The sequence below is a fragment of the Engystomops pustulosus genome, chromosome 10, assembly GCF_040894005.1.
Source record: "Engystomops pustulosus chromosome 10, aEngPut4.maternal, whole genome shotgun sequence".
Lineage (NCBI taxonomy): Eukaryota > Metazoa > Chordata > Amphibia > Anura > Leptodactylidae > Engystomops > Engystomops pustulosus.
Window position 1 is genome coordinate 4,410,996 of NC_092420.1, and position 144,179 is coordinate 4,555,174.

Genomic DNA, 144,179 nt, shown 5'->3' on the forward strand with positions numbered 1-144,179 from the left:
CTGCCCCCCAGTAATGTTTCCCCTCTTCCCCCCAGTAATGTGCCCTCTGTCCCCAAGTTATGTCCCCTCTGCCCCCCAGTAATGTTTCCCCTCTGCCCCCCAGTAATGTTTCCCCTCTGCCCCCCAGTAATGTTTCCCCTCTGCCCCCCAGTAATGTTTCCACTCTGCCGCCCAGTAATGTGCCCTCTGCCCCCCAGTAATGTTTCCCCTCTGCCCCCCAGTAATGTTTCCCCTCTGCCCCCCAGTAATATTTCCCCTCTGCCCCCCCCCGTAATGTTTCCCCTCCGCCCCCCAGTAATGTTTCCCCTCCGCCCCGTAGTAATGTGCCTTCTGCCCCACAGTAATGTGCCCTCTGCCCCCAAGTAATGTTTCCCCTCTGCCCCCCCCAGTAATGTGCCCTCTGTCCCCAAGTTATGTGCTCTCTGCCCCCCAGTAATGTTTCCCCTCTGCCCCCCAGTAATGTTTCCCCTCTGCCCCCCAGTAATGTGCCCTCTGCCCCCCAGTAATGTGCCCTCTGCCCCCCAGTAATGTGTCCTCTGCCCCCCAGTAATTTTTTCCCTTTGCCCCCCAGTAATGTGCCCTCTGCCCCCCAGTAATGTACCCTCTGTCCCCAAATTATGTGCTCTCTGCCCCCCAGTAATGTTTCCCCTCTGCCCCCCAGTAATGTTTCCCCTCTGCCCCCTAGTAATGTTTCCCCTCTGCCCCCCCAGTAATGTGCCCTCTGTCCCCAAGTTATGTGCTCTCTGCCCCCCAGTAATGTTTCCCCTCTGCCCCCCAGTAATGTTTCCCCTCTGCCCCCCAGTAATGTTTCCCCTCTGCCCCCCAGTAATGTTTCCCCTCTGCCCCCCAGTAATGTTTCCCCTCTGCCCCCCAGTAATGTTTCCCCTCTGCCCCCCCAGTAATGTGCCCTCTGTCCCCAAGTTATGTCCTCTCTGCCCCCCAGTAATGTTTCCCCTCTGCCCCCCAGTAATGTTTCCCCTCTGCCCCCCAGTAATGTTTCCCCTCTGCCCCCTAGTAATGTGCCCTCTGCCCCCCAGTAATGTGCCCTCTGCCCCCCAGTAATGTTTCCCCTTTGCCCCCCAGCAATGTGCCATCTGCCCCCCAGTAATGTGCCCTCTGTCCCCAAATTATGTGCTCTCTGCACCCCAGTAATGTTTCCCCTCTGCCCCCCCCAGTAATTTTTCCCCTCTGCCCCCCCCAGTAATTTTTCCCCTCTGCCCCCCCAGTAATTTTTCCCCTCTGCCCCCCCAGTAATTTTTCCCCTCTGCCCCCCCCCCCAGTAATTTTTCCCCTCTGCCTCCAAGTAATTTTTCCCCTCTGCCCCCCCAGTAATGTGCACTCTTCCCCCGCCCCCCGCAAATGTGCACTCTCTCCATTACACCCCCCCATAGCCTGATGATGCCCCCACCATATGTATAGAATTAACACCAAAAAGTCCAATCTTATCTCATCAGAGCAGAGAATCTTATCCCTCATAGTCTGGGTCCTTCATGTGTTTTGCACCCTGTATGCGGCTTCCATGTCTTACACTCAGGAGAAGCTTCCAGACTCTGCCATAAAGCCCCGACTGCTGGAGGCTGCAGTGATAGGGGACTCCCACCTACCTACCTACCACAGTGATAGGTGACTCCCATCTCCCTGCTGCATCTCTGGGGCTCAGACACATGGATCTTGGGGATCTTCTTTACCTCTCACCATGGCTCTTCTCCCACAATTGCTTAGTTTGGCTGGACAGCCAGGTCAGGGAAGAGTTGTGGTCGTCCCAAACTTCTTCCATGTAAGGATTATGGAGGTCACTGTGCTCGTAGGAACCTTGAGTGCTGGAGAAATTATTTTGTAACCTTGGTCAGATCTGTGCCCTGCAACAATTCTGTCTCCGAGCTCCTTGGGCAGTTCCTTAGACCTCATGATTCTCATGTGCTCTGACATGCACTGTGAGCAGCGAGCTCTTATATAGACAGGTGTGCGCCTTTCCTAATCAAGTCCAATCAGTTTAATTAAACACAACTGGGCACCAAAGAAGGAGTAGAACCATCTCAAGGAGGATCAGAAGGAAACAGAGATCATGTGAGTTACATACGAGTCACAGCAAAGGGGCTGAATACTTATGACCGTTCGATATTTCAGTTTTTCTTGTTTAATAAATTAGCAAAATATTTCAACATTTCAGGGTTTTTTTCTGTGATTACTGGGGGGGGGGAGCAGAGGGCACATTACTGGGGGGGGCAGAGTGCACATTACTGGGGGAGGGCAGAGTGCACATTACTGGGGGAGGGCAGAGTGCACATTACTGGGGGAGGGCAGAGTGCACATTACTGGGGGAGGGCAGAGGGCACATTACTGGGGGGGGGGCAGAGGGCACATTACTGGGGGGGGGCAGAGGGCACATTACTGGGGGGGCAGAGGGCACATTACTGGGGGGGGGGGCAGAGGGCACATTACTGAGGGGGCAGAGTGCACATTACTGGGGGAGGGCAGAGTGCACATTACTGGGGGGGGGCAGAGGGCACATTACTGGGGGGGGCAGAGGACACATTACTGGGGGGGGCAGAGGGCACATTACTGAGGGGGCAGAGGGGAAACATTACTGGGGGGCAGAGGGCACATTACTGGGGGGGGGGCAGAGGGCACATTACTGGGGGGCAGAGGGCACATTACTGGGGGGCAGAGGGCACATAAATAACCGGGGGGAAAAAAACTTTTTTCATCTTCCCAATTGGCTGCAATGAAAACAAGAGTGAAAACTTGAAAAGGGTCTGAATACTTTCCATCCCCATTGTATACAGAGGATCCCGTCTTAAAGGAGCCGATCACTCGTCTTAAAGGGGCGTCCCTGCTGTAATGACTGGATGTCTCTGCGCTGTTCTCCGGAGACACTCAGTGCCTCATTCATGAATGTGAACTTTGCTTCTGTGATTTTTTTTCTACATATGAGGCACTCACGTTTATTTCAATGGACCAGTACACAAGAACACGTTTATCAGGAATCCATGCGGACGCCACAAGTACTCCGCGTTTGGTCCGTTTTTGCAGTTCACTTTGCTGCTTGTTAATTCAATCATTGATCCTTCAAGAGGTTTAGATGAGACAGAAACGGATCACATACGGATGACGCTTTGTACCGTATATGCTGATTACACGCAGATCGTATAAACGGACCGATGCTTGTGGCCTGAGAAGAGCTCACGTACATATGCAGGTGGCCTAATGGCGCTTTCCCACAATGCATTGCATTGCATTCAAAGGGCTTCAGCCTTGATCACATGTTGAAGTAACATTGCGTTTTGGCAAATGCAATGGAAAGGCAAAGTTACTCCAACATGTGATCAGGGCTGAAGCCTCAGGAATGCGTCAAAAACAGAGAGAGATCAATCTCCCCATAGGTAGGTAACAATTAAACATCTATATATGTCAACTATTATAATAGATAGAGAGATGAGAGAGAGATAGGAGAGAGAGATAGATAGATAGATAGATAGATAGATAGATAGATAGATAGATAGATAGATAGATAGAGAGATAGAGAGATAGATAGATAGATAGATAGATAGATAGAGAGATAGAGAGATAGATAGATAGATGGAGAGATGAAGGAGATAGATAGATAGGAGATGGATACATATATAGATAGATAGGAGATGGATACATATATAGATAGATAGGAGATAGATAGGAGAGAGATAGATAGATAGGAGAGAGATAGATAGATAGGAGATAGATATGAGATAGATAGATAGATATAAGATAGATAGAGAGAGAGATAGATAGATAGGAGATAGATAGATAGATAGGAGATAGATAGATAGATAGATAGATAGATGATAGATAGATGATAGATAGATAGATAGGAGAGAGATAGATAGATAGGAGATAGAGAGATAGATAGGAGATGGATAGATAGGAGATAGATATACTGTAGAAGAAGTGAAAGTAAAAGTATAATTCTCTCGGTCCCGGACATTGTCTTCCGTCAGTTTTGTTACAGTTTTTATCTTTTTGAAACGAAGGTAAATAATCGGAGATCTTGGACGTTGTGTGATCTCATCCTACTAATTCTTCGGTCCCTTCCGCTTGTAGACACTTGGGAGACTCTGTGCTCAGGGTTCTGGTAAAGTTGTGTATCAGCGGTACCGCTGCGTTATTATGATGTTGTATCTGTTATATATCCATCGCCCTGATACTGTAAAGTATGTGCCCCCCAGTAAACTTCTTCATGCAGAGGATGACGTCACCTGCGCCAGGGACCAATCAGAGCCGCGGAAAAGTTCCCCCATCCTTGAAGTAACGGATCGCCGGGCGCCGCCCCCTCCTCCGCCGCGGAGGACGCCGGGAAGTGTAGTCTGAGGCGGAGGATGCGGCAGGACTACAATCCCCGCAGCCCATATAAAGAGATTGTGCTGGGAGGAGGGGGACAGAGCCGGGAGACAGCGGCAGGACGAGCATGGACGTGCGGCCGGCCCGGAGCAGCAGGTACCGACCGGCGGCTACAATGTATCTGTCCTGCTCCATAGGGGGCTCCATAGGGGGCGCCATAGGGGGCGCCACAGGGGGGGGGGTCACTGATGTGCGGCTACAATGTATCTGTCCTGCTCCATAGGGGGCGCCACAGGGGGGTCACAGATGTGCGGCAGGTACTGACCCCCGCTACACTGTATCTGTCCTGCTCTATAGGGGGCGCCACAGGGGGGGGTCACTGATGTGCGGCAGGTACTGACCCCCGGCTACAATGTATCTGTCCTGCTCTATAGGGGGCGCCACAGGGGGGGTCACTGATGTGCGGCAGGTACTGACCCCCGGCTACAATGTATCTGTCCTGCTCTATAGGGGGCGCCACAGGGGGGGGTCACTGATGTGCGGCAGGTACTGACCCCCGGCTACAATGTATCTGTCCTGCTCTATAGGGGGCGCCACAGGGGGGTCACAGATGTGCGGCAGGTACTGACCAGCGGCTACAATGTATCTGTCCTGCTCTATAGGGGGCGCCACAGGGGGGTCACAGTTGTGCGGCAGGTACTGACCAGCGGCTACAATGTATCTGTCCTGGTCCATAGGGGGTGCCACAGGGGGGTCACTGATGTGCAGCAGCGGGGGCCGGGGGTCCTGCACAGGTCCCATCCATAGACTGACCCGTTACATGGAGGGTGGTCTCTGAGGGGCTCGGGTGCCCCCTGTGTATACCAGAGCTGTGTTAACTGTTTAGTATCTGGAGGCTGTTGGGGGTGATGGGTGCTGGGTATCCTCCGTGTCCGCGTTGTGGTTACCTCGCTCTTATCACGTATCCAAGCACCTTTGCCTTTAGATACACCCTGGATTTCCATGACTATAATCTGTTACTGTGCAACATAGGAAGACTACAACTCCCAGCATCCCATGTAGGGGCCCTTGTTGTAAGGTCTGTGGCCTCGCTGATTTTATGGGAACTACAAGTCTCAGCACGGCCTGGCATCTCTCTATGGTATTGTCTCTATATAGTGGGGGCTACAGGAGAAGCAGAACATTGGGGGACATTCTCTCTGCCATCGTTATGTGTGTGCGTGCGGGGGGGGGGGGCCCAAATGGGAAAGGGGAACCAAACTCAAGCACAGGAAACCCATTAACCTGGTGATTGCGCCGTTTCAAGGAAATTCAAGATAAATTAACCGAGCGACCATCGGATCTGTACCCAGAACTGGCAGTGCAATAAGCAGAACCCCGTGTAATGTCCACGGTCTGAGAAAATGGGGCTCCCCTGTAGCTGAGTGTATAATACAATGAACCCCAAGAATGCAACTTGTAGTAGTGGCTGAGGGCAATGTGGTAAATTCCTGGACCTGGACCAGAACCACTTCAGAAGATGATTTTATAGGTTCAATAGTGTTTAGTAATGTCTGTTCTCCATGGAACGTATCACCGTGACAGCTCAGACATCTACCAGCGCAAGGCCCAACGCCCGTACCGCTATATACCCTACATCAGCTGTTTCATAACTCTGACCTCTGTCTGATCAGCAGAATAGTGAGTGCAGCTCTGGGGTATAATACAGGATGTAACTCAGGATCAGTACAGGATAAGTAATGTCATATATGTACACAGTGACTGCACCAGCAGCAGAATAGTGAGTGCAGCTCTGGAGGATAATACAGGATGTAACTCAGGATCAGTACAGGATAAGTAATGTCATGTATGTACACAGTGACTGCACCAGCAGCAGAATAGTGAGTGCAGCTCTGGGGTATAATACAGGATGTAACTCAGGATCAGTACAGGATAAGTAATGTCATATATGTACACAGTGACTGCACCAGCAGCAGAATAGTGAGTGCAGCTCTGGGGTATAATACAGGATGTAACTCAGGATCAGTACAGGATAAGTAATGTCATGTATGTACAGTGATTGCACCAACAGCAGAATAGTGAGTGCAGCTCTGGGGTATAATACAGGATGTAACTCAGGATCAGTACAGGATAAGTAATGTCATGTATGTACACAGTGACTGCACCAGCATCAGAATAGTGAGTGCAGCTCTGGGGTATAATGCAGGATGTAACTCAGGATCAGTACAGGATAAGTAATGTCATGTATGTACACAGTGACTGCACCAGCAGCAGAATAGTGAGTGCAGCTCTGGGGTATAATACAGGATGTAACTCAGGATCAGTACAGGATAAGTAATGTCATGTATGTACACAGTGACTGCACTAGCAGCAGAATAGTGAGTGCAGCTCTGGTGTATAATACAGGATGTAACTCAGGATCAGTACAGGATAAGTAATGTCATGTATGTACACAGTGACTGCACCAGCAGCAGAATAGTGAGTGCAGCTCTGGTGTATAATACAGGATGTAACTCAGGATCAGTACAGGATAAGTAATGTCATGTATGTACACAGTGACTGCACCAGCAGCAGAATAGTGAGTGCAGCTCTGGAGTATAATACAGGATGTAACTCAGGATCAGTACTGGATAAGTAATGTCATGTATGTACACAGTGACTGCACCAGCAGCAGAATAGTGAGTGCAGCTCTGGTGTATAATACAGGATGTAACTCAGGATCAGTACAGGATAAGTAATGTCATGTATGTACACAGTGACTGCACCAGCAGCAGAATAGTGAGTGCAGCTCTGGGGTATAATACAGGATGTAACTCAGGATCAGTACAGGATAAGTAATGTCATGTATGTACACAGTGACTGCACCAGCAGCAGAATAGTGAGTGCAGCTCTGGGGTATAATACAGGATGTAACTCAGGATCAGTACAGGATAAGTAATGTCATGTATGTACACAGTGACTGCACCAGCAGCAGAATAGTGAGTGCAGCTCTGGGGTATAATACAGGATGAGTGATCTGATTACAGTTCCTGGGTTGTTTATTTGGATGACATGGTGTAATCTCCGCAGTTTACATTTGGTGGATGATTGATTATTTGTGACTGATGATATAATTCCACGTTGCTTGTGTAGTTTAGAGTCTGGTGGGGGGATAATTCCATGTCTCGTCATGTGGTTGCTCAGGGGTGGCTTGTGGCTTGTACTTGTGGTTCCTGCAGCTCCCGGTCTCCTGTACCCCTCGGATCGGCTGCTCGGTGTCTCCTCCGCACTCCTCCTGATTTTCTATTTATAGGATCACAAGAGATTATTGTAACCAAGTTGAAGAGTATTTTCATTCAATCACCTTCCTCCTCTGCGTTCTGCACCATCTGCGCTCTCCACTGGGTCGGATAACTACATCTCTGTGCGGAGGTGAATAGAAAACTCTGCTGCGGCCTCAGGGCCTCCTCCTCCGATCCTGATCTCTGCCCGGTGTCTGCACCTGATGCCTGGCTCGGTCTCTTCTCTGCTGTATCCTCCTCCTCCTCCTCCTCCTCTGGTCCTGGTCCCTGTCCGGTTTCTGCACCTGATGCCAGGCTCGGTCTCTTCTATGCTGCGGCCTCCTCTGGTCCTGATCTCTGCCCGGTTTCTGCACCTGATGCCTGGCTCGGTCTCTTCTCTGCTGTATCCTCCTCCTCCTCTTCCTCCTCTGGTCCTGATCTCTGCCCGCTGTCTGCACATGATGCCAGGCTGAGTCTCTTCTCTGCTGTATTCTCCTCCTCCTCCTCCTCTGATCTCTGCCCGGTGTCTGCACCTGATGCCAGGCTCGGTCTCTTCTCTGCTGTATCCTCCTCCTCTGATCCTGATCTCTGCCCGGTGTCTGCACCTGATGCCAGGCTCGGTCTCTTCTCTGCTGTATCCTCCTCCTCCTCTGCTCCTGATCTCTGCCCGGTGTCTGCACCTGATGCCAGGCTCGGTCTCTTCTCTGCTGTATCCTCCTCCTCCTCTGGTCCTGATCTCTGCCCGGTTTCTGCACCTGATGCCAGGCTCGGTCTCTTCTCTGCTGCGGCCTCCTCTGGTCCTGATCTCTGCCCGGTGTCTGCACATGATGCCAGGCTCGGTCTCTTCTCTGCTGTATCCTCCTCCTCCTCCTCTGATCCTGATCTCTGCCCGGTGTCTGCACATGATGCCAGGCTCGGTCTCTTCTCTGCTGTATCCTCCTCCTCCTCCTCTGATCCTGATCTCTGCCCGGTGTCTGCACCTGATGCCAGGCTCAGTCTCTTCTCTGCTGTATCCTCCTCCTCTGGTCCTGATCTCTGCCCGGTGTCTGCACTTGATGCCAGGCTCAGTCTCTGCTGCAGTGGATTCAACATGGTGGTGTTAAGTTTCTTGTAATGCTCCAGTGCTGCTATAATCTCCAGAGATGAGGCATCATGCGACTAATATCACTACTGGAGCGGATAAGGGGTGCGATGGGTATTGGGGAGATCTGTCCTGCACTTCATTGCAGCTTCCAGGATGGGTAGAAGGACAGTCAGTCTGCGTCTATATTAAGCAGGTTAGATGGACCAAAGGGAACAGGCCAAACAAATTTTCGATTAAACTTCCAGCCCTAAATAGGGTGTGGGTTTTTTTTTTTTTTTTTTTTTTTTTTTTGAAATCTTCAAGTAATGTGTAATTGGGCAGAAAAGTCATATTTGCCTGAGATGAGTCAAGTTCAGAGGTTGCAGCAGCGGTACAGTCTCTTCCGATGCATGTTGTTGGATCCTGTAAATAAGCATTTCATATTTTACATGAGCGGAAGTTGGATCTTTAACTACCCGTGTCTCCAGATTGGTAGCTCTCTGAACTACCAGCATGATGTGATCTGAAAGATGTGATTCTTATCTTGTAATATGACACGGTAGCCTTTTTCTAGGTGCTGTAGAACTATAAATGGGGTTGTCTGAGGTGACTGTCCCCCTGCAGCCTCTAAACCTGACTCATTTCGGGCAAATATGACTCTTCTCTGCTCATTGCCACACGACTTTTATAGGTAAAGGTAATTCTAGAAAGTATGTTTCATGCCCCGCCTGGGGGGGCTGTTAGTATAAGTGGGGTAACATCTGATGACCAGCTCCCTCTGTTGATTGGTTGCGGATCCTTCTGTTGTTCCTGTCATGCAGGTTTTGGGGTATTTCTGCTGCAGATCAGCCCGCTCTTTCCAGTGGGGTGGTGGATTTCCTTGCTGACCCCGGCAGCTGACGCTCGTCCTGGTGCGGATCGGCCTCTGCCGGAGGCTTCCAGTCTGCGGAGAAAATGCTGAATCCGGGGTTTAATATTTGATCTGTAATTTTCTGCCATCTGTAAGTTAATGTGGCGCGGCTGTCACGATAATCGCTATATATAGAGCATCCTCCGTCTATTACCAGCCTGGATATAGGAAGGGGGGCAGGGGATGACAATTTATTACCCAGCTTTCCCAGATACCTGCAAATGATGTGAGTCTTCCATTTCTAGTGTAAGAAAGCTGGGTGTGAACTGCTGTGATGGCCGTGTATGAGCCCCCTACCTACTTATACCTGCCCCTATCCATAGAGGCTCAACTAAAATTCCCATAAAACAATCTACCACTTGCCTCAGGGGCTTCATAGGTGTTAATGGAGCTTGGAGCCCCTGAGGCTCAATTGTATACAATCTTTCATCCTGGTAGAAGGGACTTTGTGCGGTTTTATGGGCGATTCTTCTGTGGTTGATCGCAATCCGGCATTCATTTACTGCAGATACGACCAATACACTGACCTATAACGTAAAGTCTTTCGTCTGAGGATCTGCTCCTCATATCCCTCACTGGGTCGTCACCCGGAGGCTATTTTTGGGCTGTGAATTCTAGGAATGTATCACCATAAATAGGAGGTTTCATAAAATCTTTGCCAGTCTCTGCTGATGTTCTGTGCGATTACGGGATCCGTCCAGATGCACTTTCCTCTGGCCGCACTTCAGGGATCCACAACATAGGACGGTCCACTGCTGGGATTTACAGGACCGGGAGCCGCCATGTTCCCTCCTGATATTTGGAGATTGCACCCTCCCGATAATGGGGAATAATAAAGCTCTCCATCTATTGTCATCACTTTTTACAGGCAATAGTGAGTGCAGCTCTGGAGTATAATACAGGATGTAACTCAGGATCAGTACAGGATAAGTAATGTCATGTATGTACACAGTGACTGCACCAGCAGCAGAATAGTGAGTGCAGCTCTGGGGTATAATACAGGATGTAACTCAGGATCAGTACAGGATAAGTAATGTCATGTATGTACACAGTGACTGCACCAGCAGTAGAATAGTGAGTGCAGCTCTGGAGTATAATACAGGATGTAACTCAGGATCAGTACAGGATAAGTAATGTCATGTATGTTCACAGTGACTGCACCAGCAGCAGAATAGTGAGTGCAGCTCTGGAGTATAATACAGGATGTAACTCTGGATCAGTACAGGATAAGTAATGTCATGTATGTACACAGTGACTGCACCAGCAGCAGAATAGTGAGTGCAGCTCTGGAGTATAATACAGGATGTAACTCAGGATCAGTACAGGATAAGTAATGTCATGTATGTGCACAGTGACTGCACCAGCAGCAGAATAGTGAGTGCAGCTCTGGGGTATAATACAGGATGTAACTCAGGATCAGTACAGGATAAGTAATGTCATGTATGTACACAGTGACTGCACCAGCAGCAGAATAGTGAGTGCAGCTCTGGAGTATAATACAGGATGTAACTCAGGATCAGTACAGGATAAGTAATGTCATGTATGTGCACAGTGACTGCACCAGCAGCAGAATAGTGAGTGCAGCTCTGGGGTATAATACAGGATGTAACTCAGGATCAGTACAGGATAAGTAATGTCATGTATGTACACAGTGACTGCACCAGCAGCAGAATAGTGAGTGCAGCTCTGGAGTATAATACAGGATGTAACTCAGGATCAGTACAGGATAAGTAATGTCATGTATGTACACAGTGACTGCACCAGCAGCAGAATAGTGAGTGCAGCTCTGGGGTATAATACAGGATGTAACTCAGGATCAGTACAGGATAAGTAATGTCATGTATGTACACAGTGACTGCACCAGCAGCAGATAGTGAGTGCAGCTCTGGGGTATAATACAGGATGTAACTCAGGATCAGTACAGGATAAGTAATGTCATGTATGTACACAGTGACTGCACCAGCAGCAGAATAGTGAGTGCAGCTCTGGGGTATAATGCTGGATCAGTAATGTCGTGTATGTACAGGGTTTGCGCTCTTGGTGGCGCAGTGTTGTTCGTGCTCCGTTGGTCTTGGGATGGATACAGTTATTCCTGTGCGATCTCCATCCATTGTCTTGTGTCTTTGTGCCGGTTGCCGCTTGCGTTCTTCTTGCTGTGGTGACGGATGAGCGGATATCTTGGTGCAGATGAGTTCTGGTTCTTTGCCGCCTGCTCTCGTGTCCCTGGTTCTTGGCTACGTGGGTTCTGTTCCGTCATTCTACATTGTGTAGTAGTGAAGCTCTCGGCGTCTCCGGTGCCCTTGGCCTTGATGACGCAGCGACGGACGCCTTTGGCTGTCGTCAGACGCTGCCGGCTGAACCGCTTTGGCGCACCGCGCTCTCCTGACCTCCTTGTCCTACTTCAAGTTAATGTTTGAATGAGCTGAGCACCTGGGGTGACGGTTGAGCACCGATGTGCCTTGTAATGACCTGATAATTAGCCTTTCTCTGGGCTCCTGTTGTGATGCGGAGAGGAGCAGAACAGATATTTGTATTTACTTTTCCTTTTTTGCTCTGATTGAAGTGGTTTTTAGCCTAATTTGGAGATGAATGCGGCAGGTTACTGCGTGACAGATGTCATCTCTCCAGGAAGGAGGCTTGAAATCCGGCTGCAGCGTGACGCCCTGTATGTGGGGAGTAGCTGGACTTGTAGGGCTCATTGCTGGCCCACGCTTCTGCCGTAAGACTCGCCGGGCAAGCACAAGGCAGCGCGCTGGAGAGGAGGAAGGATGAGCGCTACTCGCCCCTCGCCTTCCATAGTAAATGGCGCCACGCAGTTGTTAAGGCCAAATATGGAGCAGGCTCGATAGTCTTTTGGGTCACAGCTTGGTACAGTGAGTACACCTCGTGTTTACCGTACTGCGCCCGGCATCATAGGCGTTTATTGGGATCTATATCTGTCCGCAAATGGAAAGTGTGCATGGGGCCTTATACCCTTCAACCTCCCCATACGTGACTTGCATAGGAGGAGAGCAAAATGTCCCCAGCCCTGGCGGGTGCTACACCAGCCACTGCACAATTTAATTCTGGGCAATAAACTATAAGGATGAATTGAACAAGAGGCGGACATCCAGGTGAAAGCTCAATAAAATTAGCAATTGTTTAAGGGGAAACCATCAGCAGCTGTGACCATACAGACAGCAGCCAGTGATATGTAATCAGACCTCACACTGCTGTGCTCTTTGCAGCCAGTGATATGGATTGTCCCTGGAGAGATGTGTAATCAGACCTCACACTGCTGTGCTCTGTGCTCTCTGCAGCCAGTGTTATGTATTGTCCCCGGAGAGATGTGTAATCAGACCTCACACTGCTGTGCTCTCTGCAGCCAGTGTTATGTACTGTCCCTGGGGATATGTGTAATCAGACCTCACACTGCTGTGCTCTGTGCTCTCTGCAGCCAGTGTTATGTATTGTCCCTGGAGAAATGTGTAATCAAACCTCACACTGCTGTGCTCTGTGCTCTCTGCAGCCAGTGTTATGTACTGTCCCTGGGGATATGTGTAATCAGACCTCACACTGCTGTGCTCTGTGCTCTCTGCAGCCAGTGTTATGTATTGTCCCTGGAGAGATGTGTAATCAGACCTCACACTGCTGTACTCTGTGCTCTCTGCAGACGCTGTTATGTATTGTCCCTGGAGAGATGTGTAATCAGACCTTACACTGCTGTGCTCTGTGCTCTCTGCAGCCAGTGTTATGTACTGTCCCTGGAGAGATGTGTTATCAGACCTTTGTGTAGATCAGTAGCAGCAGGACTGTGATATGTGGATGTTCTCTGGAGATCAAAATTGGATAAGATTGTCTAGTCACTTTACATTTTATTTCTGAAAATATATAAATTCTAATCGCCATTCATGAACAAGTGATGGATGTTACGGGGCCACAAGAACCTGGGTTTTACATTATCATTGTATCAACAATAAAACCTTCAGTCAGTAGGGAGAGCACAGGACCTCAGCCACAGGACGTCACCAGGCTCTGCTGGGATCTGCTCTTCCAGTCTCTCCCCGTTCTGGGACCATCTTGGGTTTCTTGGCCATAACTCTGTATTTCGGATAACTCCTGCTAAAGAAAACATTCCCCAATCCATGACACTTCCTCCTCCACCTTTCACTGACTTTGAGTTCAGTCTTTCCTCCAGTTTGTACATTTATTCTAGAAATCAGACTTGGAACAACCATTGTTATGGCTGATGGGGGTCGTCCCTTTGGCTTTCATCTGGACAACCTGCTGCCGAAAGGCTTCAATTGGCTCTGAATAAAAGCTGGAAAAAGTATTCATGCGCTTGTGCTAATGGGCAGGTCTGTGATTTAGAAGATAGGTTGGATACAGAGATGGGGGCCCACCAGGTTCCACTAAGTCATGTGGTGCATGTAATAACTACCCGAAGTGTTCGTGTGGCGTGGCCCGCTCTTTGTAACGCATTGTTTAGTCCAAAGGTACATAAACAAAAACGGATACCCCTCACTTGGTGGGGAAATGGACAAAAACTCAATAAAACATATTATTAAAAATTGTTAAATCTTTATTAATACAAAAAAACACACAGATACCAGTATAGTTACTGCTGGTGATATATACAAAAAATGTTGAATAAAAACACAGTGGTTTGGCACAGAAAAAACGGATAAACATGGGCAGGTGAGGGAAGTTATAGTGTATTGGAGCAGGTGAATAAGAGGCTGGGCAATGCAGTATATTAGGTATGTGATAGCTCCATGTGATACAGGGAGGCTCCTACGTAAAGGAGGAAGATAGTGTCTTTAAGGGCTATCTAAAAAGGTATGCCAGCTCTTACCAGTTCAAAGATGTTGCAAAACACCGCTGCCAGGTTGGGACCGCGTCCCCGACGCGCGTTTCGGCTCTAGGGGAGCCTTCGTCTGGGGGGTGAGGTCTGGGAGGTCTGTGATTCAGCTGCTTGTATGCAGTGAGCTCCCCCTAGTGGTGGCTGCAGGAGTACAGCAGGTTGTTATTGATGCCCATGTCGGGGCAGGGGAGCAGCTGCCTTATTTTAGGAGGGGAAACAAACAAGTAAACGCCGGTGATATTGGGCCCATCGGGGGGTTTTGCTTTATTTCAGTTCTTCCAGCGTTTGACTCTTCCCTTAGGAATTTATTGGCAGCCATCTATCCATTTTAATACAAAGAATCCTAAAATGTCCTTGTGGAATCTGCTGCTGGATTGTGCAATTTAGCTGGAAGCGAATGTGGGTAGACGGGAGCCGGGCAGAATCGCCCACTACACGAATCATTGGTGCACAACCCGAGAGCTGAGGAGGATTACACGAAATGTCTCAGGTGGCTGATGGTGGGGCTCATTAAAGTGGTTTGCCCACGAAAATTCTCAAATAACCCCCTAGTGGTGGTTACCATCTTTTTGAAAACGCCGTCGTTACCGGTAAGTCTTTGCTGCAAAGACTTACTGGCTATGGAGCCCTCTCCATGCACCCGCCGAGTGCCACACTACTATGCCGCGCGTCAGGAAGGGGTTAAACGATGCTCTTTAATCATAGTTTTTAATGAAGTATTTATTTTGGGTGGGTTCATTTAAATGTCAAGTTCTTTTAAAAGGAAACCTGTCAGCAGGTGTGACCATACAGACTGCAGCCTGTGTTATTTGTTCCTGGAGATATGTGCTATTAGACTTTTGTATGTTAGTAGCAGCAGGACTGTGATTTATATTGCAGGATTGTAGCTTGTGCACTAGGGGAGTATCCTCCCACTGCTGTGCTCTGTGTCCTCTGCAGTGCCTCACAGCCCTCTCCCTTGATCTGATTAAGAAGTGTAGCAGGCCTTTGTGTGAATACTACAGAAATTACTTGCAGCAGAGGGGAGGGGCAGTGTAACAGTTCAATACAGAGCACAGCAGTGTGAGGACACCTCCAATACACTGGGAGAAGCTACAATTCTGGAATATAATTCCCTATGTCCCAGTCCTGCTGCTACTAACATACAGAAAGTTAGTTGATCCATGGTTACACCTGCAGACAGGTTAAAGGGATGAGTGATGAGGCAGCGGGCACCTCTTTGCTCCTAATATCCGGGACACCATCCGTATTAATACCTAACTGATAGGAAGTCATTTCAGAAAATAGGGCGACAGTAAAGACCGGTAAAGTAGGACGAGCGCTTGGGATCTGCTGGGATTTTATCAGGGACAGTGGCGATTAAGCCAAATCCTTCTCTCTTTAGGATGGGGGACCCACCCTGAGCCTGTGGTCCAGGGGGCAGATCTTGGATTTGGTGGGGGGGAGAGGGAGGTCAGGCTTGTTTCAGGAATCTATAAATGTTTCCCTGAAAATAAGACCATGCCCCCCCCCCCCCAAAAAAAAAAAAACTAGTGCAATTTTTTTCACGCTCATAAATCTAAGGCCTCCCCTGAAAATATGACCTGGCGGCCGCCATTGCTCCGGCTCCTCGCACAAGCTTGTGACCTGGGTGAAGAATTCATGGGATAAAATCACTGATGTTGCAGGTGCTACGAGCACCTACCTGGACAATAGGTCCTCTATGAAGGAAAGGGCTATTGTATGAGCGATTGGGGCCAATGGTCCCAAAAGAAATGGAGTCCTAAGAAATTCGGCCTGAAACTCTCAGGGTTTGGCAAGTTGTGAGGTTCCAGGAGATGATTCAAGAAATTCTTGTTGGAATTCATAGTTTTGTTGGTTGTGCTGATGTTTGTGACTACAATATATCTATAAATGTTGTTTTTTTTTAATTCCACAATAAACTTGAATTCTTTTGCATCAAAAATAAGACAATTAATTTTATTAATATAAGACACTGTCTCATTGTCGTGGGAAACAGTATATGTATCTTTATATTTTGTTTGTTTTGTAAACATGACACACATTGTATCTTCCGGTGCATCTAGGGGCCGTCCCTTCTTCTGGGAACAGCTCCCCTCCTGGTCATGGGTTGTGTCTGGAACTGCACAACTATGGACTGTTATTTGAGGGGAGTAGAGGGGATACTGTGTAGATTGTGCTACTACATATGGGGGGAGTCAAGAACAGTAAAATGCTCTAAAATGACTTTCCTCCGGTGTTGGCGCCTCCTTTGGTCAGTGACTGTGCCTGGTATTGTAACACTATTGAGACAAATGTTTCTAAGCCACAATATTACAATCCTTTGCGTTGCTCCACCTGGTGCATCTCCACATTCCCTTTTAAGTGCAGCTTTGAATGTGACTGGAGTAGAATAATGAATTTACTTTAGAATTTAAGAAAATGGGGAAAGTGTTTGTTGAAGATTATCCTGTGATTTGCTTGGTAAAATCTTGTGACTGCTCCTGGCTCAGCGCTGGTGACATCCGCCGGTCGCCTTTCCATGTATTCAGCCTCCAATATCATTCTGTGTAGGAAGCGGAAACTCTCAGCACATGGATAAGTGGCCGGGCCAACCATCGCGCACTATTTATAACACACTGTGGCCTCGGTAGGGGCTTTATAGGACCCCCCCCCCCCCCTTCCCCCCTGGGGACTGGAGTGCAGCTCACATCTGAGGGAATCTGGGTGCAGGGCGAAAGCTCAACATCTTCTGCTTCCTCCATGCGACAGATTGTGGAGAATGACGCCCAGTGACAGACTGCAGAGCATCACCTGGAAGAGCAGAGCGGCTCATCCCATCTGCTCCGCAAATATCCGCAATGTGTCCAGAGGCGGAAATCATCATCTTACCTGAACTTCACTGAACACACGAACCAATTCTCAATGTTTAGTGTTTCATGAAGTGTATACTGCAGAGCTGCACTCACTATTCTGCTGCTGGTGCAGTCACTGTGTACATACATGACATTACTTATCCTGTACTGATCCTGAGTTACATCCTGTATTATACCCCAGAGCTGCACTCACTATTCTGCTGCTGGTGCAGTCACTGTGTATATACATGACATTACTTATCCTGTACTGATCCTGAGTTACATCCTGTATTATACCCCAGAGCTGCACTCACTATTCTGCTGCTGGTGCAGTCACTGTGTACATACATGACATTACTTATCCTGTACTGATCCTGAGTTACATCCTGTATTATACTCCAGAGCTGCACTCACTATTCTGCTGCTGGTGCAGTCACTGTGTACATACATGACATTACTTATCCTGTACTGATCCTGAGTTACATCCTGTATTATACCCCAGAGCTGCACTCACTATTCTGCTGTTCCCCGGTGGTGTCTGTAGCTGTGCTCAGTAGTGTTTGGCAGCTGGAGGTAGTGGAAGAGTTTGGGTCCTGATCACACCTTGCACCCGTATCATCGCTGTTCTCACCACTTCAGGCAGAACTGCCGCCTTCTTTCTGTCACCTGATCGCTGTGGATGACTGCATGTTGTCCTGTGATGTCTCCTCTGTGCTGGTACGTAGGCATGGGAACGTTGTGGTACTACAACCCCCAGTTGAGCCACAGATTTAAAGCTACAATGTTCTAGTAATGTCAAAGTAATTACTCCCCATCCCCCCCCCAATCAGTGGGGTTAGTGCTGTGGGACCCCCACTCCCTGGGGTCCTCTTCCTGCTATAGCTGAGGTTCTCCCCCCCCCCCCCCCCCCATATGTTACAGTTCTGTATCCTTGTGTGCGGCTCACGAGAATAAACAGATCTCATTACTATGGCGACCACTGAAGACCCCCTGACGGCCCCCACAATAGATCTGACTGACGCCTTGTGTACCCGGCGCGTGACCATTACAATGGGAGCAAACATGAAGGAAGTGAATGTGGCTACAATGTATCCATGCAACCTCCTAAAGGTTAACCCCTAGAGACCTGATATGTTCCCTTCTCCGCTTACTGTCAGTGACTGGAAACCTTCCTGATCACCTGGAGCCCAAAAACCTGGCGTGACCCTTGTACTTCTCATGTCTGAGGATCCGTCACATTTTACCTACATTGATAGAATAGGACAGGGGAGAGGCTGCCCATGTGTTTACCGCCCAGAGGACTGGAGGCCATTGTAACGCACCCTCAGCTGTGAAGTACAGGACCAGGAGGGGGACGTCTGACCCTGGATGACGATTGTTCCCGTTTACTGACTGCAAGCAGAGATCTTGAGATGGTGAGAAATGAGAATCCGAAATCTATGGGAAAGCTGCAGCCGTTTGGTTCCAGGTTAACCTCTTGCGTGCTGTATCCCTTGCGGTCCCTGGTTTATGGTTATGTTCACACCCTGCAGAACTATAGGGGGACCCAGCAGACCCCTTTCCCCTGACTCTGTGGACCCTCCTCTAGGCTCCTATTTGGATTCTGCCATAAATCTGTTTGCAGCGAGTTTTTATTGGTTTGATAGAAGTACAAAGGTCCTGGAGCCGGCGGCTTCTCCCATGTACAGGAGGTGGGTGCTCCGTATACTGGGTGCTCGTGTATGGAGGAGCATTGGCAGATGTATCGGCACCACCCAGCACATAGAAGCGGATACTACTATAGGGGGATTACATGGAACAGGGGCCATTCTCCCGATGGCTGGGGGGGGATCAGCGGTGAGGTGTGGGGGATCAGACCCTTCCCATATTTTGTGGATCATAGAAATCCTGCAGAGTAAATGCAAATTCAACCGATCTCCTTCCTGAAATGCAGAAAGAGTTTGTGGATTTGTCATTTACTTTGTATCTCTATGACGTCACCTGTAGCATCTCTACTAGATGTGCCGAGCCCCTGGGGTCCTGCAATGTGGTGCCCCCTATAGGCTGGATGTTCATGGGAGCCCTGGACTCTGTGTGGATGATGTGGGGCTTCCCTTTGTAGCTGCAGCTCTGGTGCAATGTGCCAGGACTTCCATAGGTTTTGCTGTTTTGGAGTAACTTTTTAAGGATATTTAGAGGGAAGGGGGTCCCTAATCCGTCCGCCATAGCCATGATTAACCCTCTGACACATGCCACTTGTGGCTGCTTGACCCTGACGCCAGGAATACTGGGAGTTGTAGTTCTTGCATATATATGTCTTGGGGCAGGCAAGCTGTTGCCCACTGTTATCAGCCGTTGCAGGATGGGGAATGGCAGAGTGCAGAATCCTTGTATAAATGTACTGAATGGCAACTCGCTCTATAGAACAAGCCTCTTGCCGTCTGCCCTCGTTCTGCAGAGCGTTGCACCCTGTGGCCTGTTAAATCCTTAATAGCTTCATTATTTTCTATAAATGCCACAACCATTAGTGATGAATTGGAGCCGGGGGGCGGGGGCTGTGCCGATCACTGATCGATCGTTCGGGGTCTACTGGGAAGGGTCAAGGCTCTGAGGGTCTCCCGTCCCCTCTAGATACATGTTAGGGGGGGCTCTTCATGTGGGATTTCGCTTCAGTGTCACATCGGCTTAGGGTCCCCCCACACCCAGCCGATGTAATGAGACGGTCGCGTTATCTAGTCATTACATCTCTGCTGCCAGTTATCTGTACGTCGCTCCCTCTGACTCCCTCCGCATCCCATAGGCACAAAGGTTCACAAATCCAGGAGCTTGACTTCAAAAACTGCAGGAAGAGACGTAACATCCGCCAGGTGTGAACCCAACCAAAACCCAGATGAGCCGCAGGACAACAGCCGAGAACACGAGGACCATGGCTGCCTGTACACATTAGGTGTCGGTTGGCTGAGGGTGCATGTGGCTTTTGTGGGGAAAGGCATGACCCCTCTTCCAAAGCTTATTCTTCAGGAGATTATCTTCCATATTGAAATCCAACATGGCAGCGCGGCGTCTGTATGAGACTCCAGGACCTGTCATTTGGCAGAATCTATAACCGCGCCAGAGGTGTTTCAGATCCTCAGCCAATTATCCATACACTGTAGGGGTGCGATGCATGGTAGGTGCAATCAGACCCCCTAAGGTGAAAGTGCCCCCGGGGGACTGCAAAAGTTTAAACCTAAATTCAAATCTCCCCTTTCCCTAGAACTAATGTACAAATAAACCTATGAAATCCTAAACGTGTTGGGTATCGCTGCATGCCAAAAATCCTGATCCATCGACCTATTAAAATGCTTATGTAAAAAAAACTTGTACAAAAATTGAATAAAAAGTGATAAATGGGTTGTACAGTCCTCAAAATGGCAGCATTGAAATCCTCACCTCCCGCAAAAAAAATGACACCTTTACAGTCCGTACGCTGACCACAAAAAAGTTACTGGTGTCACAATAAGGGGGAAAACAGATATATATATATATATATATATATATATATATTTTTTGTGTTACAAGGTCTTAATATTTAAAAATCTATGAAAACTTAATTAGACCTATAAAAATTGTAGTTTCCCCACGATTGCTCTGTGCAGCCAGTGTTATGTATTGACCTTTGTGTATGTTGGTAGCAGCAGGACTGTGATATATTAATATTCCAGCATTTGTAGCTAATCCCACTGCTGTGCACTAAACTGTAGTAGTGAATGAGGTGCCTGCTGCAGTTTTTACTCAGAGCAGAGGGGAGGGACTATAGACTGTTCTAATGCACAGAGCACAGCAGTGTGAGGAGATGCCCCCAGTGCACTTGGAAGAGCTACAATCCTGGAATATAAACCCATATTTTAAAGTCCTGCAGCTACCAACAACCTACACAAAGATCTGATTACACCTCTCTCCAGGGACTATACATAACACTGGCTGCAGAGAGCACAGAGCACAGCAGTGTGAGGTCTGATTACACATCTATCCAGGGACAATACATAACACTGGCTGCAGAGAGCACAGAGCACAGCAGTGTGAGGTCTGATTACACATCTATCCAGGGACAATACATAACACTGGCTGCAGAGAGCACAGCAGTGTGTGGTCTGATTACACATCTCTCCAGGGACAGTACATAACACTGGCTGCAGAGAGCACAGAGCACAGCAGTGTGAGGTCTGATTACACATCTCTCCAGGGACAATACATAACACTGGCTGCAGAGAGCACAGAACACAGCAGTGTGAGGTCTGATTACACATCTCCCCAGGGACAATACATAACACTGGCTGCAGAGAGCACAGAACACAGCAGTGTGAGGTCTGATTACACGTCTCTCCATGGATAATACATAACACTGGCTGCAGAGAGCACAGAGCACAGCAGTGTGAGGTCTGATTACACATCTCTCCAGGGACAACACATAACACTGGCTGCAGAGAGCACAGAGCACAGCAGTGTGAGGTCTGATTACACATCTCTACAGGGACAATACATAACACTGGCTGCAGAGAGCACAGAACACAGCAGTGTGAGGTCTGATTACACATCTCCCCAGGGACAATACATAACACTGGCTGCAGAGAGCACAGAGCACAGCAGTGTGAGGTCCCCTCTAAGGCTATATTAAGCACCCAATGGATATTAACCCCCTGCTGCTCCTGGGGTCTTGTCTTCGTGCTGTATTGCTCCTCCTGGGGTTGTCTATGATTCTGGTTGGCAGCCCCTCGTCTCCTGTGATGGCGGCCGCACGTTTCCCCCTCGGATCGTGAAACAATACGGGAGAGAGAACGCCAAACTTGGACAGGCTTCATGTGGCGGAGTCTCTGCTGCTTTATGAGATCTTTAAGGATTATTTACTTAAGGTTTTCCGTTCATCCGAGAATCCTGTCAGGATCTTGTCTCCAGGGGTCATTAAAGTTGAGTTTTGGAGGGTTTAGCGGCGGTGAGGCCCCCGGTTCCCCCCGCCTCGCCCTGCGCTGTCTGGGAGGTCGCCTTTTATGTGTAGAGATTTCTATAAAGATGGCAGCAGGTTCTGGATCATAACCGTCAGCCTCACAGATGACTGTCATAAAATCCTGCAGATAGAAGCTCCGCGCTTACTGGGGGCGACCCTGTGCCCACCTGGGGCTGATCATTACCACTAGAGTCTGGGGGGGATTTACCATCCGAATCTAACCTGATAAACTAGGACTTAATGTTTATATTTGTTATCCATGGCCTTATTGATGTAAAATCAACTTTTATAATTATGCCAATGAGCCATTACCAGAGCCCCACTGTGCTGCAGCTTCACAGGCTGTTACACTGTCTCCTTCCCTACGCTACCTCATGTGATCTCACCCAATGGGAGTGGGGAAATGTTCTTACACATTGTAACAGCCTGTGAAGCTACAGAACGGAGAGGCTCCTCCCACCCCCCTCCCAGAGCACTTCAGGCTGGTAATCATGGATAACAGGTATAAGAAGATCCCGTAGTCCCGGGGCCTGGATTTATGATTAATGTCCCTGGTTTATCAGGATGGATTCTCTGGTGGGAGATTTCCTTTAACAAAAGGTGCAAAAAAATTCACTTTGTAGTTAAAAATGTGATTTGAATGTGAGGTATCCAGCACTGGAGGGGTGGAAGGGTTCCTGTCTTTCTTCCTATCCTCAGATGGCTGATAACAGAGGACAGTAGAATGAAGATGGATGCAAGACAGAATCTGCAGGATCCCTTCACTATTCCTGCTGTCCAGGTCACAGGACCCTGCTATAGTGGGGGACGGGCAGAGGGTCCTCCTGGGGGTTGTGTGGATGACATGATGTCAAAAAGAGCAATTCCAGGGAGGCGCAGGTCCATGAAAAGTCTGGAATATGTTACATATGGATGTGCGATGCTCTGCAGACCCGCAACGGCTTTCTGCCCTCCCTCCTGGTCTGGAAGATGGCGGCAGGGAATCCTTGTAGAATTCTATAGCGATTGGTCATCATGTAAAGCTTATTGGGGGGGGGGGTGCTACCCCATAATGCATTGTGGTCGGGTCTATAATACATTAAGCCACCCCCATAGAGTTACATTGTAAGGGGAATGCATCAATCAGCGCAACATTGTTTCCATTACTGAACTACATATCCTGCTGTGGGGGGTTGGTAGAGGGCCCCTCTGATGCTGGCTTGTAGAGGGAGGGGGGGTCGTTCTGTGGGGTCAGGAGAGGGCACCTCTGATGCTGACCTATAGAGGGCGCCACTTGTGGGGGTGTTTGTAGAGGGCCCCTCTGATGCTGGCCTATAGAGGGCGCCACTTGTGGGGGTGTTTGTAGAGGGAGGGGGGGGGGTCGTTCTGTGGGGTCAGAGGGCACCTCTGATGCTGACCTATAGAGGGCGCCGTTCAGCAGGTGTATCGCTGTGGTCACTCCTAGGCTCGGTACCTGTGTTGCAGGAAGCGGTGGTGTCCGCACCCGTCTTATCTTATCACCATCCAGGGAGATGGCAGACGGGGTGATGGATGGGATATTTATGTACAAGGCTTCACCCCATAGAATGGCGCAGCTGAGTAATGTGATATCCTGTTACCTATGGAAAGGGTTGTCCCTGATGGGCGATGGGTGCGTCCAATCTGACGCTGCTGTAGTAATACTGGGCAGGTAACACACAGATCGGTGCAGGACCCCATCTAATATCTTGTCCACTTCTGAGGGGGGGGGGATGGGCTGCTCAGCAGTGTGAGGCTACACCCCCTCCCCCAATTCATCTGCAGAATCTACAATTTCACAGTCCTGCTGCTACTAATAACACGCTGACAGGTTCCCTTTAGGGTAGTGTCACGAGACTTATTAGTTTAGCGGTTTTATCCGTTCTTGAATCTTCTCAGCGTTGTACAAGATAAAATAATTGTTCCTTCTCTTCTCAGGGCGACGGGCGGCTGCTGTGAGGCCAGGACACATCGCTGCTGAGGACTCCCAGGTGAGTGCTGCCCACCCTGCCCGCACCCCGCCTGCATGTAACGCTGTTGTGGTGCCACCTGTAAATAAGGGTTAATGTTGCCCCCCTCCCTCCGGGTGATGGACGGCTCTGGGATCCGTGTGCTGCACTGGAGGCTGGAGGATCCCGAGATAAGAGGGCACAGAGCTGGCATCGGTTCTGCGCCAGTGTCACCTTGGCATCGTCCTTGTTTAATATCTTTTCTCTTCTTCCTTCTTCAGGATCAGCAAACATGTCGGATAAGATGTCGAGCTTCCTCCATGTGGGGGATATCGTGTCCCTGTACGCCGAGGGGTCGGTCAATGGATTTATCAGCACCCTGGGGTGAGGCGCCGGTGACACCTTGTATTCATCCGCGTTATTGTAGATGATACTTTTCTCCCCCCTCCTGTGTGATATTTGGGGTAACTCTGGGCTCCATTACTGATGTCTTGTATCTTGCTGCAGTTTGGTGGACGACCGCTGTGTGGTGCAGCCTGAAGCCGGTGACCTCAATAACCCTCCTAAAAAGTTTCGAGGTAAGTGGTAGAGTGTTAAAGGTTTACCTCCAGCTCGGGCACGGATGGGGATCCGGCAGTAGTAACATATGGTATTCCTGGGGGTTCAGTCCTATTGTGTCTGGGGGGCCCCCCTTATTCTCAGCTCCAGATCATGGGGGAGGGAGATCTTTAGCTCTCGGCCTCCATGGCTTTAGATTGTTTCCTATTCCTGGGGATCGGAGATCTTGCTGCACCCGTCCCCTCGCTGGGTGGTGACCCCAATCTCTGGGTATAGGGGCAGGTTGTTGCTTGTGGGACTTGTGATGCCTGAACCCTAATAATCACATCTGCTACTAATATTCTGCTTTGATGTAGCTGCTGAGATTATTAAAGGGGTTTGTCTGTAATGTACATTAAGCCCTACACAATGAGGAATGTGTCAGGGTTGTCAGACTGCAATCCCCTTGCACTGTCCAGTAGAGACGGGATATTTAGGATTTGCTCATCCTGTGCCGCAGATAGGACTTGCAGGACAAGTTGTGCAGGACAAGAAGTGTAATTACAGGGGACTTGGAGAGGGCATAAATGTATATTGTGGGAAAACCCCTTTAAGGGCAGTGATGCCAGAGGATGCCCCATTATCTCTGCAAGCGGCTGACACATTGTAACGGACTGAGTGGCCGGATCCTTCCAGGTGCTTTTCCCTGCTCCCCTGCGCTCCGGTCTGGGTCCCTCTCCCCTCCCCCATCCCTCCTGTCTGTATCTTCTGCTTTGGGCTTTCCTGCAGCAGTTTCCTTGTAATGTAAGCAGATTGCTCAGTGTCTTGGAACAATCCGACTTGTTTCTGGGATTCTCCCATCTCCTTACAGTAAGGATCCGGTGCAGCGTGTCTGGTACCTGGAGCCTTCACTCGTAATGAGAATCCTGGAGCGCCGGACTCTTCCGCGAGACGCTGGAGTTTACATACCAGGGTGTCGCAAGTGTATACACAAATCCCACTGCTCCAAAGTGGCTCCTCTCTGCACGGAAATGTTTTACACATTGTTACTGATGCTGACATCACGTCTTTGGTTACTATGTTACTCTGACTGTATCATGTGCAGCGCTCCTTAAGGGGCCACAACCCTCTACAAGGTCCCTGCTTCACCATGAGCTCTGAGATCAGTCATGTAGGAGCCTACGTGTAATAGAGATATGGTGCTGCTGGTGCACTCACTATTCTGCTGCTGGTGCAGTCACTATGTACATACATGACATTACTTATCCTGTACTGATCCTGAGTTACATCCTGTATTATACCCCAGAGCTGCACTCACTATTCTGCTGCTGGCGCAGTCACTGTGTACATACATGACATTACTTATCCTGTACTGATCCTGAGTTACATCCTGTATTATACTCCAGAGCTGCACTCACTATTCTGCTGGTGCAGTCACTGTGTACATACATGACATTACTTATCCTTCACTGATCCTGAGTTACATCCTGTATTATACTCCAGAGCTGCACTCACTATTCTGCTGCTGGTGCAGTCACTGTGTACATACATGACATTACTTATCCTGTACTGATCCTGAGTTACATCCTGTATTATACTCCAGAGCTGCACTCACTATTCTGCTGGTGCAGTCACTGTGTACATACATGACATTACTTATCCTTCACTGATCCTGAGTTACATCCTGTATTATACTCCAGAGCTGCACTCACTATTCTGCTGCTGGTGCAGTCACTGTGTACATACATGACATTACTTATCCTTCACTGATCCTGAGTTACATCCTGTATTATACTCCAGAGCTGCACTCACTATTCTGCTGCTGGTGCAGTCACTGTGTACATACATGACATTACTTATCCTGTACTGATCCTGAGTTACATCCTGTATTATACTCCAGAGCTGCACTCACTATTCTGCTGCTGGTGCAGTCACTGTGTACATACATGACATTACTTATCCTGTACTGATCCTGAGTTACATCCTGTATTATACCCCAGAGCTGCACTCACTATTCTGCTGCTGGTGCAGTCACTGTGTACATACATGACATTACTTATCCTGTACTGATCCTGAGTTACATCCTGTATTATACTCCAGAGCTGCACTCACTATTCTGCTGGTGCAGTCACTGTGTACATACATGACATTACTTATCCTTCACTGATCCTGAGTTACATCCTGTATTATACTCCAGAGCTGCACTCACTATTCTGCTGCTGGTGCAGTCACTGTGTACATACATGACATTACTTATCCTTCACTGATCCTGAGTTACATCCTGTATTATACTCCAGAGCTGCACTCACTATTCTGCTGCTGGTGCAGTCACTGTGTACATACATGACATTACTTATCCTGTACTGATCCTGAGTTACATCCTGTATTATACTCCAGAGCTGCACTCACTATTCTGCTGCTGGTGCAGTCACTGTGTACATACATGACATTACTTATCCTGTACTGATCCTGAGTTACATCCTGTATTATACCCCAGAGCTGCACTCACTATTCTGCTGCTGGTGCAGTCACTGTGTACATACATGACATTACTTATCCTGTACTGATCCTGAGTTACATCCTGTATTATACCCCGGAGCTGCACTCACTATTCTGCTGCTGGTGCAGTCACTGTGTACATACATGACATTACTTATCCTGTACTGATCCTGAGTTACATCCTGTATTATACCCCAGAGCTGCACTCACTATTCTGCTGCTGGTGCAGTCACTGTGTACATACATGACATTACTTATCCTGTACTGATCCTGAGTTACATCCTGTATTATACCCCAGAGCTGCACTCACTATTCTGCTGCTGGTGCAGTCACTGTGTACATACATGACATTGCTTACTATATACATGCCCCCAGTAACATCTGTGAGGTGTCATCTATGTACCAGACATTGTACAAATGACAGGAACCCTCATGATTTCGGCTCTGAAGTCAGCAGAACTGTGGCTGCTGCTCTGGAGTATAATGGAGATGTGATGTGGTGCGGGTGCTGTAGCTCTTGTCTTTCCCTGATCCTTGTCCTTCCTGATCTGGTACAGAATTAGTTCTGGGGATGAGATTGGGGCGGCCGCTGCTCAGTGATCCATATAACACAATGATGATTTGTGTAGAAGCTTTTTCTGGAGGTTTCTGCTTGTGCGATAATCTGCGGCTCTGGCTGGAGTCTCTCTTCGCTCTTTCCTCTGCTTTGGCACATAAAGGGTTACCCCCTATTATACGCAGATTACGGCGCTCTACAAAGATTGCTGATTTGCTTGTTTTTCCATCCCTGTCCCTCTTATGTGCCATGTATTAACCTCAATTCCTGGCAGCTCCCATCATCCCCTTCTCTTGGCTGCGCTGAGCAGTAACCCTTCATTGGCCTCTCATGTGGCTGATACCAGGGAGCAATAGATTAGCCCCTGTTGTCCCCATTACAGTGTTTGTGCTTTAGTGTATGTGGCCCTTTAAGACGTGGTGGTCCCCGTCCTCTGTGGTAGGTGCATCCTCCCAGGAGTAGTTGTGCTCTGCTCCCCCTTGACCCTGCATCCTCTGGGTCCCCTCCTCGCAGCCCCTGGATCCAGGTCCCCTCCGCTCTGGATTTGCTCCTGCATCTTCCCGGCCTCCTCCTCCCCTGACAGCAGCTAATTACCAAATAAGGGCAGCGCAGTGGCCGCTCCGCTCCATTCCCAGACAACCCTCAGATTCCCAGGCTGCATGACAAAGGGTTAACCCCTTCCCATCTGCCGGGGGTCCCGCGCTTTTGTGTTGGCTGCACATTTCGATCATCCAAACTTAAGTTTCCCCAAAACTTATTTTGCCGCTCCATTAAGTTTTCATGAATCTTCAAGAGATTTAATTTGTAAAGCGCTACGTAACTTGATGGCGCTATATAAATAAAGATTATTATTATTTATTATTATTATTCCCTTTCAGATGTTTAGACTTGTGTCTGGTTTTGGCAAAGCTGAGTGACAAGTGTGTGCCGGTTCTGGTTCTGTTCTACTGCAGCCTGGCAAAGCAGAGGCCTGGTTTCAGTATTTTGGGAAAGCTGGGTGAGGACCCCCTTGATCAATGTGATCCTAGGTGGGTGGATATTCCTATAGGACAGCTCAAAAGTGAGCTGGACTCTAGTATCTGGGTTCCTGCAGAACTATTTCCCCCCCTCAGGGTGATCCGGGGCAGGTTAGGGGCCAACATGGAAAACCAAACCACAAGACGGAAGAGAACTTTACTATTTGGCCACAAAAATGTCCAGACCTTGCTGGGAACAAAAGCTGCAACCCAATACATGTTAGAGACAGTGGATGATGGGGGTGGTAGTCTCATACTGTGACTAGAGAAGAGCGGAACCTGTGTCTAAATTGGGGTTAGGACCCTTCCTGGCCAATTATCGGGTCCCCTCATCTCTAATTGTGACTTAAAGGGAACCTGTCAGCAGGTGTGATGAGGCGGACTGCAGCCAGTGTTATGTATTGTCCCTGGAGAGATGTGTAATCAGACCTCACACTGCTGTGCTCTGTGCTCTCTGCAGCCAGTGTTATGTATTGTCCCTGGGGAGATGTGTAATCAGACCTCACACTGCTGTGCTCTGTGCTCTCTGCAGCCAGTGTTATGTATTGTCCCTGGGGAGATGTGTAATCAGACCTCACACTGCTGTGCTCTGTGCTCTCTGCAGCCAGTGTTATGTATTGTCCCTGGAGAGATGTGTAATCAGACCTCACACTGCTGTGCTCTGTGCTCTCTGCAGCCGGTGTTATGTATTGTCCCTGGAGAGATGTGTAATCAGACCTCACACTGCTGTGCTCTCTGCAGCCAGTGTTATGTATTGTCCCTGGAGAGATGTGTAATCAGACCTCACACTGCTGTGCTCTGTGCTCTCTGCAGCCAGGGTTATGTATTGTCCCTGGAGAGATGTGTAATCAGACCTCACACTGCTGTGCTCTGTGCTCTCTGCAGCCAGTGTTATGTATTGTCCCTGGAGAGATGTGTAATCAGACCTCACACTGCTGTGCTCTGTGCAGACAGTGTTATGTATTGTCCCTGGAGAGATGTGTAATCAGACCTCACACTGCTGTGCTCTGTGCTCTCTGCAGCCAGTGTTATGTATTACCCCTGGAGAGATGTGTAATCAGACCTCACACTGCTGTGCTCTGTGCTCTCTGCAGCCAGTGTTATGTATTGTCCCTGGAGAGATGTGTAATCAGACCTCACACTGCTGTGCTCTGTGCTCTCTGCAGCCAGTGTTATGTATTGTCCCTGGAGAGATGTGTAATCAGACCTCACACTGCTGTGCTCTGTGCTCTCTGCAGCCAGTGTTATGTATAGTCCCTGGAGAGATGTGTAATCAGACCTCACACTGCTGTGCTCTGTGCTCTCTGCAGCCAGTGTTATGTATTGTCCCTGGAGAGATGTGTAATCATATCTCTGTATGGTAGTAGCAGCAGGACTGTGATATATGGGTTTTATTGTAGCTTCTTTCATTGCTCTTTAGCAACACCCATCTGCCTTGAGAACCTCATGTAGCAGTAATTTTAGTAGGTAAGAATTGACAGAACTCCACCCCCCCCCCCCACCACAATCCCTGCCCTCTGCTCAGAGCACAGCAGTGTGAGGACACTCCCAGCTGCATGAAAAGCTTGTCTCACTGGGGCAGATTTACTTACCCGGTCCATTCATGATCCAGCGGCGCGCTCTCTGTGGAGGATTTGGGTCTTCCGGCGAATCACTAAAGTTGTTCCTCCGACGTCCACCAGGTGTCGCTGCTGCGCTGAAGTTCAATGGAATGCACTGAAGTTCACCAAGCCGGGCCGGGTGCAGTAAGTGTGTGTCAAGCGACACTTTTTTTTTTTTTTTTTTAATGCGGCGGTTTTTCCGAATCCATAGGGTTTTTGTACGGCCACGCCCCCCAATTTCCGTCTCGTGCATTCCGGCCCGACAATCCCGGGGCAATAAAGGGAAAATCGGCGCAAAACTGAAAAATTAGGGTTAATCGCCGTAAAAATGCGATTCGGGCCCTTAGTAAATGACCCCCACTGTGTTCTAAATAAATAGGTCATTTTGGGATTTGTGGGCTTTTGGTTTGTGCTTTTGCTCACGTAAATGACTTTATTATAATGAGGTTGTCACAGCCCCGCCCCTTATGCCTGTCTTTCTCATGGATGTCTCCCCCCTCCATGTGCGGCGCTACCTGTGCCTCCTGCTGCGGCTGTAACTGGGCAGCGCCAGACACACCCCTGCTTGTCATATAGACCTGAATTATTGCTTAAAGGGACTGTCCATAACACGCATGACTGATTTCTTTCTTCTTAAAGGGGCTGCTGTGTGCGCAGATATGATGCAGCTGCGTATTAACCCTTTCCTCCCTGCAGCAGCGGCCGCCTGCATTTGACGTCTTAATCTGCACAATTCATTTAGTTTCCTGCACCATAAGCTCCGGCTGTCGGCCCATTATCATCCTAATCCTGCCGCCTCCTGTGCCCGCTGCTGGGCAGGGTGCCCGCTGCTGCCCTCCACGTGGAGACCCTACAGGCCCCTTGTGTCTTCTCTTCCAGACTGTCTCTTCAGACTCTGCCCCATGAACAGATACTCCGCACAGAAACAGTTCTGGAAAGCCGCAAAACCCGGAGCGAGCAGCACCACCGACACCGTCCTGCTCAACAAGCTACACGTAAGGCCCAGGATGCAGCCACGTGAGGGGCCACGGCGGGGGAGGGGCCGGGGAATAAATGTATAATAGATGTATTTGTGTAAAATCTATATATTCTACATTTTCACATGTTCCTATTAAAATCATTGATTTTTGTCTAAGGTATTCTGTTAACTGTCCCCTGGTGGTGATGAGAGGTTACTGCACGTGATCATCTATAATCTGTGATGATAAATCTTCTGTTTCCTTTAATAGCATGCAGCAGACCTGGAGAAAAAGCAGAATGAGACCGAGAATCGCAAGCTCCTGGGGACAGTCATCCAGTATGGAAATGTTATCCAGGTACAGTCCTGTGTCTGCACATACATGACATTACTTCTCCTGTATTATACCCCAGAGCTGCACTCACTATTCTGCTGCTGGTGCAATCACTGTGTACATACATGACATTACTTATCCTGTACTGATCCTGAGTTACATTCTGTATTATACCCCAGAGCTGCACTCACTATTCTGCTGCTGGTGTAGTCACTGTGTACATACATGACATTACTTATCCTGTACTGATCCTGAGTTACATCCAGTATTATACCCCAGAGCTGCACTCACTATTCTGCTGCTGGTGCAGTCACTGTGTACATACATGACATAACTTATCCTATACTGATCCTGAGTTACATCCTGTATTATACCCCAGAGCTGCACTCACTATTCTGCTGCTGGTGCAGTCACTGTGTACATACATGACATTACTTATCCTGTACTGATCCTGAGTTACATCCTGTATTATACCCCAGAGCTGCACTCACTATTCTGCTGCTGGTGCAGTCACTGTGTACATACAGGACATTACTTATCCTGTACTGATCCTGAGTTACATCCTGTATTATACCCCAGAGCTGCACTCACTATTCTGCTGCTGGTGCAGTCACTGTGTACATACATGACATTACTTATCCTGTACTGATCCTGAGTTACATCCTGTATTATACACCAGAGCTGCACTCACTATTCTGCTGCTGGTGCAGTCACTGTGTACATACATGACATTACTTATCCTGTACTGATCCTGAGTTACATCCTGTATTATACCCCAGAGCTGCACTCACTATTCTGCTGCTGGTGCAGTCACTGTGTACATACATGACATTACTTATCCTGTACTGATCCTGAGTTACATCCTGTATTATACTCCAGAGCTGCACTCACTATTCTGCTGCTGGTGCAGTCACTGTGTACATACATGACATTACTTATCCTGTACTGATCCTGAGTTACATCCTGTATTATACTCCAGAGCTGCACTCACTATTCTGCTGCTGGTGCAGTCACTGTGTACATACATGACATTACTTATCCTGTACTGATCCTGAGTTACATCCTGTATTATACACCAGAGCTGCACTCACTATTCTGCTGCTGGTGCAGTCACTGTGTACATACATGACATTACTTATCCTGTACTGATCCTGAGTTACATCCTGTATTATACCCCAGAGCTGCACTCACTATTCTGCTGCTGGTGCAGTCACTGTGTACATACATGACATTACTTATCCTGTACTGATCCTGAGTTACATCCTGTATTATACTCCAGAGCTGCACTCACTATTCTGCTGCTGGTGCAGTCACTGTGTACATACATGACATTACTTATCCTGTACTGATCCTGAGTTACATCCTGTATTATACTCCAGAGCTGCACTCACTATTCTCTTTTTCCTTAGTTGCTCCATTTAAAGAGTAACAAGTACCTGACGGTGAATAAGCGCCTCCCTGCGCTCCTGGAGAAGAACGCGATGCGAGTGACGTTGGATGAAGCTGGAAATGAAGGCTCCTGGTTTTACATTCAGCCGTTCTATAAGCTGCGCTCTATTGGTGATAGTGTGAGTTTCGCTGGGGGACAAGTCCTCCCCTTGTCTATCCAAAGGGTTCAATGTTTTATACCTTAAATGGTCGGATGGAATTTCTTACTTTGATCTGTGTCTGGGAAAGCTGGGTACTAACCTGTGCAGCTTCCATAGAGGCTCTGTATACAGGGAGCGATGTTATCTCTGCTCCTCCTCAGCCTCGTCTTATTATAAAAGGAAGAATTCAATGAAAGTCTTAATAATCTGAGATACAATGTATTCAACCTGACCCAAATATCTGAGGACCCGAGGCCGTACAACACCCCCTCCCCCACCCACCTCCTTATAATATACAACCTATTAGAGAGATTATTCCCAAACACAACAATGTGTCCCCCCTCCGGGGACATCTGCCATTTATGAGGAACATTGTATCAATTATGTGGAGATGATTAACTCCTTCACTGCTGGCTTCTCCTAGGGGCAGTATTATAGTAGTTATATTCCTGTACATAGGGGGCAGTATTATAGTAGTTATATTCTTGTACATAGGGGGCAGTATTATAGTAGTTATATTCTTGTACATAGGGGGCAGTATTATAGTAGTTATATTCCTGTACATAGGGGGCAGTATTATAGTAGTTATATTCTTGTACATAGGGGGCAGTATTATAGTAGTTATATCCCTGTACATAGGGGGCAGTATTATAGTAGTTATATTCTTGTACATAGGGGGCAGTATTATAGTAGTTATATTCTTGTACATAGGAGGCAGTATTATAGTAGTTATATTCCTGTACATAGGGGGCAGTATTATAGTAGTTATATTCCTGTACATAGGGGGCAGTATTATAGTAGTTATATTCCTGTACATAGGGGGAAGTATTATAGTAGTTATATTCCTGTACATAGGGGGCAGTATTATAGTAGTTATATTCTTGTACATAGGGGGCAGTATTATAGTAGTTATATTCTTGTACATAGGAGGCAGTATTATAGTAGTTATATTCCTGTACATAGGGGGCAGTATTATAGTAGTTATATTCTTGTACACAGGGGGCAGTATTATAGTAGTTATATTCCTGTACATAGGGGGCAGTATTATAGTAGTTATATTCTTGTACACAGGGGGCAGTATTATAGTAGTTATATTCCTGTACATAGGGGGCAGTATTATAGTAGTTATATTCCTGTACATAGGGGGCAGTATTATAGTAGTTATATTCTTGTACATAGGGGGCAGTATTATAGTAGTTATATCCCTGTACATAGGGGGTAGTATTATAGTAGTTATATCCCTGTACATAGGGGGCAGTATTATAGTAGTTATATTCTTGTACATAGGGGGCAGTATTATAGTAGTTATATTCCTGTACATAGGGGGCAGTATTATAGTAGTTATATCCCTGTACATAGGGGGCAGTATTATAGTAGTTATATTCTTGTACATAGGGGGCAGTATTATAGTAGTTATATTCCTGTACATAGGGGGCAGTATTATAGTAGTTATATTCTTGTACATAGGGGGCAGTGTTATAGTAGTTATATTCCTGTACATAGGGGGCAGTATTATAGTAGTTATATTCCTGTACATAGGGGGCAGTATTATAGTAGTTATATACTTGTACATAGGGGGCAGTATTATAGTAGTTATATACCTGTACATAGGGGGCAGTATTATAGTAGTTATATACATGTACATAGGGGGCAGTATTGTCTTCTTCTCCTCTTATTTGATGATTGTGTTTTCTTTTCAGGTGGTAATTGGAGATAAAGTTGTTCTTAACCCAGTAAATGCTGGGCAGCCTCTCCATGCCAGTAGCCATCAGCTGGCAGATAACCCGGGATGTAATGAGGTGAGTGCTTTAGGGGATTTTATATCTGTAGGTGGTTCTTCACTCCCCTGTTATATAATCTGCCAGGGTTACTCCCCGGGGCAGCTCAGGGCTGGGGGTTCTTTTGCTGGGACACTATGGGGAGTGTAGTGTGTGTGTGTGTGTATATGATGTTTCCCCCTCTCCTGTCTCTCTTTTGCTCTTTCTAGTTTGGGTAATCTTCTTTATCTTCAGGTGAATTCTGTGAATTGTAACACCAGTTGGAAGATTGTTCTGTTCATGAAATGGAGCGACAACAAGGACGACATTCTTAAAGGGGTGAGCACCAGACGGATGCAGAGGTTTTTATTCTGAACTTTCTTGGGACCTTGATGGACCTATAATTCCTCAGAAAGGATACCTTGGACCCCAGGAAGACTCATTACCTCTCGAAGCGGGTCTGATGGTCCCGCAATGGCGGCTCTAGAGGTGACGCTGTAATGTGGCCCCCTGGATGTTGTTGGGGTGCAGATAGATGATGGTCGGCCTGGTGGATGCTGGGAGCTTAGATCAGTGACTTCCTGCGCCCTTTAGGGTGCAGTGGGAATGGCCCCTCGCTCTCCACCACTGTGACCCTCTTTCTGTCTGCAGGGCGATGTGGTCCGGCTCTTCCACGCTGAGCAGGAGAAGTTCCTGACCTGCGACGAGCACAGGAAGAAGCAGTATGTGTTTCTGCGGACGACCGGTCGACAGTCGGCCACGTCAGCCACCAGCTCCAAGGCTTTATGGGAGGTGGAGGTAAGTGCTCGCCCTTTCGAAGATCCCACCAGAGTTACAATGTATTTACTACAATGTCCGATGAGTCTATGGCTAAATGTAAAGGGGGTCCTACATGTAATAAGGGTCCTCCATTGAAGTTTTATCCTGTGGTATCTTTGCGCCTTGCAGTCCAGGACTGTCAGCAAGTACTCTAATAGTTGCCCCAGAGAAGTACTGGAGAACTATAGTGGAGGACCCCTTTAAGAGCTGATTCTTAATCTGTGATTGCAGGTTGTGCAGCACGACCCGTGCAGAGGGGGCGCCGGATACTGGAACAGTCTGTTTCGGTTCAAGCATCTTGCCACTGGGCATTACCTAGCGGCTGAGGTGAGTAACTCCCCCGAGGAGCCTGACCGCTGCTCTCTCCTCAGGGGCTCCGCTGGGCCCGTGCCCATGATCCTACCCGGCGGCCACCACTTTCCGGCCGCCTTGATGAACCTCTCTTTCCGGTTCTCTTTCCCCAGGTAAATCCTGACTATGATGCAGGTTGCCTGGAGGCTGAGGTTTCCGTGAGTAAGACCAGACGATAGCAGACCCCCCTCATCCTATAGCATGGCCACCCCAGGGGCCGCTGGCTTGTTAACCCATTCCTGCCCATCCTTCCCTTACATTGTGCTCGGCATCTGCTTTCCTCGCCCATTTCATGATCGATATGAATGCGGCATGTCCTGTCCGAGGTTTGATCCATGGTGACCGCAGCGCTTCGAGATTAGCAAATCGTGCCCCGAGTCTCAAGCGGTGATTTCTTCAGTATTTTCTATGGTGGCATCTGTCACTGCCAGGAGCTGGAGGATTAAACCTTGTAGATGCCCATATATGCGATGTGTGTAGGAGAAGATGGCTGCCGGGCCCATGCGGGGTGTATGATCCGTGAGCGGTCATTGTGGAGCGTTTCTATTCCTGTCTGAGAAGAACCTTTTGATTGTTCATGTTAAAGTTTGAGGATTGTGGATATATATCAGTTACTGTTGAAGCTGCAGGAGGGTGGCTGTATATACACCATACATTATTGGTGAAGCTGCAGGAGGGTGGCTGTATATACACCATACATTATTGGTGAAGCTACAGGAGGGTGGTGGCCCCATTATTTTCCCTATAGTGCAAGTATATAGCGTTTCTCCCCGGTGCTTGGATTCAGTACATATTCCATAGTCGCCTGCCTGACTTTATCCTCATTGTTCCATGACGGATCCCATTGACTTATCAGATGGACGCAGAACAAGATCCGACCCACGCCAGGATCTGCATCGACTCTGAGAAGATAAAGTGTACGCTGGTGTCCGTCCCTGAGGGCAATGATATATCTTCCATCTTTGAGCTGGACCCGACCACCCTGCGGGGAGGAGACAGCCTGGTACCGAGGTACGGTGTGTATACCGGGGGGTGAGAGGCGCGCTGGGCCTCGGACCTCTAGACTCCGGTGTCCTCTTCTCTCTTAGGAACTCCTACGTGCGGCTGCGGCATCTCTGCACCAACACCTGGGTCCACAGCACCAACAGCCCCATAGACAAGGACGAGGAGAAGCCGGTGATGCTGCGGGTGAGTGTCCCCCGGGGGCGCATGGACTGGACAGATCCTGGTTTTTGCTTTGGTGACCTGATCCGGGCTCGTCTCTTAGATCGGGACGTCTCCGGTTAAAGAAGACAAGGAAGCCTTCGCCATTGTTCCGGTGTCGCCAGCCGAGGTGCGAGATCTGGATTTTGCTAATGACGCCAGCAAAGTCCTGTCGTCCATCGCCGGGAAACTGGAGAAGGGAACCATCACCCAGAATGAGAGGAGGTGACGAGACGCTGAACCCCGGACACTACAAGTCCCAGCATGTCATTGCCAACCCTAGAAATGCCACTACTTGCTTTACTCTAGTCCCATCCAGAGCTGCATCCACGATCCCCTCTTGGCACCAGTGTGAGGTCATCTAGTCTGCTACATTGTAGTTCATTCTGTTTCTTCGTATTATAGGATGTAAATTGTATCATGTCAGATCCGTTTATCCAACATCCAGAGCGGCTCTCACAATTCTGCAGTGCATTGTGGGAGTTTGGCTGGAAGGTCATGTGTGTTGTCGGAGGCGGCTTTGGATGTGACTAGAGTATAAGATCCAGTACATGTAGCAGGACACTGACACAAAGTATCTCCTGATCCTCCGTCTCGCAGGGCGGTGACCAAACTGCTGGAGGAGCTCGTCTACTTTGTCACCGCGGGGGTCAACTCCGGCCAAGACGTCCTAGAGGTTCTGGTGAACAAACCCAACCGCGAGCGCCAAAAACTGATGCGGGAGCAGAATATCCTGAAGCAGGTGAGTGGGTTCTCCGTGTACTGGGTGCAGACTGTCACCTCCGCACCCGGGTGCTCCAGGGTGGTAACGCGTCTCTCCCTCCAAAGATCTTCAAGCTGCTGCAGGCGCCATTCACTGACAGCGGAGACGGCCCAATGCTGCGGCTGGAGGAGCTCGGAGATCAGCGGCACGCACCCTTCAGGCACATCTGCCGTCTCTGCTACCGGGTGCTGCGCCACTCACAGCAAGACTACCGCAAAAATCAGGTACAATAATGTGTAGTGCCAAATAATCCTGTCCACAGATTATACAGATAATACACCACCACTAGGGGGAGCTCCTCACTATTCTGCTATTTGGTGTAATGTATTGCAAGGAGCTCCCCCTAGTGGTGGCTGCTGGAGCAGGTCTTGTATCCTTTATCTTGAGGTGTGTGCAGAGGTTTTGGAGCTGTGTATCAGTAAGATGCAGCTGTAACCTGTGACCCCCGGCTTGTACGGTCTCCGCAGGAATACATTGCCAAGCAGTTTGGCTTCATGCAGAAGCAGATTGGCTACGACGTCCTGGCAGAAGACACGATCACGGCGCTGCTGCACAATAACCGGAAGCTGCTGGAGAAGCACATCACAGCCGCAGAGATCGACACCTTCGTCAGTCTGGTGAGGAAGAACCGGGAGCCCAGGTGAGGCCATTGCTGGGGGGCTGGGGGAGGCTTTTGGGTGCCCCGGGGACCCTCCACCTCATACATTGTCCTCCGGTTCTGCTCGTCTGTAGGTTCCTGGATTATCTGTCGGATCTCTGCGTCTCCATGAATAAATCCATCCCGGTGACCCAGGAGCTGATCTGTAAGGCGGTTCTGAACCCGGCCAACGCTGACATCCTCATCGAGACCAAGTGAGGGGAAGTCCACCTCCTGTTTAAAGGGATTGGTCCCTTACCCAAGGACAATGTCTGTTTTCCTTATGGGGGCCGGCGGGGGTCTCTGCTTACTGAGCTGTAGTGATGTCTCGTTCCCCCGATCACTGGCCTCATCAGTGCTGGGTGCAGATACAGCATAAGACTGGTGAGGCCAGTGATGTAGATGAAGACCGCTAGGTACCGCAGGGCCATCTGTGACCCCCAGGACCTGTGCTCTGACCATGACCTCCCCTTGTATCTCCTCTATAGGCTCGTCCTGTCTCGTTTTGAGTTTGAGGGTCTCAGCGGAGGAGACAACCCCTTGGAGGCCGGGGAGGATGAGGAGGAGGTTTGGCTCTTCTGGAGGGACAGCAATAAGGAGACTCGTAGTAAGAGCATCAGGGAGCTGGCGCAGGATGCCAAGGAGGGGCAGAAGGAGGACCAGGACGTGCTCAGTTACTACAGGTGAGACCCTGGGGCCCACATTGCACCCTCCTGGAAGGCGTCCACCAGCTGTGCCTCACCCCCTGCCCTCTGCCCCTGCAGGTACCAGCTCAACCTGTTTGCCCGGATGTGCCTGGACCGCCAGTATCTGGCCATCAATGAGATCTCCGGGCAGCTGGACGTGGACCTCATACTGCACTGCATGGCGGATGAGAACCTGCCCTACGACCTGCGGGCCTCCTTCTCTCGCCTGATGCTCCACATGCACGTGGACCGCGACCCGCAGGAGCAAGTCACACCCGTCAAGTACGCCCGACTGTGGTCCGAGATCCCGTCTGAGATCGCCATTGATGAGTAAGTGATCGCTGGACAGGAAATGGTTAAATAAAGGCCTTGCAGGTTATGTGGATGCGGAAATCTAAGGAGCAGGACCATCTGTGTAATCAGACCTACTGTATTTTAGTAGCAGCAGAACTGTGAAATATGGATTTATATTCCAGGATTGTAGCTTTCTTTATATGCACTGGGGGCGTGTCCACACACTGCTGTGCTCTGCTCTCGTGTCCTCACAAGCAGTCTGCATGGTCTTTCCATGATGGTCCTTGATTTGATCCCATCTCCACTATTTGCCCAGTGACCCCTGACCCCCTGTTCTTGCCCCCAGCTATGACAGCAGCGGCACCTCCAGGGATGACATCAAGGAGCGCTTTGCCCAGACCATGGAGTTTGTAGAAGAATATCTGCGGGATGTGGTGGGGCAGCGGTTTCCCTTCTCGGACAAGGAGAAGAACAAGTTGACCTTTGAGGTGACGCGATGTTCTGCAGCTCCTCCTCTTGGGTTTTGTATCTAAGTGACGTTGCTCCATCCACTCATCTCTTCAGGTGGTGAACCTGGCACGAAATCTCATCTACTTCGGCTTCTACAACTTCAGCGACCTTCTCCGACTGACGAAGATCCTTCTAGCGATCCTGGACTGCGTGCACCTGACCTCCAACTTCCCGTCTAACAAGATGGGCAAGGGGGATGAGAAGCAAGGTACCCGAGGGGCGGGCGGGGCACTCCTGGGGGGAGGGGGCTCTTATCATGGTGACCTCACTGCCTTGGGTGGCCTCTAGACTTGAATTGTAACCCATAGTAGACGCCCTCATTCTAGTTGTTGCCTGCAGGGGGCAGTAATGTGATGCGCTCCATCCATGGCGTTGGCGAGCTGATGACGCAGGTGGTGCTGCGTGGTGGCGGCTTCCTTCCAATGGCGCCTCTGGCTGCACCTGAAGGAGCCATCAAACCCCAACGCGAGCCGGAGAAGGAGGACATCCTGGTCATGGACACCAAGCTGAAGATCATTGAGATCCTCCAGGTACAAGCCACGAGGTTGGGGATGTTGGTGGTGGTGGTGGTGGGCACATCTATGGCCGCTTCCTGACTGTCCCCTCCTCTCATTCAGTTCATTCTCAATGTCCGCCTGGATTACCGCATCTCCTGCCTCCTCTGCATCTTCAAGAGCGAATTTGATGAGAGCAATGCCCAGAGCGCAGACGGGGCCGATGCCACCACCATGGTGCCAGGTACAGAGGAGCCGCCCCATTATATATCCGAGAGTCCTGGATTCTAGAGTGGCTTCCTTTATTACATATATTGTACTTTATCAGGGGCTCTGGACTTTGAACACATAGAGGAACAGGCAGAAGGAATCTTTGGTGGAAGGTGAGAAGCCGCATGAATCACTACATACAGATTATACACCACCACTAGGGGGAGATCACTACATACACATTATACACCACCACTAGGGGGAGATCACTACATACAGATTATACACCACCACTAGGAGGAGATCACTACATACACATTATACACCACCACTAGGGGGAGATCACTACATACACATTATACACCACCACTAGGGGGAGATCACTACATACACATTATACACCACCACTAGGGGGAGATCACTACATACACATTATACACCACCACTAGGGGGAGATCACTACATACACATTATACACCACCACTAGGGAGAGATCACTACATACACATTATACACCACCACTAGGGGGAGCTCACTACATACACATTATACACCACCACTAGGAGGAGATCACTACATACACATTATACACCACCACAAGGGGGAGATCACTACATACACATTATACACCACCACTAGGGGGAGATCACTACATACAGATTATACACCACCACTAGGGGGAGATCACTACATACAGATTATATACCACCACTAGGAGGAGATCACTACATACAGATTATACACCACCACTAGGAGGAGATCACTACATACAGATTATACACCACCACTAGGGGGAGATCACTACATACACATTATACACCACCACTAGGGGGAGATCACTACATACACATTATACACCACCACTAGGAGGAGATCACTACATACACATTATACACCACCACTAGGGGGAGATCACTACATACACATTATACACCACCACTAGGAGGAGATCACTACATACACATTATACACCACCACTAGGAGGAGATCACTACATACAGATTATACACCACCACTAGGAGGAGATCACTACATACAGATTATACACCACCACTAGGAGGAGATCACTACATACAGATTATACACCACCACTAGGGGGAGATAACTACATACACATTATACACCACCACTAGGGGGAGATCACTACATACACATTATACACCACCACTAGTGGGAGCTCACTACATACAGATTATACACCACCACTAGGAGGAGATCACTACATACACATTATACACCACCACTAGGGGGAGATCACTACATACACATTATACACCACCACTAGGAGGAGATCACTACATACAGATTATACACCACCACTAGGGGGAGATCACTACATACAGATTATACACCACCACTAGGGGGAGCTCACTACATACACATTATACACCACCACTAGGGGGAGATCACTACATACAGATTATACACCACCACTAGGAGGAGATCACTACATACAGATTATACACCACCACTAGGGGGAGATCACTACATACAGATTATACACCACCACTAGGGGGAGATCACTACATACACATTATATACCACCACTAGGGGGAGATCACTACATACAGATTATACACCACCACTAGGGGGAGATCACTACATACAGATTATACACCACCACTAGGGGGAGATCACTACATACAGATTATACACAGTCACCTCTAGGGGGAGATCACTACATACAGATTATACACAGTCACCACTAGGGGGAGCTCCTTATCTTCCGTTCTCTTCCCTCCTTAGTGAGGAGAACACTCCCCTGGACCTGGATGATGACGGTGGCCGCACCTTTCTACGTGTCCTGCTGCACCTCACAATGCACGACTACCCCCCGCTTGTGTCAGGTGCCCTGCAGCTCCTTTTCCGTCACTTTAGCCAGCGCCAAGAGGTTCTGCAGGCGTTCAAACAGGTAATTGGGAGGGGTGTGGACCTTCGGATCTATGGTAGGGTCCTGCAGACCGTCATGGCGCCCCCTTGTGTTTCAGGTCCAGCTCTTGGTGACCAGTCAGGACGTGGATAACTACAAGCAGATAAAGCAGGACCTGGACCAGCTAAGGTCCATCGTGGAGAAGTCTGAGCTCTGGGTCTATAAAGGATCTGGACCAGAGGAGGCTCTGGAGCCGGCACCTGTGAATGCAGAGGGCAAGGATGTAAGTGCAGGCTGCCCCCTGCTGGCCGGTGCAGTCATTACCCCTGTGTATGGTGTCCCATCCGGATCAGAATCTCAATCCCTTTACCTCCATAGGAGGGATCCCGGACCCCGAAGAAGCCGGAGAGCACAAGTAGCTACAACTACAGGGTGGTCCGTGAGGTGGGTACCATACACCTGCTGTACTATCCCTCTTCAGTGGTCCGGCCTCCACTCACCCTCAGTATATTTAACCCCTTAGATCCTCCTGCGTCTCAGCAAGCTGTGTGTGCAGGAGAACACCTCGGGGCGCCGCAACCGCAAGCAGCAGCAGCGCCTCCTGCGCAACATGGGGGCGCACACGGTGGTCCTGGAGCTGCTGCAGATCCCGTACGAGAAGGTTTGTGGTGTTTGACCTCAAGTCTGTGACCGTGAACAGATCCGGAATATTGAGGCGACGCTGTTACTGTGTTCCAGACGGAGGACACGCGGATGCAGGAGATCATGAGGATCGCACACGAGTTTCTCCAGAACTTCTGCGCAGGAAACCAGCAGAACCAGGCGCTGCTCCATAAGCACATTAACCTCTTCCTGACTCCGGGGGTGAGTCTGGGCTCATTATTAGGAGAAAGAGGACTACACACGGGTGCAAGGTTCCCGAGACGGTCATATACCATAGCCCTCATGATGGCGCCGACTGATGCTTAACACATCTACTGCCACCAGCTGAACACCGTATGTGCCGGGTGTGCAGCTTGTCTGATAGTAGGTCGTCATGGGAGGATGGCAGGGACTTGCACCCTCTATACTGTGGACATGTCTGGGTCAGGTGGCGGGGGGGGGGGCTGTCTGCTCTCTAGATTTGATCTAAACCTCCTGGATTCACTGGAAAATTTGTCTAAGTTTCTGCTTCCCACTAGGAGTGCAAACCATGAACAAAGCTAGTGCTGCTCTCAGGAGACCATAGTATCCAGCCTAGACTGCTACATTGTAACAAACCTGTACAGAGCTAGTGCTGCTCTCAGGAGACAATAGTATCCAGTCCAGACAATACTCTGTGAGCTACACAGCTTGGACTACAGATTGATACATTGTGCATTGAGCATTGTCTTTTGTATCTTATTATTAACTCGGGCAGGATCTGTAGCTGTACATACAGTTGTATTCAGTCTAGACAATGCTCTGCGAGCTACATAAACAAGCCACTGCCTAGAATGCCCTCTGACTAGGTTCGACCTCACAGAGCATTGTCTAAACTGGATACTACCACTTCTCCGCTATACACAGGGTTATTGCCTGTAAGTGGGAACTGGGGGGTGTTCATTCACTGGTAGCAAGTAGAAGTCTTAAAAAAAATTGGGAATTTGTCCATTAGAAAGTTGATGATTTGATGTATATAGTGACTTGGAGGAGACCTCTTCTGCTGGTCAGGGATGTGCCCTCCATGTCATTAGAGGGGTCTTGGGTCCTTGCTGGTTACTTTATAGCTCTGTATGATGGGGGGGGGGGGTACTCCTCATCTGCTGGTCAGGGATGTGTCCTTGTCATTAGTGGGGTCTTGGGTCCTGCCTGATCTCTCTATATCTCTGTATGATGGGGGTCTCCTCTTCTGCTGGTCAGGGATGTGTCCTTGTCATTAGTGGGGTCTTGGGTCCTGCCTGATCTCTCTATATCTCTGTATGATGGGGGTCTCCTCTTCTGCTGGTCAGGGATGTGTCCTACTTTTTTATTGGAGGGTTCCTGCCCGATCTCTCTCTCTCTGTATGATGGGGGTCTCCTCATCTAGTGGTTAGGGATGTGTTCTCCTCCTCATTAGAAGGGTCTTGGGTCCTGCCTGATCTCTCTATCTCTGTATGAAGGGGGTCTCTCTTCTCACGTCTCCCCCCGGTGTTGCAGATCTTGGAGGCGATCACCATGCAGCACATCTTCATGAATAACTTCCAGCTGTGCAGTGAGATCAATGAGCGCGTGGTCCAGCACTTCGCCCACTGCATCGAGACGCACGGGCGCAGCGTTCAGTACATCAAGTTCCTGCAGACGATCGTGAAGGCGGAGGGACGATTCATCAAGAAGTGCCAGGACATCGTGATGGCGGAGGTGAGGCTCGGCAGACTTGAGGCTAGGCTCGCCCCTGGGCTTCATCCGCTGACACTCAGACTCCATCGTCTCTTCCCCTGCAGCTGGTGAACTCCGGCGAGGACGTCCTGGTCTTCTACAATGACCGTGCCTCGTTCCAGACTCTGGTGCAGATGATGCGCTCGGAGCGGGAGCGGATGGATGAGAACAGCCCCCTGATGTATCACATCCACCTGGTGGAGCTCCTGGCCGTGTGCACCGAGGGCAAGAACGTCTACACCGAGATCAAGTGCAACTCCCTGCTGCCCCTGGACGACATTGTCAGAGTGGTCACCCATGAGGACTGCATCCCCGAGGTACCTTAAAGGGGCGCTCCACCTAATCCCACTCCTCTGCCTTCAGCTAATAAATCCATCTGCGGATGTTACATCCTGAGCAGAGCATGTTCATTTTAGGAAGGAGGCCATGGATAACGTATATAAGAAACCACAGTCCCAGTGCCTGGATCTGAGTAATGTCCCTCAGGATGGATTTTGATGGGAGATTTCCTCTTAAAGGGGCGGGGGCCCCAGTTTAATAGATTTTCCTGTATCCACAGCTCAATGATTTCCCCCAGCGGCAGTGAGTGGAGGGTCTGGAGACATTTCTCAACCTGCTGTTCCATCATTTAGGAGGATCGGAGACTTCAGTCATCACCTTTTTTAAATCTAAAAAATGATTTATTCCTTGTCAGGTGAAGATCGCCTACATAAACTTCCTCAATCACTGCTACGTGGATACAGAAGTGGAAATGAAGGAGATTTACACCAGTAATCACATGTGGAAGCTGTTTGAGAACTTCCTGGTGGACATCTGCAGGGTGAGCGCTGGTGTAGATCCTATATGATGTGTATAGTATAGTGTAATGTATGTGATGTGTGTACTGTCTGTATATGTGTGATGTATGTGCTGTGTGTACTGTCTGTATATGTGTGATGTATGTGCTGTGTGTACTGTCTGTATATGTGTGATGTATGTGCTGTGTGCATCTTATATCCTGTATATGTGTGATGTATGTGCTGTGTGTGTAACGTCTGTATGATGTGTGATGTATGTGCTGTGTGTGTAACGTCTCTACAGTGTTTGTCTATATATGAAATATATAATATATCCGGTCACATGTGGCTTCCCCCTGCAGGTCTGTAATAGCACCAGTGACCGGAAGCACGCGGACCTGGTGCTGGAGCGCTACGTGACGGAGACAGTGATGAGCATAGTCAACACCTTCTTCAGCTCCCCCTTCTCTGACCAGAGCACGACGCTGCAGGTACGGGGGGGCCGCAATGTATCCTGGGAGAACACTGAGGGATTGTTACAATTGGATCCTCGCTGGACACAGATACATTCCCTGCGCTGATACATTGTTACAGAGGTGTTCAGCTCACGTAGGGTTGTCTATGCAACTTGTAACAAACCCTCAGCTGTGAGGAGCATGGAGTACAATGTGGTATAGATTATAATCTGTAACGTGTCATCTGATTGGTTGTTAGCTGCTATTGGAGGGGATCTGGAGATGTTTTTCGCTGTTGTGTAATTGAGGTGTTTTTGCCGCAGGGTTCAATGCTGGACAAAATGAAGGAGGTAAATGGGTGGCGGGTCACATGGTGCGTTGTGGAGGGGCTCGCTGATGGTGGTGCCATTACAGAGCACTGGTGCAGGGGTCTTGTAGCCTCCATTGATGGGCAATGGTTATTGTGTGGTCCCTGTCCCCGCAGACTCGGCAGCCGGTGTTCGTGCAGCTCCTCCAGGCCGTCTTCAGGGTCTATCACTGCAGCTGGCTCATGCCCTCCCAGAAAGCCTCGGTGGAGAGCTGCATCCGGGTGCTCTCCGATGTCGGTAAGAGGGGCCGCGGGGGTCTCGGGTTCTGTAGAGAAGGGATGAGCCTCTTTACGGAATGTTGTGATTACAAAACTGTTACTTTTTGTTTTATTTATGTTTTTGTAAGTTTGTAACACAACGGTTAACTCCTTCCTCTCCGCAGCCAAGAGCCGCGCCATCGCCATCCCCGTGGACCTGGACAGTCAGGTGAACAACCTGTTCCTGAAGAGCCATAACATTGTGCAGAAGACGGCCATGAACTGGCGGATGTCTGTGCGGAACGCGGCTCGGCGGGACTCTGTGCTGACCGCGTCCAGGGACTACCGCAATATCATCGAGCGGCTGCAGGTGAGGGGTGACATTCCTGCCCCCTGTGACATGTTATCTGTGATCCCTTTAAAACCTTCTTAAAGAAACATTTCCTGTATTTAGAAAGGAGGGAGATGAAAAGTTTAAAGAAACTAAGATCTAATTGGAGCTCAGTAAAACTTCCTTTAATTCTTTGGGGGCGGGACTGTGACTACTTCCATTAGTGCGTTTAATAAATGATTTTATGTTAAATTTGGAATAAGTGCTGAGTCGTGACTTTGTGCTGAACTTTGGGGTCACCTGTGACTTTGTGTGTAACCTGCAATGTCTTCCCCCTCCCAGGATATCGTCTCCTCCCTGGAGGATCGGCTGCGGCCCCTGGTTCAGGCTGAGCTCTCTGTCCTTGTGGATGTTTTGCACCGGCCGGAGCTTCTCTTCCCAGAGAATACGGACGCCCGGAAGAAGTGCGAGAGCGGACAGTTCATCTGCAAGTGAGTGGATTCCTCAGGACCAAAACCTCATCTGTGGAACCGCAGCCAGTGTCATGTATTGCTCCTGGTTTATATGTTAGTAGCAGCAGGACTATGAAAAATGGATTGTAGCTTCTCAAAGTGCACTGGGGGAGTGTCCTCACACTGCTTTGCTCTGTGCACTCTGCATTGAACTGTTACATAGACCCTGGTGTAGGCTTTAATACCACAGAAGACACTTGGAGGGGAGGAGCTGTGGAGGAGCTCAATGCAGAGAGCACAGAGCACAGCAGTGTGAAGACACCCCTCCCCCAGTGCACTTGGAGAAGCCACAATCCTGGAAGAACAATCCAACGGTCCGATTGCCCATCTCTCCAGGGATGACAGGACACTGGCTGCAGTCTGTAGCGGTCCCTGCTGATAGGTTCCATCCACTTTGGGTGAGAAGTTGTGATTTAGGTTTTAGGTTTCAGAAGTTTATTAAGACATCAGACTTTATTTTTCCTCCCAGGTTAATCCGTCACACCAAACAGCTCCTGGAAGAAAACGAGGAGAAGCTTTGTATTAAAGTCCTGCAGACGTTGAGGGAGATGATGGCAAAAGATCGCGGCTATGGAGACAAGGTGGGAGTATCTGCAGTGCAGTCCCAGAGCTGTCCACTAGGTGGCGGCGCTGCTCTGTGTGACGGGCGGCCGGTCTTAGTGTAACGGGGGCCGCGACTTATAGGAAGTTTCCTTCAATCTCTTCTCTCCTGATGAATCGGTGACGCGTTTCCATTGGTTGTACATCTTCTTCCTGCTGAAATTGTCTCATCTGTTTGTCTCTTATGTTATTGGAAAAGCTGTTGAACTACAAGTCCCAGCATGCTCTGCTGGTGTTACAGGAGATGTCCAGGATCTGTAAAGCCTGATGCTCCCTGTCCTTGGGGCGGAGCTGCAATACCTCATACAACCTGTAGCCGGGAGCGGCGGTGTAGATCTGGACAGGGTGTTGCAGGGCATGCTGGGACTTGTAGTGCGGCAGCCTAGAGCCTGGACCTGTGGTCGTGCGGCGGCCTAATCCCCTGCTCTTTGCTCTCTTACAGCTGATAACCATTGATGCGCTGGAAAGTTCTGAGGTTCTTGCTCGTCTCCCTCCTTTATGCCCCCCATTGCCCCTCCTGCGGGGGATGTGGTTGTTGTCAGTCCCGTGTTGTCTGTACTATGTGACGTGTTGTCAGGACATCCTGTGCCCCCTCCCCAATTTATTTAAAGGAATGGGCTCAAATTAAACTGCTGCGCGGACCCCCCCGACCGTGGATGGCCCCGCCCACCTGTACAGCCGCTCCCATCCGCTGTCACATTGTATCACGTCTCTCTGGATGGATACAATGTAGCGAGACCCCTGGTGGGCTGCAGCATGTGTTGCGCTGTACGCTGCGGACCCCTGTGTCACATGACATGTGTGGACATGATCTATCATTGCCTGGGATGAGCCCCTATATGTGTCCATCTGGATATAATCCAATCACTTAACCCTTTGCTGTCAGTGTCTGGCCGCCCCCATGGGGCGTTGGTCACAGCACACGCCCCCTCTTCCCCTTTAAGGGGTCATTTAGCAGCCCCCATTATGTCTCCTCAGACACTGAAGCAGGGGGTGGGGGTCAGCGCTCTGTGATTCATCCATTGTAGTCTGTGACTGGGTGTCCCTGACCCCGGTCGGTGATGTCTGGCTCCTCGTCTTTCGGTGACTCAGATGTTTGTCTTGGATACGAGGAGATTGCACCGGGTGGAGTTAATAAAGGAGAAACTTTAAGATTTCTCTGCATCTTGTCCCTCTTCAGTCACCATAGAATCCAGGAGATCAGTGGTGGTCACCTGTACAGTCAGGAGGGCGCCCCTAGTGGAGGATCAGGGTTACTACAATAGACGACTAATTGTCAGATTCCATAGTAACCAGTCAGCACCTCCAGGCCGCCTGTAACATAATACAATTCCATCCTGTGACCATCCTGATACCTGACGAAACATTCACCGAGCTCAAGCAGTTTAATTTCAGATAATGCAACCTGGTCCCTGGCATCGACCATTCCTTCAGCTGTGAATGACCCCCCCATCTATCGCTCATCATCTGTGCACTCCAGAAATTCACAGAGCAATCCCAGGCCTATCTGAGACTTCTACTTACACATAGGGGGCAGTATTATAGTAGTTATATTCCTGTACATAGGGGGCAGTATTATAGTAGTTATATTCCTGTACATAGGGGGCAGTATTATAGTAGTTATATTCCTGTACATAGGGGGCAGTATTATAGTAGTTATATTCCTGTACATAGGGGGCAGTATTATAGTAGTTATATTCCTGTACATAGGGGGCAGTATTATAGTAGTTATATTCTTGTACATAGGGGGCAGTATTATAGTAGTTATATTCCTGTACATAGGGGGCAGTATTATAGTAGTTATATTCTTGTACATAGGGGGGCAGTATTATAGTAGTTATATTCTTGTACATAGGGGGGCAGTATTATAGTAGTTATATTCTTGTACATAGGGGGCAGTATTATAGTAGTTATATTCTTGTACATAGGGGGCAGTATTATAGTAGTTATATTCTTGTACATAGGGGGCAGTATTATAGTAGTTATATTCTTGTACATAGGGGGCAGTATTATAGTAGTTATATTCCTGTACATAGAGGACAGTATTATAGTAGTTATATTCCTGTACATAGGGGGCAGTATTATAGTAGTTATATTCTTGTACATAGGGGCAGTATTATAGTAGTTATATTCCTGTATATAGGGGGCAGTATTATAGTAGTTATATTCCTGTACATAGGGGGCAGTATTATAGTAGTTATATTCTTGTACATAGGGGCAGTATTATAGTAGTTATATTCCTGTATATAGGGGGCAGTATTATAGTAGTTATATTCTTGTACATAGGGGGCAGTATTATAGTAGTTATATTCTTGTACATAGGGGGCAGTATTATAGTAGTTATATTCTTGTACATAGGGGGCAGTATTATAGTAGTTATATTCCTGTACATAGGGGGCAGTATTATAGTAGTTATATTCTTGTACATAGGGGGCAGTATCATAGTAGTTATATTCCTGTACATAGGGGGCAGTATTATAGTAGTTATATTCTTGTACATAGGGGGCAGTATTATAGTAGTTATATTCCTGTACATAGGGGGCAGTATTATAGTAGTTATATTCTTGTACATAGGGGGCAGTATTATAGTAGTTATATTCCTGTACATAGGGGGCAGTATTATAGTAGTTATATTCCTGTACATAGGGGGCAGTATTATAGTAGTTATATTCCTGTACATAGGGGGCAGTATTATAGTAGTTATATTCTTGTACATAGGGGGCAGTATTATAGTAGTTATATTCCTGTACATAGGGGGCAGTATTATAGTAGTTATATTCCTGTACATAGGGGGCAGTATTATAGTAGTTATATTCTTGTACATAGGGGGCAGTATTATAGTAGTTATATTCTTGTACATAGGGGGCAGTATTATAGTAGTTATATTCCTGTACATAGGGGGCAGTATTATAGTAGTTATATTCCTGTACATAGGGGGCAGTATTATAGTAGTTATATTCCTGTACATAGGGGGCAGTATTATAGTAGTTATATTCCTGTACATAGGGGGCAGTATTATAGTAGTTATATTCTTGTACATAGGGGGCAGTATTATAGTAGTTATATTCCTGTACATAGGGGGCAGTATTATAGTAGTTATATTCCTGTACATAGGGGGCAGTATTATAGTAGTTATATTCCTGTACATAGGGGGCAGTATTATAGTAGTTATATTCCTGTACATAGGGGGCAGTATTATAGTAGTTATATTCTTGTACATAGGGGGCAGTATTATAGTAGTTATATTCCTGTACATAGGGGGCAGTATTATAGTAGTTATATTCCTGTACATAGGGGGCAGTATTATAGTAGTTATATTCTTGTACATAGGGGGCAGTATTATAGTAGTTATATTCTTGTACATAGGGGGCAGTATTATAGTAGTTATATTCTTGTACATAGGGGGCAGTATTATAGTAGTTATATTCTTGTACATAGGGGGCAGTATTATAGTAGTTATATTCTTGTACATAGGGGGCAGTATTATAGTAGTTATATTCCTGTACATAGGGGGCAGTATTATAGTAGTTATATTCCTGTACATAGGGGGCAGTATTATAGTGGGTATATAGCAGCATTCGGTGATGATCAGTAGTGGCTGGGATTGCCCTTTACATTTGTGAATCCTCTGCACTCCTCAGTCAGTATTTGGGAGGGATGTTGGGTGTCTCTGGGCCTTTGGTTCTGGAGGGGGGTGTACAGTGTGACCTGTAGGATATTCGGATCTGTCATTCTTCCTGCAGTACGTGATTGGGTTGGGTGTAGATCTCGCACTGTCTGTTTTTAGCCGTCCATGGGTGGGGGGGGGGATTGGAGTGTCAGGACAGGTGTGTATAAATATAGGCCGGGGCTTTGGGCTATTGGGGGGGGGGGGGGGGGGACATTCACGGGAGATTAAACTTTATGGAGGTTCCAGTAAAGTTTGTGTTTTGCGGCGATAATCTCCCCGTCGCCTGCATCCGGTTTCCCAGGATTAATGTGCGTTTTGTGTTTTCCCTCTGGTTAATGAGGTTTAGCCGGAGTTCGCGTTCCCCCCGGCGGGGGCGGTATTTGGCGCGGCGGTGACCGTGGGTTGTAAATGGTAACGCATTACCCAGGATCCTAATGTGTAACGTCTCCTAATGCTCAGGAAAAGCCAATAATGATTCTCTAGCTGCGGAGCCTCGGACCTCCCGGGGTTTCCTCTGTACATTGCGCGTCCGTCTTAAAGGGCCGGCGCTCCCTTTTTTATTGCAGACAAGTTTCGTGTTTCTGGGTTTCTATAGTGGAGTCGGTGAAAGGTCGGTCTCCTCGCACGTGCCGGGTGTTTGTTCCTTCGTTACTTTATGCCTCATTGATGTCACTGGCTCCTAGTAAACATTGCTTCATGTCCGACTGTATAAAATAAGGTACAAAGTCACCGGGAGAGGAATGTCGCTGGACCGCGGCCATATCATCCTATCAGGGCGGCCCGTGCCATTGGCTAATATTTTTGCCATAGATGACTAATGCCCGGGGAAGCACGGTATCCCTCGTACCTCTGCGCTTCTATTGGTTCCTTACATTCGGGCCGCTCCTTTTGTCCCAGCTGTTGTACATTCTGTCCCTGTCCTAGTTTTGTGATCCTTAGATTGCGGTAATTATTAGCTATTGTTTCCTGCAGAGGAGCCTATTGTCTGGTCAGTTATTAGGAGGTGTTGTACTCCAGTCACATCCAAAGCTGCGTCCACATTGAGATGCTACATGAAGATTCTCCATAATTTTATGCTGAATCTGTGCAGCTTGAGATGTGACGTTCAGATGTCAAGGCTTGTACTCCAGTCACATCTAAAGCTGCATTCAGATTCCTGCGCCCTTTGTATGATCTCCATTTGGGATCTGAACTTCCCACAATACATTTGTTTTTAGACCACGTGCAGCTTTGGAGGTGACTGCAGTAGATTTTGGCCTCTCCCTCCGCTGTTTTGCTGCACACGTACCGATTACATAACTCAGCTTTTCCTGGAATCGTCTGCGGTGACCTTCAATGCTAATTGCCAATAAACACGTCTGTTAGCGGGTAATCGAGGGGCAGGCGGGCGCTGCCAACCACCAGGGGGTGCATCCGTAATGAGTCCAGACCTTCCATGAACACAGAGCAGCCCCCTGTGGTGTAGATTCAGGGTTCTGGGAAAGCTGGGTCCTTGTCTATACGGAGTTGCCCCTGCGGACGTGCAGAGTCTAGTAGCCTGGTTCCGGCGGGTGAAGCCTTGCTTGGCGCTGATGCTGCTTCTACCCACAAATGATCCCTCGGAGGTCCAGATGTTCCTTTCCCACCCTCTTCTGTGGAAGGGACTTTCCTGCTGAATCACTGATCTGCAGCGGGTGGGAGGTTAACCCCTTCCCTGCTGTTCAGCTCTCTCCTCCCATCATCAATTTTATTTAACCCTTTATTTAAATCTTTGGTAAAAAAGATGTCATTCCCCCCCCTTATGTTCCTAAAGGTGAAGGGCCACCCTGGGACAGGCGCTGATCATTGCCCCGATTGTTTGTGATACTAAAAAAAGCGGATTCTTATTTTTGCTTTGTCCCCGCAGAGGATGCGCGTCCTCTTCCCTGGTGAACGTCATGACCTCCTTGCATCAGCGCTCACATTCCGCTCTCCAGGTCCCCGCTCTCCTTCCTCCTCCCATATACTGAGGGGCTTTCCAAAGTTTTTTTGGCCTGTTGAAACCTGACATGGAGCCTCCTGTGCAGGGATCCGGATGTGGTGACGGATGATTCCGCGGAGGGCTCAGTTATAGAGTTCATGATGAGATGTGTTTTCACTTCCGCTCTTATTGGGAAAATGTGGATATTACTTGAGACTGTGTGCGGTGATATGGGGTCACTGCTCCCCCCCCCCTTACAATTCTGCCTGATATTCCGCGGTTGTTACAATGTATCTCTCGTATCCAGACCTTCCCACGGCTTGTGCTTCCTTAATTACCAGTCTCCAGGATTATTGGGGACAATGGATGTATAAAAAGTGCGGACATCTTGTCCCTATGGTTTCTAGGGCAGTGCGGAGGGTGAAGCTGCAGCCATGGCGGAGGGTGTAGGCTGAGTGCACTGGATTCCAGGTGAATTTCCCAGGTCACCTCCATCTCCATCCTGTAATGGGCGTGTCCTATTGGCGGGGGGGGGGACGCATTCCATCTGTTTCACAGGGGTCTCCTGTAGGGTCCTCCCCACTCCATCCGTGTCTGGGGCATCTCCACCCCTCCATCCATGTCATGGGACTCTCCCTTCTCATCTGTGGTGTCATGGGCGTCTCTTGTAGGGGTCTTGGGGACCCCCCCCCCCAATCCGTGTCATGGGCATCTTCTGTAGGGTCTCCCCATCTCTTACCTCTGTACATCTGATCTCTGCACAGTCTCTGGACCCCGGCCAGGCCCAGCCTCTGCGGCAGCTGCAGGATATCAGGCGGGTAAGTATGGCCATTGGTGGTCTTCCTGTCTGTGGACCCTCCTTGTGGCCAGGTGACTGCCGTTCCCCAGATCTGTGGTGGTGTCTTTGGTGCCTGCACATCTTTCGGGTCCGGTGACCGCTGCTTCTTCCATCAGGGTGAAGCTCTCCGGGTGATTCTGGTGAATCGTTACTACGGGAATATCCGACATGGTGGAAGACGGGAGAGTCTCACCGGATACGGGAGCACCCCAGGAGGTGGAGGCAAGTCTGGAGGTGGAGGTAGGTGGTCATTAGGGAGGCGGTGAGGCTTTTTGCAGTGTCTTTGCCTGGGTCTTCTCATGTCCGGTCCCCCGGTAGCCTCTGCAGGTTCGGTGAGTCTTAGCCGCGGAGAGATGAGCCTGTCCGATGTTCAGTGTCACCTGGATAAAGAAGGGGCGTCCGATTTGGTGATTGACCTCATCATGAATGCAACCAGTGACCGCGTCTTCCATGAGAGCATCCTCCTCGCCATCGCACTGCTCGAGGGAGGCAACACCACCATCCAGGTGAGACAAGATCCCCAGCCTGTTGTGCTCCAATCACCTCCAAAGCTACATATCCCTAATGCTCCCCTTCTGTGGGTGCAGTGTTTATATCTGATGAATTCTAGGGTCAGACTGAGAATGCAGCTCTGGATGTGAATGGAGTAAGATGTGTATATCATCAGATTGAGGTTGCATGGATGAAAAACGTGTTGTAAACAGGACACACAATGGGGCACATTTACTAAGGGTCCGAATCGCGTTTTTCCGCTGTGTTTTACGAATTTTACCATTTTTGCACCGAATTGCCCCGGGTTTTTGGCGCATGCAATCGTACTGGCGCCAGGTTTCACGCAACGAAAACTGGGGGGCGTGGCCGTTGGAAAATCGTGCTATTTTTTTTTTTTTTTTTTTTTTTTTAAAGTGTCGATTGACACACACTTACATGCAACAGGAATAGGATGGTAAACTCCAGCGGACCTCGGCGCAGCAGCGACACCTAGTGGACATCGGGCGCTCGACCTTAGTGAATCGCCGGAAGACCCGAATCCTCGTCGGAGAACGCGCCGCTGGATCGCAACAGGACTGGGTAAGTAAATCTGCCCCAATGTGTAGTGTGGGTGCATTTATCTTCTGCTTTAGGGGTTGTTAAAGAAATGCATGGCTCTTGTTTTTGGGCCTGCGCCGCTCTACAGGCTGTGTGGGGTATTGCCACTTGTGCTCTGCAGTACCAGGTGTAACCTGTGACGAGCTGGGGCACTGTGCTCCTGGCAGCTGAGGGGGCCTGTGAGGGGCTGTGGGGTGGTCCGGGGAGGTGTGTGCACGCTGGGCCGGCAGCAGCAGGTTACATAAGGTCTATTTATATCGCTGGCTGTAATGAGCTGCTGCCCTGATTCCCCCCGGTGTCAGGCTGTGCGGCGTGCGTCACTGCGCTGCACTCGGGAACACAGGCAGTTGCCATGGCTACAGTTATCCCCCCCCGGAGATCCTGGCAGCTTTGGATTTTCGGCTCCTGTTATAGAGGTGTCTGGTATATTCCCTTCACCCTCACTTCACTATTTTTGTCTTCTTTCCCACCCCGGCCCCCTCTCCGCACGCCCCTCAGTCATGTGTGAAGGGGGTTTCACTGTTGTATAACACAAAGTTCTGCAACTTCCCGAAAGAGTTTGGATGCAAACATGAAGGTTTCTATTCACTGCTTTTCAGTTTCTCTGCATCTGACAGATTCTGCTTGCTGTCAGAGTCTTGGGGGCTGACACTGTGCTGATGGCTTGTTACAATGTATCAGTGTAGGTTGAATTGACCTCAGGAGTTACCCGGGGTGATGATACAATCTATCATGCCCAAATCTTGAGTACATTGTAACAAGCCATCAGTAGGACACACATTGTATCCAGTGCAGACTGTCCCGGTGGCTTCATACAGTGGATCGATGTAACAACCCACAGTCTGTTCTCTATTCTGGATACAGCGCTGGCCAGACGGCTTGTTACACTTCATCTGCACTGATACATTGTAACAAGCGATCAAGTATTGTAGTCCAGACTATCCTGAGGGTTTGTTACAATGGGGCTCATTTACTTGCCCGATCCATTGATTGATTCAGGTTCTGCCGGGATTCACTATGGTCGTGTGCCCGATGTCCACTAGGTGTTGCTGCTGCGCCGAAGTCCGTCGGAGTTCACCTTCTTCACCCCGGTGTATGTGAGTGCTATTCTTGCAACACAAATTTTTTTTTTTTTTTTTTAAATTCCGTGGTTTTTCAGAATCCGTGGGGTATCTTGACGGCCGCGCCACAATCCGATCGCGTGCGCCAAAATCCCAGGGCAATTCGGCGCAAATTGGAAATATTTGGGAAACGTGAGGAAAATGCGCGATTCGGACCCTTCGTAAATGAGCCCCAATGTAACAGTAGGAGTGATAACATTTTTGTATCATTGCCTTGCGAAAATGGAATCTTAATTATATATAACCTGGACTGATACATTGTAACAGACACACGGACCGTCATGGAGGAAAGTTGCAGAATTTTGTAACCTACCAATCGATGTTCCTGGAGTGTAGAGTAGATGGACTAGTAGTGACTTCAGCCCCGAGGGATTGTATAGGTGTCATTCAATTGCAGCAAACCCTCAGCTATGAAAAACATTGGGTCCGTTTATATACAAACTGCTTTCTGTCAGTGAATGGAGATATTGCACAGAGATGACAAAATTTCAAATATAACACAATATCCAGCATCTTTATAATGTATCATTGTTAGGATAATGCAGGTGCATTCCAGAGGTTAAGGAGACCCCCACCAGCGCCCCCTTCCTGCTATGTGACATGGGAGGTGCTGGTGGAGGTCCCTCTAGGTCTGGACCCTGCATCTGTAGAGGTCCGGAGGAGACTCTGTGCTGCCATCACTGCATTCTTGTGGTGGTCCCAGCACTTTCCCCCCTGGTGGGTCATAACGGCGCTGAAAGTTGTATCTGATCAAAGTGACTTTAATAGTCAGATAAACCGGTATAGCGAGGAGTCGTGACTCCATGGAAAGGCGTGAGCGCAGCATTCCACGGCAGAAAAAAAATCCCATAACACATAACAGAAACATTGTGTAATGAATGACTAGTAATCTAGGTCAGTGCGGGGAAACCCGGAGAACTAGAAATCCCAGCATTCCTTTACAAGGCAATGGAGTAACTTTCTAACGGCGATGTAGTAGTTGGTTACTTTTTGTGTGACTTTAGATTGTAAGCTCTTGGGGTCATCCCCTGCAGAGACCCCTCGTGTGTAGTTCTGTGGCCTCCCTCCCGTGACTGCAGAAGGTGGCAGTAACTTTTGTCCCTTTCGCTTCCATTGGTCTTGGTTTCCCTGGAGTTAACCCTTTTCATTTCTCCTCCGCAGCATTCATTCTTCTGCCGTCTGACCGAGGACAAGAAATCGGAGAAATTCTTTAAAGTTTTCTTTGACCGGATGAAAGTCGCTCAACAAGAGATTAAAGCCACAGTCACTGTAAATACCAGCGACCTGGGGAGCAAGAAGAGGGATGAGGAGCAGTCGGAGAGGGAGACCCCGCACCGCAAGTCAGGTGGGAGATGTGGGGGCTCTAGACTTGCCGGTCTTCAGTCAGGAGAAAGTTACTTATTTTTACCAGTTCTTTTATTCCCTAGTTCGAGAGGCCAGTGCGCAGATCACGGAGGAGGCCAAGGAGCAGCTTCTAGAGGCTTCTGTGGCCACCAAGAAGGCTTTTGGCACTTTCCGGAGGGAGGCCGACCCTGACGATCACTTCACTTCTGGTGATGGAGGACTGGGGTCATCAGAGAAGGGGAAGGATGACCTGGAGATGAGTGCGGTGATCACCATCATGCAGCCGATCCTGCGCTTCCTGCAGCTGCTCTGCGAGAACCACAACCGGGACCTGCAGGTGAGAGGCTGAGATCTTTCGGGGCTTAAATTTTAGGGACGAATTACAAGCAACCATGAGCCTCTTCTGGAGCCCAGGATGTCTAGTAGAGGTCTTCTCCAGCCATGCAGATGCTGTGTGCACTGGATCGTGGATGTGAGGGTCTTGGTATATGAGAGGTGGGAGATGTCTCTTGTGCTAATTTTTGAAGCAACCACAAATTGCGTAAGGTTAAAAATTGTGTTAATTTGGTAAAGTTTGGCCCCATGGAAATGTTGTATTTTGTTTTTATTTTGTGACAATTTGTAACTTTACTTGCAGAATTTCCTGCGCTGCCAAAACAATAAAACCAACTACAATCTGGTCTGCGAGACCCTCCAGTTCCTTGACTGCATCTGTGGGAGCACAACGGGCGGCCTGGGCCTCCTGGGTCTGTACATCAATGAGAAGAACGTGGCCCTCATTAACCAGACGCTGGAGAGCCTGACGGAGTACTGCCAGGGGCCGTGCCATGAGAACCAGGTGATGGCACGTTGTGTCACCTCTAAATGTGCCAGTGACTCCGGGAGGTGATTGGCTCTGAGCGTGGCACCAATCCGGTTTGGGCTATTGCATAATTAGGTCGAGACTGGGACATGATGCACGTGCGTTTCCTGGAACTCTGTGTACCATAGCGATTATATAACGTGTTACTCAGGGTGGCGGGACACGCCTCGGGCTGCCAGCCTGCACTGTGTGTGCTCCGAAACAACATGGATCGCTGGCACTGCACCCCTACTGTATAATAGATGTGGTGCAGGACATTCCCAGTATGGACTGGTCTAGTGATACTGGTCTGTAACCCTATGTAACGACCCCTCACCTCTTCCCCTGCAGAACTGCATAGCGACCCACGAGTCTAATGGCATCGATATCATCACCGCGCTCATCCTGAACGACATCAACCCCCTGGGGAGGAAGAGGATGGACCTGGTGTTGGAGCTCAAGGTGGGGATCGGAATCAAACCAATAAAATATAATGGAGACCCCTCCCTCCAATAATGCAGGATGGGAATAAAGATGGAGCAGAGACATGGGCCCTTATAAAGCGTTTGGCATGAGACCCCCCCCCCCCTCCCCCCAAATTCTGTGTGGGGATCCTGTAGTAGGATGATTGTTACAGGGGGCATCTTTTAGGTCAAGTCTCTGTAAATCTCCTTTCATACTATAAGGAGCAGAAGTTTCTTACAAGGTTGTTAGTAGACACCACTTTTAGATTTGGAATATTCTGAATATTTGATAATTTGCTGCCCCATAAACACAGGAATGAGATGGCGGTGACTTTGCCTCCAGGGCGGTAACGTGCGGCTCCTGGTACATTGAGGAGTATCCGCGGGAATACACTGTACAATTAGCCGCTGCCAAGGATTTGTTACTAAACAGGAACTGGGACGGAGCGTTTACACAGCCGGAGCTTGGCACAACGTGGCCATTATGTAACAATGTAATGTTACCTGACGGCCGCCCTTAAAGGGACAATCCTTCTCTGCCCAACCCCCTCCTCCCTAGTCATTTGCATACGTTGTATTCATGTGAATATGCGTTTCCTCATTTTAATGGAAATCACCTAAATTTAGCTGCAAGAAACCTAAGATCACGCGTTAGATATTTCGATAGTAATATTTCAAGGTGGCAGCCCCCGCCCTGCGCCCTGGGGGGGACCTGTAGGTTACAGAACAGGGGAGTGTAATGTCCTCATTCATAGAATTTACCCCTCATAAATTCCTCCATACATTGTAATCCCTTTACTACACAGATATAACAAAGCACCAAACTCCAATGGATCTGTAGCCGTAAGTCCTAGATGGAAGGAGCGGCCATATTGGGGGTCCCAGGCGTGGAGATGGCTCTGGGTGGTCCCCTGTAGTGTATGGGGGGGCCGTGGGAGCCATTGTGTATATATATCATAAAGGAGGTGGCCCTGACCTTTGTATGAAATGGTCGTATTGTATTCCAGAACAACGCCTCGAAGCTGCTGCTCGCCATCATGGAGAGCCGCCACGACAGCGAGAACGCCGAGCGCATCTTGTATAACATGAGGCCGAAGGAGCTGGTGAGTCCTCCCACCCGAACAAGATGGATACAATGTCCCCAACGCTAAAAATGTCATCTAAAAGTATCCAAACTGTGCACACACAATAAGCAGGTGGTAATGACCGGCAGGGGGCGCCGCTGGCTCTGGTGCGCACCTTCTGATCTGTGATTGGATAAGCACACTGCAATAGATGGGGTAGTAGTATCCAAATGTATCGCACCTGCTGTATCTAATCTCATCATGCGATACAGTATTGGCTGTTGTAGCTACATCCTTACCTTGTGATACTGTCTGGTCGGTTGCTGTATCCACTGCTCTCCTCTTGTAGTTGTCAATTGTATCTAACCCGATCAGTGCCGCGTGATACGGTCTTCTATGCTGTGTATCTAACCCCATCATGACTGAACTGATGTATCTAATCCTACCCATTGTGATACTGTCTGTGTTGGTTTTGGATATAGCAATCTTGATGACAGTTTACTCGGATGTGTACCTAATCCTATCCCCTGCGATACAGACGGCTGAGCTTCTGTATCTAATCCTGTATCCCATTATAATTTTTGCTCAATCTAGGCCTCTCCTCACTAGACCTAGGCCTGATGTTGCTGTATCTAATCCCCTCCCTTGTGATACAGTCTGCAGAGTTGCTGTATCTCATCCCATTTTGCATGTTACTTTTTGCTCCCCCTGCTGTATCTAGACCTGTACAGTTTGATGCTGCTGTATCTAAGCCTGTGTTACAGTCTGCTGATGTTTTGTGCGCAGGTGGAGGTGATAAAGAAGGCTTATCTGCAGGGGGAGGTGGAGTACGAGGATGGCGAGGGCTCGGAGGATCACGCAGCTTCTCCCCGCAATGTGGGCCACAACATTTACATCCTGGCACATCAGGTGAGCACCTTACATAAGAGCACGAGGTGTCGCCTCTTGTGTCTCCATGGACACGGTGTCCTAGTATCGTCAGGCTGAGGGTGCGCCCTGCACATGGAGTCTGCACCGCTCCACAAATGCTGTGCCCGGGATTAAGAGGAATCGCCACCCCCCGACCTTCCGGGTTGTGGTCTCTGCGGTGACTGCACAAACTCATAGATCCAGGCAATCTGCTTATCCATGGCCTCCTTCCTTCTGAAATTAACTTTTAGAATCATGCTAATGAACCTGAAGGGCTATGGGGGTGTTACCAGAGCCCCTCTGTGATGTAGCGTTACAGGCTGTTACACAGTGCAGGAACATTTCCTCCCTCGCACTGTGTTGATTACATCAGGCAGAGGGGGTGGGGTGACAGTGTAACAGCCTGTGAAGCTGCAGCTGAGCCTTCTGGCTCACTGGCATAATTTTAAAAGTAGATTTTGGAAGGTGGGAAGCCATGGGTAACAAATATAGATCCAGGCACCAGGACTGTTATCTCTTCTCATGAGTAATGCCCCTGGTTTATCAGGATGGGTTTTCATGGTAGATTTCCTTTAAGTCCTGGTGCAATGTGTGACTGTGATCCTGTGTCACTTGTAGGTGGAGGAGAGGGGTGGTCCGCCTGTGACGCCCTCCCCCGCACCACCTTACTATAATGAGCTGGTGCCACATGGTGCGGTTTGGGAGCCGCTTCTGCTTCTCTCTTCAGTTTTTTTCTATCTTAAAATAGCGGAGGAAAGGAGAAGCGGCGCCAAGTTAGGGCCTCTTATCTTCTTCTGGTAAATGGAGACAAACTGAGCTGCTTCTCCTACAGAAGCCTTTCCCTGCCCGAGACAGATGGGGGACGCCTTCCATCAGCCTCAAAGAATTTGTCTGAAGCCCCAAAAAACCTAAAATGTTTTATTTTGTGGGGTCATATGAAGGTCCCCCCTGGAGATCTATAGCTTTACTATAAAGACGGACACGTGAGCAGAGAAGCCGTGTAAGGCCTCGCGCACAACGTGTTGGTTCACACATGTCTCATCCGTGTTTACAGCAGCCTCACATTTCAATGTTGGGCCCCATTCACACAACAATATGAGGGCCGTGAGCTGCAGAGTAGGCGGCCCAGTCACTGCCCCCATAGCACTCAGCGTCTCAAACAAGTTTTGTAGGACTTTTGGGATACAATGATGGTCCTCTTGTTTTTCGTGGATATAGCTTGCCCGGCACAATAAAGAGCTACAGCACATGCTGAAACCGGGAGTCCAAACCGGGGACGGAGACGAAGCGCTGGAATTCTACGCCAAACATACGGCACAGATAGAGGTGAGGCCGCAGATGTGCAGGGCCTGGGGGGCTCTCGTATAGCGTTCAAGGACCCCTGTGACCTTGTTGTCTCCCCAGATTGTACGGCTTGACCGCACTATGGAGCAGATCGTCTTCCCGGTGCCGAGCATATGCGAGTTTCTCACCAAGGAGTCTAAGCTGCGAGTCTATTACACAACGGAGAGGGACGAGCAAGGAAGCAAAATCCATGACTTCTTCCAGCGATCAGAGGATCTGTTCAATGAAATGAATTGGCAGAAGAAGCTGAGAGGTGAGGGGTCGATGGAGGTTCTTCTCTTGGTAACTCTTAAGGAGTCCTAAAATCAGGATTAGGGGTTGGTCTGTAGACTTGTCCAAGGTTCATTCATGGGAATCGAGTGGGTGTTGCCTTTGCGCCCAGTAGAGGTCCCTTGGGTGAGAAGTTGAGATCTAGTAAAAGACCATTGACCGATCTGTCCAGCTTCTAACACTGCACCAAATGACTCTCCATCAATGAACCTTTGAGGCCTATTAGCAGGATGCGTCTTCCTCTGGTTCCTATTCCATGATTTTTCAAGCAATTAGGAGTTGTGGTTCATTAGCGGATGGAAGGAGCCTTGTCTTCCTAAGGACTTCCTACCTAAAGAGTGACCCTATGAGGAACCTAAGACACAATCTACCTTCCTTGGGAAGTCATTAGATGTGGAGCTAAAAGGTTCTGCAAGAACTGGAAGAAGATTGGTGGAATCGGCCAATTGTCTTCTAAAGGTTCATTGATTTCCTCATAACTCTGCACCAAATGACTTGATGTCTTAAGGTCCTTGTATAGTAACACAAGGACGTCTTAAAATCCTGCTGAACATTGAGTATCTATGGGAAGAGATGGGTCATGAGATCCACTAGAAAGTGAAAGTGTGGGTCTGACTTGCGGTTTCCATAGATGGATCCAAGTCAACTGACTTCTTCCTTTTGGACGGAAGGTTCCATCTATGGCAAATCCTCGGGTATAGGGTCATGAGATGCAGCAGGAAGTGTAAGAATCGCTCAGTTGTGGAATCAGCTGATACTTTCTTTCACTTTCTGCTGCATCTTAGGACTCCATATTGGAAGAATGAATCTCCAGGTTCTGGTAGAAACTGTAAAATCCTATAAATTTGCCTTGGATGAATCTGACCATAGATGGAGATGTATCTCCTCGTCTGAGTGTAACCTTCACTCCTGTTACCTGTTGTCTTGCAGCGCAGCATGTCCTGTACTGGTGCTCTAGAAACATGACCTTCTGGAGCAGCATCTCCTTCAACCTAGCCGTGCTCATGAATCTTCTTGTAGCGTTTTTCTACCCCTTTGTTGGTGTACGAGGAGGTGCGTGAGACTTCTAATATCCTGGTGCTGTTGCTGATGATGGGTTTAACCCTCCAGTCACTGACGCTTTTTCTATAGGAACCCTGGATTCCCGTCTCTCAGGTCTTCTCTGGACGGCCATGCTTGTTTCTTTAGCCATAGTCATTGTCCTTCCAAAGCCTCATGGAATCCGAGCCTTGATCGCTTCCACCATTCTCCGACTTATCTTCTCTATTGGGCTCCAACCCACATTGTTCCTTCTAGGAGCATTTAATGTAAGTTGTGTTCTCTCAGATTCTTACTAAGAAGCCAAAATCTGAGCTGTAGATGGACTACACAAGTAGGACCTGCCATGTAGACCTTGATGCCACAATGTGGACTTGCTAGGGGTAGTCCTTTTCTCGGCAGGCCCCGCTGGTGGATGCTCCCAGCCTTCAGCAGACACTTTATGCCTCTGTTCTCTTGTATCTTGTAGGTGTGCAATAAAATCATCTTCCTTACGAGCTTTGTGGGAAATCGAGGCACCTTCACCCGAGGTTATGGAGCAATGGTCCTGGACGTGGAGTTCCTTTACCATCTGTTGTATCTTCTCATCTGTGCCATGGGGGTCTTTGTACATGAATTCTTCTACAGTTTGCTGGTGAGTCTTCAATGCCTAATGCTCCGGGAATGAGATGTTCTGATGGTGGTCCTCACATCATTGTCTTCTCAGCTCTTTGATCTAGTCTACCGGGAGGAGACGCTACTCAATGTTATTAAGAGTGTGACTAGGAACGGGCGGTCGATCATCCTGACCGCGGTGCTGGCGCTGATTCTGGTCTATCTGTTTTCCATTGTGGGATACCTTTTCTTCAAAGATGACTTTATACTGGAAGTTGACAGATTGCCGAACGAGACGACCTTCCCAGGTGGGGCTCAGACCTGATACACGGGGCGGGGGGGGAGAAATCTAATGTAGTCGTATCTTGCATACGTTGACCATCTACCGCTCTACTGTTCCAGAGACTGGAAGCTCAATGGCTCAGGAGCTTTTATATCCAGAAGTTTGCCGATTGGAGTCGGGAGGTAACTGCACCCAAGGTAAGGATAGACTTGTTTGTCTAGAAAGACCTGAGAAAACTGTCCCATGTGAGTAAGTGGAGGTCCTTCTACAGAAGAGGTGTCTGAGGATGTGGAAGAGGAGGAGAAGGAGCATACGTGTGAGACCCTGCTGATGTGCATAGTGACCGTCCTAAGTCATGGCCTCAGAAGTGGTGGCGGAGTTGGAGATGTTCTCCGGAAACCTTCCAAAGAGGTATCTGCCCCTTACAATGACTCGTAATCTGCGCTTCACCCATTGAGATGACTTTGTGGTGGACCTCTTCTCTCTTCTCGCCCCAGGAGCCCCTGTTTGCGGCGCGCGTCATTTACGACCTACTGTTCTTCTTCATGGTGATCATCATTGTGTTGAACTTGATTTTCGGAGTCATCATTGACACTTTTGCTGACCTGAGAAGTGAGAAGCAGAAGAAGGAGGAAGTGTTGAAGACGACGTGTTTCATTTGTGGTGGGTCGGATGTCATGGCTTCCACTCCCTGCTGGATAAGTCTGGTTAGGATTCCCGTCCTATATCAGAAGGAAACCCTGCAGGGGCGATTTCCAGAGATTAATGCAGCCCATACAACACTCACACTGCTGTGCTCACGGCTCTGTATACAACAATCCCTACTATTTGCATATGAGTAAGATCTGTAAGAGGTTAGGGCGCCACAGCGGCTCAGTGGTTAGCACTACAGCCTTGCAGCACGGTGGCTTGGTGGTTAGCACTACAGCCTTGCAGCACGGTGGCTTGGTGGTTAGCACTACAGCCTTGCAGCACGGTGGCTTGGTGGTTAGCACTACAGCCTTGCAGCACGGTGGCTTGGTGGTTAGCACTACAGCCTTGCAGCACGGTGGCTTGGTGGTTAGCACTACAGCCTTGCAGCGCTGGGGTCCTGGGTTCATGTCTCGGGGTCAACACCGGCAAAGAGTTTGCATGTTCTCTCCGTGTTTTGCCTGCCTTTCCTTCAGGTCCTCCAGTTTCCTCCCACACTCCAAAGCATACTGGTAGGATGATTAGATTGTGAGCCCCATTGGGGACAGGGACTGATGTGACAAGATCTGTGCAGCGCTGCGTAATCTGTCTGAGTGACTGCGGAAATATTAAACCTCTTATAATTATAATTCCTTTATTTATATAGAGCAGAGGGGACAGGATGTAGTCAGTTCAGAGCACAGGACTAAGAGCACAGCAGTGTGAGGACACGCCCCCTGAGCACCTAATGTACAATCCCATCATATACCTCCATAGCACAGGTTGTATAGGATCACTCATGTATCACCATATCCGTTTTTCTCTCCTTTTCTTCATGGATATTTCCTGCCCTGAGATTCTCTCGTTATTTTCTCTCCTTTTTTTCAGGGTTGGAACGGGACAAATTTGACAATAAAACTGTGACGTTTGAGGAGCACATTAAGGAGGAACATAACATGTGGCATTACTTGTTCTTTATTGTACTGGTGAAAGTGAAAGACTCCACGGAATACACTGGACCGGAAAGTTACGTGGCCGAAATGATAAAGGTGAGAGGGAGGCGACGGGGTCTGGAATATTCCCCAATCACTGGGGGGGGGGGGGGGGGGGGGTGTAAAGTTACTCTGGGCCAGGATCCCTATTGCCTTTCATTCCGGCCTAGGTTCTCCCATGCTTGGGCTGTGTATGAGCCAGGGTGAGGTGTGCAGAGCACAGCAGTGTGAGGACCCACCCCCACTGCACCCAGAGAATCTGCAATTTTTTAATACAAATCCATATATCACAGTTCTGCTGCTACTAACATCATGCACATAGGTCTGATTGTATTATCTACCCATGGACAATGCATAACACTGGCTGCACAGAGCACAGCAGTGTGAGGACATGACAAACTAGTGTTATTACACACCTCATTAGGGACAATACATAACACTGACTGCACCCAGCATGGTCACAACTGCTGACAGGTTCCCTTCCCGGAATCTGTTCTCTTCTCTGTAAGGCCTTTCAGTGTTTCCTACGATGCAGCAGGTACTGCACCTGTAGTGGTCGCTGTGGAGTGAAGGGGTAAGTGGCCACCACTTGCTGCAGCATACTCCTCTCTGTACCTCTGGATCTGGGGTTACCTACAGCAGATTGGGGATGTACAGGGGGCAGCACAGATTTTTCGGGGCAGAACCAAAGCCGCACGACTGCGGAGGAAGGACCCTGTCTGTGACTCGGCTTGTGGTTGAGGTTTACCAAACCTTCTTCTGAAAATTAGCAATCCGGGTCGTGCAAAACGTTCTCTAACCAGCGCACCATCGGCTATAACCTGCAGACCCCGGGCATACCCCCCCATGTGGTGGGATCTGTCGGCATTGACCATCAGGACTATATTCACACCAGGTTTTATCCTCTGTCCGGGGCCTGGGATCCTTTTTACTAGGGACATGCCAGGACGTTCGCTCCCTACTCTCCAGCATGCAGGCAGTTAATGGGGTTGTCCCCCCGCACTTGGGATGGGGGGAGTTGGAATCTTCCGGCGCTGCGGGAGCCAACATCTTCCTTGTTCACAAGAATTTAGTCATCTGGTGGGCGGATCAGCTGACCGGATTAGGTTGTGGATTTCTCATCAGCTCTGGGGTTGTGGAATCCACTTCCTGCAGGGCTGAGATGATGGGGGTGGTGGTGCTGGGGGTCAGCCAGGCCTAAACTTTTTGCCTTCTCATCATGGACTTGTTCCAGCACATTACAAACCCCCAGTAACTGAGTCCCTGCACAATACTGGAGTAACATGGATTAAATGCATGGATATTTATGACCCTCCAGGTAGTGGCTGCAGTCTGTAGTGACCCCTGCGCCCTCCTCCTATATCCGGTGTGATTGGGGGGACCCCGCTGTGGTATTCTCAGCATTGTCTCCCCTTCAGGCGGGGTCATGCACATCACTCCTATCCTGTGACTCTTCCACGGTCATTGCGGTTTGTACAGCGCTCCCCCTCATGTTTCCACCACAGGCCGCCCCCGTGTCTGGGCGTTTAGTTTATGTCCACGGGACTTTTCCAACCCCTTTACTTAGAAGTGAGAGGTTTTGTGGTTGAGACGCATCTGCCGGGAGGAAGTGGTGGGAAGGGGTGCAGCGCCGAGAGCCCAGCAGTGGGGGTGCACCCAGGGGACATGGGGTTCTGTACAATACTGGATCAGTACATTTTATCTTTCTATGAATCTGGTATTAGAATATATTGAAATCTGCAGAAATTGTAGAACAGTTGAGCCTCCAACTTGAGGGTTTAAAGATTGCAGGACTATAACTCCCAGCATGCCCTCTATGTGCATTCATGCAGTCAGTTGTAGTGCTTTACTATCAGGTATTATTAAAGGAAACTGTCAGCAGGTAAAACCATGTTTTCTGCAGCCAGAATTATCCCTGACGAGATGTGTAATTAGACCTTTGTGTATGCTGTTAGTAGCAGCAGGACTGTGAGAAGCTGCAATCCTGGAATATAAATCCATAAATCAAAGTGCACTGAGGAGGTGAAGGCTTGTCCTCACACTGCTGTGCTCTGTGCTCTCTGCAGCCAGTGTCATGTATTGTCCCTGGAGAGATGTGTAATCAGACCTCACACTGCTGTGCTCTGTGCTCTCTGCAGCCAGTGTTATGTATTGTCCCTGGAGAGATGTGTAATCAGACCTCACACTGCTGTGCTCTGTGCTCTCTGCAGCCAGTGTTATCTATTGTCCCTGGAGAGATGTGTAACCAGACCTCACACTGCTGTGCTCTGTGCTCTCTGCAGCCAGTGTTATGTATTGTCCCCGGAGAGATGTGTAATGAGACCTCACACTGCTGTGCTCTGTGCTCTCTGCAGCCAGTGTTATGTATTGTCCCTGGAGAGATGTGTAATCAGACCTCACACTGCTGTGCTCTGTGCTCTCTGCAGCCAGTGTTATGTATTGTCCCTGGAGAGATGTGTAATCAGACCTCACACTGCTGTGCTCTGTGCTCTCTGCAGCCAGTGTTATCTATTGTCCCTGGAGAGATGTGTAACCAGACCTCACACTGCTGTGCTCTGTGCTCTCTGCAGCCAGTGTTATGTATTGTCCCCGGAGAGATGTGTAATCGGACCTCACACTGCTGTGCTCTGTGCTCTCTGCAGCCAGTGTTATGTATTGTCCCCGGAGAGATGTGTAATGAGACCTCACACTGCTGTGCTCTGTGCTCTCTGCAGCCAGTGTCATGTATTGTCCCTGGAGAGATGTGTAATCAGACCTTTGTTTGTTAGTAGCAGCAGGACTGTGAAACATGGAAACACGGTATCACGGCTGGGTGGCGGTATTATTGCTGCGTGGCTGGGGGCGGTATTATGGCTGGGTGGCGGTATTATCGCTGCGTGGCTGGGTGGCGGTATTATCGCTGCGTGGCTGGGTGGCGGTATTATTGCTGCGTGGCTGGGGGCGGTATCATTGCATCATCTTCCCTGTGCAGTCACCATGATGTAGCAGAGCTGTGTGTGTCTCCACGTCCGCTGACTACACGCTTCTATAAATGGTCTCTACCATCGTCGCCTGTTTTGGAGATCCGGAAGCGGCAGTGACTGAGGGTTCACATATTTTTAGGTTCTCTATGGGGAAGGACGTTTTTAGAAAACATTAGAATTTCTTGTTAATCATAATTTCCTTTTTGTGGATCCCTCTAGAGGGTTGTGTGGACGAGGGTCCGAGTGTCCGTCCTACATGGAGACGGTGGAGCATGTCCTGTTATAATCCTTAATCTCTGACATTGGGTACAGGAGGGGGAGGGGGTCCGTGTGGCTCCATGATGGATTGCGTGTTCTGGGGCAGACGCATGTTCTCGGCTCCTGATCTCGGGATGTGGGGGTGTGCAGGTCTCCGCGTGTTCCTGGGATGTGGAGCCGTCACATTGTGTGCAGTGCAGGTCTCTGTAGGGTTGTGCGTTCAGGGACCCCCAGGGTCAGATGACGTTTGGATCTGAAGTTCTTGTTTTCCTCCTTCCATACAGGATCGGAACCTGGACTGGTTCCCACGGATGAGGGCCATGTCCCTCGTCAGCAGCGACTCGGAAGGTGAACAGAACGAATTAAGGAATCTGCAGGAGAAGTTGGAGTCCACCATGCGGCTGGTGACCTACTTGTCCAGCCAGCTGAGTGAGCTGAAGGATCAGGTAGGTGGTGGTCACCCTGGACACTACTCATCCAGTACACAGGGAGAAGAGGTTTGACTTCAAGCGTTGGTCAATTGGTGGTTAATGGACATCTACCACCAGGATGAATGGCTGTATGCAGATGAGCCTGAGGAGGTGTTAATGGAGCGGGAGCCCCTTAGGCTACTTTGCATACAGTCTTTCATCCTGGAGGTATATGTCCTTTAAGCCAAAAGAGCCCCCGTGTCTTTCCCTGGAACCACCTGTTGATCAGGAGGCTACTCAAGAATAACCACGGAGAAGACAATAGCCGGATTTGGCTCCTAAGAGGAACCATACAACTCTTGTCATCTTGATGACCACAAAGGAAGTTTATTTTTGTTCTGGTCAACTGGTGGTCATGGAGGTTCCCTTCATCTCTTGTGAAGAACTTTGTGTCCATTCCTGAACCTTCTCCATGGCCTGCAGTTGGCAGGACCCTGTGTCCATTCCTGAACCTTCTCCATGGCCTGCAGTTGGCAGGACCCTGTGTCCATTCCTGAACCTTCTCCATGGCCTGCAGTTAGCGGCAGGACCCTGTGTCCATTCCTGAACCTTCTCCATGGCCTGCAGTTTGCTAGACCCCCGTGTCCATTCCTAAACCTTCTCCATGGCCTGCAGTTAGCAGCAGGACCCTGTGTCCATTCCTGAACCTTCTCCATGGCCTGCAGTTGGCCAGACCCTGTGTCCATTCCTGAACCTTCTCCATGGCCTGCAGTTGGCCAGTCTAGACTCCATTCTCTGGCCCTCTTGGGGGTTGCAGTTATGCTTGGCCTGATCCATGGTTGGGGACTTCTGGTCCTTGTCCACCTTCTTGGCATTGGTTCGTGTTTGGCCTTTCACTATTTGTTTCCTGTCTTGAACAGATGACGGAGCAACGGAAGCAGAAGCAGAGGATCGGTCTCCTGGGGCAGCCGGCTCATCTAAACCTGAACCCCCAGCAACCAGCGTAGTGGCCTACACCCGGCGTGGCATCTGCTCCTCTACCCCTGGCAGTTTTTGGGTGAAAACTTGTGCCCTCCAATCCATTGTTCCGCTCCTCCCCCTTGTCCACTACCAGAACTGCTGGCACCGCCTCTACAGAAGTGATGGCGTCCAAGTCTTGTGCCAAACGCGCCCGGGAGCCGGGAAAGGACGGACTTTGCACTCGAGTCTAGAAAATAAAGTGACTTTGGAGAGAGAGAAGCTCGTTTTATACTTAAAGGATTCTATTTATGAGAATTTACTTTTCCTTTTTTGTAATTTATGACGTCTGAGTGTCCGGACTATTATTATGCTATAGTACCATGTGTTGTGGGAGTCGCCCTCATCTCAGCCCCACCATTGCCCCATGAAAGGGAGAGACCAAACCTGCATCTTCTCCTCTTAATGCTCTGCCTGGAGCCCCTGAGGCCATGGACTGGTCTGCGGCACCCAGTAGCCATGACACGTTGGGGTGCCCCTCTGGCGTCCCCATACTTTGGGGAGCCCACCTCCCCGAGGTCTCCTGCTGCAGTCCTGACACACAGGGGGCTCCTCCTGGCCGGTCCTGACTCTTTCCCCAGTCGCTCTGTTTTGTACACATTCTTTGTTTCTGACACGCGGGCGGGGGGGGGGGGGGGGGGCGAGCGCTGCTCCTGACTTTGTTAATGTGTATGTTTGAGATTAAAAGAAAATGAAGCAGAGCCGTGTCTGTTCTCTCTACCTACAGGGATGTAGCAAAGCGGAGTTTCAATTCCTGATAAGTGGGTAAAACCTAAATTGAGCACTGCTCATCCTGAGCCTTCTGGTTCATGAATATTTTACTAGAAATCTTGACACAGAAATTTTAGTATTCTGCGCTTTTGTATCATCCTGAGCTCCCTGGTTCATGAAACAAATGGCAGCATTACAGTAAGTGGTGCTGTACTAGCAGTGATCCTCCTGGTTCAAAGACCAAATCTTCTAGAAGGAGAGGCCATCGTATAGTAATTCCTGGAAACCCCCTTTAAGCCCCTAGAGGATGGGACGTGAGGAGCAGGTTGAGCTCTGCTGCATCATCCTGTCCCCTGGTGCAGACCTCCTCCGCTGGGGTCTGACATTTTTTGTTGCTTTTTTTCTTGCATTGGTTGTGGTTGATGTTTCTGTTTTGATGCGACTCTTGGAATTCCCCGTCGTCTTCCTTCCTCCTCCTCGCAGCCGCCCCCGGTCTGGTCTCGCCTCGCGTTCAGTCAGCGCTCAGGCCTCCAGACTTGTGTAGGTGGGAAGGGGCAGCTGTGGCCTCAGATTGGGGTTTTTAAAGAGACCCTGACCCTAAAAAGAGTAAAGAGCAGGAGCCGAGTGGAGAATAATGGAGGTGGCTGATAACTGGGAGCAATGGCTGGATTTACAGGAAATCTCTCATCAGAATCCAACCTGATAATCCAGGGACATTCCTCATAAATCCAGGCACCGGATAAAACTTCAACTTTTATAATTATGCTAATGAGTCTGGCTCCAGAGTCTGCATCTTCACATATTTTTAGTGTAACAGTCTGAAGTTTCAGGCAGAGGGGGAGGCAGTGTAACAGCTTGTGAAGCTACACCCCCCCCCTACCCCAGCATAAAAGTTAATTTTGGAAGGAAGAGTTCATGTATAACAAATAGAAGGTTCCCTGGATCTTTGGGTAATGTCCCTGATTTATCATGATGGATTTTCATGGAAAATCCAGGGATTTTGATTAAAGGGGAGTCCAGAATTGAAGCGACATAGTTGCTTTATTTTTTAGAAATGGCGCCAACCTGTGAATCTGTATTCAAATGAGCCTGTGGGGCTCCAGGCTCTATAAACACATATGGAACCTGGAGCCCCTCAGGCTCATTTACATAGCACTTCATCCTGGTGGTAGATGCCCTCTAATTAGGACTACGATGGGATGCAGAGGTCGCTGGCTTATGATGCGGAGGCTGGTGCCGCAGGTCACGCTCCACCAATCACCTTCCATTGGGATAAGTGATCAGCCCTTTAAAGCTGAGCCGCAATACCAGGCCCAACCCATGGATAAGGGGGGGCGCTATTTTAAGTTCTTCTTAGAAAATCCCTTAAACTTTAGAGGAAACTGCGATAATCTGGACTTGGGTCATATGGTGCCCACGTATTGTGTGATTAGTCGGGGTCCCCCTTTATGATGTAATCTGATGGATATGGCACCCCCTTCCTGTGATGTATGGTCCTGCTCTGTCTGATGTGGAGTTCCCCTTTAAGACGTGTCCGGGGCAGAGCTGGTCAGCGCGTCGGCTCCATGTGGCAGGGACCAGCTGCCCAGCGATTGCTTTGTGTAAACAGCTGGGGGGGGGGGGGGGATAATCGCTGTAACGTCAGCGCCTCACGCAGGCCGCCGCATGTGCCCGCTCACATTATATAACACGCTCTGCAGATACACAATCCGGCTTACTGCACAGGGTTTCATTGATGGAGTGAGGATTATACACGCTGGGGCCGTGACTCCCCTCCCCCATCACTACAATACACTCCCTATCGCCCCAAATTACACGGCACCCCAATTGTGTCACATGGATTGTGCATTCTCATTATCTGGAAATAATTACTGGGATTGGATGATCCCTAAATCCATCATCTGTGTAACCGATTCCCCTCTCTAGACTTATACTTGGATATTTTGGACGGGTCATACAGGGGTGATGATCCCAAATATAGGGGGCACGTGGCCCTGATATTCATGGCAAAGACTGGAGCATCTGTGGCAGTGCAGATCCTAAAACCCTGGTAAGGGAAACCATCAGCAGGTGCGACCATACAGACTGCAGCCAGTGTTATGTATTGTCCCTGGAGAGATGTGTAATCAGACCTCACACTGCTGTGCTCTGTGCTCTCTGCAGCCAGTGTTATGTATTGTCCCTGGAGAGATGTGTAATCAGACCTCACACTGCTGTGCTCTGTGCTCTCTGCAGCCAGTGTTATGTATTGTCCCTGGAGAGATGAGTAATCAGACCTCACACTGCTGTGCTCTGTGCTTTCTGCAGCCAGTGTTATGTACTGTCCCTGGAGAGATGTGTAATCAGACCTCACACTGCTGTGCTCTGTGCTCTCTGCAGCCAGTGTTATGTATTGTCCCTGGAGAGATGTGTAATCAGACCTCACACTGCTGTGCTCTGTGCTCTCTGCAGCCAGTGTTATGTATTGTCCCTGGAGAGATGTGTAATCAGACCTCACACTGCTGTGCTCTGTGCTCTCTGCAGCCAGTGTTATGTATTGTCCCTGGAGAGATGTGTAATCAGACCTCACACTGCTGTGCTCTGTGCTCTCTGCAGCCAGTGTTATGTATAGTCCCTGGAGAGATGTGTAATCAGACCTCACACTGCTGTGCTCTGTGCTCTCTGCAGCCAGTGCTATTTATTGTCCCTGGAGAGATGTGTAATCAGACCTTTTGTGTATGATGTCAGTAAAAGCAGGACTGTGAAATATAGATTTATATTTCCAGGATTACACTGGGGGTGATTCCTCACCCTGCTGTGCTCTGTATTTAGCCACTCCCCTATACTATCAGTTACTTCCTTAGTGTCCAACCGGAAGCCTGCTACAGCTGTTACTCAGAGCAAAGGGGAGGGGTTGTATGCAATAAGTGCACAGCAGTGTAAGGATATGTCCACCAACACTGGCTGCTACCTGCATGGCCACACCTGCTGATGGTGGGCCCATATATTCTGATGGAGAGGTTCTATGGTGGGTCCATATATTCTGATGGACAGGTTCTGTTCTATGGTGGGTCCATATATTCTGATGGACAGGTTCTGTTCTATGGTGGGCCCATATATTCTGATGGAGAGGTTCTATGGTGGGTCCATATATTCTGATGGAGAGGTTCTATGGTGGGTCCATATATTCTGATGGACAGGTTCTGTTCTATGGTGGGTCCATATATTCTGATGGAGAGGTTCTATGGTGGTTCCATATATTCTGATGGAGAGGTTCTGTGGTGGGCCCATATATTCTGATGGACAGGTTCTGTTCTATGGTGGGCCCATATATTCTGATGGAGAGGTTCTGTGGTGGGCCCATATATTCTGATGGAGAGGTTCTGTGGTGGGCCCATATATTCTGATGGAGAGGTTCTGTGGTGGGCCCATATATTCTGATGGAGAGGTTCTATGGTGGGCCCATATATTCTGATGGAGGGGTTCTATGGTGGGCCCATATATTCTGATGGAGAGGTTCTATGGTGGGCCCATATATTCTGATGGAGAGGTTCTATGGTGGGTCCATATATTCTGATGGAGAGGTTCTATGGTGGGTCCATATATTCTGATGGACAGGTTCTGTTCTATGGTGGGTCCATATATTCTGATGGAGAGGTTCTGTGGTGGGCCCATATATTCTGATGGACAGGTTCTGTTCTATGGTGGGTCCATATATTCTGATGGACAGGTTCTGTTCTATGGTGGGTCCATATATTCTGATGGAGAGGTTCTATGGTGGGTCCATATATTCTGATGGACAGGTTCTGTTCTATGGTGGGTCCATATATTCTGATGGAGGGGTTCTATGGTGGGTCCATATATTCTGATGGAGGGGTTCTATGGTGGGTCCATATATTCTGAAGGTGGGTCCATATATTCTGGTGGTGGGTCCATATATTCTGATGGGGAGGTTCTGTGGTGGGTCCATATATTCTGATGGGGAGGTTCTGTGGTGGGTCCATATATTCTGATGGAGGGGTTCTGTGGTGGGCCCATATATTCTGATGGGGAGGTTCTGTGGTGGGTGCATATATTCTGGTGGTGGGTCCATATATTCTGGTGGTGGTGGGTCCATATATTTTGGTGGCGGTGGGTCCATATATTTTGGTGGCGGTGGGTCCATATATTTTGGTGGCGGTGGGTCCATATATTCTGATGGAGAGGTTCTGTGGTGGGTCCATATATTCTGTGGTGGGAGAACTAAGTGCATTACCGGGTCCCTGCGGTGCTGTTGGGTTGTGCCGGAGCTTGCTGACTGTTTCCCATAACTTTCGCCATCAGGATGAATTGGGATTAAATCATAAGATTATTTGGTAACATCCAATAGTCCAGAACACCTGATGATCAGAAGTCCTACCCCGACCCCTACAGACCATTGCATCTGCATAACCTCTGACCCCACAGACATTATATAAGGGGGGGGGGGGGTCAGACCCTGCACGCACAATCCCCCCCATTGTCCGGAGATGTCACACTATCCGTGTTTGTGTCGGATTATTGGATTAGCTCCTGTCTCTGCCCTGGTTTTCCCTGGTCTTGTGTTTACTGCTGTGTTTTCTCTTCCTTCCCTCCCCATGCTCTAAAAATGTGACTGTGCCCTCGCTGTGACTCTGGAGCTCATGTTATACCCGTGACTGCGACGACCTGGGGCTGAGCCTGTAACCCCTGCTGTGCCGGGCCGCACATGGATCCGTCTCAATGTATCCATCTTATTTATACTATTTATACAATGTAACAATTTTTATTTCATGTTTTGACTTTAATCTTTTGCTTTCTTTAGGATTTTCTTTTCTTTCTGCCTTTTGTTTGATCTTTGCTCAGTAACAAGTCTTCTTCACAGATGGATCCATGTTAGGGGGGGACACCAGAGGATCTTGTGGGACCCCTATCAAATCTATAGGCGTCTGCATGCAATCCCTGACCATTAAAGGGATATTCCCATCCTAGGTATGAACTGGATGTGTCCTGATACTTACCTGCTCCTATCCTTAGAACGGAGGACCCTCGCCCCCGGTCCTGCTGCTGGCCTGAGCCCCCCTGAAGTCTATGGGACTGCAGAGCAGGTGGTCTCCAATACTTTTGGCAGTCTAGGAACTAAGAGGCACAACCGCAGCAAGATGAAGGACAGGGGACCCCGAGGACATACCTTTTCTATACCTAAGATGGAAATGTCCCTTTAACATTCACGTTGGACAGAGATTATAGGCAGGAAGTTGTTTCTCCTGTAATAATATATATCTCCATCATATTCTGTAGCGCTGTACAAAACAGTCATGTGGAGCAATAGTAGTGAGGGCCCTGATCACAAGAGCTTACAGTCTATGAGGATGAGGGGGTGACACAAGAGCTTACAGTCTATGTGGATGAGGGGGTGACACAAGAGCTTACAGTCTATGAGGATGAGGGGGTGACACAAGAGCTTACAGACTATGAGGATGTGGAGGAGGACCCAAGAGCTTACAGTCTATGAGGATGAGGGGGTGACACAAGAGCTTACAGTCTATGAGGAGGAGGGGGTGACACAAGAGCTTACAGTCTATGAGGAGGAGGGGGTGACACAAGAGCTTACAGTCCATGAGGATGAGGGAGGGACACAAGAGCTTACAGTCTATGAGGATGAGGGGGTGACACAAGAGCTTACAGTCTATGTGGATGAGGGGGTGACACAAGAGCTTACAGTCTATGAGGATGAGGGGGTGACACAAGAGCTTACAGACTATGAGGATGTGGAGGAGGACCCAAGAGCTTACAGTCTATGAGGATGAGGGGGTGACACAAGAGCTTACAGTCTATGAGGAGGAGGGGGTGACACAAGAGCTTACAGTCTATGAGGAGGAGGGGGTGACACAAGAGCTTACAGTCCATGAGGATGAGGGAGGGACACAAGAGCTTACAGTCTATGAGGATGAGGGGAACACAAGAGCTTACAGTCTATGAGGATGAGGGGAACACAAGAGCTTACAGTCTATGAGGATGAGGGGGTGACACAAGAGCTTACAGTCTATGAGGATGAGGGGGTGACACAAGAGCTTACAGTCTATGAGGATAAGGGGTGACACAAGAGCTTACAGTCTATGAGGATGAGGGGAACACAAGAGCTTACAGTCTATGAGGATGAGGGGGTGACACAAGAGCTTACAGTCTATGAGGATGAGGGGGTGACACAAGAGCTTACAGTCTATGAGGATGAGGGGGTGACACAAGAGCTTACAGTCTATGAGGATGAGGGGGTGACACAAGAGCTTACAGTCTATGAGGATGAATGATGGGGGGGACACAAGAGCTTACAGTCTATGAGGATGAGGGGGTGACACAAGAGCTTACAGTCTATGAGGATGAGGGGGTGACACAAGAGCTTACAGTCTATGAGGATGAGGAGGTGACACAAGAGCTTACAGTCTATGAGGATGAGGGGGTGACACAAGAGCTTACAGTCTATGAGGATGAGGGGGTGACACAAGAGCTTACAGTCTATGAGGATGAGGGGGTGACACAAGAGCTTACAGTCTATGAGGATGAATGATGGGGGGGACACAAGAGCTTACAGTCTATGAGGATGAGGAGGTGACACAAGAGCTTACAGTCTATGAGGATGAGGGGAACACAAGAGCTTACAGTCTATGAGGATGAGGGGAACACAAGAGCTTACAGTCTATGAGGATGAGGGGGTGACACAAGAGCTTACAGTCTATGAGGATGAGGGGGTGACACAAGAGCTTACAGTCTATGAGGATGAGGGGAACACAAGAGCTTACAGTCTATGAGGATGAGGGGAACACAAGAGCTTACAGTCTATGAGGATGAGGGGGTGACACAAGAGCTTACAGTCTATGAGGATGAGGGGGTGACACAAGAGCTTACAGTCTATGAGGATAAGGGGTGACACAAGAGCTTACAGTCTATGAGGATGAGGGGAACACAAGAGCTTACAGTCTATGAGGATGAGGGGGTGACACAAGAGCTTACAGTCTATGAGGATGAGGGGGTGACACAAGAGCTTACAGTCTATGAGGATGAGAGGGTGACACAAGAACTTAAAGTCTATGAGGATGAGTGGTGACACAAGAGCTTACAGTCTATGAGGATGAGGAGGTGACACAAGAGCTTACAGTCTATGAGGATGAGGGGGTGACACAAGAGCTTACAGTCTATGAGGATGAATGATGGGGGGGACACAAGAGCTTACAGTCTATGAGGATGAGGGGGTGACACAAGAGCTTACAGTCTATGAGGATGAGGGGGTGACACAAGAGCTTACAGTCTATGAGGATGAGGAGGTGACACAAGAGCTTACAGTCTATGAGGATGAGGGGGTGACACAAGAGCTTACAGTCTATGAGGATGAGGGGGTGACACAAGAGCTTACAGTCTATGAGGATGAGGGGGTGACACAAGAGCTTACAGTCTATGAGGATGAGGGGGTGACACAAGAGCTTACAGTCTATGAGGATGAGGAGGTGACACAAGAGCTTACAGTCTATGAGGATGAGGGGGTGACACAAGAGCTTACAGTCTATGAGGATGAGGGGGTGACACAAGAGCTTACAGTCTATGAGGATGAGGGGGTGACACAAGAGCTTACAGTCTATGAGGATGAGGGGGTGACACAAGAGCTTACAGTCTATGAGGATGAGGGGGTGACACAAGAGCTTACAGTCTATGAGGATGAGGGGGTGACACAAGAGCTTACAGTCTATGAGGATGAGGGGGTGACACAAGAGCTTACAGTCTATGAGGATGAATGATGGGGGGGACACAAGAGCTTACAGTCTATGAGGATGAGGGGGTGACACAAGAGCTTACAGTCTATGAGGATGAATGATGGGGGGGACACAAGAGCTTACAGTCTATGATACCATACACCTGATCCTATATGTAACATCACTATAATCTTAGCCAGGACGAGGAGAGTTACGCGCCTTTCCATGATGTTTTACTCTCTGGGAAAGTTTCTGTTTTGCATTTATTATCTTATTTTAATTATCTTTTAGTCTTTTTTTGTTATTGTGCGGCGTGGATCCACATGCGCTGTGTGCGCAGTTACATGATGTCCTGGCAGTCCTGTGGCGGTGAGTGTGCACTCACTCCACACCCCTATGTGCTCTCACACTCCTCCTCCCTCCCTGCCTGGAACAGATGCAGCATTGAGCAGCACGTGAGCTTCATATGACAGCAGCAGCAGCTGGTTCACTTGGCACTGGGCGTGCTGCTGTCACAGGGAGGGCCACACCACCACTACCCCCCACCAATCAGCACGCTACATCCCCTCCCATCCATTTAACCAGAAGCTGGAGCTCATATCCATGCAGAGCAGCAGACACCTCTCACACCCTGGGACCTGAGCTCCTCACCTGTGCCCATAGGAATATCTCTAGTGCATGGACTACCTGCCTGTCTGGACTCACCTGTGGATATAACTTCAGCTGGCATGGAGCGAATCCCTAGTGCCCAACCTCCGCCGGCTTGTCTGGAAAGATCTGGGTAAGTTCTCCTCTGTGTCTGGAATCTATTAGTGGAAACCTATGGGACTGCAAACTGGAAATGTGGCCAAGAAGTAACAAGAATCTAATCTTACCTACAGAGGCAACAAGTTCTGCGCCAACTGTGTGTGTTCTGATCCACTCAATCCTGGTGCTGGGTGATGGGATCTGTAAGGGATAGACTGTAGTCAATTGGGGTGATACATATAGATACATTGTTGCAAATCCATGCTATAGGAAATGTAACTGCTAAGGAATACAGTATACGTCTATGGTACACTGTGCCAATCTAGACCAGAGATACATTGTAGTCATTTGGGGTGATACTTATAGATACATTGATAAGTAATATACTAAACGTAAAATGGTGATAATTATAATAGGAATATGCTGTAAATATCTATTAGCAGTGTATAGGATCATGGTAGCCGTTATAGCAGGATTATGTATATATAGGAAATGTACAGGACCTTCCAATAATACATGATAACAGGATTATGTATATATAGGAGATGTATAGGACCTTCCAATAATATAGTATAGCAGGCATATGTATCTATAGGAGATGTGTAGGATCCTCCAAAAAAACAAGGTAGCAGGGGTATGTATATATAGGAGATGTATAGGATCTTACAATAATATAGTATAGCAGGTATATGTATCTATAGGAGATGCATAGGATCATGGTAGCAGTTATAGCAGAATTATGTATCTATAGGAGATGTATAGGACCTTCCAATAATACATGGTAGCAGGGGTATGTATATATAGGAGATGTATAGGATCATGGTAGCAGTTATAGCAGGATTATGTATATATAGGAAATGTACAGGAACTTCCAATAATACATGGTAGCAGGGGTATGTATATATAGGAGATGTATAGGATCTTACAATAATATAGTATAGCAGGTATATGTATCTATAGGAGATGTGTAGGATCCTCCAAAAATACAAGGTAGTAGGGGTATGTATATATAGGAGATGTACGGGATAATACAGGGTAGAAAGTTTCTATAGACCTCTAGCAGGGCTATAGGACCAGTCGTGTATAGCTGCAGTCCATATGGGTCATATAGGATCCTGCAGTACTTTCTTGCATTGCTCTGTCGTGTTAATATACATTCCCTGTCACATTATATGATTGGAGTTTTCCGTGTTCCTGAGTTGAGACTCTTTGTGTCTTGTAGGATGGATTTTTCCCACATGTATCCAGTCTTCAAACCCAGGAAAGGTCTTAAGCGATGTGACGATGGCAAGGTGAGAACTTCTGCTGGTCTGTACCTTGTGGGGGTCAGTGCACCCCTGGCTCTGTCTGTGTAGTCGAGGTGGCTCAGGACTATGTGTGGGACTCGTGTCTTGTTTGGCCGCCTGCGTGTGATGTGTGTCTGTACACGGTGTACTCGCCGCCTGTCTGCACGTTTGCCTACATGTTCCCTGTGGGGTGTGTATGATTAGACTCTCACGTGTACCATCACATGTAGTGTCAGCTTCTGCGCAGCGCTCCGTTCTGAACACTAGGGGGCGCTCTGTAGCCCTGTCTGCCTGTCCTACATTGGCGTGACATGGATACGTCTTTTCTTAGCAGGAAACTTACAAGCTCCCTCACCGACTTATAGAGAAGAAGAGACGTGACCGCATTAATGAATGTATCTCCCAACTCAAGGACCTGCTCCCGGAGCACCTCAAGCTGACGGTAAGCGCCGTGGCCTCAGTGTTCACGATTTAGCAGAATTTCAAGGTTTTTTCCTGAAGGCGGTATCACGTGTCTATGGCGGGTGCATGTGACAGGCATGAGATGTGCAGCGCACCCATGTGACCACCGCGCTCCCTCCGCAATTATGAAACGGGTTCTGGGACCGTGTGACATGGAGCTGCCTGATTATATAACCATCCCCTGATCCTTGAGGCTAGAAACAGAGGGATCAAGTATGACACAACTTTAGATCCTGATCCCAAGAGCTCACAATCTAAAGGGCGGAACTGTAGCACGATTCTCTCCTGATAATTGGAGCTTTCCAACACTCATAAGGGACAAGTTTGCTTAGAATTTTAGCTCAGATTTTCCATGCAGAGCTGGGTGACCTCTCCAGCTCTGGTTCAGGATTGAAGGGGAGGGTCCTCCTTTCGGGAAGGTTATGGTCAAATATGTGATCTCTTGTTATATTTTGATTACTGATGGGATCTCCTCTTCTTACAGACCCTGGGACATCTCGAGAAGGCTGTGGTCTTGGAGTTGACCCTTAAACACGTCCAGTCTTTATCCAACCTGATCGAGCAGCAACAGCAGCAGATCCTCACACTTCAGAAAGGTCAGTATCCACTAACCCCCTATGTTACACTACAGACCGCTCTATTTGGCCTATGGGACCCCCGAGGTGAATGCTTTGCCCTTCAGTGTTTGATGCATCCTCTCCTTTTTCCAGGTGGTTCACCCATGAGCAGTAAGGCCTCCGAAGAGGAGATGTTTCGCTCAGGGTTTCAGCTTTGTGCAGAGGAAGCTCTAAGATTCCTACAAGGAGGAGAGAAGCGTGAACTTGTCGCCCACCTCCATCGCGTGGCCACTGATCTCAGCCACAGTCCAACAAGAGCCACCAAAGTGGATGAAAAACCCAGTCCTAAGGCACAGGCCACAAACTGCGTCCCTGTGATCCGCCGCGCTGCCCCCCTCCAATCCGGAGAGCAGAGCGGCACCGACACAGACACTGACAGTGGGTACGGGGGAGAAGTGGATAAGACAGATTCCAACCAGGAACAAAGGGGTAAGGAAGATCCCTCTGCATCCCCAACCGTAGAGCGGATCATCAAGAAGGAACATGAAGAAATCCCAAAAAAGAGGCGCAGACTGGAGGCCACGGATGGCGACTCCAGATTCTGCAGCAATGACCTTTCTTCGGTGGGGTCTTACGCCGCTCATCCACCTTTCTGTTTGCCCTTTTATCTGTTACCCCCTGCAACCTCTGCCTATCTGCCCATGCTGGAAAAATGTTGGTACCCAGGATCTATGCCCATGTTATATCCCGGCTTATCCCAGTCTGGACTCCTGAGCCAAGATAGCTTGTCACAAGTCCACTCCCCGGCCATGCCCTCCATGGACTCCTCCGCCTTACTTCAAGCACTTAAGCAGGTGCCCAGCGTGGGCGCAGATCCCAAAGACTGAGGACTTGGAAGGAGAAACTGTGTTTGTCCTACCATAGCAAGAAACCATCCTGGAGGCCCCCCCCCCAGTGTGAGACTCCGCAAGAGGAACGGGGCCCCCCAGAATGAGACATTGCGAGAGAAATGGGGGCCCACCAGTACGGGTGGTGTGATGAGGACCCTATGACGTGGACTACCTGGAGATAAAGACCATCCTGTGACCGGCGCTGTGGACGGAAGTTCTGGCAGAACTGAAAGACAAGGAGCCGGTCTGTCCCCCATAATGAGAGGGGGGACCTCAGCCTCTTGATCTCCCTTCACCCTCAGCCGACTCCTGGGAACCTCTTCTTGCAGCACTGAACTGGAAGGAGCTTCAGCCGCCCCCTTGCTTGACGCGCGCCCTACAGGATGGGGCTGGAGGCTCCAGTACGCAGCACTTTATATTAGTATAATAGGTCGGCTCCTCTCCTGCCGGACTTTAAGGGGAGGAGGTTGAGAATAAAATAAATATTTTTGAGAAAAATAAAAAAAATCAACTTTATTTGGTTAAACTGTTGTGGCCCTTTAATACACCGAAAGCAGAGTGAATCAGGTGAGCGGTGAACTCTGCCCAATCCCCCCCCCCCCCCCCACTCCGGGGGTCAGGGTGACACGTACGCAGGTGAGTGACTCACCCGACCAGGTGCACGTAACAATAGGCTCTTTTCTCAGGAACCCAGCAGGGGAGGGGTTAAGCCAAGGAGTGGGGCCGCCAGCTCATGGCACTTTGATGTCAGGCAGACGCTCAGTTCCCCTTCACTTGTTTTGACAGTGTCACCTCCCCGTCACCCTGCGCATGTTGACACAGTCAGGCTTCCGAATGTTACTTTCATGAGCAGCCTGGGGCTAAATGTATCCCCTGCTTCCTGGAATGAGACGTGACTGGCAAGTGTTCAGCAGCAGCCGCCTGACACTGTGCACTCCACCCCCCCCCCCCCCACTCCCCCACTCCGCACCTTCTCCTCTCACTCACACCCCCAAGTGTGCACTTACCCTGAGAAACCTTGTGCTCCTGCCAACATACAAGATCCTGCCGGATATAGAGATCATTACACACATAATATATCTCTGCACCCAGCAACATGTGTAAGGGGTCACATAGATTGCAGTATATACAGTTATATTCCTGTACATAGGGGACAGTATTATAGTAGTTATATTCATGTACATAGGGGGCAGTATTATAGTAGTTATATTCCTGTACATAGGGGGCAGTATTATAGTAGTTATATTCCTGTACATAGGGGCAGTATTATAGTAGTTATATTCCTGTACATAGGGGACAGTATTATAGTAGTTATATTCATGTACATAGGGGGCAGTATTATAGTAGTTATATTCCTGTACATAGGGGGCAGTATTATAGTAGTTATATTCCTGTACATAGGGGCAGTATTATAGTAGTTATATTCCTGTACATAGGGAGCAGTATTATAGTAGTTATATTCCTGTACATAGGGAGCAGTATTATAGTAGTTATATTCCTGTACATAGGGAGCAGTATTATAGTAGTTATATTCCTGTACATAGGGGGCAGTATTATAGTAGTTATATTCCTGTACATAGGGGGCAGTATTATAGAAGTTATATTCGTGTACATAGGGGGCAGTATTATAGTAGTTATATTCTTGTACATAGGGGGCAGTATTATAGTAGTTATATTCCTGTACATAGGGGACAGTATTATAGTAGTTATATTCCTGTACATAGGGAGCAGTATTATAGTAGTTATATTCCTGTACATAGGGGACAGTATTATAGTAGTTATATTCCTGTACATAGGGGGCAGTATTATAGTAGTTATATTCCTGTACATAGGGGGCAGTATTATAGTAGTTATATTCCTGTACATAGGGGGCAGTATTATAGTAGTTATATTCCTGTACATAGGGGCAGTATTATAGTGGTTATATTCATGTACATAGGGGGCAGTATTATAGTAGTTATATTCCTGTACATAGGGGCAGTATTATAGTAGTTATATTCCTGTACATAGGGGGCAGTATTATAGTAGTTATATTCCTGTACATAGGGGCAGTATTATAGTGGTTATATTCATGTACATAGGGGGCAGTATTATAGTAGTTATATTCCTGTACATAGGGGCAGTATTATAGTAGTTATATTCCTGTACATAGGGAGCAGTATTATAGTAGTTATATTCCTGTACATAGGGAGCAGTATTATAGTAGTTATATTCCTGTACATAGGGAGCAGTATTATAGTAGTTATATTCCTGTACATAGGGGGCAGTATTATAGCAGTTATATTCCTGTACATAGGGGGCAGTATTATAGCAGTTATATTCGTGTACATAGGGGGCAGTATTATAGTAGTTATATTCTTGTACATAGGGGGCAGTATTATAGTAGTTATATTCCTGTACATAGGGGACAGTATTATAGTAGTTATATTCCTGTACATAGGGAGCAGTATTATAGTAGTTATATTCCTGTACATAGGGGGCAGTATTATAGTAGTTATATTCCTGTACATAGGGGGCAGTATTATAGTAGTTATATTCCTGTACATAGGGGGCAGTATTATAGCAGTTATATTCGTGTACATAGGGGGCAGTATTATAGTAGTTATATTCTTGTACATAGGGGGCAGTATTATAGTAGTTATATCCCTGTACATAGGGGGCAGTATTATAGTAGTTATATCCCTGTACATAGGGGGCAGTATTATAGTAGTTATATTCCTGTACATAGGGGGCAGTATTATAGTAGTTATATTCCTGTACATAGGGGGCAGTATTATAGTAGTTATATTCTTGTACATAGGGGGCAGTATTATAGTAGTTATATCCCTGTACATAGGGGCAGTATTATAGTAGTTATATCCCTGTACATAGGGGGCAGTATTATAGTAGTTATATCCCTGTACATAGGAGGCAGTATTATAGTAGTTATATCCCTGTACATAGGGGGCAGTATTATAGTAGTTATATTCCTGTACATAGGGGGCAGTATTATAGTAGTTATATTCTTGTACATAGGGGGCAGTATTATAGTAGTTATATTCTTGTACATAGGGGGCAGTATTATAGTAGTTATATCCCTGTACATAGGGGGCAGTATTATAGTAGTTATATCCCTGTACATAGGGGGCAGTATTATAGTAGTTATATCCCTGTACATAGGGGGCAGTATTATAGTAGTTATATTCCTGTACATAGGGGGCAGTATTATAGTAGTTATATTCCTGTACATAGGGGGTAGTATTATAGTAGTTATATTCCTGTACATAGGGGGCAGTATTATAGTAGTTATATCCCTGTACATAGGGGGCAGTATTATAGTAGTTATATTCTTGTACATAGGGGGCAGTATTATAGTAGTTATATTCTTGTACATAGGGGGCAGTATTATAGTAGTTATATCCCTGTACATAGGGGGCAGTATTATAGTAGTTATATTCTTGTACATAGGGGGCAGTATTATAGTAGTTATATTCCTGTACATAGGGGGCAGTATTATAGTAGTTATATTCTTGTACATAGGGGCAGTATTATAGTAGTTATATCCCTGTACATAGGGGGCAGTATTATAGTAGTTATATTCCTGTACATAGGGGGCAGTATTATAGTAGTTATATTCCTGTACATAGGGGGCAGTATTATAGTAGTTATATTCCTGTACAGACGTTGTAGTGTGGTTAGTCTATAGAGGACACTCTATACACCTCGTCTCTCAGTAACCATCCTGTGAGCGCAGTCGGTGAAGTTACTGTGTAAAGGGTTAACAGGCGGCTGTGTCAGCGATGGCGTGGGCTTGTGCGTACGTGACTGGTTAGCAGAGCGCTACCTTGGCTGCCCCTGCATAGCGGTGTGTATGACACTGGGCAGTGGGTGCCAGGCTGGGGGCAGGTGTGCGCTGCATGTGCCCCCGGCTTCTGGTAACAGGCTGTTCCCTTCTTATAACCTTTCCCTCATTGATGAAACGTGAGTGCACTCCCTGTATGGGCAGAGTTCTGGAGAAGCCTTGGCCCGGAGCCCATCAGCAGGGTGATAAGGTTTCTCCTGGCTGAGACACTTCCTCCATAGGAAGCCATGCTGGGAGGTCCGTCTGCTGGTGATTCAGCACTGGAGAGGCCTCGGTCTCGTCACATCGCCCCCTCATATCTGTCTCTACACCCAAACACAGCGCACACAGCGCAGCCGCCGATATCTCACATACCAAACCTCCTAGGACATCGCACATGTCTGACAGCGCACCCCTTAACCCTTTCAGGGTCAGTGCTCTGTGAGCTCAACAGCTCAGACTCCAGACCGATAAGTGGTGTCCTTTGCCGATACGTGGTATCCTTTGCTGATACATGGTAATCTGCGCTGATACGTGGTAACCTGCGCTAATACGTGGTAACCTGCGCTGATACGTGGTATCCTTTGCTGATACGTGGTAACCTGCGCTGATACGTGGTATCCTTTGCTGATACATGGTAACCTGCACTGATACGTGGTAACCTGCACTGATACGTGGTATCCTTTGCTGATACGTGGTATCCTGCGCTGATACGTGGTAACCTGCACTGATACGTGGTATCCTTTGCTGATACGTGTTAACCTGCGCCGATACGTGGTATTCTGCGCTGATACGTGGTAACCTGCACTGATACGTGGTATCCTTTGCTGATACGTGTTAACCTGCGCCGATACGTGGTATTCTGCGCTGATACGTGGTAACCTGCCCCAATACGTGGTAACCTGCCCAGATACGTGGTATCCTTTGCTGATATGTGGTAATCTGCGCTGATACGTGGTAACCTGTCCCGATACGTGGTAACCTGCCCAGATACGTGGTATCCTTTGCTGATACGTGGTAATCTGCGCTGATACGTGGTAACCTGTCCCGATACGTGGTAACCTGCCCAGATACGTGGTATCCTTTGCTGATACGTGGTAATCTGCGCTGATACGTGGTAACCTGCCCCAATACGTGGTAACCTGCCCAGATACGTGGTATCCTTTGCTGATACGTGGTAATCTGCGCTGATACGTGGTAACCTGCCCCAATACGTGGTAACCTGCCCAGATACGTGGTATCCTTTGCTGATATGTGGTAATCTGCACTGATACATGGTATCCTTTGCTGATACGTGGTAACCTGCGCTGATACGTGGTAACCTGCTCCGATATGTGGTAACCTGTCCCGATACAATGTAACTTGCGATGATATGTTAGAAGCTGCCCTGATACAGTGTTTAAAACCAACAGGACATCAGAAAGCAATTATTGCTGCAAAGTAATGTAACAAACCGTCAGGCTGCGTGCACAATACAACACAGTACAATAGCTGAGGAGATTTACCCAATTACATTGTGTTAACATTGTGTTCTGTAAACGGAAATGTTAACAGCAATGTAATTGGGAAAATCTCCTCTCCTCGGCTTTTGTATTGTATCAATAGAATTTTCCACTTCTGGAGGTCAATAAGACGAACCCGACCTTGGCACCTACATCGCTGGTGATGGGCACCGCCATCTTGGATCACCGCCCCCCTGTGATGTCATCGGAGGGCGGCCATGGCAGCCTACAGTCTTATAGAACCTCGATGTGAGATACACTAGTATTACAGTATTACAGCGATCAGACCCTGCAGGGCTAAAGTACCCTAGAGGGCCTGAAATAATAGTAACAAAAAAATGTGCCCCTTCTATCAAAATGTGAAAAATACTATTCCCGGCCGTGAACAATGTAACGGAAAATAACGCACAAATGTCCGAATGGCCAATTTTTCACAATTTTTAAATCCATGAATATTTGAATAAAAAATGGTCATTGAGGTCCCAAATAAATGAAAACCTCAGCACGGGCCACAATAAATGACACCTCCCACAGGTCCGCCACCAAAGTGTGAAAAAGTTATCACGAAAAATTTTTAAAAGATTTTTTTTTTAATATCTACTAAAACCAAATAAAACCTTTATACATTTGGTATCGCTGTGATCACATTGACCCAAAGAATAAAGTTGAGGCGTCACTTGAAGCGCAGAATGAAAGGCGTCAAAGCAGAGCCCACAAGAGAATGCACTAAATGAGATTTTTTTTTTTTGTCTATTTCACTGCACTTGGAGTTTTTTTCCCCAGTTTTCCAGTACATTGCATCGATTATTAAATGGCGCCACTAAAAAAGTACAGTCTGTCCCGCAGATAACAAGCCCTCATACAACTTTGTAGACATAAAAATAAAATAGGAAAAAACAGAAACACAAAAAAGTTCTGTAAGGGTTAATGCACAGTGTGAGGACCCGCCCCCAGTGCACTTGGAGAAGCTACGGTCCTGGAATATAAATCCATATTTAACAGTTCTGCTGCTACTAACAACACACACAAAGGTCTGATTACACAGCTCTCCAGGGACAATACATAGCACTGGCTGCAGAGAGCACAGAGCACAGCAGTGTGAGGTCTGATTACACATCTCTCCAGGGACAATACATAACACTGCCTGCAGAGAGCACAGAGCACAGCAGTGTGAGGTCTGATTACACATCTCTCCAGGGACAATACATAGCACTGGCTGCAGAGAGCACAGAGCACAGCAGTGTGAGGTCTGATTACACATCTCTCCAGGGACAATACATAACACTGGCTGCAGAGAGCACAGAGCACAGCAGTGTGAGGTCTGATTACACATCTCTCCAGGGACAATACATAACACTGGCTGCAGAGAGCACAGAGCACAGCAGTGTGAGGTCTGATTACACATCTCTCCAGGGACAATACATAACACTGGCTGCAGAGAGCACAGAGCACAGCAGTGTGAGGTCTGATTACACATCTCTCCAGGGACAATACATAACACTGGCTGCAGAGAGCACAGAGCACAGCAGTGTGAGGTCTGATTACACATCTCTCCAGGGACAATACATAACACTGGCTGCAGAGAGCACAGAGCACAGCAGTGTGAGGTCTGATTACACATCTCTCCAGGGACAATACATAACACTGGCTGCAGAGAGCACAGAGCACAGCAGTGTGAGGTCTGATTACACATCTCTCCAGGGACAATACATAACACTGGCTGCAGAGAGCACAGAGCACAGCAGTGTGAGGTCTGATTACACATCTCTCCAGGGACAATACATAACACTGGCTGCAGAGAGCACAGAGCACAGCAGTGTGAGGTCTGATTACACATCTCTCCAGGGACAGTACATAACACTGGCTGCAGAGAGCACAGAGCACAGCAGTGTGAGGTCTGATTACATATCTCTCCAGGGCAATACATAACACTGGCTGCATAGAGCACAGAGCACAGCAGTGTGAGGTCTGATTACACATCTCTCCAGGGACAATACATAGCACTGGCTGCAGAGAGCACAGAGCACAGCAGTGTGAGGTCTGATTACACATCTCTCCAGGGACAATACATAACACTGGCTGCAGAAAGCACAGAGCACAGCAGTGTGAGGTATGATTACACATCTCTCCAGGCACAATACATAACACTGGCTGCAGAAAGCACAGAGCACAGCAGTGTGAGGTCTGATTACACATCTCTCCAGGGACAATACATAGCACTGGCTGCAGAGAGCACAGAGCACAGCAGTGTGAGGTCTGATTACACATCTCTCCAGGGACAATACATAAAACTGGCTGCAGAGAGCACAGAGCACAGCAGTGTGAGGTCTGATTACACATCTCTCCAGGGACAATACATAACACTGGCTGCAGAGAGCACAGAGCACAGAGCACAGCAGTGTGAGGTCTGATTACACATCTCTCCAGGGACAATACATAGCACTGGCTGCAGAGAGCACAGAGCACAGCAGTGTGAGGTCTGATTACACATCTCTCCAGGGACAATACATAACACTGGCTGCAGAGAGCACAGAGCACAGCAGTGTGAGGTCTGATTACACATCTCTCTAGAGACCATTTTTAACACTGTGCACAGAGCACAGCAGTGTGAGGACACTTAGAGAAGCTACAATCCTGGAAGATACACCCATTCTTCACAGTCCTGACATTCGTCCAGTTGACATGTAGCTTTAGTGAAGGTGTAATGTCCAGGCCCGGTGGGTCCTTTATGAAGCGGCGGCTCGGAGGACCTCATGTAATGATTGTGCAGGAAGGTGACAGGTGCTGAGAGTGTGACGAGATCTTCCCTCCGGTCCAGGAACCCTCCCTACGTACATCCTGTGCTATTCCTGTTAGGAACTTTCCATTAGAAGATTTATTATTTTTATAATTCTAAGAAATGAAACTCTGGAGGGATTGGCCCCTGCAGCAGATATTGCAGGTATTCCCTGTGCTGCTGCAGATCCATCCTGCCAGCGGTGACATCTCCTCCTCCATGTGCATATTCCTGGAACCGTCCCCGGAAATGAGGGGGTAATCTGTCCTATAGGTCATGTATATCCCGCAGATCTGCAGTATTATGGTCAGACCGGCATCCTAGGGTGGATGTGCCCGGCCGTGGGGGCACAGATAGTAGACTGAAGCAGATTTCAGCGGAAAACGAGTATTTGAGCTACAGGTAATGAGTGCAAAGCAGGAGGAGCTATAAGTAATGAGGGCAGAGTAGGAGGAGTTACAGGTATTGAGTGCAAAGCAGGAGGAGCTATAAGTAATGAGGGCAGAGTAGGAGGAGTTACAGATAATGTGGCAGAGTAAGAGGAGTTACAGGTAATGTGTGCAAAGCAGGAGGAGCTATAAGTAATGAGGGCAGAGTAGGAGGAGTTACAGGTATTGAGTGCAAAGCAGGAGGAGCTATAAGTAATGAGGGCAGAGTAGGAGGAGTTACAGGTATTGAGTGCAAAGCAGGAGGAGCTATAAGTAATGAGGGCAGAGTAGGAGGAGTTACAGATAATGTGGCAGAGTAGGAGGAGTTACAGGTAATGTGTGCAAAGCAGGAGGAGCTATAAGTAATGAGGGCAGAGTAGGAGGAGTTACAGATAATGTGGCAGAGTAGGAGGAGTTACAGGTAATGAGTGCAGAGTAGGAAGAGCTAAAGGCAATGAGTGCAGAGTAGGAGGGTTTACAGGTAATGAGTGCAGAGAAAGAGGAGCTGCAGGCAATGATTGCAGAATAGGAGGGGTTACTGGTAATGAGTGCAGAGTAGGAGGGGTTACAGGTAATGAGGGCAGAGTAGGAGGAGCTGCAGGCAATGAGTGCAGAGTAGGAGGAGCTGCAGGCAATGAGTGCAGAGTAGGAGGAGCTGCAGGCAATGAGTGCAGAGTAGGAGGGCTTACAGGCAATGAGTGCAGAGTAGGAGGAGCTGCAGGCAATGAGTGCAGAGTAGGAGGAGCTGCAGGCAATGAGTGCAGAGTAGGAGGAGCTGCAGGCAATGAGTGCAGAGTAGGAGGGCTTACAGGCAATGAGTGCAGCGTAGGAGGAGCTTCTTTGAAACTAAAACATCTGGCAGACAGAATTATTGTTGGTTGTTTGGTGACAAATATTTATTTCATACAAGAAAATGAATTAAATAAATAAAAATCAGACAAAGTTATTTTCTGGATTTTCCTGTCTCTCACAGGTGAAGTGACCTACAATAAAAATTACTGCCCTCTCTCTGTCGATGGGAAAACTCGGCAAAACTCGGCAGAATATCCGACCCTCATTGTATCCCCAGCCTCCCATATCCTGGGCCCCTGCTGTATCCCGCAGGTAGAGGGGCCCCTGCACACAGAGGGGTGCGGCCGGGGGCTGATAAATAGCTGCTCGGAGGAGGAGGCCCCCTGTCCTCTGCTTTATTATATAACCTGGAGGAAAAACTACCCCGGGACATGCGCCCACAACTTAAGGTTATGTTCACACCTTCAGTTTTTCAGATGCAGTTTTTGATGTCCAAATCAGGAGTGGAGCCTCTTAGTTATATGTTCTCACCTGTTCGGATCCAAACCTGCATCTGAAAAACTATACGTTTACTGCACACGATGGAAACGTGATCGCAGCAGGAGTCTGTGTGATGCATCTTGCTACGGAAAGCAAACGCGGCTTCAATGTGACAGCAAGCAGAGCTCTTGAAAAATGGTGGGAAATTAACCCACCTGCAGGCAATGAGCGCAAAGTAGGAGGGGGTTACAGGTAATGAGTGCAGAGTAGGAAGAGCTGCAGGCAATGTGTGCAGAGTAGGAGGGGTTACAGGCAATGAGTGCAGAGTAGGAGGGGTTACAGGCAATGAGGGCAGAGTAGGAGGAGCTGCAGGCAATGAGCGCAGAGTAGGAGGAGCTGCAGGCAATGAGCGCAGAGTAGGAGGGGTTAAAGGTAATTAGTGCAGAGTAGGAGGGGTTAAAGGTAATGAGTGCAGAGTAGGAGGAGCTGCAGGCAATGAGTGCAAAGTAGGAGGGGGTTACAGGTACTGAGGGCAGAGTAGGAGGAACTGCAGGCAATGAGCGCAAAGTAGGAGGGGGTTACAGGTAATGAGTGCAGAGTAGGAGGAGCTGCAGGCAATGAGTGCAAAGTAGGAGGGGGTTACAGGTAATGAGTGCAGAGTAGGAGGAGATGCAGGCAATGAGTGCATTGTAGGAGGGGTTACAGGCAATGAGTGCAGAGTAGGAGGAGCTGCAGGTAATGAGTGCAGAGTAGGAGGAGCTGCAGGTAATGAGCGCAGAGTAGGAGGAGCTGCAGGCAATGGGTGCAGAGTAGGAGGGGTTAAAGGTAATGAGTGCAGAGTAGGAGGAGCTGCAGGCAATGAGTGCAAAGTAGGAGGGGTTACAGGTAATGAGTGCTGAGTAGGAGGGGTTAAAAATGGATAAATGGTGGGAAATTAACCCACAAGGTTGAAGCCACTGCAAAGCTTCATGGCTGGAGATTTCCGGGGTCCACTATTGTGTCAGGTCCTGTTTGCCCCCTAAGACAACAGCCCCCGCCCCCCCTATTCCACTTCCTAATGTTGTGTTGTCTGAATTTGGCGCCAACTTACACGGACCCCAGGTGTTATCTCTATGACTGCGACACCCGGGGAGGTGCTATAATAAATATCTTATCTCTCACACTTTATGGCCAGTGACTAATAGGCGCAGCGGATGTGTGACGTCAGCGGGACACCCGGGGGCGCTACATACGTCTCTTAATGTGAGAAAGGTGGGGGACATCCAATATGGCCACTCCTATGGCTCCTGCACGGGTGGCCACCCAGCTTTACCTGACTCCCGAGTGTCACATCTGCCTTATCTTTTCTATATTGCTACAGAGTCAAGCTAATTTACCATTCAGGACCCAGGAAAGCTGGGTGGCTAGTGCAGTTACAGATCCGCTGACTCATGTGCTGCAACATCGGGGAGACTCCAATAATGGGGGGAAAAACACACCAGACCCTAAAGAGCAATTCAGGGGTTTCACAGACGCCCTAGGAAAATATGGACCCTCTGAAAGCCCCCCATAATAAATACAAACCTACAGGGGCGAGGGACGGACTGAATCAGACAAAGCAAAGAAAAAATGTCAAAAATAGAAATCCTTGTCCTGGGCGTCATGGTGCAGGTGACGCTGGTGGCGGCGCAGGGACACGGGCTGCTTATCCTGGGCTGGGGGTCAGGAGTCTGCGGTGACTCACATCTGGGGGTGGATAACAAGATACAGGGACCTGCGTCATATACAGGGGAGACATGGGGAGAGCTGAGGCTGTGACGCCCCCTGCTGCTCTCACAGGAGAATGACATACAGCAAAGTCCCAATATTAGTATATTATATTAGTACTTACAGCAGAACAACCCTCCACCAATCACATCTGCTGCAGAGTTCCCTGCAGTAAAGGAAAGAGTTAAACAGCGCAGCAATGGTGCACGAGGATGCCGTCCATGCATCTGTCCCCGGGACTGGCTGCGGAGGTGATGGATGGTCGCCCCATGCCAAGGCTCTGTGACTTATCCCTGGGCTGCCAGAATCCCCCGGGGCACATAGCATTGTATCTGCCCCTTGATATGAGGTAAAGAGGGAAGCAGGAACCTTATGGCCGAATATAATCCACCAAGATCTCCAGGAGGGACGTCACCTAAGGAAAGTGTGGGGGGAAATCCAGTGACCAACTAATGTGCAAAGTGATATAAAAGAGAAGGAAATATGTGGTGGAAACAGGAGGGGGAGAGGAGGCGGGTGCAGAGGAGGCGGGTGCAGAGGAGGCAGGTGCAGGTAACGCGGGTGCAGAGGAGGCGGGTGCAGGGGATGCAGGTGCAGGGAATGCGGGTGCAGGGGATGCAGGTGCAGAGGAGGCGGGTGCAGGGGATGCAGGTGCAGGAAATGCGGGTGCAGGGGATGCAGGTGCAGAGGAGGCGGGTGCAGGGGATGCGGGTGCAGAGAATGCGGGTGCAGAGGAGGCGGGTGCAGGGAATGCAGGTACAGAGGATGGGGGCGTAGGGAATGCAGGTGTAGAGGAGGTGGGTGCAGGGAATGCCGTTGAGGAGGATGTGGGTGCAGGGAATGTGGGTGCAGAGGATGCGGTGCAGGGAATGCAGGTGCAGGGAATGCGGGTGCAGAGGATGCGGGTGCAGGGAATGTGGGTGCAGAGGATGTGGGTGCAGGGAATGCGGGTGCAGAGGATGCAGGTGCAGAGGATGCAGGTGTAGAGGAGGCGGGTGCAGGGAATGCCGTTGAGGAGGATGTGGGTGCAGGGAATGTGGGTGCAGAGGAGGCGGGTGCACCCGGACACAGCGTCAGGGGCCAGTAGTCAGATCAGCACCCATCAGGGGATAACAATCCAACTATCCCTTTAAGGTGCACCTCCGCCATATGACAGCATAGCCCAAAGGCCGAGCTATGACACAGGGGTCTGCACCCCACTAGTCCGGGGGGTTTCCAATGCTCTAGTAGATTCGGTAAATTGTCTGGTTGTTGCCCGCAGTCACGTGAATCCGGTCTGAGGCGTTTTCTTGTAATTTTGGAATTGTCATTCCAATAATAAAATTTTGTTAAATAAAAAAAAAGAAGAGTTTCACTTTACTGCTTTGTGAAAGCTCAAAGGGAAAAGTCATGGGATTGAGGGTCCCACAAACACTTCACCTGAGCAGCTTTCTGTGACTTTTCACGTCAAGTTTAGTGGTTGCAGGCAGTTATATATATGGGAAACTGGATGTGAATGTGCAGCTTAAGTCTGTAGCGCCTGTATCTCTGGTTCTGGTGTGATCTGAAAGACGAAATCTTCATCTTTAACATGACACCAGCAGCAGGTTTCTAGGTGCCATAGAACAGAAGGGTTTGAAGTGACACGACTCCTGCAGCCACTAAACTTGACTCATCTCATGTGAAAAATGAGGGCAGAAGAGTCAGATTTATCAGAGTTTGGGAGAGAGTTGTTTTTTTATATGTAAACAGATGAGATTTCACAGAGAATAGATTTTAGAATTCTTTACCTGGGAGGACTGGGGGTTTCATGGGTTCCCCCCTCATTGTGGAGTCTGTGAGGGACCCCCGCACTTTATCACCAGGGTCGCACAGTGTAGTAGCACATGAGGAGTTTCCATAGCAGCAGCCACTGGGCGGTTTGTTGTGGACTCCATTTCCCACAATCCCCGGCAGCAGCCGCCGTGCAGGGGGCTGATGGGAGCTGTAGCCCGCCGCCTCCCGCTAGGGGCCGCAGTACCCGGGGCTGCCTGCAGGTGGCGCTCCGGCCCGCGCTCGCCAGATGACACTTCCGCTTCCGGTGAGGCGGCTGCCGCTGCGATTCCCGGTGTATTCCGGAGCCCCCAGAGCGCCCCCTGCCGCCGGCCCCGGAGCCTCCGCCATGCTGTCCTTGCTGTCCCGGCTGCTGGACTGGTTCCGCTCTCTGTTCTGGAAGGAGGAGATGGAGCTGACGCTGGTCGGGCTGCAGCACTCCGGGAAGACCACCTTTGTCAATGTCATCGCGGTGAGAGGGGAGGGGGAGGCCCTGCGGTGCACTACAACCCCCATCATACAGTGCAGTACTACAAGCCTCATCATACAGTGCACTACAAGCCCCATCATACAGTGCAGTACTACAAGCCCCATCATGCGGTGCACTACTACAAGCCCCATCATGCGGTGCACTACTACAAGCCCCATCATACAGTGCACTACTACAAGCCCCATCATACAGTGCAGTACTACAAGCCCCATCATACAGTGCAGTACTACAAGCCCCATCATACAGTGCACTACTACAAGCCCCATCATACAGTGCAGTACTACAAGCCCCATCATACAGTGCAGTACTACAAGCCCCATCATACAGTGCAGTACTACAAGCCCCATCATACAGTGCAGTACTACAAGCCCCATCATACAGTGCAGTACTACAAGCCCCATCATGCAGTGCACTACTACAAGCCCCATCATACAGTGCACTACTACAAGCCCCATCATACAGTGCAGTACTACAAGCCCCATCATACAGTGCACTACTACAAGCCCCATCATACAGTGCACTACTACAAGCCCCATCATACAGTGCAGTACTACAAGCCCCATCATACAGTGCAGTACTACAAGCCCCATCATACAGTGCAGTACTACAAGCCCCATCATACAGTGCAGTACTACAAGCCCCATCATGCAGTGCACTACTACAAGCCCCATCATGCAGTGCACTACTACAAGCCCCATCATACAGTGCACTACTACAAGCCCCATCATACAGTGCACTACTACAAGCCCCATCATACAGTGCACTACTACAAGCCCCATCATACAGTGCACTACTACAAGCCCCATCATACAGTGCACTACTACAAGCCCCATCATACAGTGCACTACTACAAGCCCCATCATACAGTGCACTACTACAAGCCCCATCATACAGTGCAGGACTACAAGCCCCATCATACAGTGCACTACTACAAGCCCCATCATACAGTGCAGTACTACAAGCCCCATCATACAGTGCACTACTACAAGCCCCATCATACAGTGCACTACTACAAGCCCCATCATGCAGTGCAGTACTACAAGCCCCTTCATGCAGTGCACTACTACAAGCCCCTTCATGCAGTGCACTACTACAAGCCCCATCATGCAGTGCAGTACTACAAGCCCCATCATGCAGTGCACTACTACAAGCCCCATCATGCAGTGCACTACTACAAGCCCCATCATACAGTGCACTACTACAAGCTCCATCATACAGTGCACTACTACAAGCCCCATCATACAGTGCACTACTACAAGCCCCATCATACAGTGCACTACTACAAGCCCCATCATACAGTGCAGTACTACAAGCCCCATCATACAGTGCAGTACTACAAGCCCCATCATACAGTGCAGTACTACAAGCCCCATCATGCAGTGCAGTACTACAAGCCCCATCATGCAGTGCACTACTACAAGCCCCATCATACAGTGCACTACTACAAGCCCCATCATACAGTGCACTACTACAAGCCCCATCATACAGTGCACTACTACAAGCCCCATCATACAGTGCACTACTACAAGCCCCATCATACAGTGCACTACTACAAGCCCCATCATACAGTGCACTACTACAAGCCCCATCATACAGTGCAGTACTACAAGCCCCATCATACAGTGCAGTACTACAAGCCCCATCATACAGTGCACTACTACAAGCCCCATCATACAGTGCACTACTACAAGCCCCATCATACAGTGCACTACTACAAGCCCCATCATACAGTGCACTACTACAAGCCCCATCATACAGTGCACTACTACAAGCCCCATCATACAGTGCACTACTACAAGCCCCATCATACAGTGCACTACTACAAGCCCCATCATACAGTGCACTACTACAAGCCCCATCATACAGTGCACTACTACAAGCCCCATCATACAGTGCACTACTACAAGCCCCATCATACAGTGCACTACTACAAGCCCCATCATACAGTGCACTACTACAAGCCCCATCATACAGTGCACTACTACAAGCCCCATCATACAGTGCACTACTACAAGCCCCATCATACAGTGCACTACTACAAGCCCCATCATACAGTGCACTACTACAAGCCCCATCATACAGTGCACTACTACAAGCCCCATCATACAGTGTAGTGTCTGGCACAGTGCGTGCGGCGCAGTGACTGTGGGACGGTGTTTCTGGGGCGCAGTGTCGCACGGCGGGTGTGTGCGTGCGGTGTAGTGTCTGGCGCAGCGGGTGTGTGCGTGCGGTGTAGTGTCTGGCGCAGCGGGTGTGTGCGTGCGGTGTAGTGTCTGGGGCAGCGGGTGCGTGCGGTGTAGTGTCTGGGGCAGCGGGTGCGTGCGGTGTAGTGTCTGGGGCAGCGGGTGCGTGCGGTGTAGTGTCTGGGGCAGCGGCTGCGCTCGCGGTGTAGTGTCTGGGGCAGCGGCTGCGCTCGCGGTGTAGTGTCTGGGGCAGCGGCTGCGCTCGCGGTGTAGTGTCTGGGGCAGCGGCTGCGCTCGCGGTGTAGTGTCTGGGGCAGCGGCTGCGCTCGCGGTGTAGTGTCTGGCGCAGCGGCTGCGCTCGCGGTGTAGTGTCTGGGGCAGCGGGTGTGCGCGGTGTAGTGTCTGGGGCAGCGGGTGTGCGCGGTGTAGCGTTTGGGGTGTAGTGTTATCACACTAATGGCTCTCCTTGCGTCTTCCTCCAGTCAGGTCAGTTCAGTGAGGACATGATCCCGACCGTCGGATTCAACATGAGGAAAGTGACAAAAGGAAACGTCACCATCAAGGTGAGAATAAAGATGTGACGTCCATGTCCACTGCTTGTTGTCACTGAGTGAAACCATCACCGGATTGTTACAGATGACCTAGAGCTCAGTGACCGCACTCCAGACGGATACACCATATATGTAACCAGCGCTGATACATTGTAACAAACTATCACGGCTGGAGCAAGGACTTTACCGTCTAGACTGCATGAAATTGTAGCAAACCTTCTATTGTGAGATGATTTGGTCTATTCTACTTGTAATAATAAGATGGTAACTGGGTCTATTTCTTCTCTTTTCAGATCTGGGATATTGGGGGGCAGTCTCGATTTCGCAGCATGTGGGAGCGCTACTGTCGGGGTGTCAATGCCATTGTGTAAGTCCTATCATCTGTGTGTTATTGGGCAGCACCCGGGACCGGTCCATAGAGTCCCTGAATATGTGGGCACCTGTATGGCTAGTCACATCGCTGGGGGTCAGCTGTGGGTAACCCCAGTAATGTGAAGAACCGCCCCTTACATTGTATCTGCTGTAACCTTCTTCCTCCGCAGTTACATGGTGGACGCAGCAGACGGTGAGAAGATAGAAGCGTCACGTAACGAGCTGCACAACCTCCTGGACAAGCCGCAGTTACAGGGTATACCGGTGCGTGCACATCGTGCCATGCCTGCAATTGTTACAAACCCTCAGCTGTCCAATATCTTAGTTCTGCACTCATCAATAAGATGGTGTAGTAAGTGCAATAAGTGTCCTGTACGTTTTAGGCAGAAAGCATGTATAACGCATTGACTGCAGTGATGGGGGGTGGGGGGGGCTATAAATCCGCCCCCTTAGGAAAGAGTCTATGGATTAGGTCCAGCAAGCACCCCCAGTGCTGACAGTGAGTATAGTTATCTGTACCGACACCACTGACCCAATGTTCTCTATTCACAGGTTCTGGTTCTTGGGAATAAGAGAGACCTCCCGAGTGCACTGGACGAGCGGCAGCTGATCGAGAAAATGTAATTATTGTATTTCACCAAAGGCTTGTGATGGCTGATAACAGAGAGTAATAGATTGTATCCCCCCTGTACAGTCTCCTCTCCCCGGGATGTAATGGCTGATAACAGAGAGTAATAGATTGTATCCCCCCCTGTACAGTCTCCTCTCCCCGGGGTGTGATGGCTGATAACAGAGAGTAATAGATTGTATCCCCCCTGTACAGTCTCCTCTCCCCGGGATGTAATGGCTGATAACAGAGAGTAATAGATTGTATCCCCCCCTGTACAGTCTCCTCTCCCCGGGATGTAATGGCTGATAACAGAGAGTAATAGATTGTATCCCCCCTGTACAGTCTCCTCTCCCCGGGATGTAATGGCTGATAACAGAGAGTAATAGATTGTATCCCCCCCTGTACAGTCTCCTCTCCCCGGGATGTAATGGCTGATAACAGAGAGTAATAGATTGTATCCCCCCCCTGTACAGTCTCCTCTCCCCGGGGTGTAATGGCTGATAACAGAGAGTAATAGATTGTATCCCCCCCCCCCCCTGTACAGTCTCCTCTCCCCGGGGTGTAATGGCTGATAACAGAGAGTAATAGATTGTATCCCCCCCTGTACAGTCTCCTCTCCCCGGGATGTAATGGCTGATAACAGAGAGTAATAGATTGTATCCCCCCCCTGTACAGTCTCCTCTCCCCGGGGTGTAATGGCTGATAACAGAGAGTAATAGATTGTATCCCCCCTGTACAGTCTCCTCTCCCCGGGGTGTAATGGCTGATAACAGAGAGTAATAGATTGTATCCCCCCTGTACAGTCTCCTCTCCCCGGGGTGTAATGGCTGATAACAGAGAGTAATAGATTGTATCCCCCCTGTACAGTCTCCTCTCCCCGGGGTGTAATGGCTGATAACAGAGAGTAATAGATTGTATCCCCCCCCTGTACAGTCTCCTCTCCCCGGGATGTAATGGCTGATAACAGAGAGTAATAAATTGTATCCCCCCCTGTACAGTCTCCTCTCCCCGGGATGTAATGGCTGATAACAGAGAGTAATAGATTGTATCCCCCCCCCTGTACAGTCTCCTCTCCCCGGGGTGTAATGGCTGATAACAGAGAGTAATAGATTGTATCCCCCCCTGTACAGTCTCCTCTCCCCGGGGTGTAATGGCTGATAACAGAGAGTAATAGATTGTATCCCCCTGTACAGTCTCCTCTCCCCGGGGTGTAATGGCTGATAACAGAGAGTAATAGAATGTATCCCCCCTGTACAGTCTCCTCTCCCCGGGGTGTAATGGCTGATAACAGATAGTAATAGATTGTATCCCCATGTACAGTCTCCTCTCCCCGGGATGAAATGGCTGATAACAGAGGGTAATAGATGATTTGTTGTAATGCAGTATGATTATGGCGCCACCTAGAGTCGGTCCCTGGTATGTGTTGGAGTCTTTGTGGCTCTGAGCCGGTTATAGTGTTGGATGATGATGGATTCCTCCTTGTTACAGGCACTTATCCATGATCCAGGACCGTGAAATCTGCTGCTATTCCATCTCCTGTAAAGAGAAGGATAACATAGGTAAGATGTGTGTGTGGGGCATAGGGTGTGGGCGCTGCCACCTCTCACCCCCTGCCCTCTCTCTCCTCAGATATCACCCTGCAGTGGCTGATCCAGCACTCCAAGTCACGCCGTAGCTAAGAGTCTTTGTACCCGCTGCCCTGCCCCAAGGACGTGCTCTCTATCTCCCTGCCCGGTGCCTGGGGGCGTCACACTGAGATGTGGAAGTTGTGGGCACCCAATGGTGCCCGTGCCGCTGCTCTCCACCCAGGGTCACGTGCTCATGCTCTGCCCGTCCTGGAATGACATTGCTGCACCCGCAGAGACTGTCTGTGACCCACACACCATCCTCGCCCACCAAGCTACCTGCCATCATGTTAGTTTTGGGTCCTTTGGGCTTTCTGCCTTGCCCCCTACACACAGATGTGCCTTCATGTCTGCTCTTTGCACCGTGCTTTATCTCGCTGCTGCTCTCCATTTATACTGGGAACCATCCAAACACTAGAAACCGTCCATGAGCGTGGAGATACGTGTGGATGGACTGCCTTCTTCAGATACAAAGATGCCAAAGCGGAATGGGGGCGCAGGGTGGAGCCTGTTGATGGATGCAGTCCCCTCGCTGTGCCCGTGGTTGCAGAGCAGCGCGCTACACTCACCCCTCAGTCCATACAACAATCAAGAGTTTGGGAGATAGAAGCTTTGAACTGTGGGAATTTCTTTCTGTCCTTCCACCTGGTAATGGCGAGGCGCTGCACCTCCCCTGATCAGCCCCGTCTTCCATTCCCTGCCCCTGTACTGCGACACTGTAGCTGCCGCCGCTATATGTGGAGCCCGCGCTTTAGAGCAATGCTGCTATTCACAGCTTTATTCCCCTGTGCCTGGAAGTAATGGATGATCTCCACAGAACCAGGAGGGTGCACGCAGCCCGAGCATGCAGCAGCCTATGGGTGGAGCTTAGTGAATGGTATCATTTGTGCTCTAGTCACACCCCAAGCTGCTGCATTCCCGTTACCTCTCGGGCTGCCTGACGGCTGCTTGTACCTTCAGCATCTCTAGAGGACACGGACCTCATATACATTACACAGGGAGATCAGTTTTGAGTGCAGCTCTGGATGTGATTGGAGCAGGAAACGTGATGTATCTCTGGCTCGGTTACAACATAACAATGCAAAGTATTTGTAAAATGACTCAACTCCGGCCACGTTTGCTAAACACTTTGTTCCTTCTGTACCTTCTAGGTCAACATTCTCAGGGCAGTAGTCACTGGAGCCGTCATTATAGAGACGGTGCAGATATGGGTCACGCTCGAGGAGTCAGAAGTAACATTGACCTGCATGTAGTAAAAGTGGCAGGAGGGCGCAAGCAAGTCAGTTTCCTTAGGAAGGGGCAACAATAATAATCACAACTGCTGTAAAGTTCTGTTCAGACTTGTTGCAGTAATTTTGGTGAAACTGGTGCATGTGAATTAACTGATTTACACCAAAATGTGATCACAGCTGGAGGGAAACTGTCATCAGGTTTTATCGTACAGACAGCGTTGGGTATTGGTAGAGCTGAGCAATGAGGAGGGGCTGCACAGAGCCCAGCAGTGTGAGGACACGCCCCCTGGAGAAGCTACAATCCGGGAATATAAATCCATAGTTCAGTATCCATAGATCTCCAGCTTCGGTTCTATCTTGTGCCTTATGTTCCTGAATCTGATGTGTCCTAATTTTAATCTTTTTATACAATGTTCCTTTAAGGGCACTTCCGATACTTTACAATGGAGCTGTTCCATCTCTCCCCCATTTTATCACTTTAGGGTTAGGCTCACACGGATCTAATATTAGTTACCCAGCCAGAAGCTGGCACACCCTACATTTTTTAAAGCTGGGGGTTTGTTGCAGTTGTATCCAGTCTTTTGAATAACGGACTGATACATTGTAGCAAACTATCAGGACAGGAGAGAATTCACAGTTTGTATCCAATTAGTTTCTCTCCTGTATGTGTCAGTCTTGTGTCTCTACAATGGATACATGAATATTCCGGAACCACTGACAGCAAGCGGTGAACAGCGCCCCCTGGACTTGGGCTCTCTGCTCTCCCTCCCTGGTTCTGTGGACATCGCCCGCTGCATGTGTCATCTTATATACAATGGCGCCCGCCCCCTAACGCCGCTGACACTGGGGGGGTTATAGGCAATTTTATTTGTACAGCACTTTTATTTCTAAATGGAAAAAGCTTTATGTGTTTTATTTATGGCGAAGATGATGCAAAATCTATGTTCAGCTGGGAGTCCGCACACTGGTAAGATATAGGTACAAATAAATATGGTAGAAAATACACGGAATGTTTTGTTATTATAGACGGAGATGTGAGTGATCAGTATAAGGAGGAAAAGATTGTATCCCCCCCCTGGGTGTAATGGCTGATAACAGAGAGTAATAGATTGTATCCCCCCCCCCCCCCCCTGTACAGTCTCCTCTCCCCGGGATGTAATGGCTGATAACAGAGAGTAATAGATTGTATCCCCCCTGTACAGTCTCCTCTCCCCGGGGTGTAATGGCTGATAACAGAGAGTAATAGATTGTATCCCCCCCTGTACAGTCTTCTCTCCCCGGGATGTAATGGCTGATAACAGAGAGTAATAGATTGTATCCCCCTGTACAGTCTCCTCACCCCGGGATGTAATGGCTGATAACAGAGAGTAATAGATTGTATCCCCCTGTACAGTCTCCTCTCCCCGGGGTGTAATGGCTGATAACAGAGAGTAATAGATTGTATCCCCCCTGTACAGTCTCCTCTCCCCAGTATGTAATGGCTGATAACAGAGAGTAATAGATTGTACCCCCCCCCCTGTACAGTCTCCTCTCCCCGGGGTGTAATGGCTGATAACAGAGAGTAATAGATTGTATCCCCCTGTACAGTCTCCTCTCCCCGGGATGTAATGGCTGATAACAGAGAGTAATAGATTGTATCCCCCCCTGTACAGTCTCCTCTCCCCGGGGTGTAATGGCTGATAACAGAGAGTAATAGATTGTATCCCCCCCCCCTGTACAGTCTCCTCTCCCCGGGATGTAATGGCTGATAACAGAGAGTAATAGATTGTATCCCCCTGTACAGTCTCCTCTCCCCGGGGTGTAATGGCTGATAACAGAGAGTAATAGATTGTATCCCCCCCCTGTACAGTCTCCTCTCCCCGGGATGTAATGGCTGATAACAGAGAGTAATAGATTGTATCCCCCTGTACAGTCTCCTCTCCCCGGGGTGTAATGGCTGATAACAGAGAGTAATAGATTGTATCCCCCCCCTGTACAGTCTCCTCTTCCCGGGATGTAATGGCTGATAACAGAGAGTAATAGATTGTATCCCCCCCCTGTACAGTCTCCTCTCCCCGGGGTGTAATGGCTGATAACAGAGAGTAATAGATTGTATCCCCCCTGTACAGTCTCCTCTCCCCGGGGTGTAATGGCTGATAACAGAGAGTAATAGATTGTATCCCCCCCCTGTACAGTCTCCTCTCCCCGGGATGTAATGGCTGATAACAGAGAGTAATAGATTGTATCCCCCTGTACAGTCTCCTCTCCCCGGGGTGTAATGGCTGATAACAGAGAGTAATATATTGTATCCCCCTGTACAGTCTCCTCTTCCCGGGATGTAATGGCTGATAACAGAGAGTAATAGATTGTATCCCCCCCCTGTACAGTCTCCTCTCCCCGGGGTGTAATGGCTGATAACAGAGAGTAATAGATGGTATCCCCCTGTACAGTCTCCTCTCCCCGGGATGTAATGGCTGATAACAGAGAGTAATAGATTGTATCCCCCCCTGTACAGTCTCCTCTCCCCGGGGTGTAATGGCTGATAACAGAGAGTAATAGATTGTATCCCCCCCTGTACAGTCTCCTCTCCCCGGGATGTAATGGCTGATAACAGAGAGTAATAGATTGTATCCCCCCTGTACAGTCTCCTCTCCCCGGGATGTAATGGCTGATAACAGAGAGTAATAGATTGTATCCCCCCTGTACAGTCTCCTCTCCCCGGGATGTAGTGGCTGATAACAGAGAGTAATAGATTGTATCCCCCCTGTACAGTCTCCTCTCCCCGGGATGTAATGGCTGATAACAGAGAGTAATAGATTGTATCCCCCTGTACAGTCTCCTCTCCCCGGGATGTAATGGCTGATAACAGAAAGTAATAGATTGTACCCCCCCTGTACAGTCTCCTCTCCCCGGGGTGTAATGGCTGATAACAGAGAGTAATAGATTGTATCCCCCCCCTGTACAGTCTCCTCTCCCCGGGATGTAATGGCTGATAACAGAGAGTAATAGATTGTATCCCCCCTGTACAGTCTCCTCTCCCCGGGATGTAATGGCTGATAACAGAGAGTAATAGATTGTATCCCTCTGTACAGTCTCCGCTCCCCCGAGGATGAAGCGAATGATAACAGAGAGTAATAGAATATTCGCTGTTATACGGTCACATCCTCTCTTATTCTATCTCTGTACTGGTTCTGGTGCCTGCGGTTAGTCCAGTGAGGCTCTGGGGTTTGGGATCTGGATGTCCAAACATTCATATTATCAGTTGTGGAGCCCCAACATCTGGCGCGATAGCAGGGGCTTCCGTCTCCATCGGATGTCTGTAACTATAGTGTCCGGTTCTGGCCACATGGAGCTATCCCTGGAGCTGCCATTGACAGAGCGCAGTGCGGCGGGGGCTTCCTGCTGCACGCATCACTCTCTGCGCCAGGAATCGCTGCCACGTAATGATGACATCATGCGGCTGCGCTTCCTACCACGTCCGACCCAACAACTACTGCACAGAGGGTCAAGGCGGAGGAAAGAAAAATCTAGCAGAGGTAAGTATTGAGAGTGACCTGTGGCTGCTCTGGCGGTACTGTTACTCTATTGGGTAATGTAATGGCATTATTACTATACTGGCTACTTGTGGGGGCACTGTTACTATATTGGCTACTGTGGGGGCACTGTTACTATATTGGCTACTGTGGGGGCACTGTTACTATATTGGCTATGGTGGGGGCACTGTTACTATACTGGCTATGGTGGGGGCACTGTTACTATATTGGCTCTGGTGGGGGCACTGTTACTATATTGGCTACTGTGGAGGTACTGTTACTATATTGGCTACTGTAGGGGAACTGTTATTATATTGGCTAGTGTGGAGGTACTGTTACTATATTGGCTACTGTGGGGGCACTGTTACTATATTGGCTATGGTGGGGGCACTGTTACTATATTGGCTATGGTGGGGGCACTGTTACTCTATTGGCTCTGGTGGGGGCACTGTTACTATATTGGCTAGTGTGGGGGCACTGTTACTATATTGGCTAGTGTGGAGGCACTGTTACTATATTGGCTCTGGTGGGGGCACTGTTACTATATTGGCTCTGGTGGGGGCACTGTTACTATATTGGCTCTGGTGGGGGCACTGTTACTATATTGGCTAGTGTGGGGGGCACTGTTACTATATTGGCTACTGTGGGGGCACTGTTACTCTATTGGCTCTGGTGGGGGCACTGTTACTCTATTGGCTCTGGTGGGGGCACTGTTACTATATTGGCTAGTGTGGGGGCACTGTTACTATATTGGCTAGTGTGGAGGCACTGTTACTAAATTGGCTACTGTGGGGGCACTGTTACTATATTGGCTACTGTGGGGGCACTGTTATTATATTGGCTCTGGTGGGGGCACTGTTACTATATTGGCTACTGTGGGGGCACTGTTATTATATTGGCTCTGGTGGGGGCACTGTTACTAAATTGGCTCTGGTGGGGGCACTGTTACTAAATTGGCTACTGTGGGGGCACTGTTACTATATTGGCTACTGTGGGGGCACTGTTATTATATTGGCTCTGGTGGGGGCACTGTTACTATATTGGCTCTGGTGGGGGCACTGTTACTATATTGGCTACTGTGGGGGCACTGTTATTATATTGGCTCTGGTGGGGGCACTGTTACTATATTGGCTAGTGTGGAGTCTCTGTTCTCTTATGAGGGGAGCTACATGGAGACATCCTATACTACAGCCCTGTATTTATGTAGTAAGATTGGCTTTGGTCTTGTATGCACGTAGAAAGATCCTTGGTTCTGGTACCGTATCTAAATAGTAATCTTATTTCTGTTACATATCTATACAGTAATCCTGGTTCTAGTGCTGTATCTATATAGTAATCCTGGTTCTAGTGCTGTATCTATGTAGTAATCCTGGTTCTAGTTCTGTATCTATGTAGTAATCCTGGTTCTAGTGCTGTATCTATGTAGTAATCATGGTTCTAGTGCTGTATCTATGTAGTAATCCTGGTTCCGGTGCTGTATCTATGTAGTAATCCTGGTTCCGGTGCTGTATCTATGTAGTAATCCTGGTTCTAGTGCTGTATCTATGTAGTAATCCTGGTTCCGGTGCTGTATCTATGTAGTAATCCTGGTTCCGGTGCTGTATCTATATAATAATATTGGTTCTAGTTCTGTATCTATGTAGTAATCCTGGTTCTAGTGCTGTATCTATGTAGTAATCCTGGTTCTGTATCTATGTAGTAATCCTGGTTCTAGTGCTGTATCTATGTAGTAATCCTGGTTCTGGTGCTGTATCTACATAGTAATCTTTGTTCTATTGCTGTATCTTTGTGGTTAGATTGGTTCTTGTACTGTTAGTTTGTTTCCAGCAAGTTTTGTTATATTACATGGTTGATGTGACGTTTGGTGCGTACATGATTGTAGAACATTGTGGAGACCTCTTATAGGCTGTGTGAGGGCGGTTATCACTACAATCTCCCGACCCCTGTAACACGGGTAATATTATGGTTGGCCCCTGTAACGCGGGTAATATTATGGTTGGCCCCTGTAACGCGGGTAATATTATGGTTGGCCCCTGTAACGCGGGTAATATTATGGTTGGCCCCTGTAACGCGGGTAATATTATGGTTGGCCCCTGTAACGCGGGTAATATTATGGTTGGCCCCTGTAACGCGGGTAATATTATGGTTGGCCCCTGTAACGCGGGTAATATTAGGGTTGGCCCCTGTAACGCGGGTAATATTAGGGTTGGCCCCTGTAACGCGGGTAATATTATGGTTGGCCCCTTTAACGCGGGTAATATTAGGGTTGGCCCCTGTAACGCGGGTAATATTAGGGTTGGCCCCTGTAACGCGGGTAATATTAGGGTTGGCCCCTGTAACGCGGGTAATATTAGGGTTGGCCCCTGTAACGCGGGTAATATTATGGTTGGCCCCTGTAACACGGGTAATATTATGGTTGGCCCCTGTAACGCGGGTAATATTATGGTTGGCCCCTGTAACGTGGGTAATATTAGGGTTGGCCCCTGTAACGCGGGTAATATTATGGTTGGCCCCTTTAACGCGGGTAATATTAGGGTTGGCCCCTGTAACGCGGGTAATATTATGGTTGGCCCCTGTAACGCGGGTAATATTAGGGTTGGCCCCTGTAACGCGGGTAATGTTAGGGTTGGCCCCTGTAACGGGGGTAATATTAGGGTTGGCCCCTGTAACGCGGGTAATATTAGGGTTGGCCCCTGTAACGCGGGTAATATTAGGGTTGGCCCCTGTAACGCGGGTAATATTAGGGTTGGCCCCTGTAACGCGGGTAATATTAGGGTTGGCCCCTGTAACGCGGGTAATATTAGGGTTGGCCCCTGTAACGCGGGTAATATTAGGGTTGGCCCCTGTAACGCGGGTAATATTAGGGTTGGCCCCTGTAACGCGGGTAATATTAGGGTTGGCCCCTGTAACGCGGGTAATATTAGGGTTGGCCCCTGTAACGCGGGTAATATTAGGGTTGGCCCCTGTAACGCGGGTAATATTAGGGTTGGCCCCTGTAACGCGGGTAATATTAGGGTTGGCCCCTGTAACGCGGGTAATATTAGGGTTGGCCCCTGTAACGCGGGTAATATTAGGGTTGGCCCCTGTAACGCGGGTAATATTAGGGTTGGCCCCTGTAACGCGGGTAATATTATGGTTGGCCCCTGTAACGCGGGTTATATTATGGTTGGCCCCTGTAACGCGGGTTATATTATGGTTGGCCCCTGTAACACGGGTAATATTAGGGTTGGCACTTTGGCATCTCAGTGTAACGCTGAAAATCGTATAACATAAAAGTGGCCATGTCGCCCATGTCAACCAATCATAGCTCAGTTAACATTCTACCAAAACAGGTTCATAAATGAAAGCTGTGCTGTGACTGGAGCTTCTCCTCGTCCAATCACGTGGGGTGGGAAGATGTAAACAAACCGTAGGGGCGTAGCCTCCCTCCTGTTTCCGGAAGCGTCTCTATGGACACGTGACGTCCCTGGAGCAGTCTGTCTGATGTGCTGGTTCCTGACTGGACGCCCAGGAGGCCACGTGAAGGGATTGGTCCAGTCAGCTAGCAGAGAAGCCGTGGGCGTGTCATGTCCGGGTCCGCGGCCTATCAGGCGGCGGGGCGGGGCGTGTCCCGGAAGTGTCGGGCCAGGGATGCGCTGGTGGTCGGCGGTGCTGGGGCTGCTCGTGCTCCGGCTCGGGCTGCACGCTCTGCGGGGCTTCATCTCTCCGCGGACGGCGCGGGCAGCGAGGTCGGGACGGGCGGGGCCGGTGTGCCGCACGTCGTACGGCCGCTTCCACCTCGGGGACGAGTATGGGCGCCGGTACAGCTCCTTCCCGGCCGGGCTCCGCCGCCAGATGCGGGAGATGGCGCGGGGGATGTTCTCCTTCGGCTACGACAGTTACATGAGATTCGCCTTCCCGGAGGACGAGCTCAACCCCATCCTGTGCCGGGGCCGCGGGCCGGACACCGGGAACCCGTGAGTAACCGAGGGGAGAGGCCCGGGGGGTGCAGAACAGTACAGATATATACACGTCATACATGTACAACCGCCATACTGTGCACCAATACATATATACACCCGCCATACTGTGCATTAACATATATACACCCGCCATACTGTGCACCAATACATATATACACCCGCCATACTGTGCACCAATACATATATACACCCGCCATACTGTGCACCAATACATATATACACCCGCCATACTGAGCACCAATACATATATACACCTACCATACTGTGCACCAATACATATACACCTGCCATACTGTGCACCAATATATATACACCCGCCATACTGTGCAACAATACGTATATACACCCGCCATACTGTGCAACAATACGTATATACACCCGCCATACTGTGCACCAATACATATATACACCCGCCATACTGTGCACCAATACATATATACACCTGCCATATTGTGCACCAATACATATATACACCCGCCATACTGTGCACCAATACATATACACCCGCCATACTGTGCACCAATGCATATATACACCCGCCATACTGTGCACCAATGCATATATACACCCGCCATACTGTGCACCAATGCATATATACACCCGCCATACTGTGCTACAATGCATATATACACCCGCCATACTGTGCACCAATGCATATATACACCCGCCATACTGTGCACCAATGCATATATACACCCGCCATACTGTGCACCAATGCATATATACACCCGCCATACTGTGCACCAATGCATATATACACCCGCCATACTGTGCACCAATGCATATATACACCCGCCATACTGTGCACCAATGCATATATACACCCGCCATACTGTGCACCAATACATATATACACCCGCCATACTGTGCACCAATACATATATACACCCGCCATACTGTGCACCAATACATATATACACCCGCCATACTGTGCACCAATACATATATACACCCGCCATACTGTGCACCAATACATATATACACCCGCCTTACTGTGCACCAATACATATATACACCCGCCATACTGTGCACCAATACATATATACACCCGCCATACTGTGCACCAATACATATATACACCCGCCATACTGTGCACCAATACATATATACACCCGCCATACTGTGCACCAATACATATATACACCCGCCATACTGTGCACCAATACATATACACACCCGCCATACTGTGCACCAATACATATATACACCCGCCATACTGTGCACCAATACATATACACACCCGCCATACTGTGCACCAATACATATACACACCCGCCATACTGTGCACCAATACATATATACACCCGCCATACTGTGCACCGATCCTTCATGCTGTATACACTTCTATATATTCTCCATATGGTGCTCGGATCCCCATCCACTTGCAGATCTTCCATATGGTGCTGGTTGTCTTCATACTGTTAGTCCCCTATATACAGTTTGTGTCAGTTGGCACCATATGGCCGCCCTCTGCCCTCCGCAGACATCGCCCCCTAATGGCAGTGATTGGACACAACACACAGATAAGTTATTTAGGGGGAGATTTTCTGCAGAGGTAAAACTGTTGTAGTTGCTCGTGGAGACCAATCAGAGCTCAGCTGTCATTTAATAAACTGCTGTGGGAAAATGAAAGCTGAACTCTGATTGGTTGCTATCATGCTGGTATGCAGGTCAGTGCATTACCTGGGGTCAGGTCAGTACACATGATTGGGTGTTGTGGCCCCGCCCTCTATGGGGGTCTCTCGGCCTTCGGGGCCCCCGTTAATCCCTTTGACTGTGTTGTTTCAGTTCAAATCTTAACATCAATGATGTCCTTGGGAACTATTCTCTCACCCTGATCGATGCCCTGGACACCCTGGCGGTGAGTTACCCTCTTCCTCCCCGTTATCACTGGATACGTGTCCTCTACTCCGCTCACATCCAGAGCTGCTGCAAACAATGCTCTGTAATCCGTCCCATACCTATACAGCATAGCCAGAGGCTGCCTGTCCTTCCTGGGCCAGCAGGGGGCAGCAGAGATGTAGTCTGGGCTCCTGGTAAGATGCTGGTGATTGCAGCTTTGGATGTGAATGGAGTTGAAGCGGATAAAGTAAAGAATGTGCAGGATATCCCAGATTCTACAGAACTCCCCACATTATCGGGGGGCACCCGGAGCGGTAGCCCTCAACTTCCTGGGGCTGGGGGGTCCATTACTTGTTAACCCTTGTGATTCTGTTCCCAGGTCATGGGTAACACCAGCGAGTTCCAGAGAGCCGTGCGCCTGGTCATCGACACCGTGACCTTCGACAAGGACTCCACCGTGCAGGTGTTTGAGGCAAACATAAGGTGAGTCCCTTAAAGGGGATGATTACACGGCTCCTCCGCCTCTAGGTGCTGGGATCTGCTACGACTCTACAGAACAGCAGCTCTGGCTGTGACTGGAGCAACTTTTCCCTGATTACTCCAGTCACAGCCGGAGCTGCTGTCAGAATGACCCTTGTTGTGTTACTCCTCATACTCCGGTAGTAACACCAGTCTGGAGCACATTCTGAACGCAGCTCTGGATGTGAATGGAGTATAAGACTTCAGTGTTGAGCATTGGGGAATCACTTGGTTGTCTGTGTCCCCCGTGCAGGATTTTGGGGAGCCTCCTGTCGGCACACATCATCCTGACGGACAGTAAGCAGCCGTTCGGTAACATGACGATCAGCGGTTACGACAATGAACTTCTGCACATGGCGCATGACCTCGCCGTGCGCCTCCTTCCAGCCTTCGAAAACACCAGGACGGGAATGCCTTACCCCAGGGTGCGTGACGGGGGCGCTATCAGTGTAACGAACCCTCAGCTGTGTACACACAGATCCCTCCCAGCCTAACCTTATCCTCTTGTGTCCAGGTGAACCTACAGAAGGGGGTCCCACCCCACAGCCTGAACGAGACCTGCACAGCGGGGGCCGGCTCCCTCCTGGTGGAGTTTGGGATCCTCAGCCGCCTCCTTGGAGATTCTACCTTTGAGTGGGTGGCGCGGCGCGCTGTACGGGCGCTATGGAGCCTCCGCAACAATAACACGGGCCTTCTGGGTAAGGGACACTTATGTATCTCCCCCCCCTCATCCCTACAGTCAGTGACAGCGGCAGGGTCACTATTCCTTCTTCTCCAGCCCTGGCAGCCATGATGTCTCTTCTCTTGTCTTATACGTCCTCCTCTCTTGCAGGGAATGTGGTGGATATCCAGACCGGCCATTGGGTGGGGAAGCAGAGCGGGCTGGGGGCCGGCCTGGACTCCTTCTTTGAGTATCTCCTGAAGTCTTACATCCTGTTTGGGGAGGAAGAAGATCTGCACATGTTTAATGAGGCCTATAGAAGTATCCAGAACCACCTAAGGAGGGGGTATGCACTGGGGGGGGGGAGGAGGGGGTATGCACTGGGGGGGGGGAGGAGGGGGTATGCACTGGGGGGGGGGAGGAGGGGGTATGCACTGGGGGGGGGGAGGAGGGGGTATGCACTGGGGGGGGGAGGAGGGGGTATGCACTGGGGGGGGGGAGGAGGGGGTATGCACTGGAGGGGGAGGAGGGGGTATGCATGCAGGATGGGGGGGGGATATGCACGCAGGATGGGGGGGGGTATGCACGCAGGATGGGGGGGTTACGCACTCAGGATGGGGGGGGTACGCACGCAGGATGGGGGGGTACGCACGCAGGATTGGGGGGGGGGTACGCACGCAGGATTGGGGGGGGCGCACGCAGGATTGGAGGGGGGGCACGCGGGAAGGGGGATGGGGGGGTACGCACGCAGGATTGGGGGGACGCACGCAGGATTGGGGGGGTACGCACGCAGGATTGGAGGGGGGGGATGTGTGCATGCGGGATGGGGGGGGCGGCGCTATGTACGCAGGAAGAAGGGGGTATGCATGCTTTAAGGGGGGGTTTGAATAATGACTGATGCTGTGACTTCTCCCCAGGCGGGAATCGTGCAATGAAGGTGAGGGGGATCCTCCGCTCTACGTCAATGTGAATATGTTCAATGGGCAGATCATGAACACGTGGATAGACTCTCTCCAGGCTTTCTTCCCCGGCCTCCAGGTAGCGGAGCTCTTGGTGTTATTGTGAGTGTAAGCTCTTCAGCACAGCTCTGTATTGTACGGCTTGTTTATTCCTTGCAGGTTCTGAAAGGTGACATAGAGGACGCCATCTGCCTCCATGCCTTTTACTATGCAATATGGAAGCGATACGGAGCCCTCCCCGAGAGGTACAACTGGCAGCTGCAGGCCCCCGATGTCTCCTTCTACCCACTCAGGCCAGAACTAGTGGAGTCCACCTACCTGCTGTACCAGGTGATACCTCCCTGCACCACCACTAGGGGGAGATCACTACATACACATTATACACCACCACTAGGGGGAGATCACTACATACACATTATACACCACCACTAGGGGGAGATCACTACATGCAGATTATACACCACCACTAGGGGGAGATCACTACATACACATTATACACCACCACTAGGGGGAGCTCACCATGATTTGGGTACTGTGGATTATATGATGACCGCCCCTTCTGCACTTTGTAGGCCACTAAGAACCCCTTTTACCTCCATGTTGGGATGGATATTCTGCTGAGCTTGGAGAAACATGCCAAGGCTGAGTAAGTGTTGTAGGATCACACTGTTGCTTGGCATTTGCCTTTTTGGTTTGTTAATCCTCTGTTGACTTCTCACAGGTGCGGTTATGCTACATTGCATCATGTGGTGGACAAGTCACAGGAGGATCGCATGGAGAGTTTCTTCTTGAGTGAAACCTGCAAATATTTATTCCTGGTAAGCAGGGGCCGGCTCATGCGGGGGGTCATGCTGACGGTCAGGATGGGGGTGCTGACCCTGTGCACGTGCTGTGGTCAGGATGGGGGGGGGCTGACCCTGTGCACGTGCTGCGGTCTCCCACCAGCAGCTGTCACCACCTTGTATTTCCTCTCTTTTCAGCTGTTTGATGACGAGAATCCGGTGCACGCAACGGGCAGTAAATATCTCTTCACCACCGAGGGGCATCTCATCCCCCTGGACCCCCGCTTCAGGAACACAGCCTGGAAAGACATCTTCAACCCCAAGGAAAAAGCACAAAGCAGCTCCGAAAAACTGTCCCAGACTAAGCTGCGCACCGCCAACTCCAGCACCAACGTGAGTGGTGGCCCCTGAGGTGGGAGGGGGTGGCCATATATGCTGCTTCCCCTCACAATTTAGGGAATTGTTGGGTCTTCCCTTACATTGGGCAGAGCAGGGTTAATGGGAGTCCTTCACCCTCATTAAGGGGAGGCCAGAGGGTGCGGCTGTGTTCACACTTTGCGTATCTATTGCGTTTTGGAACACAACATCTGGTGCTCACGGCTGATTCCTGGGTGTGATTTGGTGATTCAAAACGTAATTGCAGTGCAAGGTGTGAACGCAGCCTGAAGGTTATGATACAGACGACCACGGAGCATGGAGCGGTCCTACCGTGTAGAGCATCCGCCTCCTAAAGCCTCCACAGAGCAGCATAAGCTTATCTAAGGGATGTTCCAGGGATATATCGGATCGCTCAGCCATAGCAGGGTTGCCTTTCAGATTCAGAGGGTCCAACATCTGCTGCTCCAATCCATCAGCTGTCTGACGCAGTCACTACGTTGTACTGATCACCACTGACGCAGCCTGTGAGGTCACGTCTGTCACATGGCCTGTCTGCAGTGATCACCACTGACCACAGCCTGTGATATCACGTCTGACACGTGGCCTGTCTGCAGTGATGACCACTGATGTAGCCTGTGATTTCACGTCGGACACGTGGCCTGTCTGCAGTGATCACCACTGAAGCGGCCTGTGATGTCACGTCGGACACGTGGCCTGTCTGCAGTGATCACCACTGAAGCGGCCTGTGATGTCACGTCGGACACGTGGCCTGTCTGCAGTGATCACCACTGAAGCGGCCTGTGATGTCACGTCGGACACGTGGCCTGTCTGCAGTGAATGCTTATCAGCTGCACTACCAAGCACAGCCACTATACAATGTATGTCGCTGTGCTTGAACAGTGAATGGTAACACTGCAGTCCAATCTGTTGGGGAGAAACATAGCATTAGTATTTATTGGAGCAGGAAGCAGTGCTGCAGGGTAAAGCATGGCGGTGGCCTCGTCTATGTAGTACCCCAGACTCCTAGCGTGTAGCTGTGTTGTAGTGCAGAGCTGCAGGGTAAAGCATGGCGGGGGCCTAGTCTATGTAGTACCCCAGACTCCTAGCGTGTAGCTGTGTTGTAGAGCAGAGCTGCAGGGTAAAGCATGGTGGTATCCTAGCGTGTAGCTGTGTTGTAGAGCAGAGCTGCAGTTTCTGTAGTGTAAAGCATGGTGCAGCGGTGTGACGCCCCTTCTCTCTGCCCCACAGTGTTACCGGGTGCCTGCAGAGCGTCGCTACTCCTTACCCCTGAAGAGCGTCTACATGCGGCAGATCGATCAGATGGTCGGCCTTCTATAGCGTCTGAAGGTCCTGGAGATGCATCGAGAGCTTCCAGCATGCGCAGGGGGAGATCCTGCCCCCCGGGGGGCTTCTCGGAGGCAGCGCATGATCCTCAGGGACTGTGAGAACTTCACATTGTCTTCCAAAGCTGCTAAAATCTCTGAACTTTCATCCAAGGTCATGGAGTTATGTCACATGTCACATGATGGGTGGAGTCCCCCTTTAACTCCTGAAATGCTCTTTCCACTGAGAGAAGTTCTGCAACTTTTCCTTTTTTTTTTTTTCCCCCACATTTTTTAGGATCTCTGCTTGCTGTCACTAAAGGACATGTTCTTGTTTACATTCAAGCCTCCTTCCCAGAGCTGACGGTTTGTTCCAGTTGTAGATTTCCTGCGCTGATACATTGTATCAAAATTGAGTGTTTGCAGAAGCCTTAGAATTGTAACAGACCCTCAGCTGTGCGAAGTTATCTGATCAGAACGAGGTCTTCTATTCGCTGACAGTGAGCGGAGGAATCTAGAAGTTGCAGACTCGCCGTTACACCTCGTCCTGTCGCTGACATTTCCCCAATGATTTTTTTTTATTGCTAAGTTGCCAAACTGACTGCGTTGGATCCTGATCCTGCGTATTACGGGACGAGATCTTCCAGTCTCTGACTTTTTGTCAAATCTCAAAACAGGCTTTGTATAGAGAGATTTTTTTCTTAAAGATGTTGACCTGCATGGGAGCTGCAGTACTCAAAACGGGCACAGCTCAGGGTTGGCGCCCTCTGCCCCTGGCTTCAGGTACCGTGCAGATCCGGGCGTCTCGCCCTCTGATCACATATAAGTGATGATTTCTCATCATTTCTTGCTTTCGACAATTTTAATATTTTTAATATATATATATTTTTTTGATTGTGCCGCCATCTGCTGGTCAGAGGATCCGGCCCCTGCTATCGGATGAATGTGTGCAGAGCTCATTGCCGCACGTCCTTCCCATCCGAAATGTGAACTGACATCATTCAAACCAATTTTCTGTGTCTGGTTAGTTTCATAGATATATCTGTATAGTAGTCGGAGCTCTGTCATCCTGATACAAAGCTCCAAATCCTCTCCTTAGAGCAACAGAACTTAATTATATCACTTCACCTTCCAGTAGGGGGAGCTCTGTGCACGCCGTGTATCTGCAGCCTCCACTAGGGGGAGCTGTGTGCACGCCGTGTATCTGTAGCCTCCACTAGGGGGAGCTCTGTGCACGCTATATATCTGCAGCCTCCACTAGGGGGAGCTCTGTGCACGCTGTGTATCTGCAGCCTCCACTAGGGGGAGCTCTGTGCACGCTGTGTATCTGCAGCCTCCACTAGGGGGAGCTCTGTGCACGCTGTGTATCTGCAGCCTCCACTAGGGGGAGCTCTGTGCACGCTGTGTATCTGCAGCCTCCGCTAGGGGGGCTCGGTGCACGCCGTGTATCTGTAGCCTCCACTAGGGGGAGCTCTGTGCACGCCGTGTATCTGCAGTCTCCGCTAGGGGGAGCTCTGTGCACGCCGTGTATCTGCAGCCTCCGCTAGGGGGAGCTCTGTGCACGCCGTGTATCTGCAGCCTCCGCTAGGGGGAGCTCTGTGCACGCCGTGTATCTGCAGCCTCCGCTAGGGGGAGCTCGGTGCACGCCGTGTATCTGCAGCCTCCGCTAGGGGGAGCTCGGTGCACGCTGTGTATCTGCAGCCTCCGCTAGGGGGAGCTCGGTGCACGCCGTGTATCTGCAGCCTCCGCTAGGGGGAGCTCTGTGCACGCCGTGTATCTGCAGCCTCCGCTAGGGGGAGCTCGGTGCACGCCGTGTACATGCATCCTCCGCTAGGGGGAGCTCGGCAGTAATAAGTGCAATGCATATACAGTCTGTGCTCCCCCTAGTGGAAGCTACAGGGATAGTTATGTTGCTTTATGCATAAGATTTGGAGCTTTGTATCAGAAAAACTGCGCTCTTGCTGCCGAAATGATATCAAGATTTTTATTTTTATGACTAATTTCTAATATATGAACAAAACAGAACTGAGGGGTTTTTGGGCTGGAGATTCTCTAACAGAAGTATTCAGGGATAATCCAATATATTTTTTAAAAGTTTTTTTTTTAACAGTAAAAAAAGTCTTTTAATAAAACTATTCATGTATGCATTTTACTGTATTGTTGGTGCTGGGGAATACAGCCTATCCCTCACTAGAGAGCAGCGGTGTCATCACTGAGAATACAGCCTATCCCTCACTAGAGAGCAGCGGTGCCATCACTGAGAATACAGCCTATCCATCACTAGAGAGCAGCGGCGCCATCACTGAGAATACAGCCTATCCATCACTAGAGAGCAGCGGTGACATCACTGAGAATACAGTCTATCCATCACTAGAGAGCAGCGGTGCCATCACTGAGAATACAGCCTATCCATCACTAGAGAGCAGCGGTGACATCACTGAGAATACAGTCTATCCATCACTAGAGAGCAGCGGTGCCATCACTGAGAATACAGCCTATCCATCACTAGAGAGCAGTGGTGCCATCACTGAGAATACAGCCTATCCCTCACTAGAGAGCAGCGGTGTCATCACTGAGAATACAGCCTATCCATCACTAGAGAGCAGCGGCGCCATCACTGAGAATACAGCCTATCCATCACTAGAGAGCAGCGGTGTCATCACTGAGAATACAGCCTATCCATCACTAGAGAGCAGCGGTGCCATCACTGAGAATACAGCCTATCCATCACTAGAGAGCAGCGGTGCCATCACTGAGAATACAGCCTATCCATCACTAGAGAGCAGCGGTGCCATCACTGAGAATACAGCCTATCCATCACTGAGAGCAGCGGCGCCATCACTGAGAATACAGCCTATCCATCACTAGAGAGCAGCGGCGCCATCACTGAGAATACAGCGGCGCCATCACTGAGAATACAGCCTATCCATCACTAGAGAGCAGCGGCGCCATCACTGAGAATACAGCCTATCCCTCACTAGAGAGCAGCGGCGCCATCACTGAGAATACAGCCTATCCCTCACTAGAGAGCAGCGGCGCCATCACTGAGAATACAGCCTATCCCTCACTAGAGAGCAGCGGCGCCATCACTGAGAATACAGCCTATCCATCACTAGAGAGCAGCGGTGTCATCACTGAGAATACAGCCCATCCATCACTAGAGAGCAGCGGTGCCATCACTGAGAATACAGCCTATCCCTCACTAGAGAGCAGCGGTGCCATCACTGAGAATACAGCCTATCCATCACTAGAGAGCAGCGGTGACATCACTGAGAATACAGCCTATCCATCACTAGAGAGCAGCGGTGTCATCACTGAGAATACAGCCTATCCATCACTAGAGAGCAGCGGCGCCATCACTGAGAATACAGCCTATCCATCACTAGAGAGCAGCGGTGCCATCACTGAGAATACAGCCTATACATCACTAGAGAGCAGCGGTGTCATCACTGAGAATACAGCCTATCCATCACTAGAGAGCAGCGGTGCCATCACTGAGAATACAGCCTATACATCACTAGAGAGCAGCGGTGACATCACTGAGAATACAGCCTATCCATCACTAGAGAGCAGCGGCACCATCACTGAGAATACAGCCTATCCATCACTAGAGAGCAGCGGTGTCATCACTGAGAATACAGCCTATCCATCACTAGAGAGCAGCGGTGTCATCACTGAGAATACAGCCTATCCATCACTAGAGAGCAGCGGTGCCATCACTGAGAATACAGCCTATCACTAGAGAGCAGCGCTGGTGATATAACTTGCAGGGATCTTTTCCCCCCAGCAGGTGGCGCTGTTGTCCCTCCCCAGATCTTAGTTTGGTTCTGATGATGTCACTGCTGGAGTGTAATCGATGATTATTGTATTATGAAGTGGCTGCTGCTTCCATTGTTCTCTCCCCGTTGTCTTTATCGCTCGCTGCATTGATCCGGAATCTTCTCCTTTGTAGAGTTTATGTTGTTGTTGATCCGGACGATTGTACTGCAGAGAATGTTCTAGAAGGGAAGAGAACGTGATGAATCTCCACACTGGATAATCTTAGGATATTAGGGGGGGGGGGTGTCTTGGTTTCTTTCCTCGTCTCCTTCGTTCAGTCTCCGCAGTTTGGATTCTGTTACTTAGTTTCGATATTTCACAAATGTAAAGAAGCTGTAGGTTTCCATGGATACGGAGCAGGAGGAGTAATGAATCCTATACATTATCTGGTGTGAGGAGCGATGACCCCCACGACCAGCCCCGGACACCGCAGTCTCTCTGCTTGCTGTCAGTGAATGGGAATGAGCTTTCTAATATCCAGAGGTTACAATGTATCTGTTACAGTGTATCGGTGCAGGAAGGAGTCCAGGACAGAACGGCTGATGCAGCATCCAGTCACTGAGGATACTGATACATTGTAACAAACTAATCCTGCAATAACAAGATTATGGGTGAAGTATATCAAGAAGACCACCAGGGGGCACCAAAAATGATCTAGAAGAGACCACCAGGAGGAGCTGATGATTATATAGAGAAGACCACCAGGGGGCGCTGATGATTATATAGAGAAGACCACCAGGGGGCGCTGATGATTATATAGAGAAGACCACCAGGAGGAGCTGATGATTATATAGAGAAGACCACCAGGAGGAGCTGATGATTATATAGAGAAGACCACCAGGAGGAGCTGATGATTATATAGAGAAGACCACCAGGAGGAGCTGATGATTATATAGAGAAGACCACCAGGGGGCGCTGATGATTATATAGAGAAGACCACCAGGAGGAGCTGATGATTATATAGAGGAGACCACCAGGAGGAGCTGATGATTATATAGAGAAGACCACCAGGAGGAGCTGATGATTATATATAGAGAAGACCACCAGGGGGAGCTGATGATTATATAGAGAAGACCACCAGGAGGAGCTGATGATTATATAGAGAAGACCACCAGGGGGCGCTGATGATTATATAGAGAAGACCACCAGGAGGAGCTGATGATTATATAGAGAAGACCACCAGGAGGCGCTGATGATTATATAGAGAAGACCACCAGGAGGAGCTGATGATTATATAGAGAAGACCACCAGGAGGAGCTGATGATTATATAGAGAAGACCACCAGGGGGCGCTGATGATTATATAGAGAAGACCACCAGGGGGCGCTGATGATTATATAGAGAAGACCACCAGGGGGCGCTGATGATTATATAGAGAAGACCACCAGGGGGCGCTGATGATTATATAGAGAAGACCACCAGGGGGCGCTGATGATTATATAGAGAAGACCACCAGGAGGAGCTGATGATTATATAGAGAAGACCACCAGGAGGAGCTGATGATTATATAGAGAAGACCACCAGGGGGCGCTGATGATTATATAGAGAAGACCACCAGGAGGAGCTGATGATTATATAGAGGAGACCACCAGGGGGCGCTGATGATTATATAGAGAAGACCACCAGGGGGCGCTGATGATTATATAGAGAAGACCACCAGGGGGCGCTGATGATTATATAGAGAAGACCACCAGGGGGAGCTGATGATTATATAGAGAAGACCACCAGGAGGAGCTGATGATTATATAGAGAAGACCACCAGGAGGAGCTGATGATTATATAGAGAAGACCACCAGGGGGCGCTGATGATTATATAGAGAAGACCACCAGGGGGCGCTGATGATTATATAGAGAAGACCACCAGGGGGCGCTGATGATTATATAGAGAAGACCACCAGGGGGCGCTGATGATTATATAGAGAAGACCACCAGGAGGAGCTGATGATTATATAGAGAAGACCACCAGGGGGCGCTGATGATTATATAGAGAAGACCACCAGGGGGCGCTGATGATTATATAGAGAAGACCACCAGGGGGGCTGATGATTATATAGAGAAGACCACAAGGGGGCGCTGATGATTATATAGAGAAGACCACCAGGAGGCGCTGATGATTATATAGAGAAGACCACCAGGGGGAGCTGATGATTATATAGAGAAGACCACCAGGAGGAGCGGATGATTATATAGAGAAGACCACCAGGGGGCGCTGATGATTATATAGAGAAGACCACCAGGGGGCGCTGATGATTATATATAGAGAAGACCACCAGGAGGAGCTGATGATTATATAGAGAAGACCACCAGGGGGAGCTGATGATTATATAGAGAAGACCACCAGGAGGAGCTGATGATTATATAGAGAAGACCACCAGGAGGAGCTGATGATTATATAGAGAAGACCACCAGGAGGAGCTGATTATTATATAGAGAAGACCACAGGGAGGAGCTGATGATTATATAGAGAAGACCACCAGGGGGCGCTGATGATTATATATAGAGAAGACCACCAGGGGGCGCTGATGATTATATAGAGAAGACCACCAGGAGGAGCTGATGATTATATAGAGAAGACCACCAGGGGGCGCTGATGATTATATATAGAGAAGACCACCAGGGGGCGCTGATGATTATATAGAGAAGACCACCAGGAGGAGCTGATGATTATATAGAGAAGACCACCAGGGGGCGCTGATGATTATATAGAGAAGACCACCAGGAGGAGCGGGTGATTATATAGAGAAGACCACCAGGGGGCGCTGATGATTATATAGAGAAGACCACCAGGAGGAGCTGATGATTATATAGAGAAGACCACTAGCGGGCGCTTATGATTATATAGAGAAGACCACCGGGGGGAGCGGATGATTATATAGAGAAGACCACCAGGAGGAGCTGATGATTATATAGAGAAGACCACCAGGGGGCGCTGATGAGTATATAGACAAGACCACCAGGAGGTGCTGATGATTATATAGAGAAGACCACCAGGAGGAGCTGATGATTATATAGAGAAGACCACCAGGAGGAGCTGATGATTATATAGAGGAGACCACCAGGGGGCGCTGATGATTATATAGAGAAGACCACCAGGGGGCGCTGATGATTATATAGAGAAGACCACCAGGGGGCGCTGATGATTATATAGAGAAGACCACCAGGAGGAGCTGATGATTATATAGAGGAGACCACCAGGGGGCGCTGATGATTATATAGAGAAGACCACCAGGGGGCGCTGATGATTATATAGAGAAGACCACCAGGAGGAGCTGATGATTATATAGAGAAGACCACCAGGAGGAGCTGATGATTATATAGAGAAGACCACCAGGGGGCGCTGATGATTATATAGAGAAGACCACCAGGGGGAGCTGATGATTATATAGAGAAGACCACCAGGGGGCGCTGATGATTGTATAGAGAAGACCACCACGGGGCGCTGATGATTATATAGAGAAGACCACCAGGGGGTGCTGATGATTATATAGAGAAGACCACCAGGGGGAGCTGATGATTATATAGAGAAGACCACCAGGAGGCGCTGATGATTATATAGAGAAGACCACCAGGAGGAGCTGATGATTATATAGAGAAGACCACCAGGGGGCGCTGATGATTATATAGAGGAGACCACCAGGGGGCGCTGATGATTATATAGAGAAGACCACCAGGGGGCGCTGAGGATTATATAGAGAAGACCACCAGGAGGAGCTGATGATTATATAGAGAAGACCACCAGGGGGCGCTGATGATTATATACAGAAGACCACCAGGAGGAGCTGATGATTATATAGAGAAGACCACTAGGGGGCGCTGATGATTATATAGAGAAGACCACCAGGAGGAGCTGATGATTATATAGAGAAGACCACCAGGGGGCGCTGATGATTATATAGAGAAGACCACCAGGAGGAGCTGATGATTATATAGAGAAGACCACCAGGGGGCGCTGATGATTATATAGAGAAGACCACCAGGGGGCGCTGATGAGTATATAGACAAGACCACCAGGAGGTGCTGATGATTATATAGAGAAGACCACCAGGAGGAGCGGATGATTATATAGAGAAGACCACCAGGAGGAGCTGATGATTATATAGAGAAGACCACCAGGAGGAGCTGATGATTATATAGAGAAGACCACCAGGAGGAGCGGATGATTATATAGAGAAGACCACCAGGAGGAGCTGATGATTATATATAGAGGAGACCACCAGGGGGCGCTGATGATTATATAGAGAAGACCACCAGGGGGCGCTGATGATTATATAGAGAAGACCACCAGGAGGAGCCGATGATTATATAGAGAAGACCACCAGGGGGCGCTGATGATTATATAGAGGAGACCACCAGGAGGAGCTGATGATTATATAGAGAAGACCACCAGGGGGCGCTGATGATTGTATAGAGAAGACCACCACGGGGCGCTGATGATTATATAGAGAAGACCACCAGGGGGTGCTGATGATTATATAGAGAAGACCACCAGGAGGAGCTGATGATTATATAGAGAAGACCACCAGGGGGCGCTGATGATTATATAGAGAAGACCACCAGGAGGAGCTGATGATTATATAGAGAAGACCACCAGGGGGCGCTGATGATTATATAGAGAAGACCACCAGGAGGAGCTGATGATTATATAGAGAAGACCACCAGGAGGAGCTGATGATTATATAGAGAAGACCACCAGGAGGAGCTGATGATTATATAGAGAAGACCACCAGGGGGCGCTGATGAGTATATAGACAAGACCACCAGGAGGTGCTGATGATTATATAGAGAAGACCACCAGGAGGAGCTGATGATTATATAGAGAAGACCACCAGGAGGAGCTGATGATTATATAGAGGAGACCACCAGGGGGCGCTGATGATTATATAGAGAAGACCACCAGGGGGGCTGATGATTATATAGATAAGACCACCAGGGGGAGCTGATGATTATATAGAGAAGACCACCAGGAGGAGCTGATGATTATATAGAGAAGACCACCAGGGGGCGCTGATGATTATATAGAGAAGACCACCAGGGGGTGCTGATGATTATATAGAGAAGACCACCAGGGGGCGCTGATGATTATATAGAGAAGACCACCAGGGGGAGCTGATGATTATATAGAGAAGACCACCAGGAGGAGCTGATGATTATATAGAGGAGACCACCAGGAGGAGCTGATGATTATATAGAGAAGACCACCAGGGGGAGCTGATGATTATATAGAGAAGACCACCCGGGGGCGCTGATGATTATATAGAGACCACCAGGGGGAGCTGATGATTATATATAGAGAAGACCACCAGGGGGAGCTGATGATTATATAGAGAAGACCACCAGGGGGCGCTGATGATTATATAGAGAACACCACCAGGAGGAGCTGATGATTATATAGAGAAGACCACCAGGGGGCGCTGATGATTATATAGAGAAGACCACCAGGAGGAGCTGATGATTATATAGAGAAGACCACCAGGGGGCGCTGATTATTATATAGAGAAGACCACAGGGAGGAGCTGATGATTATATAGAGAAGACCACCAGGAGGAGCTGATGATTATATAGAGAAGACCACCAGGGGGCGCTGATGATTATATAGAGAAGACCACCAGGGGGCGCTGATGATTATATAGAGAAGACCACCAGGGGGCGCTGATGATTATATAGAGAAGACCACCAGGAGGCGCTGATGATTATATAGAGAAGACCACCAGGGGGAGCTGATGATTATATAGAGAAGACCACCAGGGGGCGCTGATGATTATATAGAGAAGACCACCAGGAGGAGCTGATGATTATATAGAGAAGACCACCAGGAGGAGCTGATGATTATATAGAGAAGACCACCAGGAGGAGCTGATGATTATATAGAGAAGACCACCAGGGGGCGCTGATGATTATATAGAGAAGACCACCAGGAGGAGCTGATGATTATATAGAGGAGACCACCAGGAGGAGCTGATGATTATATAGATAAGACCACCAGGGGGCGCTGATGATTATATAGAGAAGACCACCAGGAGGAGCTGATGATTATATAGAGAAGACCACCAGGAGGAGCTGATGATTATATAGAGGAGACCACCAGGAGGAGCTGATGATTATATAGAGAAGACCACCAGGGGGCGCTGATGATTATATAGAGAAGACCACCAGGAGGAGCTGATTATTATATAGAGAAGACCACCAGGAGGAGCTGATGATTATATAGAGGAGACCACCAGGAGGAGCTGATGATTATATAGAGGAGACCACCAGGAGGAGCTGATGATTATATAGAGGAGACCACCAGGGGGCGCTGATGATTATATAGAGAAGACCACCAGGAGGAGCTGATGATTATATAGAGAAGACCACCAGGGGGAGCTGATGATTATATAGAGAAGACCACCAGGGGGCGCTGATGATTATATACAGAAGACCACCAGGAGGAGCTGATGATTATATAGAGAAGACCACCAGGAGGAGCTGATTATTATATAGAGAAGACCACCAGGAGGAGCTGATGATTATATAGAGGAGACCACCAGGAGGAGCTGATGATTATATAGAGGAGACCACCAGGAGGAGCTGATGATTATATAGAGGAGACCACTAGCGGGCGCTTATGATTATATAGAGAAGACCACCAGGAGGAGCTGATGATTATATAGAGAAGACCACCAGGAGGAGCTGATGATTATATAGAGAAGACCACCAGGGGGCGCTGATGATTATATAGAGAAGACCACCAGGGGGCGCTGATGATTATATAGAGAAGACCACCAGGAGGAGCTGATGATTATATAGAGAAGACCACCAGGGGGCGCTGATGATTATATAGAGAAGACCACCAGGGGGCGCTGATGATTATATAGAGAAGACCACCAGGAGGAGCTGATGATTATATAGAGAAGACCACCAGGGGGAGCTGATGATTATATAGAGAAGACCACCAGGAGGAGCTGATGATTATATAGAGGAGACCACCAGGAGGAGCTGATGATTATATAGAGAAGACCACCAGGGGGCGCTGATGATTATATAGAGAAGACCACCAGGAGGAGCTGATGATTATATAGAGAAGACCACCAGGGGGCGCTGATGATTATATAGAGAAGACCACCAGGAGGAGCTGATGATTATATAGAGAAGACCACCAGGGGGCGCTGAGGATTATATAGAGAAGACCACTAGGAGGAGCGGATGATTATATAGAGAAGACCACCAGGGGGAGCTGATGATTATATAGAGAAGACCACCAGGAGGAGCTGATGATTATATAGAGAAGACCACCAGGAGGAGCTGATGATTATATAGAGAAGACCACCAGGAGGAGCTGATGATTATATAGAGAAGACCACCAGGAGGAGCTGATGATTATATAGAGAAGACCACCAGGAGGAGCTGATGATTATATAGAGAAGACCACCAGGGGGCGCTGATGATTATATAGAGAAGACCACCAGGGGGCGCTGATGATTATATAGAGAAGACCACCAGGAGGAGCTGATGATTATATAGAGGAGACCACCAGGAGGAGCTGATGATTATATAGAGAAGACCACCAGGGGGCGCTGATGATTATATAGAGAAGACCACCAGGAGGAGCTGATGATTATATAGAGAAGACCACCAGGGGGAGCTGATGATTATATAGAGAAGACCACCAGGAGGAGCTGATGATTATATAGAGAAGACCACCAGGGGGCGCTGATGATTATATAGAGAAGACCACCAGGAGGAGCTGATGATTATATAGAGAAGACCACCAGGGGGAGCTGATGATTATATAGAGAAGACCACCAGGAGGAGCTGATGATTATATAGAGAAGACCACCAGGGGGCGCTGATGATTATATAGAGAAGACCACCAGGAGGAGCTGATGATTATATAGAGAAGACCACCAGGAGGAGCTGATGATTATATAGAGAAGACCACCAGGGGGCGCTGATGATTATATAGAGGAGACCACCAGGAGGAGCTGATGATTATATAGAGGAGACCACCAGGAGGAGCTGATGATTATATAGAGAAGACCACCAGGGGGAGCTGATGATTATATAGAGAAGACCACCAGGGGGAGCTGATGATTATATAGAGAAGACCACCAGGGGGCGCTGATGATTATATAGAGAAGACCACCAGGGGGCGCTGATGATTATATAGAGAAGACCACCAGGGGGCGCTGATGATTATATACAGAAGACCACCAGGGGGCGCTGCATCCAATCCTTGTTGCACAGGCTGCAGGGGATGTTGGGAGTTGTAGCTCCTGCTCTGTAGTCGGATGCACTCCTATCCTCCGGCTTCTCCTGTGGAATCTCTGGATAATTCTGGCAGATATGAAGGAATCCAGGAAGATCCATTATGTATGAGGTGTTGGAGGGTGTGAATAATTCAGCGCTGCGCTCCTGGAGAGGTTATTACATTCCCAGCAGCCGGCAGGAAATGAATCCGGGTCATGTGGGGGCAGCCATGGATTATCTGTCCCTGGAAAAGCTGGGTGACAGCTAATATGGCTATCCTTACAGATGGCACCCAGCTTTCCCAGGCTGCTGTAGGGCAGCTGTGTGCAGCCAACCCCGGGCACATACAGCGGTGCAGGAATTTATAGTTATGGGATATAATTTTAGGTAAAATATTTGGAGTTTCCACATGTTCTTGTCATCTACAATGTCACCACTAGATGGCAGGAGAGGACTGTGGGAGGCACAGCCAGGCGCAGTATACAGGAGGCACTGAGGGTATATAGATAGATACAGTAATCCCGCACATAAAACTGCCATACTGTACATGCAATAATACCGCCATACTGTACATGCACTAATCCCGCACATAATACCGCCATACTGTACATGCAGCAATCCCGCACATAATACCGCCATACTGTACATGCAGAAATCCCGCACATAATACCGCCATACTGTACATGCAGCAATCCCGCACATAATACCGCCATACTGTACATGCAGCAATCCCGCACATAATACCGCCATACTGTACATGCAGTAATCCCGCACATAATACTGCCATACTGTACATGCAGCAATCCTGCACATAATACCGCCATACTGTACATGCAGTAACCCCGCACATAATACCGCCATACTGTACATGCAGTAACCCCGCACATAATACCGCCATACTGTAATGCAGTAACCCCGCACATAATACCGCCATACTGTACATGCAGTAACCCCGCACATAATACCGCCATACTGTACATGCAGTAACCCCGCACATAATACCGCCATACTGTACATGCAGTAACCCCGCACATAATACCGCCATACTGTACATGCAGTAACCCCGCACATAATACCGCCATACTGTACATGCAGTAACCCCGCACATAATACCGCCATACTGTACATGCACTAATCCTGCACATAATACCGCCATACTGTACATGCACTAATCCCGCACATAATACCGCCATACTGTACATGCACTAATCCCGCACATAATACCGCCATACTGTACATGCAGTAACACTGCACATAATACCGCCATACTGTACATGCAGTAACACTGCACATAATACTGCCATATGTGAGGGTTTAACCCCTTCTTTCCCTGTGGTGACTCCAGTTGATGCGATTGGGCGCCCGCAGGGGGTGTAGTAGCTCCTGGGATTGTAATAATAAAGCTCAGACATAAAAATATACAAACCTCGTTATCGCTCAGCAATTAGCGGACGCTGCGCCGGGGAAAACCGCAGGACTCAGGATTTACAGTTCTCATTACCGGAAAATACATTTCCTTCCTGCAGCCGCTATCACAGTGCTAATCCCCTTACAGAAGCGCCCCCTACAGGGGAAGAGGCAGCGATGTCTGATAGCCCCGACATACATCATGGCCTAGAGGGGAGATCCCTGCACACAACACGGTGCAATAACACAAACACAGAGTCACTTACCTGCAGCCACCACTAGGGGGAGCTCCCTGCATACAGATTATACACCACCACTAGGGGGAGATCACTACATACACATTATACACCACCACTAGGGGGAGCTCACTACATACACATTATACACCACCACTAGGAGGAGATCACTACATACACATTATACACCACCACTAGGGGGAGATCACTACATACACATTATACACCACCACTAGGGGGAGATCACTACATACAGATTATACACCACCACTGGGGGAGCTCACTACATACACATTATACATCACCACTAGGGGGAGATCACTACATACACATTATACACCACCACTAGGAGGAGATCACTACATACACATTATACACCACCACTAGGGGGAGATCACTACATACACATTATACACCACCACTAGGGGGAGATCACTACATACAGATTATACACCACCACTAGGGGGAGATCACTACATACACATTATACACCACCACTAGGGGGAGATCACTACATACACATTATACACCACCACTAGGGGGAGATCACTACATACAGATTATACACCACCACTAGGAGGAGATCACTACATACAGATTATACACCACCACTAGGGGGAGCTCACTACATACACATTATACACCACCACTAGGAGGAGATCACTACATACACATTATACACCACCACTAGGAGGAGATCACTACATACACATTATACACCACCACTAGGGGGAGATCACTACATACACATTATACACCACCACTAGGGGGAGATCACTACATACACATTATACACCACCACTAGGAGGAGATCACTACATACACATTATACACCACCACTAGGGGGAGATCACTACATACAGATTATACACCACCACTAGGGGGAGATCACTACATACACATTATACACCACCACTAGGGGGAGATCACTACATACAGATTATACACCACCACTAGGAGGAGATCACTACATACAGATTATACACCACCACTAGGGGGAGCTCACTACATACACATTATACACCACCACTAGGAGGAGATCACTACATACACATTATACACCACCACTAGGAGGAGATCACTACATACACATTATACACCACCACTAGGAGGAGATCACTACATACACATTATACACCACCACTAGGGGGAGATCACTACATACACATTATACACCACCACTAGGGGGAGATCACTACATACACATTATACATCACCACTAGGAGGAGATCACTACATACACATTATACACCACCACTAGGGGGAGATCACTACATACACATTATACACCACCACTAGGGGGAGATCACTACATACAGATTATACACCACCACTAGGGGGAGATCACTACATACACATTATACACCACCACTAGGGGAGATCACTACATACACATTATACACCACCACTAGGAGGAGATCACTACATACACATTATACACCACCACTAGGGGGAGCTCACTACATACACATTATACACCACCACTAGGAGGAGATCACTACATACACATTATACACCACCACTAGGAGGAGATCACTACATACACATTATACACCACCACTAGGAGGAGATCACTACATACACATTATACACCACCACTAGGGGGAGATCACTACATACACATTATACACCACCACTAGGAGGAGATCACTACATACACATTATACACCACCACTAGGGGGAGATCACTACATACACATTATACACCACCACTAGGGGGAGATCACTACATACACATTATACATCACCACTAGGAGGAGATCACTACATACACATTATACACCACCACTAGGGGGAGATCACTACATACACATTATACACCACCACTAGGGGGAGATCACTACATACACATTATACACCACCACTAGGGGGAGATCACTACATACACATTATACACCACCACTAGGGGGAGATCACTACATACAGATAATACACCACCACTAGGGGGAGATCACTACATACAGATTATACACCACCACTAGGGGGAGATCACTACATACACATTATACACCACCACTAGGGGGAGATCACTACATACACATTATACACCACCACTAGGAGGAGATCACTACATACAGATTATACACCACCACTAGGGGGAGATCACTACATACAGATTATACACCACCACTAGGGGGAGATCACTACATACACATTATACACCACCACTAGGGGGAGATCACTACATACACATTATACACCACCACTAGGAGGAGATCACTACATACACATTATTCACCACCACTAGGAGGAGATCACTACATACACATTATACACCACCACTAGGGGGAGATCACTACATACACATTATACACCACCACTAGGAGGAGATCACTACATACACATTATACACCACCACTAGGGGGAGATCACTACATACACATTATACACCACCACTAGGAGGAGATCACTACATACACATTATACACCACCACTAGGGGGAGATCACTACATACACATTATACACCACCACTAGGGGGAGATCACTACATACACATTATACACCACCACTAGGGGGAGATCACTACATACAGATTATACACCACCACTAGGGGGAGATCACTACATACAGATTATACACCACCACTAGGGGGAGATCACTACATACAGATTATACACCACCACTAGGAGGAGATCACTACATACACATTATACACCACCACTAGGGGGAGCTCACTACATACACATTATACACCACCACTAGGGGGAGATCACTACATACAGATTATACACCACCACTAGGGGGAGATCACTACATACAGATTATACACCACCACTAGGGGGAGATCACTACATACACATTATACACCACCACTAGGAGGAGATCACTACATACACATTATACACCACCAATAGGAGGAGATCACTACATACAGATTATACACCACCACTAGGGGGAGATCACTACATACACATTAAACACCACCACTAGGGGGAGATCACTACATACAGATTATACACCACCACTAGGAGGAGATCACTACATACACATTATACACCACCACTAGGGGGAGCTCACTACACACAGATTATACACCACCACTAGGAGGAGATCACTACATACAGATTATACACCACCACTAGGGGGAGATCACTACATACACATTATACACCACCACTAGGGGGAGCTCACTACACACAGATTATACACCACCACTAGGAGGAGATCACTACATACAGATTATACACCACCACTAGGGGGAGATCACTACATACACATTATACACCACCACTAGGGGGAGATCACTACATACACATTATACACCACCACTAGGAGGAGATCACTACATACACATTATACACCACCACTAGGAGGAGATCACTACATACACATTATACACCACCACTAGGAGGAGATCACTACATACACATTATACACCACCACTAGGGGGAGATCACTACATACACATTATACACCACCACTAGGAGGAGATCACTACATACACATTATACACCACCACTAGGGGGAGATCACTACATACACATTATACACGACCACTAGGGGGAGATCACTACATACACATTATACACCACCACTAGGGGGAGATCACTACATACACATTATACACCACCACTAGGGGGAGATCACTACATATATATCATACACCACCACTAGGAGGAGATCACTACATACAGATTATACACCACCACTAGGAGGAGATCACTACATACACATTATACACCACCACTAGGAGGAGATCACTACATACAGATTATACACCACCACTAGGGGGAGATCACTACATACAGATTATACACCACCACTAGGGGGAGCTCACTACATACACATTATACACCACCACTAGGAGGAGATCACTACATACACATTATACACCACCACTAGGGGGAGCTCACTACATACAGATTATACACCACCACTAGGGGGAGCTCACTACATACACATTATACACCACCACTAGGGGGAGATCACTACATACACATTATACATCACCACTAGGAGGAGATCACTACATACAGATTATACACCACCACTAGGGGGAGATCACTACATACAGATTATACACCACCACTAGGGGGAGATCACTACATACAGATTATACACAGTCACCACTAGGGGGAGCTCACTACATACACATTATACACCACCACTAGGGGGAGATCACTACATACAGATTATACACCACCACTAGGAGGAGATCACTACATACACATTATACACCACCACTAGGGGGAGCTCACTACATACACATTATACACCACCACTAGGGGGAGATCACTACATACACATTATACACCACCACTAGGGGGACATCACTACATACAGATTATACACCACCACTAGGAGGAGCTCACTACATACAGATTATACATCACCACTAGGGGGAGATCACTACATACACATTATACACCACCACTAGGGGGAGATCACTACATACACAATATACACCACCACTAGGAGGAGGTCACTACATACAGATTATACACCACCACTAGGGGGAGATCACTACATACAGATTATACACCACCACTAGGGGGAGATCACTACACACAGATTATACACCACCACTAGGGGGAGATCACTACATACACATTATACACCACCACTAGGAGGAGATCACTACATACAGATTATACACCACCACTAGGAGGAGATCACTACATACATATTATACACCACCACTAGGAGGAGATCACTACATACAGATTATACACCACCACTAGGGGGAGATCACTACATACAGATTATACACCACTAGGAGGAGATCACTACATACATATTATACACCACCACTAGGAGGAGATCACTACATACAGATTATACACCACCACTAGGGGGAGATCACTACATACAGATTATACACCACCACTAGGAGGAGATCACTACATACAGATTATACACCACCACTAGGGGGAGATCACTACATACAGATTATACACCACCACTAGGAGGAGCTCACTACATACAGATTATACATCACCACTAGGAGGAGCTCACTACATACAGATTATACACCACCACTAGGGGGAGATCACTACATACACATTATACACCACCACTAGGGGGAGATCACTACATACACATTATACACAACCACTAGGGGGAGATCACTACATACACATTATACACCACCACTAGGGGGAGATCACTACATACAGATTATACACAACCACTAGGGGGAGATCACTACATACACATTATACACCACCACTAGGAGGAGATCACTACATACACATTATACACCACCACTAGGAGGAGATCACTACATACACATTATACACCACCACTAGGGGGAGATCACTACATACAGATTATACACAACCACTAGGGGGAGATCACTACATACACATTATACACAACCACTAGGGGGAGATCACTACATACACATTATACACCACCACTAGGGGGAGATCACTACATACAGATTATACACCACCACTAGGAGGAGATCACTACATACACATTATACACCACCACTAGGGGGAGATCACTACATACAGATTATACACCACCACTAGGGGGAGATCACTACATACAGATTATACACCACCACTAGGGGGAGCTCACTACATACAGATTATACACCACCACTAGGGGGAGATCACTACATACAGATTATACACCACCACTAGGAGGAGATCACTACATACACATTATACACCACCACTAGGGGGAGATCACTGCATACACATTATACACCACCACTAGGAGGAGATCACTACATACACATTATACACCACCACTAGGAGGAGATCACTACATACAGATTATACACCACCACTAGGGGGAGATCACTACATACAGATTATACACCACCACTAGGGGGAGATCACTACATACACATTATACACCACCACTAGGGGGAGATCACTACATACACATTATACACCACCACTAGGAGGAGATCACTACATACACATTATACACCACCACTAGGAGGAGATCACTACATACACATTATACACCACCACTAGGGGGAGATGACTACATACACATTATACACTACCACTAGGGGGAGATGACTGCATACACATTATACACCACCACTAGGAGGAGATCACTACATACACATTATACACCACCACTAGGAGGAGATCACTACATACACATTATACACCACCACTAGGGGGAGATCACTACATACAGATTATACACCACCACTAGGGGGAGATCACTACATACACATTATACCCCACCACTAGGAGGAGATCACTACATACACATTATACACCACCACTAGGGGGAGATCACTACATATACATTATACACCACCACTAGGGGGAGATCACTACATACACATTATACACCACCACTAGGGGGAGATCACTACATACACATTATACATCACCACTAGGAGGAGATCACTACATACACATTATACATCACCACTAGGAGGAGATCACTACATACACATTATACATCACCACTAGGAGGAGATCACTACATACACATTATACACCACCACTAGGGGGAGATCACTACATACACATTATACACCACCACTAGGGGGAGATCACTACATACAGATTATACACCACCACTAGGAGGAGATCACTACATACACATTATACACCACCACTAGGGGGAGATCACTACATACAGATTATACACCACCACTAAGGGGAGATCACTACATACACATTATACACCACCACTAGGGGGAGATCACTACATACAGATTATACACCACCACTAGGGGGAGATCACTACATACACATTATACACCACCACTAGGGGGAGATCACTACATACAGATTATACACCACCACTAGGGGGAGATCACTACATACACATTATACATCACCACTAGGGGGAGATCACTACATACACATTATACACCACCACTAGGAGGAGATCACTACATACACATTATACACCACCACTAGGGGGAGATCACTACATACAGATTATACACCACCACTAGGGGGAGATCACTACATACACATTATACACCACCACTAGGGGGAGATCACTACATACACATTATACACCACCACTAGGAGGAGATCACTACATACACATTATTCACCACCACTAGGAGGAGATCACTACATACACATTATACACCACCACTAGGGGGAGATCACTACATACACATTATACACCACCACTAGGAGGAGATCACTACATACACATTATACACCACCACTAGGGGGAGATCACTACATACACATTATACACCACCACTAGGAGGAGATCACTACATACACATTATACACCACCACTAGGGGGAGATCACTACATACACATTATACACCACCACTAGGGGGAGATCACTACATACACATTATACACCACCACTAGGGGGAGATCACTACATACAGATTATACACCACCACTAGGGGGAGATCACTACATACAGATTATACACCACCACTAGGGGGAGATCACTACATACAGATTATACACCACCACTAGGAGGAGATCACTACATACACATTATACACTACCACTAGGGGGAGATCACTACATACAGATTATACACCACCACTAGGGGGAGATCACTACATACACATTAAACACCACCACTAGGGGGAGATCACTACATACAGATTATACACCACCACTAGGAGGAGATCACTACATACACATTATACACCACCACTAGGAGGAGATCACTACATACAGATTATACACCACCACTAGGAGGAGATCACTACATACACATTATACACCACCACTAGGGGGAGATCACTACATACACATTATACACCACCACTAGGGGGAGATCACTACATACACATTATACACCACCACTAGGAGGAGATCACTACCTACAGATTATACACCACCACTAGGAGGAGATCACAACATACACATTATACACCACCACTAGGGGGAGATAACTACATACAGATTATACACCACCACTAGGAGGAGATCACTACATACACATTATACACCACCACTAGGGGGAGATCACTACATACAGATTATACACCACCACTAGGAGGAGATCACTACATACACATTATACACCACCACTAGGGGGAGATCACTACATACAGATTATACACCACCACTAGGAGGAGATCACTACATACACATTATACATCACCAGTAGGAGGAGATCACTACATACACATTATACACCACCACTAGGAGGAGATCACTACATACACATTATACACCACCACTAGGGGGAGCTCACTACATACAGATTATACACCACCACTAGGGGGAGATCACTACATACACATTATACACCACCACTAGGAGGAGATCACTACATACAGATTATACACCACCACTAGGAGGAGATCACTACATATACATTATACACCACCACTAGGAGGAGATCACTACATACAGATTATACACCACCACTAGGGGGAGATCACTACATACACATTATACACCACCACTAGGAGGAGATCACTACATACACATTATACACCACCACTAGGGGGAGATCACTACATACAGATTATACACCACCACTAGGAGGAGATCACTACATACACATTATACACCACCACTAGGGGGAGATCACTACATACACATTATACACCACCACTAGGAGCAGATCACTACATACACATTATACACCACCACTAGGAGGAGATCACTACATACAGATTATACACCACCACTAGGGGGAGATCACTACATACACATTATACACCACCACTAGGGGGAGATCACTACATACACATTATACACCACCACTAGGAGCAGATCACTACATACACATTATACACCACCACTAGGGGGAGATCACTACATACACATTATACACCACCACTAGGAGCAGATCACTACATACACATTATACACCACCACTAGGAGGAGATCACTACATACAGATTATACACCACCACTAGGGGGAGATCACTACATACACATTATACACCACCACTAGGGGGAGATCACTACATACACATTATACACCACCACTAGGGGGAGATCACTACATACACATTATACACCACCACTAGGAGCAGATCACTACATACACATTATACACCACCACTAGGAGCAGATCACTACATACACATTATACACCACCACTAGGGGGAGATCACTACATACACATTATACACCACCACTAGGAGCAGATCACTACATACACATTATACACCACCACTAGGAGGAGATCACTACATACAGATTATACACCACCACTAGGGGGAGATCACTACATACACATTATACACCACCACTAGGGGGAGATCACTACATACACATTATACACCACCACTAGGGGGAGATCACTACATACACATTATACACCACCACTAGGAGGAGATCACTACATACACATTATACACCACCACTAGGGGGAGATCACTACATACAGATACATTATACATACACTACATACATATACATTATACACCACCACTAGGGGGAGATCACTACATACACATTATACACCACCACTAGGGGGAGATCACTACATACACATTATACATCACCACTAGGAGGAGATCACTACATACACATTATACATCACCACTAGGAGGAGATCACTACATACACATTATACATCACCACTAGGAGGAGATCACTACATACACATTATACACCACCACTAGGGGGAGATCACTACATACACATTATACACCACCACTAGGGGGAGATCACTACATACACATTATACACCACCACTAGGGGGAGATCACTACATACAGATTATACACCACCACTAGGAGGAGATCACTACATACACATTATACACCACCACTAGGGGGAGATCACTACATACACATTATACACCACCACTAGGGGGAGATCACTACATACACATTATACACCACCACTAGGGGGAGATCACTACATACAGATTATACACCACCACTAGGGGGAGATCACTACATACACATTATACACCACCACTAGGGGGAGATCACTACATACAGATTATACACCACCACTAGGGGGAGATCACTACATACACATTATACACCACCACTAGGGGGAGATCACTACATACAGATTATACACCACCACTAGGGGGAGATCACTACATACACATTATACATCACCACTAGGGGGAGATCACTACATACAGATTATACACCACCACTAGGAGGAGATCACTACATACACATTATACACCACCACTAGGGGGAGATCACTACATACAGATTATACACCACCACTAGGGGGAGATCACTACATACACATTATACATCACCACTAGGGGGAGATCACTACATACAAATTATACACCACCACTAGGGGGAGATCACTACATACAGATTATACACCACCACTAGGGGGAGATCACTACATACAGATTATACACCACCACTAGGGGGAGATCACTACATACACATTATACACCACCACTAGGAGGAGATCACTACATACACATTATACACCACCACTTGGGGGAGATCACTACATACAGATTATACACCACCACTAGGGGGAGATCACTACATACACATTATACACCACCACTAGGGGGAGCTCACTACATACACATTATACACCACCACTAGGAGGAGATCACTACATACAGATTATACACCACCACTAGGAGGAGATCACTACATACACATTATACACCACCACTAGGAGGAGATCACTACATACACATTATACACCATCACTAGGGGGAGATCACTACATACAGATTATACACCACCACTAGGAGGAGATCACTACATACAGATTATACACCACCACTAGGGGGAGATCACTACATAGAGATTATACACCACCACTAGGGGGAGATCACTACATACACATTATACACCACCACTAGGAGGAGATCACTACATACACATTATACACCACCACTAGGAGGAGATCACTACATACACATTATACACCACCACTAGGGGGAGATCACTACATACACATTATACACCACCACTAGGGGGAGATCACTACATACACATTATACACCACCACTAGGGGGAGATCACTACATACAGATTATACACCACCACTAGGGGGAGATCACTACATACACATTATACACCACCACTAGGGGGAGATCACTACATACACATTATACACCACCACTAGGGGGAGCTCACTACATACAGATTATACACCACCACTAGGGGGAGATCACTACATACAGATTATACACCACCACTAGGAGGAGATCACTACATACACATTATACACCACCACTAGGGGGAGATCACTACATACACATTATACACCACCACTAGGAGGAGATCACTACATACACATTATACACCAGCACTAGGGGGAGATCACTGCATACACATTATACACCACCACTAGGAGGAGATCACTACATACAGATTATACACCACCACTAGGGGGAGATCACTACATACACATTATACACCACCACTAGGGGGAGATCACTACATACACATTATACACCACCACTAGGGGGAGATCACTACATACACATTATACACCACCACTAGGAGGAGATCACTACATACAGATTATACACCACCACTAGGGGGAGATCACTACATACACATTATACACCACCACTAGGGGGAGATCACTACATACACATTATACACCACCACTAGGGGGAGATCACTACATACACATTATACACTACCACTAGGAGGAGATCACTACATACACATCATACACCACCACTAGGGGGAGATCACTACATACACATTATACACCACCACTAGGGGGAGATCACTACATACACATTATACACCACCACTAGGGGGAGATCACTACATACACATTATACACCACCACTAGGGGGGGATCACTACATACACATTATACACCACCACTAGGGGGAGATCACTACATACAGATTATACACCACCACTAGGAGGAGATCACTACATACAGATTATACACCACCACTAGGGGGAGATCACTACATACACATTATACACCACCACTAGGAGGAGATCACTACATACACATTATACACCACCACTAGGGGGAGATCACTACATACACATTATACACCACCACTAGGGGGAGATCACTACATACACATTATACACCACCACTAGGGGGAGATCACTACATACACATTATACACCACCACTAGGGGGAGATCACTACATACACATTATACACCACCACTAGGGGGAGATCACTACATACACATTATACACTACCACTAGGAGGAGATCACTACATACAGATTATACACCACCACTAGGGGGAGATCACTACATACACATTATACACCACCACTAGGGGGAGATCACTACATACACATTATACACCACCACTAGGGGGAGATCACTACATACACATTATACACCACCACTAGGGGGGGATCACTACATACACATTATACACCACCACTAGGGGGAGATCACTACATACAGATTATACACCACCACTAG

The 144,179-nt window shown here is 48.7% G+C and overlaps 4 protein-coding genes and 1 long non-coding RNA gene across 12 annotated transcripts; 4 read left to right on the forward strand and 1 right to left on the reverse strand.

Moving 5' to 3' along the window:
- The first annotated feature begins 4,316 nt into the window (after positions 1-4,316).
- Positions 4,317-72,194, forward strand: ITPR1 (inositol 1,4,5-trisphosphate receptor type 1). Of its 7 annotated transcripts, XM_072127898.1 has the most exons (62): positions 4,317-4,470; positions 24,123-24,175; positions 24,415-24,517; positions 24,641-24,711; positions 31,222-31,337; positions 31,572-31,658; positions 33,044-33,202; positions 34,924-35,022; positions 35,236-35,319; positions 35,632-35,778; positions 36,031-36,126; positions 36,264-36,308; positions 37,007-37,161; positions 37,239-37,338; positions 37,418-37,578; positions 37,954-38,095; positions 38,182-38,340; positions 38,584-38,756; positions 38,849-38,968; positions 39,242-39,436; positions 39,518-39,769; positions 40,080-40,221; positions 40,298-40,451; positions 40,583-40,773; positions 40,861-40,981; positions 41,066-41,120; positions 42,694-42,859; positions 42,936-43,100; positions 43,196-43,261; positions 43,341-43,478; positions 43,556-43,681; positions 44,975-45,175; positions 45,259-45,510; positions 45,888-46,013; positions 46,332-46,460; positions 46,748-46,774; positions 46,909-47,029; positions 47,175-47,359; positions 47,663-47,811; positions 48,302-48,413; positions 48,875-48,907; positions 54,806-54,859; positions 54,996-55,119; positions 55,198-55,385; positions 58,251-58,434; positions 58,517-58,770; positions 59,071-59,271; positions 59,626-59,736; positions 60,746-60,841; positions 61,589-61,711; positions 62,930-63,037; positions 63,116-63,308; positions 64,256-64,378; positions 64,457-64,632; positions 64,833-64,997; positions 65,070-65,265; positions 65,360-65,437; positions 65,512-65,651; positions 65,738-65,903; positions 66,798-66,958; positions 70,407-70,568; positions 71,453-72,194. In XM_072127898.1, the coding sequence occupies exons 3-62, from the start codon at positions 24,426-24,428 to the stop codon at positions 71,537-71,539; spliced, it is 8,202 nt and encodes a 2,733-aa protein (XP_071983999.1). In that variant the 5' UTR covers positions 4,317-4,470; positions 24,123-24,175; positions 24,415-24,425; the 3' UTR covers positions 71,540-72,194. The 7 variants fall into 7 exon arrangements, 6 of the variants coding, with proteins under 6 accessions (XP_071983999.1, XP_071984003.1, XP_071984000.1 ...); XM_072127902.1 differs by lacking the exon at positions 46,748-46,774; XM_072127899.1 differs by lacking the exons at positions 48,875-48,907; positions 54,806-54,859.
- On the reverse strand, positions 47,807-97,631 carry LOC140104377 (uncharacterized). The gene is made up of 3 exons (XR_011850304.1): positions 97,237-97,631; positions 80,857-80,929; positions 47,807-48,326 (listed from the first exon to the last, which is right to left on the reverse strand). It is a non-coding gene; the product is annotated as an uncharacterized lncRNA (long non-coding RNA).
- BHLHE40 (basic helix-loop-helix family member e40) lies at positions 80,508-84,449 on the forward strand. Of its 2 annotated transcripts, none has more exons than XM_072127905.1 (5): positions 80,508-80,762; positions 81,951-82,020; positions 82,346-82,456; positions 82,961-83,072; positions 83,187-84,449. In XM_072127905.1, exons 1-5 carry the CDS (start codon positions 80,710-80,712, stop codon positions 83,918-83,920), a joined length of 1,080 nt encoding a protein of 359 aa, XP_071984006.1. In that variant the 5' UTR covers positions 80,508-80,709; the 3' UTR covers positions 83,921-84,449. The 2 variants fall into 2 exon arrangements, with proteins under 2 accessions (XP_071984006.1, XP_071984007.1); XM_072127906.1 differs by having other exon boundaries at positions 80,510-80,762; positions 82,349-82,456.
- On the forward strand, positions 97,445-105,326 carry ARL8B (ARF like GTPase 8B). Its single transcript, XM_072127907.1, has 7 exons — positions 97,445-97,730; positions 100,414-100,494; positions 100,776-100,849; positions 101,025-101,118; positions 101,407-101,474; positions 102,953-103,023; positions 103,094-105,326. Exons 1-7 carry the CDS (start codon positions 97,509-97,511, stop codon positions 103,141-103,143), a joined length of 660 nt encoding a protein of 219 aa, XP_071984008.1. The 5' UTR covers positions 97,445-97,508; the 3' UTR covers positions 103,144-105,326.
- A 5,919-nt stretch (positions 105,327-111,245) lies between these two features.
- EDEM1 (ER degradation enhancing alpha-mannosidase like protein 1) lies at positions 111,246-120,401 on the forward strand. Its single transcript, XM_072127904.1, has 12 exons — positions 111,246-111,789; positions 113,584-113,656; positions 114,017-114,120; positions 114,410-114,581; positions 114,671-114,854; positions 114,989-115,163; positions 115,735-115,855; positions 115,936-116,106; positions 116,349-116,422; positions 116,498-116,594; positions 116,757-116,951; positions 118,185-120,401. The coding sequence occupies exons 1-12, from the start codon at positions 111,317-111,319 to the stop codon at positions 118,272-118,274; spliced, it is 1,929 nt and encodes a 642-aa protein (XP_071984005.1). The 5' UTR covers positions 111,246-111,316; the 3' UTR covers positions 118,275-120,401.
- Positions 120,402-144,179: the final 23,778 nt, after the last annotated feature.

Excerpts from the sequence above, each read along its gene's own strand:
- BHLHE40 (XM_072127905.1), top strand. The coding sequence starts at position 80,710 with ATGGAGCGAATCCCTAGTGCCCAACCTCCGCCGGCTTGTCTGGAAAGA. Across the intron at positions 82,021-82,345 it reads AGCGATGTGACGATGGCAAG|CAGGAAACTTACAAGCTCCC; the intron begins GTGAGAACTTCT and ends GTCTTTTCTTAG. Across the intron at positions 83,073-83,186 it reads GATCCTCACACTTCAGAAAG|GTGGTTCACCCATGAGCAGT; the intron begins GTCAGTATCCAC and ends TCCTTTTTCCAG.
- ARL8B (XM_072127907.1), top strand. The coding sequence starts at position 97,509 with ATGACACTTCCGCTTCCGGTGAGGCGGCTGCCGCTGCGATTCCCGGTG. Across the intron at positions 100,495-100,775 it reads AAGGAAACGTCACCATCAAG|ATCTGGGATATTGGGGGGCA; the intron begins GTGAGAATAAAG and ends TTCTCTTTTCAG. Across the intron at positions 103,024-103,093 it reads TAAAGAGAAGGATAACATAG|ATATCACCCTGCAGTGGCTG; the intron begins GTAAGATGTGTG and ends CTCTCTCCTCAG.
- ITPR1 (XM_072127898.1), top strand. The coding sequence starts at position 24,426 with ATGTCGGATAAGATGTCGAGCTTCCTCCATGTGGGGGATATCGTGTCC. Across the intron at positions 35,779-36,030 it reads AGGCTTTATGGGAGGTGGAG|GTTGTGCAGCACGACCCGTG; the intron begins GTAAGTGCTCGC and ends CTGTGATTGCAG. Across the intron at positions 37,162-37,238 it reads GGAGACAGCCTGGTACCGAG|GAACTCCTACGTGCGGCTGC; the intron begins GTACGGTGTGTA and ends CTTCTCTCTTAG.
- EDEM1 (XM_072127904.1), top strand. The coding sequence starts at position 111,317 with ATGTGCTGGTTCCTGACTGGACGCCCAGGAGGCCACGTGAAGGGATTG. Across the intron at positions 116,595-116,756 it reads CCTGCAAATATTTATTCCTG|CTGTTTGATGACGAGAATCC; the intron begins GTAAGCAGGGGC and ends CTCTCTTTTCAG. Across the intron at positions 116,952-118,184 it reads CCGCCAACTCCAGCACCAAC|TGTTACCGGGTGCCTGCAGA; the intron begins GTGAGTGGTGGC and ends TCTGCCCCACAG.